The sequence below is a fragment of the Oryctolagus cuniculus genome, chromosome 3, assembly GCF_964237555.1.
Source record: "Oryctolagus cuniculus chromosome 3, mOryCun1.1, whole genome shotgun sequence".
NCBI lineage: Eukaryota > Metazoa > Chordata > Mammalia > Lagomorpha > Leporidae > Oryctolagus > Oryctolagus cuniculus.
This window is the reverse complement of record NC_091434.1, coordinates 107605152-107749330: the sequence shown is the minus strand read 5'-3', so window position 1 is coordinate 107749330 and position 144179 is coordinate 107605152. Positions and strand designations below refer to the sequence as shown.

At 43.7% G+C, this 144179-nt stretch overlaps 1 protein-coding gene and 2 pseudogenes across 5 annotated transcripts; 2 read left to right on the top strand and 1 right to left on the bottom strand.

Annotated features, from left to right (window-relative positions):
• The first annotated feature begins 12620 nt into the window (after nt 1-12620).
• On the top strand, nt 12621-13578 carry LOC103348825 (uncharacterized protein C6orf62 homolog pseudogene; annotated as a pseudogene).
• A 20324-nt stretch (nt 13579-33902) lies between these two features.
• LOC100353264 (lactase/phlorizin hydrolase) lies at nt 33903-130378 on the bottom strand. 5 transcript variants are annotated; one of them, XM_070071552.1, is made up of 19 exons: nt 130255-130378; nt 128012-128173; nt 108762-109310; nt 101570-101649; nt 98524-98607; nt 94008-94110; nt 92293-92371; nt 75613-76327; nt 69748-70393; nt 65355-66905; nt 64076-64344; nt 60387-60677; nt 59856-60054; nt 58962-59164; nt 55627-55736; nt 51163-51297; nt 36651-36874; nt 35212-35445; nt 33903-34544 (listed from the first exon to the last, which is right to left on the bottom strand). In XM_070071552.1, the coding sequence occupies exons 3-19, from the start codon at nt 109018-109020 to the stop codon at nt 34327-34329; spliced, it is 5400 nt and encodes a 1799-aa protein (XP_069927653.1). In that variant the 5' UTR covers nt 109021-109310; nt 128012-128173; nt 130255-130378; the 3' UTR covers nt 33903-34326. The 5 variants fall into 5 exon arrangements, with proteins under 5 accessions (XP_069927653.1, XP_069927655.1, XP_069927656.1 ...); XM_070071554.1 differs by lacking the exon at nt 130255-130378 and adding an exon at nt 129478-129603; XM_070071555.1 differs by lacking the exon at nt 130255-130378 and adding an exon at nt 128742-129434.
• A 112-nt stretch (nt 130379-130490) lies between these two features.
• Nucleotides 130491-133158, top strand: LOC100351576 (uncharacterized protein C6orf62 homolog pseudogene; annotated as a pseudogene).
• Nucleotides 133159-144179: the final 11021 nt, after the last annotated feature.

Genomic DNA, 144179 nt, shown 5'->3' with positions numbered 1-144179 from the left:
TTGCATATTAGCTATAAACTAAAAAAACCTGGCATTTCTCTGCTCTACTGCACTTGAAAAAAAGGTTTTAACTCAAAATGAAAATAACAATACAGATAAGGGTTTAGACCAGTGAATTTGTCTACTACCACCATTTTGGCACAATTTCTTTCACCTTTTCAAGCATATGTATTTTACCTCAACAATTTACCTGTACTTTAACTTGCAAATAATTAATTCAATTCAAGTTCATTTTTTTTTTGTCTTCGGGGACAGGGATTCCATAACCCCTAACATCTACTTTTTTACCATGTGACACCTCAGAAAACTTTTTGGTTCCTATATCCAGAACAGTCATATGAACAAACATCTCACCACTGATGTCTCTTGGACCCTCATCTACCTCCATCTGGGTCTCTTTCTTTTGATCTAGATTGACATCAGGCATTTCTACATGATTGATTGATTGATTGATTGATTGATTCTCATGTTTATGTTGGACTTTAACCAATCAAAATTAAATTCAGTCACTCTTGATATTCCCATTGGTCTCCAGATGATCCCTCCCTGACTCCTCACCACACAATGACATCGCAGAACAAATTCACCAGAATGGCTAATACAGAACATAATACCAAGTGTTGACATGAATGCACATCTATCATTTACTGCAGGTAAAACATATAAATTGTTACAACTGGCAGTTTTAACTAAACAAATGCATAATCTATTACCTGAGACTTCCATTCTCCAGTATATAGTCACATAAATGTAAACATATAAGCATTATATGGACCAAAAGATATGGATAATCCTATAAGAACCCAAGCTGGAAACTTGCCAAATGTCTATTAACAGAAGAATTGGTCAATAAATTGTGGGAATTCATCAGTACTACACAATAGTAAAATCAAACAGAAAACTAAATGAAAAAAAGAATTATACCTTAAGTACCAATAAAAATGGAAAATTATCAAAGAATAAATTCAACAAAAAACATGGAAAAAATCATGAAGTTTAAAATACTACTGAGTGAAACAAAAGACTTAAGCACAAAGATAACAATATTTGCAGTAGTCATCACAACTATTCACAAATGTTTGCTGTTCTCATCCTGGGCATCTGGTAGGAAAGCACTCTCTATTCACTTGAACTTAGGTGGCCACTTAACTTCTCTGGCCATTGAAATGTGAGCAGAAGTGTCATTTCTGAATAGAAGATTAAGAGATGGTATGTGGGGCTGGTGCTGTGATGTACCCGGAGGAAGCTCCTGGCTCCTGGCTTTGGATCAGCGCAGCTCCAGCTGTTGCAACCATTTGTGGAGTGAACCAGCAGATGGAAAAATCTCTCTGTCTCTGCCTCTCTGTAACTCTGATTCCAAGTAAATAAATAAATCTTTTTAAAATTTTTTTATTTTATTTTTTAACGATATTATTCATTTGACAGGTAGAGTTACAGACAGTGAGAGACACAGAGAGAACGGTCTTCCCTCTGTTGGTTCACTCCACAAATGGCCACAATGGAACTGCACCAGGAGCCAGGAGCTTTCTCTGTCTCCTGTCGCTCCCCCTCTTCGTGGAGGAATGACACTAAACCCTGTCTAGGTTTCCTATCCGAGTCACGGCACCATTATGTCGCTCCCCCTCTTCGTGGAGGAATGACACAGGACCCTGTGCTGTTCTTTTGTCTGCTCGGCCCTCCCCGGGTTTGCTGCTGGTTCTTCGCGGGTTGGCTACTGACGCTTCCACCTCCGTGGAAGGGCGGTTCCCCCTGCCACTTTCCCCACTTCCGCGGGGGAGCGGCACACCACCGGCCGGCTCTCTCGGGGGCTGCACAGGTGTTCCTTCAGATAGATGTTCCTGGTGCATGTTGTCTCTCTCCTCCTTTATAGTCCTCTTCCACCAATCCCAACTCTGCTACCCACACGCCGAGTATGCTGCTCTCCTCCAATCAGGAGCAGGTCCTGCTGTTTATTGGTTGAACTGGAGGCAGCTGTGTAGAAGCTTTTTCCTCCTCTCCCAGCGCCATATTGTGGGAGAGCAGATGCATAGAATAAGTCTTAATTCCAGTAACAGTCTAGTCCGAGTTGCTCCCCACAATTCCCCCTTTCTTTTTATTTTTGGTGTTGATACGCGCCTGTCTTCGGTGCCCTGCGGCACACACTCTGCTCTGCTTGCTGGAGTTGCCCACAGGTGCTTACAAGCCCTACCAATCAGGCAAACCGAATCTGGGTCCTCTCTTCACCATGTTGTGAGGAAGTTTTTAGGTGCTGATGCGTGCCTGTGTTCGGTGCCCTGCAGCGCATGCTCTGCTCTGCTAGAACTGCCTGCAGGTGCTTACAAGCCCTAGCAATCAGGCAAACCGAATCCAAGCCCTCTCATTGCCGTCTTGTGGGGAGACTTATTGGTGTTGATAACGTGCCTGTCTTCGGTGACCTGCAGCCGCGCACAGGTGCTTATCGTCTTACTAATCAGGCAGACCGAATCCAAGCTCTCTCATTGCCGTGTTGTGGGGAGGCCTTATTTTTCTCTATTTCTCTATCTCCAGGCATTCCTATCTCTCCTATTTCACTTCTATCTGCCAGTATTCCTATTTCTCTCATTTTACTTCTATACTTCTATTTCTCTTATCCCCGCAGCTTCCCGGCGCCCGCCCCGAGGCTGCTTCTCGGCGCCTCGCCCCGTGGCGGCTTCCCGGCTCTGCGCGGCTTCCCGGCTTCACTCGCACTCCGTGGTCTCTGTGCCCTTCGCACCCGCACCATGGCCTCCGCGCTAGCCCTGCACTTCCTACTCGCTCCCCGTGCGCTCTCCCCATTCGTGCCCCGCGCGCGCTCTCTGCGCGCAGCGGCTTCCGCGAATCACACAGCCTAGCTTATGTTTCCGCCACCGGTATTCAGTCTAAGTTCCCCGGGCTAACCTGGCGAATTCAACCTAGCTCATGTCTCTGCTTCGGTTTGGCTTCCCGTCTTTTGCTCCCCGGGCTAATCTGACGGATTCCAACCTGGCTTACATCTCCGCCTCTGGTTTTAGATTTTTGCCTTTTGCTCCCCGGGCTGACTTGACGAATACCAAGCTAGCTTACGTCTCCGCCTCAGCCTGCCCCCGCAGCTTCATTTTCCCTAACATTTTTCTCTACCCGGTATGTTTCCCTAAGTTTCTTCCAACAATATTCCCCTCTCATTTCTCCTGGCTTCTCCCCACAGTCCGTATCCGAGTCTAAGTTTCTTCTAGCTTTCACTTTCGCTTTCGACCTTACAGATTTCTCCCAGCTTCCCCACCATAGTCCATATCCGAGTCTATGCCTAGGCTTTCGATAGCTTCTTCTGGCACCTTTTCCGTCCGGCTTTTCCCTAGGCTCTTTGCTAGTCTCTCTCTCCGGTATTTTCCCACTTCTTCCCGTTTCTTCCCTCCTAGGTTTCCTATCCGAGTCACGGCACCATTATGTCGCTCCCCCTCTTCGTGGAGGAACGACACTAAACCCTGCCTAGGTTTCCTATCCGAGTCACGGCACCATTATGTCGTTCCCCCTCTTCGTGGAGGAATGACACAGGACCCTGCGCTGTTCTTTTGTCTGCTCGGCCCTCCCCGGGTTTGCTGCTGGTTCTTCCCGGGTTGGCTACTGACGCTTCCACCTCCGTGGAAGGGCGGTTCCCCCTGCCACTTTCCCCACTTCCGCGGGGGAGCGGCACACCACCGGCCGGCTCTCTCGGGGGCTGCACAGGTGTTCCTTCAGATAGATGTTCCTGGTGCATGTTGTCTCTCTCCTCCTTTATAGTCCTCTTCCACCAATCCCAACTCTGCTACCCACACGCCGAGTATGCTGCTCTCCTCCAATCAGGAGCAGGTCCTGCTGTTTATTGGTTGAACTGGAGGCAGCTGTGTAGAAGCTGTTTCCTCCTCTCCCAGCGCCATATTGTGGGAGAGCAGATGCATAGAATAAGTCTTAATTCCAGTAACAGTCTAGTCCGAGTTGCTCCCCACAGTCTCCCATGTGGGTGCAGGGGCCCAAGCACCTGGGCCATCCTCCACTGCTATCCCAGGCCACAGCAGATAGCTGGACTGGAAGAGGAGCAACCGGGACCAGAACCGGCCCCCGTATGGGATGCCGGCACTGCAGGCGGAGGATTAACCAAGTGTACCACAGCACTGGCTCCAATAAATAAAAAGATATCATGGTGACCTTTTCTCTTTCCTATCTTCTGTCACCATGGAAACGTATGTCAAGACTGAACCTTTGCACCTGAATCTGAATGACATGAAGACAATAGCACTTTGTTGACCCAATGAATGTGTAGCATGAACAAAACAATTTTTTAAGCAGCTATGATTTTGTTTTTTGAAGATTAATATTTATTTGAAAGAGAGAGTACAGAGAGAGAAAGAGAGGGAGAGACAGATCATCCAGAGATCATCCATTCTCTGGTTTACTCTCCAAATGGCCACAATAGCTGAAGCTGGGCCAATCCAAAGCCAGGAGCTTAAAGCTTCTTCCAGGTCTCCCAAGAGGGTACAAGGGCCCAAGTACTTGAGTTCTTGGACCATCTTCCCAGTACTTTCCCAGGAATGATTTGGGAAGCAGAGCAGTTGAGACTCAAACCAGCACCCATATGGGATATCAGTGCCACAGGAGGCAGCTTTTACCTATTAGTCCACAGAGCTAACCCTGCAGCTATGAATTTTTACTGCAGCACAAGCTAGCCTATTCTAACTGCTACACTATTTCAGAACAGGAAAAATCACCACAAAGTATAAATTCATTAATATATAATTTTAATAAAAAAAAATAAAAATAAAGCCAATAAATACTAAGTTAATAACAGCCAAAAGAGAACAATGCATTTAAATTAACCCAACATTAAAAATGTGAAGCCCCTGGGGTCTACATCATAGTGGTATGTAGGGTTAAGCCCCCATTTGCAACACAGGCATCCCAAATGAGTGTCAGTTTGAGTGCCAGCTGTTCTACTTCCCATGCAGCTCTTGGAAACCAGCAGAAGATGGTCCAAGTATGTGGAACTGTGTCATCCATGTAGATCTACAGGGAGTTTCAGGTTCCTGGCTTTGGCCTGGCCTAGCCACAGCCATCGCAGCCAGCTGGGGTTGTAAACCAGCAGATGGAAAACAATGCTTAGGCTCCATCACGCTGTCTCTCCGTCTCGACCCCTGCCCAGTAACTCTGCCTTTCAAATAAATAAATATTTTTTTAAGATTTATTTATTTGAAATACAGAGTTACAGAGAGGCAGAGGTAAAGAGAGAGAGGTCTTCCACCCGCTGGTTCACTCCCCAGATAACCGCATTGGCCGGAGCTGCACTGATCCAAAGCCAGGAGCCAGGAGCCTCTTCTGAGTCTTCCACATGGGTGCAGGTTTCCCAAGGACTTGGGCCATCTTCCACTGCTTTCCCAGGCCATAGCAGAGAGCTGGATCAGAAGAGGAGCAGCTGGGACTAGAACAGGCATCCATAAGGCCAGGGCCTTAATCTGCTGCACCACAGCGCTGGCCCCTCAAATAAATAAATCTTTAAAAAATTTAAAAGGGGGCAGCACTGTGGCATAGTAGGTTAAGTCTCCACCTACAGTGCCAGCATCCTATGTGCATGTCAGTTTCTGTCCCAGCTGCTCCTCCTCCAATCCAGCTCCCTGCGTATGGCCTGGAAAAGCAGTGGAAGATGGCCCAAGTGCTTGAGCCCCTGCACCAGCAAGGGAGACCTGGAATAAGCTTCTGGCTACTAGCTTCAGACAGACCCAGCTCCAGCTGTTGCAGCCATTTGGGGAGTGAACCAGCAGATAGAAGACCTCTCTCTATGTATCTCCTTCTCTCTGACTGTAACTCTACCTCTCAAATAAATTAAATCTTTAAACAAAATAAATAAAAGTCATGTTGAACTAAAACTTACCTATGGTGAAAGAATTTAGCCTAGCAGCTACCTTGATGGAAAAAAAATTACTATTCTGACTGCAAAAGTGCATACTTTCTGGGGTGCTAAAATATTTCATGTTGTGATTTGGATGACAGACATGCAAGTATACATACATGTGAAACGTTATCAAGTCAGGGCTGGCACTGAGGCATAAGTGGTTAAGCCTCTGCCTGCAGCGCCTGCATCCCGTATGGCACTGCTTCGAATCCCTTTTTTTGACACTGCTTTGAATCCTGGCTTCCAATCCAGATCCCTGCTAATATGCCTGGGAAAGCAGTGGAATATGGCCCAAGTCTTTAAGCCTCTGCGCCAATGTGGGAAAACTGGAAGAAGCTCCTGGATTCTGTTTTCGGATAGGCCCAGCTTCAGCCGTGGCGGCCATTTGGGAAGTGGACTAACAGATGGAAGACCTCTCTGTTTCTGCCTCTCTCTCTGTAACTCTGCCTCTAAAATAAATTAAAATTTTTTTTTTAAAATTTAAAATAATGAAAAGCCCCATTTGACTAAAACACCATGGTACCAGTGTAAGAGCTGACTCAATGGAACATAATCAAGTTCAAAAAGAGATCTTAACAAACCAAGAGTATATAATAAAGGCATTACAAACCAGAGTCAAACAGATATTCAATAAATGATACTGTAACAACAAGAAACAAGTAGAGAGCATCCTGTGATTCACAGCTCACACTTTATAGCAGAATATCAAACATGTGGATGATTTAAATGCAAAAAAAAGAAACATCTAATTTCTACAAGAAATCTTTTTTTTTTTTTTACAGGCAGAGTGGACAGTGAGAGAGAGAGACAGAGAGAAAGGTCTTCCTTTGCCGTTGGTTCACCCTCCAATGGCCGCCGCGGCCGGCGCGCTGCGGCCGGCGCACCGCGCTGATCCGATGGCAGGAGCCAGGAGCCAGGTGCTTTTCCTGGTCTCCCATGGGGTGCAGGGCCCAAGCACTTGGGCCATCCTCCACTGCACTCCTTGGCCACAGCAGAGGGCTGGCCTGGAAGAGGGGCAACCGGGACAGAATCCGGCGCCCCGACCGGGACTAGAACCCGGTGTGCCGGCGCCGCTAGGCGGAGGATTAGCCTAGTGAGCCGCGGCGCCGGCAGAAATCATTTTTTAACACAATCTTAAGAGTGAGGAAGGCCTTTCTAAAAATAAATGCATAGATTTCAGGCATGGAAAGCAAAGACACTGTGGCAAAAAATGTACCTCATAAAGGACCTCTGTGGGTGAGATCCCAGTGGAAAGAAGTGGCCACCACAGAAGGACGTACTTTTCTCTGAATGGAGGAGAAAACTTCCACTTTGCTTATGGCCTTGTAGAGCTAGTGGATCCAAAAGATTTCCATCACCTAGGAAGTTCATGTCAAGAGCCTCGGAGATCACTGACGTCATACATGAGAGTGTTCATTGTTAAATCAGCAACAGGAGTCACTGTGCACTAACTTTCCATACAGGACCTCTGTCCCCAAAGAGTTGTATCATGAGACTTAATAGTAGAACTCATTCTCAAGAATCACTTCTTTTAGTGTTTTGAGTGGTATTCTTATGTTTTATAAGTTATAGTTATGTCTAAGAGCTTGCAAAAGATGTATCATTCTTGGGTTCTTCTTTAAAGATAATTAAGTTTCTAGAGGGAGAGAAGGGGTAAGAAAGAAAGAAAAAGAGGAAGGGGAAAAAATAGTGAAATCACCCTTAAGATGCAGTAACTTTGAACAGCCTTGTCTGGACTGTTGAGGAACAGTTTTTTTGTTTTCTTTATTTCTCTTTTTCTTCCTCAGACTAAGAGTTAAACTCTTTACCTAGAATAGAGTTAATTCTCTGTATATAAAGCTAAATGAAAATAGATCTTGGTTAAGAACAGGCCAGGGAAGGGGAAGAGGAGTGGGAGAGTGGGTACAGTGGAAAGAATTACTATGTTCCTGATATGTATTTATGAGATGTATGCAAATAAATAAAAATGCACAATGATTATGAACATTAAAGGACGTATCAAATAGCTTACATTTATATAAAAATACTGAATTTCCTCCAGAAAATATATTTGTGTGTGTATCATCTATGTGCATTTATTTTTACATCACGGGCATTTGCTACCCATTTAAAGACTAATTTTTATTTTTTTAAATTTATTTATTCAAGAGGCAAAGAGACATACAGAGAGTGAGTGTTTATCCACTAGTTCGCTCCTCAAATGCCTGTGATGGTTTGGGCCAAAGGCAGCAACTCCACCCATGTCTCCCACGTGGGTAGCAAGAGGCCAATTACTTAGACCATCACAGCTGCCTCCCAGGATCTGCATTATCAGGAAGCCAGAAATAAGCCAGAAATGAGTATCACACTCAGGCACTTGCATATGTGCTGCAGGCATATTAACTGCTAAATGAGATACCTGCGTCATGATGAATTTTTTTTTAATTTTTTTTTTAATTTTTATTTTTTGACAGGCAGAGTGGACAGTGAGAGAGAGAGACAGAGAGAAAGGTCTTCCTTTGCCGTTGGTTCACCCTCCAATGGCCGCCGCGGTCGGCGCGCTGCGGCCGGCGCACCGCGCTGATCCGATGGCAGGAGCCAGGAGCCAGGTGCTTTTCCTGGTCTCCCATGGGGTGCAGGGCCCAAGCACCTGGGCCATCCTCCACTGCACTCCCTGGCCACAGCAGAGGGCTGGCCTGGAAGAGGGGCAACCGGGACAGAATCCGGCGCCCCAACCGGGACTAGAACCCGGTGTGCCGGCGCCGCAAGGCGGAGGATTAGCCTAGTGAGCCGCGGAGCCGGCCGTCATGATGAATTTTTAAAAGACAAACAAAAGAAAAGGTACTAGAGATTGCCAACATATCACACACATAACAGTTATACAAAACTCATTCAGAAATTACTACAAACCCAAGAAAGCACAAATGTTAACATATGTTGGCATGGTTTTTAGGAATCCCCTTTTGCCAGGATTTAGTCTTTTTCTGCAGGTACACTGTAGTCCTCCAGGCATTCTATGCTCTGACTAAACTTTCCACCTTCACTCTAGAATGCCCTTTTCCCAAGATCTCTTGCCTATCAAATCTCTACATACCTCTAAGTAATTAAGTTTCAATGTCACCACTTATACACACTCGCCCTCATCTTTCAGGTGTAAGTAACTGGTCTCTGTACCCTTCGCTGGTGATGTTCTATCACAGGGATTTTCCTTGCATTTTTCAGAAGCTTAATGAAATACATGTCCTCCCCCCACCATCAGCAGCAATGCAAAGCAAAGGCTCTCTTCATCTTTTATCCCACACAAGGGCCTATTAAATGTCAGGTAAATCAAATAATATTAAATAAGTTAATGTGAAAGTACTTTATCAACAGGAAAGCACCAGAAAGCAAAGAATTTGAAAACATAAACAAAAAGGAACATTTTAAGTCAAAAATTTCATCTATAGGATAAAAAAAATGTTGATTGGAATCAGAATAGCAGTCACTTCTAGGGAAGAGGGCTAAGCCTGGCAGAGGAACCAAGGAAGTTTCTCTGATGGTGGAAACGTTTTCTATTTTGTGCTGACTGGTCCCATGAGATATTCATATATGTAATATATAAAAATATGTAAATAAATATGTATTTTACATATACCTATATATTATATATAAAATAGATTACCAACATGTACACTTTCCTCTATGTAAACAATATTTTAATTATACTACAACAAAACTGAAACCAAAATATTACAAATCTAATATTTAAACTGAGATAAAAGCAGGGGGCTTTGGTTGAAGAACAGCTACAGGACTTCAACGTCCTTCCATACTTTCCCAATGCCCTTTCCCTCCACCCCTCCAAACCCACTGATATATACTTGGAGCATCTAGGGCTCAAGGAACACTTCAATAACTGTATATTACACAAATCTAGGAAGAGAGTTCTCTGAATCAAAGGGCTGCATTCTTACCTATATCCCCAATCCAGAACGGCAGCACAAAACAGGGTCTCAAAACGCTTTTCCTGAATGGTTGTGAGTGGTAACTCAACTCTATAAGCATTCTATAATCTATGACATGACTATCTCATTACTATTCATCTATTATATTCAATACCGACTTGATAGTAATCTTGTTAAACAGAAAGTCCCAGTATCATGCATCCTGTGAGCACTTAAAAATTGTAAATACATCTGCAGTAAATTCTAGTGTTTCCCATATTGAAGATAAAAACATGCTACAAAGCAACAAATCAATTCCTCTTCTCACTTATCATGTCCAAGTGACTGATACCTCATCACAGCAGTGCATCCGGGCCTTGGCTTCACAGACACGGGTCACACACCTGGCTCCTGGCTTCGCATGTGCGCATTGTCCCGGCTGCAACACGCTGGCCAGTGTTGGCCACTGTGGGGGGGGGGGGGCGTTTTCCTGAGAGAAACATTCAGGAACATTTCGCAGACTATTGATTGGGGCACATGAAGCAGCTGCAACATTCTTAGTAAGTGACGGCTGAAATAAAACAATGTCCTAAGCTTAGACTGAGCATTCCCACTCTTTCCTCATAAAAAATTGCCCGTGGCTCCTCACAAATAAGATACAGGAATCAGTCCCATTAAAAGAGGAAAAGCCTCTTTCTCAACCTTACTAAAGAAACAAAGGGCTTTTTAGAATTTAAAAAAGAAAATTGAAAGGCGACGGCTTCCTCAGCCGCCGGTGCGGGGACGAGGCTGTGGCGCCGCGGACGCTTGGCGCGCTCGGGCTTCGCGGCCTCAGGGCTCCGGCGCCTCCGCCCCCGAGAGCCCCGCCGCGGGCGGGGAAGGAGACGAGCGAGCGCGCGGGCGCCCGAGCCGAAACTGCCTTATTCCCGGCGCCGAGCGCGGCCCCGCCTGCCCGCGGGCGCCCACCTTCGCGTCTCCCTCCTCGCTTCCCTTCGCCGCCGCCCGCGCCGAGCCGCACTGTGGGTCCCAGCGGCCGCTGCGCCTCAGCGAGCGCTGGGCGGGCACGGAGGGGCGCCGTGGCGGCTGGCGTTCCCTGCACGCCGCACCCGCTGCGCCGCCGCTACGCCCGCGGGCTGCAGGGGCTGCAGCGGGTGGCCGCAGCGCCCGGCCCGCCGCCCTTGGGAGACGCTATCCGCTCGACAGGCGCGCCCCTCCGGAGTCCCAGAACTTAGTTGTTGTGGGGAATGGGGAGGGGGGTGGGTGCGCGGGCTTTCCTGAACACGCAATCGCTGTGACCGGGTTTCTTTCTTCCCTTCCCACGGCTCCTGGCATTTACCCCCTCCCGCCCCCTCTACCCGGGCGGGAGTTGTTTCCAGGATGAATTGAGGGCGAACCCGAGCAGCCCTGTGGCTCCGGTGGTGCGATGGAGCCCGGCCGCCAGAGGCGAGGGTGAGGCGGTCCCGGGCGCCCCCCTGCCCCGGCCATTCTCCCGGGAGGGTGGACCGCACTCCCCAGAACCTTGAACGGGGCGCACTCGAAGGCAAAGCTCCCGGGGAATGTGGGGCTCATCGCAGGGCTGCGGTGTTAAATCCCGGGCGTTAATCAGGCCTCAGCACCGCCGGAAGACTTGCACAACGCCCTATCACCTAGCCCGGTTCCCTCTGCCCTCACGTTCTCCTGGGCAGCAGCGCTGGCAGTCGCCTGGGGGAGCAAACCAGAGTGGCGGGAAGTTGGTCCTAACCTCGCTGTGGTCCCTCGTGGCTCCTTTGGGCAACAGCTGTCCACACCCGATATACCTCCAGTTCATGGCAAGGAAAACCCTGGAAACCCTCGCCCCTTCCTTCGCTACCGATTTTGCCCTTTCCTCGTGCCTCCCCATCAAGTGCAAGAATAACAAGCAGTGCCAATACATAGCAATAGTGACGTCTGCAGGAACTAACAATTAGCCATGGATCCGGCTGGATAATATCCAACGGGATGCTCAGTGTCGTCATCTACCCTTTTTTCAGTTTGTGGTTTTGTCTTGTACCTGGAAAACAAGGATCACATTTGCCACGCTCGGATCCTTTTCTTGATTCCTGTTTTTAAAATAAAGGGGTGAGGGGCATAAGGATGGACTGTAAGGATTGGGCTGCTGTCAGCTGTGCTTAACTACACACCTAAACCCTGGTAATAGGCTTTTCGTCTCCCCCAAAGCCTTTGTTTTGGCAGCTGAGCCAAATGTGCTTTCCAGAAAGTTCAACTATTTCTCTTCTTTCTTTCCTTCCTCCCCACTTGATGGCAAACATCATTATGAACGTGATTGGACAGCAGCTTGTTTCTTGACCCTGTAGAAGGCAGTCTCCTAATATTGCCAGAGGATGCCGTTGTGGGGTTACAGTTGTGATTTTAGCTGTTACATTAGCAGGAAAAAATGACGTGTTTGTTCTCGAGTGTTAAAAAAAAGTGCCCACAGTTTAGTAACAATTTCCAAAGGCTTTTTTTTTAAATTTATTTATTTTAGAGGCAAAGTTATAGAGAGAGGATGGAGAGACAGAGAAAGGTCTTCCATGTGTTGGTTTGCTCCCCAAATGGCTGCAATGGCCGGAGCTGGGCCAGCCTGAAGCCAGGAGCCAGAAGCTTCTTCCGGGTCTCCCACGTGGGTGCAGGAGCCCAAGCACTTTGGCCATCTTCTTCGATTGCTTTCCCAGGCCATAAGCAGTGAACTCGATCGAAAGAGGAGCAACTGGGATAGGAACTGGCACCCATAAGGGATGCTGGTGCCACAGGTGGAGGCTTAGCCTACTAAGCCACAGTGCTGGCCCCACCAGATGCATTTAAAAATGGGAGACTCAAAGTCCTGGACAAAATAAGCCCTGAACAGACTACATGCTCAGCTTAGAAAGAAAGAAGAATCGGTCTGGTGCTGTGGCATAGCGGGTTAAATCGCCTACATCTCCTGCATCCCATACTGATTCTTGTTTGAGTCCTGTCTGCTTCACTTCCCATCTAGCTCCTTGCTAATGGCCTTGGAAAGCAGAAGAGGATGGTCCAACTCCTTGGACCCCAGCACCTGTGTGGGAGACCAGCCTGACCCAGCCCCAACCATTGGGGCCATTTGAGAAGTGAACCATCAGATGGAAGACATCTGTCTGTCTCTCTGTTACTCTGCTTTTCAAATAAATAAATCTAATTTTAAAAAATCTCTACAGGACCAGTTAACTTCAAGGTGTATATTGGCTTTGTATTCAAGAAGAACAAAAGCAGTGCTTTTCGAAGCAGTTATATCAGTCATGGCAAATAAATATAAAGAAAATACCCTGAAGGGTGTGTGAGGTTCCAGCTGTTCTTGGAAAGTTCCATTGGGCTTTTAGAGAAGGTTTTGGTACAGCTCCATGCTCCTCGATACCAGTCTATCAGAAGGGATGTAATTGGCTGTATTCAGGAGATGGGTTTTATTCTTTGGCTTCAGAATGATATGGAGAAAATTGTCTCCTGTCTCCTAGTTGGAAGGAATCTGATAAGCCTTTTAGGCCTGTTCAAGCCAATTTTGAGTTCATCATGGTGGCTATGAAAAAATACTTTGTGCATAAACTGAGCCACAAGGGCAAGACTGGAATTGTCAACGATCCTAACAAGTCAGCGTTTGTCTTCGTTGATAGCACTTGAAGACTCCAAAAAAAAAAACAAAGCTACTATCTTCAAGTTACACAGCATCTACCTCTACCTGCCCCAGGAACAGCCCATCACTGGGCAGTGTGTGCCAGAGAGGATCACCTCTGTCCTTACATGGCAGAATAGAGACTGACCAGCAAAATGGAGACCAGAGAACGCAGGAGCAGTTTTCTTATTTTCTTACCACTTTATTCTTCCAATATTTAAAGAACATGCAGTCACGCACAGAGCACTATGTGTTTTAAAATTTGTTCCTCTTAGATTTGTTTTTATTCATTTGTATCTCAGAACAAATTACATGTGTTCTGCATGTTCTGTGTGTAAGAGTGTGTATAAATATTGCATATTTGTTACACTGCGTTTACCATCTTACTAAAAATGTGAATTGAAAAGACCATTGTGGCCGGCGCCGCGGCTCACTAGGCTAATCCTCCACCTTGCGGCACCAGCACACCAGGTTCTAGTCCCGGTTGGGGCGCCAGATTCTGTCCCGGTTGCCCCTCTTCCAGGAGAGCTCTCTGCTGTGGCCAGGGAATGCAGTGGAGGATGGCCCAAGTACTTGGGCCCTGCACCCCATGGGAGACCAGGATAAGTATCTGACTCCTGCCTTCGGATCAGCGCGGTGCGCTGGCTGCAGCTTGCCGGCCGCGGTGGCCATTGGAGGGTGAACCAACGGTAAAGGAAGACCTTTCTCTCTGTCTCTCTCACTGTCCACTCTGCCTGTCCAAAAAAAAAAAAAAAAAAAAAAAAAGACCATTGTACATGTAAATGGTTAAATACATCTGAAATCACAAGGTGATAATCACTGTTGATGGTCTTCCTGTTTGTCCTGGTTTTTGCCTCTGGTGTCTGTCTTCAGTATTTAGTGGGTAAGGAGCCAATTTTTTAAAACTTTTATTTAATAAATATAAATTTGCAAAGTAAAACTTTTGGATTATAGCAGCTTCCCCCCCTCCCATAGCCTCCCTCCCACTTGCAACCATCCCATCCCACTCCCTCTCCCATCCCATTCACATCGAGATTCATTTTCAGTTATCTTTATACACAGAAGAAGATCAATTTAGTATATACTAAGTAAAGATTTCAGCAGTTTACACCCACACAGAAACACAAAGTGAAAGGTACTGTTTGAGTACTAGTTATAGCATTAATTCACATAGTACAACACATTAAGGATAGAGATCCTACATGAGGAGTAAGTGCACACTGACTCCTGTGGTTGATTTAACAATTGACACTCTTGTTTATGGCGTCAGTAATCACCCTAGGCTCTTGTCATGAGCTGCCAAGGCTATGGAAGCCTCTTGAGTTTGCCAACTCCAATCTTATCTAGACAAGGCTATAGTCAAAGCGGAAGTTCTCTGCTCCCTTCAGAGAATGTTACCTCCTTCATTGATGGCCCACTCTTTCCCCCTGGGATCTCACTCACAGAAATCTCTCATTTAGGTCATTTTTTTTTGCCACAGTGTCTTGGCTTTCCATGCCTGAAATACTCTCATGGGCTTTTCAGCCAGATCCAAATGCCTTAAGGGCTGATTCTAAGGCCAGAGTGCTGGTTAGGACATCTGCCATTCTATGAGTCTGCTGTGTATCCCAATTCCCATGTTGGATTGTTCTCTCCTTTTTAATTCTTTTTAATTCAGTTAGTATTAGCAGACACTAGTCTTGTTTATGTGATCCCTTTGACTCTTAATCCTATCATTATGATCAATTATGAACTGAAACTGATCACTTTGACTAGTGAGATGTCATTGGTACATGCCACCTTGATGGGATTGAATTGGAATCCCCTGGCACGTTTCTAACTCTACCATTTGGGGTAAGTCGGATTGAGCATGAGCCGAACTGTACATCAAGGAGCCAATTTAACAGTGTATAAATATCATCTTTGCTAAAAAAAGATTACTTGAGAAGTGGAGTTACAGACAAAGAGAGGGAGATACAAATAGAGAGTTCCTCTCTCTGCTGGTTCTCTCCCCAAATGACCACAATGATCAGAGATGGACCAATCCAAAGACAGGAGGCAGGAGCTTCTTCCAGGTCTCCCAAGTGGGTACAGGAGTCCAAGCACCTGGGCCATCTTCCACTGCCTTCCCAGGTGCATTAGCAGGGAGCTGGATTGGTAGTAGAGCAGCCAGTACTCAATCGGGCCTGTATGGGATGCTGGCACCATAGGTGGTGACTTAACCTACTATACCACACCACAGCACCAGCCCTGTAACTAACATCTTAAAAAACCTGGGGCCAGCACTGTGGAGCACCAGGTTAAGCTGCTGTCTGCAGTGCTGGCATCCCGTATGGGCTCTCCACTTCTGATCCAACTCCCTGCTAATGTGCCTGGGAAGGCAGTGGAAGATGGCCCAAGTGCTTGGGCCCCTGTACCCATGAGGGAGATCCAGATGAGGCTCCTGGCTCCTGGCTGCGGCCTGGCCCATATCCAGATGTTGTGGCCATTTTGGGGGTGAACCTGTGCATGGAAGATGGCCTGATCTCTGTCTCTCCATTTCTGTAATTTTGACTTTCAAGTAAATAAATAAATCCATAAAAAATAATATAGCCTGGTGCTATAGCGCAGCAGGTTAATGCCCTGGTATGTAGTGCCAGAATCCCATATGTGTGCTGGTTCGAGTCTTGGCTGCTCCATTTTCGATCCAGCTCCCTGCTAATATGCTTGGGAAAGCAGTGGATGATGGCCCAAGTGCTTGGGCTCCTGTACCCATGTGGGAGACCCGAAAGAATCTCCTGGCTCCTGGCTTCATATCTGCTCAGTTCTGGCCATTGTACCCATTTAGGGAGTGAATTAGAGGATGGAAGACACCTCTCTCTCTCTCCTCTGTAACTCTTTCAAATAAATAAATTTTATTTAAAAAAGAATAAAAAACTTAATAGCTTTGCTATAATCACTTTTCCAGAGCACTATCAGATTCATTCTGATGACCTTAAGTGACTGTTGCCATATTTGTTTCCTAGTACTCTTGTATGTTTTTCTCAGATCTTTTTCCGCAAGATGCTGTTATGAAGTATTCTGAGTGTGGATGCAGTTGTACCCATTAAAGCACATCTGGGGTCTGAAGTAGCTAAAGTAGTTCTACAAATGGGAAATACTTTCATAGCTGCAGAGACTGATAGGTAGAGGACTTTGCTTTTTGGAGTTTTGATTTTAAAGAGAAGAGATTTGAATTACAAAAAAAAAAAATCTGGTGATTGTGCAGTAATACTGGTTTCCACACCATCCTGAAGAAAGACTTGTTTCTGGAGTAGAAAAAAGTTATGAAAGTTGAGATCATAAATTGTAAAAAATAACCACTGAGTGTTGAAGTTCTCAAAGCAGAACTCATTTTGTACAATGAACATAAGTAAATACTGTATAGTTCTTTTGTCTTTTAAGTGAAGAAAAGCTGTGCTTAAGGGTTGCATACTTTTATTGGAGTAAACTTGAAGAAGCCTACCCCTTTGGAGTAAAACAATCCTTACCAGTTTCCAGTTGTTCTTAGCTCCTGGTTGGACCATGAAAACCTAAATAAAATAGGCAATAGCTCCCTGACTATTCAAGTGAATACACACAGAAAGAAATAAAACTAAAAAGCTAAGCAGGCCAGCACCGCGGCTCAATAGGCTAATCCTCCACCTGCGGCACCGGCACACCGGGTTCTAGTCCCGGTAAGGGCACCGGATTCTTTCCCGGTTGCCCCTCTTCCAGGCCAGCTCTCTGCTGTGGCCCAGGAGTGCAGTGGAGGATGGCTCAAGTCCTTGGGCCCTGCACCTGAATGGGAGACCAGGAGAAGCACCTGGCTTCAGATCAGCTCAGTGCACCGGCCGCAGTGCGCCGGCCGCAGCGGCCATTGGAGGGTGAACCAATGTAAAGCAAGACCTTTCTCTCTGTCTCTCTCTCTCACTGTCCATTCTGCCTGTAAAAAAAAAAAGCTAGGCAGATTTAAAACTTAGATTGAAACAGGAAGTACAAGCTATTTCCATATAACCTATTTGTTTTAATTCCACTTCAGTATACCTGCTATGCTTTACACCAGTACAAAAGGGCAGTTTACCTTGGATTTCAACTGTCTTGTCAAGAGAGAGACCTCCTGTTAATATCAATACACAAGATCAGTGGAGTCGTCAATTCTTGAAAGCACGTCCATTATACACCTGATAATGGCGTAATTGGTAACCTAAAATAACTTTTGATTAGTCACATCTACTCCAAATTACCCCAGGAAATAAATGATTGATTGCTAAAAACAAGCTCTAATATTTCACTGAAAGTAATGTTAATATATACCAAGTTTCTTAGAAAAGTTTGATAACCTTAAAACTTAGAAAATTTTTACTTTCCCTGCTCTAAACCTACAGAACTTTAATAACAATAATAGCACTACCGTTTATAGGGTCCTCTTTATATGTCTGACAACATTGCCATAAGCATTTGCAGATTTTTTTTTTTTTTTGGACAGGCAGAGTTAGTAAGAGAGAGAGACAGAGAGAAAGGTCTTCCTTTGCCGTTGGTTCACCCCCCAATGGCCGCTGCGGCTGGCACTCTGCGGCTGGCACTACGCAGCCGGCACACCGCGCTTATCCGAAGCCAGGAGCCAGATGCTTTTCCTGGTCTCCCATGCAGGTGTAGGGTCCAAGCACCTGGGCCATCCTCTGCTGCACTCCCAGGCCAAAGCAGAGAGCTGGACAGGAAGAGGAGTGATCAGGACAGAATCCGGCGCCCTGACCGGGACTAGAACCCTGTGTGCCGGTGCCGCAGGTGGAGGATTAGCCTATTGAGCCACGGCGCCGGCCTTGCAGAATTATTAACTCATGCAATTTCCACAAAAACTTTATTAGGTAAGTGATAGTATCCCCATTTTTCAGATGAGCAAATTGAGGCCCAGAGAAGTTAATTTGTTCACGGTTACAGTGAGTAGTGCAGCCAAGATTTAAGTAATCTAGCTTCAGAGTCTGTTCTCTTAGCTACATTCAGAAAATAATCACAGAATTGTTAAGATAAAAAACTACCCTCATATTTAACAGGGATCACTTTTCAGTTAAATTTAAATACCTAAGAATAATTGTGTGTTAATTAAAGAGTTCAACCAATAGTATTAAGTAGAACAAAAAATACTAAAAGGAATAAAATAGTAAGCTGTTCCTCAACAGTCAAGACAAGGGTTGATCAAGTCATTGTTTCTCATAGTGTCCATTTCACTTCAACAGGTTTCCTTTCAGGTGCTCAGTTAGTTGTCACCAATCAGGGAGAACATATGATTTTTGTCCTTTTGGGACTGGCTTATTTCACTCAGCATGATGTTTTCCAGATTCCTCCATTTTGTTGCAAATGAGTGGACTTCATTGGTTTTTTTACTGCTGTATAGTATTCAATAGAGTACATATCCCATAATTTCTTTATCAGTCTTCGGTTGATGGGCATTTTGGTTGATTCCATGTCTTAACTATTGTGAATTGAGCTGCAATAAACATTGAGGTGCAGACAGCTCTTTTATTTGCCAATTTAATTTCCTTTGGGTAAATTCCAAGGAGTGGGAGGGCTGGGTAGTATGGTAGGGTTATATCTCGGTTTCCAGGAATCTCCAGAATGACTTCCATAGTGGCTTTACCAGTTTGCATTCCCACAAACAGTGGATTAGTGTCCCTTTTTCCCACATCCTCGCCAGCATCTGTTGTTGGTAGATTTCTGTATGTAAGCCATTCTAACCCGGGTGAGGTGGGAATAAGAGAGGGAGATGTACAGTTCAGCACATGCTCAATCAGAATTACACCTAATGATAGAGTTAGCAACGTGCCAGGGGATTCCAATTCAATCCCATCAAGGTGGTATGCACCAATGCCATCTCACCAGTCAAAGTGATCAGTTTCAGTTCATAATTGATCATAATGATAGGATTAAGAGTCAAAGGGATCACATAAACAAGACTAGTGTCTGCTAATACTAACTGAATTAAAAGGAATTAAAAAGGAGAGAATGATCCAACATGGGAAGCAGGATACACAGCAGACTCATAGAATGGCAGATGTCCTAACCAGCACTCTGGCCTCAGAATCAGCCCTTAAGGCATTTGGATCTGGCTGAAGAGCCCATGAGAGTATTTCAGGCATGGAAAGCCAAGACACTCTGGCAAAAACAAAAACAAAACAAAACAAAATCCAAACCTAAATGAATGATCTTTGCGAGTGAGATCCCAGGGGGAAAGAGTGGGCCATCAATGAAGGAGGTAACATTCTCTGAGGTAACATTCTCTGAAGGGAAGAGAGACCTTCCACTTTGATGATAGCCTTGTCTAGATAAAATTGGAGTTGGCAAACTCGAGAGGCTTCCATAGCCTTGGCAGCTCATGACAAGAGCCTAGGGTGATTACTGATGCCATAAACAAAAGTGTCAATTGTTAAATCAACCACAGGAGTCAGTGTGCACTTACTCCTCACGTAGGATCTCTATCCTTAATGTGTTGTACTATGTGAATTAACGGTATAACTAGTACTCAAACAGTACTTTACACTTTGTGTTTCTGTTTGGGTGTAAACTGTTGAAATCTTTACTTAGTATATACTAAATTGATCTTCTTCTGTGTATAAATAATTGAAAATGAATCTCGATGTGAATGGGATGGGAGAGGGAGTGGAATATGGGATGGTTGTGAGTGGGAGGGAGGTTATGGGGGGGGAAAGCCGCTATAATCCAAAAGTTTTACTTTGCAAATTTATATTTATTAAATAAAAGTTAAGAAAGATAAAAAACTATGAAAATATGCTAGTTATTCTAAGATGGTACATATTGATAAAGCAAACAAGCAAGTGGCTAATATGTGGGCAAGGTCAATACTATACACTAGTATACACTACTATAGTATACAATACCATATACTAGTATTTTTGTTGCAACTTTAAGTGTGAAATTATTCCCAATTAACGTTTTCAGAAGTTATCCCCCAATTTTTTGTGTGCCAGGAGTGGGGCCAGAGGAGCTTACTGGGGGTCAGAGTGCTGACCTGTGCGAGGTGAGGCTTGGGAGAGGCGGTGTTGAACAGGGATGTGCTTGTTTGGGGGCGGGACCTGCAGGGATACGGTCTCCAGTTCTGGGCAAGGTGTGAAGCTGAGCAGAGGGAACGGGGCAGGGTGCGGCGTGGGCTGCTGGAGCATTGGTAACCCTGGTCCTGTCCACCCCAGATTCGGGGCCAGACACACGCTGACCCTGCAGATGCCTGCGGAGCAACCCCAGCCAGCAGTGACCTTCCTGGAGGCGGCGTTCCCAGGGGCCGAGCTGTGTGAGGCACACGGAGGCCACATGATTTTCTAGTAGCAGCTGCCTGAGAGCTGGCGGTGCATGGCACGGAGTTCCAGATGGAAGTCTTCTCCAGAAGCCAGAGCAGAGTGGAAGGAAGAAGTGACCACAGCCCCCCCCCCCCCCATTCCCAACCCCATTCCACGTATCCCTTGGATTTTTAAAGGTATGTATCTTAAACTTACTTGTTCACAAAACTGATTAGTCATGCAGAGAAAAAGATATATACAATTCAAACAATGCCTAGTTTTCTGTGGTCAAATGTATCTGCATTTGTGAAGGGGAAAAACAAAGCCAAACAAAATCCAAGGCCTGCAGTCAGACAACAGATGGCAGCTTTTATTTAGCTGTCTTAATTTCCCATGGTAAGCTGGAGTTGTGCATTGTGCTGAAAGGAACATAGAACACTTCCATGCTTAGTAATTAAAATGTAGCCTGTAATACTAGTATTAGCTCTGACATGGTCATTTGGTAGTTCTGTGCACATCTGAGCTGTGAAGTATTGCTAAATATTAAGTAATTCCAATGAACGAATGTCATAATTCAAGTAAATCTGAAAATTTTCACTCAAGTCTTAAACTATCACATAAAGGGATGAGGAAGAGAGTAATGCACATTCAACAACTTAATGGGAAGAAAAGGGAAAACAAACGCCTCATGATTTTACAAAAAAAAAAATGTCTTGGCATTGGAGCTTTCTTCAAGGTGACTGAAAAACAAAACAAAACAAAACAAAACAAAACAAAACAAAATCTTTAAGAGTATGGACAGTAGTCGACTGTAATTTGTTTCCTTTCTTTAGGGAATTAAAAAGCAGTGTGGGGTTTCCTCCAAGATGGCGGAATAGGGAGGGAGCTCACTGATAGTCCAGGAAAAGATAGTTTAATAAAAGTGGAGATCCTGTAGTTTCAGGGAAGAGTTAGGGAAAAAACTGCAGAGGAAACTCTTCTGGAACTATTGGGACATGGTGGACCTACGAGGAGGGCACGGGTGCCCACAGCTCAGGACCCAAGCCGCCGAGTCTACGCGCCAGCACTGGAAAGGGAAGTGAGGCAAAACCTCAGTAGCCCAAGACACTGGTGGGAGAGCAGCAGGAAGAGCCTAGAGGAAACGAGGCTTGAAGCCCCATGAGGGAAATTTCACCAGGCTAACTAGAGGAGAGAAAAAAATAAAATAAAAGGGACCGGTACGGACAGGATTCTCTCTCTCTACTCACCTTACAAAGGCGAGCAAGACAAAGAGCAGGCACCATTTTGGACATACGTAAAAGCTGCACCACCTCTGGGCTGCACCCGCCCTCAGCCAAGCAGAAAAACCTGACTCTGGTGGGGAGAAATAACAGCATGTTAAGATCTAGTGAATGTGAGGAGCTAATGAACTGAGACTGAAAAAAAAAAAAAACAACTGAGGGTGTGTGAGAGAACTCACGGAGTGCCTGAGATGCCATAAACTCTTGGCAACACGGTGGGAGATTACAGGGGAATTTGAGCTTACACTGAGGATGGCAGATTCTTTGTGTGGTCCTTGGGACAGAGCAGACAAATATTATACCCACTGGGGCCAAGATCAGACACTGACTGCCTTCAATTCCACTCAGCTGTGTGGAATTACTTCCCTTCTGAATAAAAAAAGAAAAAAAAAAGAGAGATTAGATTTACCACGCCTAACCTGGGTGTGTCACCTTTGGCACACCCTTAACCCTGAAGAACCAGAGCTCTCTGGACACACCCACCACAAGCCTCTAAGGATCCATCAAAGCAGACAGTCCACTTAATCTAGAGTCGTAGTATAATGAGAAAAACCACCACAGCAAGGAAAAAAAAAAAGAAGAAGAAGAAACCAAAGAATATCTCCACAATGCCAAGCAACAAATGCAGAAACCAAGGAAACAAGAACAAGGAAGACATTATGGCACCCCCAAATGAACAAGTTATCCCAATCCAAGATTATGAAGATGATGAGATAGAAGAAATGCAAGATACGGATTTCAAAAAATTTTTGATAAGAACATTTAGAAGTTTTCAAAAGCAAATTCTTGAACTACAGAAATCCTTACTGGACAGGATAGAAAATCTCTCTCGTGAAAATGAAATTTTAAGGAGGAATCAAACTGAAACGCAGAAACTAGTAGAACAGGAAAGTGTGATAGTGAAGAGAAATCAAAATGAAATGAAGAACTCAATAGATCAAATGACAAACACATTAGAGAGCCTTAAAAACAGAGTCAGTGAAGCAGAAGAGAGAATATCGGACTTAGAAGACAGAGCACAGGAAAGTATACAGTCAAACCAAAGAAAAGAAGAGGAAATTAGAAATCTAAAAAATATTGTTGGGAATCTACAGGATACTATTAAAAAACCGAACATTTGGGTTCTAGGAGTTCCTGAAGGCATGGGGAGAGAGAAAGGATTAGAAGGCCTTTTTAGTGAGATACTAGCAGAAAACTTCCCGGGTTTGGTGAAGAACAGAGACATCCAAGTACAGGAAGCTCATAGTACCCCTAGTAAACATGACCAAAAGAGATCCTCACCATGACACGTTGTAATCAAACTCACCACAGTGAAACAAAAAGAAAAGATTATAAAATGTGTAAGAGAGAAACATCAGACTACTCTCAGAGGATCTCCAATTAGACTCACAGCATACTTTTCATCAGAAACCCTACAGGCTAGGAGGAAATGGCGAGACATAAGAGAGACTAAGAGAGAAAGACTGCCAGCCCAGAATATTATATCCAGAATATTATACCCTGGAAAGCTCTCATTTGTGAATGAAGGTGAAATAAAGACCTTTCATAGCAAACAGAAATGGAAAGAACTTGTCACCACTCGTCCAGCCCTGCAAAAGATGCTTAAAGATGTGTTACACACAGAAACACAGAAACATGGCCATCAATATGAAAGAAGGTAAAGGAAGCAAACGTCACAGTAAAAGATCACAGGAAGTTTAAAGCACATATTAGAAAATATCTTTGCTGGTTTGTGCCATGGCTCACTAGGCTAATCCTCCGCCTGCGGGGCCGGCACTCTGGATTCTAGTCCCAACTGGGGCGCTGATTCTGTCCTGCTTGCTCCTCTTCCAGTCCAGCTCTCTGCTGTGGCCCAGGAAAGCAGTGGAGGATGGCTCAAGTGCTTGGGCCCTGCACCTGCATGGGAGACCAGGAGAAGCACCTGGCTCCTGGCTTCGGATCAATGCAGCGCCAGCTGTAGCAGCCATTTGGAGGGCGAACCAATGGAAAAAAGGAAGACCTTTCTGTCTCTCTCTCTCTCTCTCTCTCTCTCTCTCACTGTCTAACTCTTGCCTGTCAAAAAAAAATAGCTTTGGGAAAATGGCAGGGCAAACTTACTACTTATCAATAGTCACATTGAACATTAATGGCCTCAACTCTCCAGTTAAAAGACACAGACTGGCTGAAGGGATTAAGGAACAAAATCCATCTATTTGCTGCTTACAAGAAACACATCTTTCTAACACAGAAGCATGAAGACTGAAAGTGAAAGGTTGGCAAAAAGATATTCCATGCCAACAGAAATCAGAAAAGAGCTGGTGTAGCCATCTTAATATCAGAAATAAATAAACTTTACCACAAGAATTGTTAAGAGAGACAAAGAGGGACACTATATAATGATTAAGGGATCAATTCAACATGAAGATGTAACTATTATCAATGCATATGCACCTAATTATGGGCACCGGTTTATTTAAAAGATTTGTTAAGGGACTTAAAGGGAGACTTAGAATCCAATACAATAGTACTGGGTAACTTCAATACTCCACTCTCAGAAATAGAAAGATCAACTGGACAGAAGATCAACAAGGAAACAGATTTAATCAACACTATAGCCCAAATGGGTCTAACAGATACCTACAGAACTTTCAATCCTACATTTGAAGAATTTACATTCTTCTCAGCAGTACATGGAACCTACTCTAGGATTGACCATATACTATGCCATAAAGCACGTCTCAGCAAATTCGAAAGAATTAGAATCATACCATGCAGCTTCTCAGACCATAAAGGAATGAAGGTGGAAATTAGCAACTCAGGAATCCCTAGAGCATATGCAAACACATGGAGATTGAACAACATGCTCCTGAATGAACACTGGGTCATAGAAGAAATTAAAAGAAAAATCAAAAATTTTCTGGAAGTAAATGAGGATAACAGCACAACATACCAAAACTTATGGGATACAGCAAAAGCAGTGTTAAGAGGAAAGTTTATAGCAATAGGTGCCTATGTCAAGAAATTGGAAAGGCACCAAATAAATGAGCTTTCAATGCATATCAAGGATCTAGAAAAACTCCAGCAAACCAGACTCAAATCTAGTAGGAGACGAGAAATAATTAAAATCAGAGAAGAAATCAACAGGATTGAATAAAAAAGATTACAAAAAATCAGCCAAACGAGGAGCTGGTTTTTTGAAAAAATAAACAAAATTGACACCCCATTGGCCCAACTAACTAAAAAATGAAAAGACCCAAATCAGTAAAATCAGAGATGAAAAAGGAAACGTAACAACAGATACCACAGAAATAAAAAGAATCATCAGAAATTACTACAAGGACTTGTATGCCAGCAAACAGGGAAATCTATCAGAAATGGATAGATTCCTGGACAAATGCAACCTACCTAAATTGAACCAGGAAGACATCGAAAACCTAAACAGACCCATAACTGAGACAGAAATTGAAATAGTAATAAAGGCCCTCCCAACAAAGAAAAGTTCAGGACCAGATGGATTCACTGCTCAATTCTACCAGACATTTAAAGAAGGACTAACTCCAATTCTTCTCAAACTATTCATAACAATTGAATAAGAGGGAATCCGCCCAAATTCTTTCTATGATCCAGCATCACCTTAATCCTTAAGCTGGGAAAAGATGCAGCATTGCAAGAAAATTACAGACCAATATCCCTGATGAACATAGACCCAAAAACCCTCAATAAAATTCTGGCCAATAGAATGCAACAGCACATCAGAAAGATCATCCACCCAGACCAAGTGGGATTTATCCCTGGCATGCAGGATGTTCAATGTGCACATATCAATCAATGTGATACACCACATTATCAGACTGCAGAAGAAAAACCATTATTATCTCAATAGATGCAGAGAAAGCATTTGATAAAACACAATACCCTTTCATGATGAAAACTATAAGCAAATTGGATATGGAAGGAACATTCCTCAATACAATCAAAGCCAACATCCTATTGAATGGGGAAAAGTTGGAAGCATTTCCACTGAGATCTGGTACCAGACAGGGATGCCCACTCTCACCACTGCTATTCAATATAGTTCTGGAAGTTTTAGCCAGAGCCATTAGGCAAGAAAAAGAAATTAAAGGGATACAAATTGGGAAGGAAGAACTCAAATTATCCCTCTTTGTAGATGATATGATTCTTTACTTAGAGGATCCAAAGAACTCTACTAAGAGACTATTGGAACTCATAGAAGAGTTTGGTAAAGTAACAGGACACAAAATCAATGCCCAAAAATCAACAGCCTTTCTAGACACAAGCAATGCCACAGCTGAGAAAGAACTTCTAAGATCAATCCCATTCACAGTAGCCACAAAAACAATCAAATACCTTGGAATAGACTTAACCAAGGACGTTAAAGATCTCTACAATGAAAATTACAAAGTCTTAAAGAAAGAAATAGAAGAGGATACCAAAAAATGGAAAAATCTTCCATGCTCATGATTTGGAAGAATCAATATCATCAAAATGTCCATTCTCCCAAAAGTGATTTATAGATTCAATGCGATACCAATCAAAATACCAAAGACATTCTTATCAGATCTGGAAAAAATGATGCTGAAATTCATATGGAGACACAGGAGACCTTGAGTAGCTAAAGCAATCTTGTACAACAAAAACAAATCCAGAGGAATCACAATACCAGATTTCAGGACGTACTATAGGGCAGTTGTTATCAAAACAGCGTGGTACTGGTACAGAAACAGATGGATAGACCAATGGAACAGAATAGAAACACCAGAAATCAACCCAAACATCTATAGCCAACTTATATTTGATCAAGGATCTAAAACCAATTCCTTGAGTAAGGACAGTGTATTCAATAAATGGTGCTGGGAAAATTGGATTTCCACATGCAGAAGCATGAAGCAAGACCCCTATCTTTCACGTTACACAAAAATGCACTCAATGTGAATTAAAGTCTAAATCTATGACCAGACACCGTCAAATTATTAGAGAACATTGGAGAAACCCTGCAAGATATAGGCACAAAGACTTCTTGGAAAATACCCTGGAAGCACAGGCAGTCAAAGCCAAAATTAACAATTGGGATTGCATCAAATTGAGAAGTTTCTGATTGCAAAAGAAACAGGAAAGTGAAGAGGCAACCAACAGAATGGGAAGAAATATTTGCAACTTATGCAACAAATAAAGGATTAATACCCCAAATCTACAAAGAGATCAAGAATCTCCACAACAACAAAACAAACAACCCACTTAAGAGATTGGCCAAGGACCTCAATAGACATTTTTCAAAAGAGGAAATCCAAATGGCCAACAGACACATGAAAAAATGTTCAGGATCACTGGCCATCAGGGAAATGCAATCAAAACCACAATGAGGTTTTACCTCACCCCAGTTAGAATGGCTCACATAAAGAAATCTACCAACAACAGATGCTGGCGATGTTGTGGGGAAAAAGGGACACTAACCCACTGTAAAAAAACAATGAAATCTGGTCATTTGCAACAAAATGTAGGAATTTAGAAAACATTATGCTGAGTTAAATAAGCCAGTCTGAAAGGGGCAAAAATCATATGTTCTCCCTAATTGGTGACAACTAACTGAGCACCAAAAAGGAAACCTGTTAAAATGAAATGGACAATATGAGAACAGTGACTTGATCAGCCGTTATCCTGAATGTTGATGAACAACTAATAATTTATCCCTTTTAGTATTTTTTTGTTCTACTTAATACTAATGGTTGAACTCTTTAATTAATACACAATTATTCTTAGGTGTTTAAATTTAACTAAAAAGTGATTCCCATTAAATATAAGAGTGGGAATAAGAGAGGGAGGAGATGTACAATTTGGGACATGCTCAATCTGACTTGCCCCAAATGGTAGAGTTTGAAATGTGCCAGGGGATTCCAATTCAATCCCATCAAGGTAGCATGTACCAATGACATCTCACTAGTCAAAGTGATCAGTTTCAGTTCATAATTGATCATAATGATAGGATTAAGAGTCAAAGGGATCACATAAACAAGACTAGTGTCTGCTAATACTAACTGAATTAAAAAGAATTAAAAAGGAGAGAACAATCCAACATGGGAAGTGGGATACACAGCAGACTCATAGAATGGCAGATGTCCTAACCAGCATTCTGGCCTCAGAATCAGCCCTTAAGGCATTCAGATCCGGCTGAAGAGCCATGAGGGTATTTCAGGCATGGAAAGCCAAGACACTGTGGCAAAAACAAAACAAAACAAAACAAAACAAAACAAAACAAAACAAAACAAAACAAAAAACATGACCTAAATGAAAGATCTCTGTGAGTGAGATCCCAGCAGAAAGTATGAGCCATCAAAGAAGGAGGTACCTTTCTCTGAAGGGAGGAGAGACCTTCCACTTTGATGATAGCCTTGTCTATGTAAGATCGGAGTTGGCAAACTCAAGAGGCTTCCATAGCCTTGGCAGCTCATGACAAGAGCCTAGGGTGATTACTGACCCCATAAACAAAAGTGTCAATTGTTAAATCAACCACAGGAGTCAGTGTGCACTTACTCCTCATGTAGGATCTTCTATCCTTAATGCGTTGTACTATGTGAATTAATGGTATAACTGGTACTCAAACAGTACTTTACACTTTGTGTTTCTGTGTGGGTGTAAACTGTTGAAATGTTTACTTAATATATACTAAATTGATCTTCTGTATATAAAGATAATTGGAAAGGAATCTTGATGTGAATGAGATGAGAGAGGAAGCGGGAGATGGGAGGGTTGCGGATGGGAGGGAAGTTATGGTGGGGGAAAAGCCACTGTAATCCATAAGCTGTACTTTGGAAATTTATATTTGTTAAATAAAATAAAAATGATATTTATGTAAAAAAAGAAGAAAACAAAACAAAACATGAATAATGGTAACGAGTACTAGTTAATTGATTTAACTTTCCTTTTATGCATCCTTGTTTTCCCAAATTTCTGCAGTGATCTTATTATTTTCATAATTTAAAAAATGAGTTTGTAAAATAAAATGTTAGCAAGAATCTCATTTAAAGTTTTGTCAACTTTAAAAATACAACAAGGTGATTTAAATAATTCTGTAAAATGGGGGTAAACCACAATTTTTAGAAATATACTTGTAGAAACATCAAGTACCTCAAATCAGTTTGCCTTCAAGGCAGCAAAATATAAACCTTAGACAATGGTTCACAAAAAAATGGTTTATGATCTTTGAGTGAGGAAATCCCTCCTTAACTATTATCTTTTTAAAAAGTACACATGGAGGCCAGCGCCGTGGCTCAATAGGCTAATCCTCTGCCTTGCAGTGCCAGCACACCAGGTTCTAGTCCCGGTGGGGGCGCCGGATTCTGTCCCAGTTGCCCCTCTTCCAGGCCAGCTCTCTGCTGTGGCCAGGGAGTGCAGTGGAGGATGGCCCAAGTGCTTGGGCCCTGCACCCGCATGGGAGACCAGGAGAAGCACCTGACTCCTGCTTTTGGATCAGCGCAATGCGCTGGCCGCCATAACATAGTGGGTAAAGCCACTGCCTGCAGTGCTGGCATCCCATATGGGTGCTGGTTTGAGACTTGGCTGCTCCACTTCCCATCCAGCTCTCTGCTATGGCCTGGGAAAGCAATAGAAGATGGCCCAAGGCCTTGGGCCCCTGTACCTGTGTGGGAAGAAGCAGCTCCTGGCGACTGTCTTCAGATTGGCGCAGCTCCAGCTGTTGCAGCCATCTGGGAAGTGAACCAGCTGATGGAAGACCTCTTTCTTTCACACACACACACTCTCTCTCTCTCTCTACCTCTCCTCTCTTTGTATCACTATGACTTTCAAGTAAAATAAATAAATCTTTAAAAAAAAAGTACACATGGTAAAAAAAAAATTCAAATCAGTACATAAGGCTGTAACATTTAGTCTGCCTGCTTGGAACTTATTGCTTATACTATTCCCCAGATCAAATTTTTATTAATAGTTTTCTTATGTAATTTTCAAAAAATTTTTATGCATATGTAAGCAGATATGTAATCTTTATTTTTTAAATAAATTGGATCATATTATATTTAGTATCCTGCATCTTTTTTTTTTTTTACTTAGTTTTGAATATCTCCTCTGTCAACACATAGCCTCCTCATCTTATAAGTGGCCACAAAACATTCTACTTGGTGAATGTACCCTAACCTTTGATCCATGCTCTGGTGGCGGTTATTATAAATTGTTTTTCTATTAAAAACAGTGAACATCCTTGAGGGAAGATAATTCTCACTGTGAAAGTATCCTTGTAGCATAAGTTTGTATAATTGCCAAGTCAAAGGGTGTTTGGATTGCTAAAGATGCTGCCAAAACTTTCTGCTTTCAATATAAAATGTAAGCCAAAGCTATAGCTCTAAAGATTGTACAAGGGGGCCAGCACTGTGGTGTAGCAGGTAAAGTTGCCGCCTGCCATGCTGTCATCCCATATGGGACTAGTTCGAGTCCCAGCTGCTCCACTTATGATCCAGCTCTCTGCTATGGTCTAGGAAAGCCAGTAAGTACTTGGGCCCCTGCACCCATGCGGGAGACCTGGAAATGAAAAAGCTCCTGGCTCCTGGCTTCAGATCAGCCCAGCTCTAGCTGTTGTGGCCATTTGGGGAGTGAACCAGTGGATAGAAGACCCCTCTGTTTCTCCCTCTGCCTTTCAAATAAATAAGTAAATCTATCTATCTATATATATGTACATAAAGAAGATTGAATGAGTCCAAACCTCCACTAGCAGGGAGTGAGCATGTGGTCTCCCCACTCCCTTGCCAAGACTGTCTTACCATGCTTTCTCCTCTCTGCCAACAGCATGCCTGAAAACTTTATTATGCTTCTGACATGGATTGTATTTATCACTGATGAAGCTGAGCATCCTTTTATGTTACTGGTCATTTTCACTTATTTTGAAACTATTCTTTACCAATTTTTATTTTCACAATTTTTCTTACTGATTAGCATCTTGTGTACATTAAGAAAATTAGCACATTGCTAATAAATGTCATAAAATTTCCTTTCTTTTTTGATGAATATACTGATGGTAATTTTCCTGCCACAATGTTTCTGTCATCAAACTTATCATTTTCCTTTATGGCCATCATGTTTCAGTCTTGTTTAGAAATACATTACCCATTTCAAATTAAATTTTTTGTATATAATTCCAAGGTTTTCTTTTTTGCATGTTTCAGTCTGGTATCCAAGGAAGGTGTCTTGGCTCCATACCATATCCATGGCTAACATCCTCAGGAGCTAACCTCTTGACCCACAACCAGCTTAGGAATCATTCATCTTTCCCCCTGATTTGCAATGCCCCTTTTGTCTCATAATCATTCTCTTAAGTAATTGGATCTATGTTAGGCTCTCTTTTCCTTTATTAATTTCATATTTGCTCTCTGCTATCAGACTACTTTAATAACTAGCTTGCTTTATAATATGTTTTAATATCTACTCCTATCTCCTGTAACTTTATCCTGGCTCTTTTTTTAAAAGATTTATTTATCTATTATAGAGGCAGAGTTGCAGAAAGAGGTAAAGACACAGAGAGAGGTCTTCTATCTACTGATGCACTCTCCAAATGGCCACAAACAGCCAGAGCTGGAACAATCTGAAGCCAGGCACCAGGAGCTTCTTCTGAATCTCTCACATGGGTGGAGAGGCCCAAGCACTATGGCCATCTTCTACTGCTTTCCCAGGAGCATTAGTAGGGGGCTGGATTGGAAGTAGAGCAGCCAGGATTTGAACTGGCACCCATATGGGATGCCAGTGCTGCAGGCAGAGGTTTAATCTACTATGCCACAGCACCGGCCCCATCCTGGCTCTTAAACCATTATTTCATTTGTAAAATTTCATTTTATTTGTGTTCCCCCACCCCCACTACATAAATTTTAATGAATTTGAAATTAAATAAAATTGACTCCTTATGCTACTGAGTTTTTATTCCATGGAAATACCTTTAATGTCAGTTTTATTACCACTCCCACCCTTATCTGACAGACGTTTCCTGTCTATGGATGCAGAAAAAGTGTACTTATGCACAATAAGGTTGGGACTGCCAGGCTGGGACTCAATAGTGGATTTGTTCTTTAAAGATTTATTTAAATTTTATTTGAAAGTCAGAGTTTGAGAGAGATCTTCCATTTTCAGGTTCACACCACTGATGGCTGCAAAGGCTTTGGCTGGGCCAGGCAGAAGTCAGAAGCCAGGAGTTCCTTCTGGGTCTCCTATATGGCAGGGACCCAACCACTCAGGCCATATTCTTAATGTTCCCTCCAGGAACATCAGCAGAGAGATGGGTTGGATGTAGAGCATCTGCGACATGTACCAGCACCTATATGGTATGCTAGCATCAAAGGCAGTGGCTTACCTTGCAATGCCACAGCACTGTCCCTGGTGGTGGATGTTTTGATACGAATTTTCTATAGAAAATTCAGTTAAGAAATACTTATAAAGAAACAAAATTTCAAGCATGATCATACCTTTAAAACCAGTGAGAAGTAATATCTTCAAACATTTTTCAACTCCCTGGAAACACTATATAGATCAATAAGTTCTGTTTTGTTTTTTACCTGACAGAGAAAGAAACAGAACTATATCCTCTGGTATAGTATACAAATTCCCAAAACAGCTGGACTTAGAGTGAAACTGGGAGTCAGGAACTCAATCCTGGTCTCCCTAGTGAATGGCAGGAACCCAAGTACTTGGGTCATCCTTGCTGCCACCTAGAGGACTCATTTATTACAGGAAGCTGGAATCAGGTGCTGAGTCAAGACCTGAACCCATGTACTACAACATGGGATGCAGGCATCCCAAGCAGTGTCAACTGGTACCTCACACAACCACCCCAAACAGAATAGTTCTTTAGTGTTTTCACACTGAGACTGTCTCAGCACATTCAAGGGGATTGAAAAGACTACATCCTTCTTGTCTCCTACCACTGCTCTGGATAAGTTCTTTGAAAGTATAACTACAGGAGCAGATATATTTTCCATTGCTCTCTCCAAAATGTGCTTCCCAATGACAAGACAGAGTGCCCAGCCTCAAGAAGCTGATGGCTCAGAAATATGCACTTCCAGTATAACGTGGCTCAGTTATAGTGGGGGATATTTACAGTCAAGATAGAGGAAGAAGCTTCTGCCTGGAACACTCGAAATTAAGAAGCCATTTTCTCTCCAGAGGAGGAAGTTCATTATTTCAACTGAGACTTGAAGGCAATTTCAGAAGAACATCCTAGGCAGAAGGCATAACATTTGCAAAGACACAGAGGAATATGGGATAGTGGAGGACCTACAGGCAGTTCAGAAGTATCACAGATTGGGAGAGGAGGAAGAAAATGGGCCAAATGGGCCTAGGTTATTCGTGGGACTCCTTAGGGTCATGCGATAGATGGGGTGAGCATTTGGTGCAGTGGGTAAGATGCCCCTTGAGATGCCCTATCCCGTATCAGAGTGCCCAGATTTGTATCCCAGCTCTGCTTCCTACTCCAGCTTCCTGCATATGGGCACCGTGGGGGACTGTGGGTGATGGCTCAAGTACTTGGGTTCCTGCCACCTCTTGGGAGGCCTGAATTGAGTTCTAGGCATCTGGCTTTGAGCTGATCCAGCCCCAGCTGATGCATGCATTTAGGGAGTGAACCAATGGATGAAAGTTCTCCCTCAGCTTACCTCTGATTCTCTGCCTTTCAAGTAAGTAAAATCAAAGTGCTCTGGTAGGAGAGCCAGGGATGACATAAAAGGCGGCAGTGGTGGGGTTTGGGATAGGGAACTGAGGATGGATCAGACGCCATCTCTGCATGTTAACTGCATCTACCCCAGGGAATATAAAGCAGGGAGAAAGCCTTGGTCTGGTAGGAAGCTTGGTAAGAGCCCCAAATGGCTTGTGTGGCTGCCTAGCTTCTGATGCACCCACCTTCTCACAGAGACACAACCGTAGGAGATAGGACACAGTGTGCGGTACCATTTTTATTTTCTGGGAATGCCAAGTAGGGGGTAGGAGGGAATTGAAGAGAGGGCAGGAGGTGAATGACTGTGCAGTCTGTCTGCACAGTGGAGTTGATTCCTTCTTAGGAGAGGATTTCTGTGGTTTCAACTCAGGATTCCACCTTCAAAAATTCTGAAACTTACAACACCCTGGTAAATTCAATTTGGTGGTTTAAAGACCACCAGACCAGTTTAGTATCTGCACATTTCCACAAGAGGTCTTCTGATGCCGGAATGAACTCACAGTACAGGGGCAATTTACAACATTTCCAGTTTAATCAGAACTCAAAATCCTTCAAGATTCGAGTCATCTCAACAAGAGAATACAAGACCTGAGGAGTCTGGTGGCTGGCACAGGTATAACAGAGAAACTAGGCCTGCATGACTTGTCAGAATGAAGAAACGGGGCTCAGTTCCTGTTGGCTTAGTTTTTTCCTTTGTTTGGAGCTCTTGCACAATGCATATGATAAAAACGCCAAGCCACAGACTCCAAGCAGCATGAGAGAAAAGAGCACGTACAAAGCCGTCTCTGCTTCCGTCGAGCCGAGCGACAGCCCCAGGAACTGGACTTCCTCCTGGCTCACGGGGCTCATGGTGGGGTCAGTGTCTAGGGAAGGACAAGAGAGAGCAGTTTGTGCTGTGGTGCTGACTCATTTATCACACCCACATGCCCTAGAGTAGGCCCAGGCTGGGTCCCTGGGGTCCAGAGGCTACGTATTCCCCAGATCTGCACAGCGAGGGTGAGTGCCTTGCTGAGGTGAACATGCTGTCCCTTTCTCTGTGTGGCAAGAGCCTCTGACTGCAACTAAGCAGTTTTCTATTTTAAACATCTGTATCAGCAGTTGGGATATCATCTAAGTTGGATCGCTGCGCACTGGTACAGTGATTTATACTTTCGCAGCCTTCGACACACATTGGCCCCATGTTGTACAGGCCCTCCCTGCACTTTCCCAGTTCTTCAGCTGGGTCCTTCCGACTTCCCAGAGGCACCTGCCTAGTTTCTTGTCTGAGGTCACACAGCAAGGCAGTGGGAGGGCTGGATAAGAACCTAGACCTGCTTTTCCCGCACCAGGGCTTCGTTCTGGGGGATAACATTAGCCCCAAGTTTCCTTTGTTCATCCCAGGAGTGTCTGAAACATTCAATAAAATAAATCCTGGCCTAATGAATGAAGGGGTTGGAGAGGCAGAGGAGCATAATTAGCTGGACAGAGAGACAGGCCCTTGCTCTGGCCCCTCATCCTTTGGTTTTCGTCCCTCCCAGAGCCCCATCTCACCTTCTGGCTGGAGGAGACAAGGGTGAGGTCCCTCTGCAGGGTCGGGGAAGCCGTTGCACCGGACTATGGAGGCATAAAACTTGGCAGACTCTCTGGGGATCCTTGGCAGAGAAGGGTCACTGTAGTTCACAAAATGCAGACCAAACTTATCTGAGTAGCCATAGGCCCACTCAAAGTTGTCCACCAGTGTCCAGACTGTGTATCCTCGAAGGTCCACCTTGTCCTGCTGCACAGCTGCACAAACACAGAGTCTGGATTTGACCTTTCCTTATCCCAGTAAGACACTTCTGCCAGGTCCCCACAGCCAGCTCAGCCCACAGTGCTCCCCACTGTGTGACTCCAAGTAGAGCTGAAATTTGGCTTTAGCTCTTGGAAAGTGTAGCCTGCCCTTTCCCTGGTGTGTGGTGCCACCAGCATTTTTCTAGGTAGATTCAGCCCTGTGTGTGAGTTAGGACACAGGTAGATTGAGATAATCCCTTTGGGGTATCTATACTCCCTTCTCTCTGCATTGCAAGTTACCAATCTTGGTGTGTGCCTTAGAATGTTAGTGCTCCCACCTGTACAAAGTAAAGCACCCTTGGGACAAGGGTTGTGGTGCAGTGAGCTGCTACGTGTGACACTGGCATCCTATATCAGAGTGCTGGTTTAGTCTGTTTGCTCTGCTTCTGATCCATATTCCTGCTACTGCTACTGCTTGGGAAAACAGTGGAGGATGGCCCAGTTACTTGAGCCCTTGCCACTCTTGTGGCAGATCTAGATAGAGGTTTGCTATCAAAGAGCTGAACAAAGAACCAAAGAAGAAGAGAGGAAAGGAAGGAAGAAAGGAGGAAATGAGGATAAAATGAAGGAATGAAGGGAGAGGGGGAGGGAGGAAAGAAAGAAGGGAAGGAAGGAAAGAAGGAAAGAGGGAGGGAGGGAGGGAGATGGACCAACCATCTCACACACACACACAAAAAGGCCCTAGACGTGGATGAAAGATGTCTGCTGGGACAGATTTTCTAGCCATTCCCTTTGCCTGCTGCGAGGCTCTCTGTTACTCAGCATGGCTTTCTGTCCCCTTACTCTCATGGTCCCATCTCCAGTTGTTAGGGCTGGGCCAAGGGTCTCAAAGTTTGGTTTGGGGAACGGAAGACCCTACATGTGGACAACCGCACAGCCTGCTCCTCCTGGCTCTTCACAGTCCATCCTCAGGAAGGAGCTGCTGTCCAGAAACACCAGGCCTCAGGGAGGAGAGAGGACAGCAGGAGACTCAGGCCGGGAGCGAACATTTAGGGTGTCGGGCAAGTGGGTTTGCTTGCTGAGCTTAGAGGAAGGAAGACATTCAGAACGTGGCTCAAATTTGAAAGGCTTTACTATGATGGTGGTGGTGGGGGGTAGACATTCCCCTCCTGCAGATGCTGGCCATGTTTCCAACAGTGAAAGGGGTGGGCCTGGCATACCTTTGAGGGCCTCGTTGATGTAACTGCGGAGGTAGTAGATCCTGGTAGTGTCATTGAGGTACGAGTCTCCCCGATGGGACACCCCGTTCTCTGTTACATAAATCGGAGGGTTGTTGTACTCCTCCTTTATCCAGTTCAGGATCCTCCTGAAGCCAAAAGGTGTCATCTTCAGCCAGAAAGAGCCAGAGTCTGGCCAAGATCGATCTGTGATGGAAGCCACTCCCCTGTGAGTTCAAAAACTGAAGATCAGGTGGTGTTCTGTAAATCCTAAGGGGGTCTTTACACAAAACAAGACTTAGCCTAGGAAAAGCCTGAGGTTTTGTCTAGACTCAGAGTCATACAAATGCCAGAACAATCAAATTGCCTCCAACTCTCTTTTCACTTCTGGTTGCCCCCCTCAATACTGCTGTAACGCTGGAAAGCCCAGGAAGCTCTCTGTTCTGTGAGCTCTCTGCCTGTGCAGAGAGGAGTGGTCTTGTTTGTGGGACTGAGCCCTTCATGGGCTCCCTGTTGACAGGTGACATTTGACACCAGATGTGAATGGCTGTGGGTGTCCCAGGCTCTAGTCCTCCAGGGAATGCTGTGTCCTCAGAGAAGTAGCTCCCCTGAGTCACCTGTCAGTACCCCACACAGGTCACAAGAAGGGCCCTCATGTTAGGGTTAGGGTTAGGGTTAGGGTTAGGGTTAGGGTTAGGGTTAGGGTTAGGAGCAGACAGTCTGGGACCCTCAATTGTCCCAGACCTTGATCTGGCCATTCAGTAATAGACAAGGAGAGGACAACTCATACCACAGGAATGCATGCCGGGCACGATGTGCAAAAATGACGTCCCAAGAGTCCTACAGTCCAAATAAGGAGCAGCCTTTTAGATACAAGAAACATATCTCAGCAAGAAAGATACTTGCATACTGAAAGTGAAAGGATAGAGAGGCCGGCGCTGTGGTGTAGTGCGTAAAGCCACCATCTGCAGTGCTGGCATCCCATAGGGGCACCAATTCAAGTGCTGGCTGCTCCACTTTCCATCCAGCTCCCTGCTATGGCCTGGGAAAGCAGTAGAAGATGGCACATGTCCTTAGGCCCCTGCATCCACATGGGAGACTGGGAAGAAGCTCCTGGCTTCTGGCTTTGGATCAGCCCAGCTACAGTCATTGCAACCATTTGGGGAATGAAGCAGTGGATGGAAGACTTTCTCTCTCTCTTTATCTCTATGCCTCTGCCTTTCTGTTTCTGCCTTTCAAAAGAAATAAATAAATCTTAAAAAGTGAAAGGATGGATTCCATGACAACTGAAACAGAAAAAGAGCTGATGCAGCCATCCTAATATAGACAAAATAGGGGCCGGCACTGTGGCGCAGCTGGTCAACGCTCTGGCCTGAAGCGCCAGCATCCCATATGGCTGCTAGTTATAGTCCCGGCTGCTCCACTTCCCATCCAGCTCTCTGCTATGGCCTGGGAAAGCAGTAGAAGATGGCCCAAGCCCTTGTGCCCCTACACCCACATGGGAGAACTGGAGGAAGCTCCTGGCTCCTGGCTTTGGATCTGTGTCGCTCCCCCTCTTCATGGAGGAATGACACTAAGCCCTGCCTAGGCTTCCTATCCGAGTCACGGCACCATTATGTCGCTCCCCCTCTTCGTGGAGGAACGACACAGGACCCTGCGCTGTTCTTTTGTCTGCTCGGCCCTTCCCGGGTTTGCTGCTGGTTCTTCCCGGGTTGGCTACCGACCCTTCCACCTCCGTGGAAGGGCGGTTTCCCCTGCCACATTCCCCACTTCCGCGGGGGAGCGGCACACCGCCGGCCGGCTCTCTCGGGGGCTGCACAGGTGTTCCTCTTAGATGTTCCCCTTAGATGTTCCTCGTGCATGTTGTCTCTCTCCTCCTTTATAGTCCTCTTCCACCAATCCCAACTCTGCTACCCACACGCCGAGTACGCTGCTCTCCTCCAATCAGGAGAAGCTCCTGCAGCTTGTCAAGTTGGTGAGAGGCAGCTGGGTAGAAGCTGTTGCCTCCTCTCCCAGCGCCATATTGTGGGAGAGCAGATGCATAGAATAAGTCTTAATTCCAGTAACTTAGTCTAGTCCGAGTTGCTCCCCACAGATCTGCACAACTCTGGCCATTGTGGCCAACTGGGGAGTGAACCATCAGATGGAAGACTTCTGTTTCTCTCTGCCTCTCCTCTCACTGTGTAACTCTTTCAAATAAATAAATAAATAAATAAATATTTTTAAAAATATATCAGACAAAATAGACTGTAACACAAAAACTGTTAAAAGAGACACAGAAGGGCACTAGGTAATGATTAAGGGATCAATTCAACAGGAAGACATGATTATTATAAATGTATATGCACCTAACCACAGGGCACCTGGCCATTTAAAATAAATGTTAATGGATTTAAAGGGAGACATAGACTCAAATACAATAGTAATGAGAGACTTCAAACCCCACTTTGAGCAATGGACAGATCAACCAGACGGAAAATCAGCAAGGAAACAACAGAGTTAATCGACATTATAGACCAAATGGACCTAACAGATACCTACAGAACTTTGCATCCTACACACAGAGAATAGAGATTCTTCTCACCAGTGCATGGAACTTTCTCTAGGATTGACCAAATGCTAGGCCATAAAGCAAGTCTCAGAAAATTCAAGATAACTGAAATCATACCATGCATCTTCTCTGACCACAGTGGAATGAAGTTGGTAATCAATAACTCAGAAATCTCTAGAACATATGCAAACACGTGGAGACTGAACTACATGCCCCTGAATGAACAGTGGATTGTTAAAGAAATCAAAAGAGAAAAAAAAATTTCTGAAAGCAAATGAAGATGACAATACAACGTATCAAAACTTAGAGGATATAGCAAAAACAGTGTTAAGAGGAAAATTTATAGCAATTGGTCCTACATCAATAAATTGGAAAAGCACCAAATGAATGAGCTATCAGTGCATCTCAAGGACCTAGAAAAACAACAGCAAACCAAATTGGAAACTAGCAGGAGAAAAGAAATAATTAAAATTAGAGAATAAACAAGTGCTTGGCTCCCGGCTACCCATGTGAAAGACTCAGAGGGAGCTCCAGATTCTTGGCCTCACCCTGGATCACCCCTAGCTGTTGTGGCCACCCAGGGAGTGAACCAGTAGATGGAAGGACTCCCTCTCTCTAACTCATAAAGAAAGAAAAGAAAAGAAAAGAGAAAGGTAAAGAAAAGAAAAGAAAAGAGAAAGGTAAAGAAAAGAAAAGGAAAGGAAAAAGAGAAGAAAAAAATGAAGGGTCTGCATTGTGCACAGTGGGGGGTTAAGCCACTGGCACCCCATATCAGAGTACTGTATCAGGTCCTATCTGCTCTGCTTCTGACCAGCTCCCTGCAAATATACCTAGGAGGCATAAGATTGCCCAAGTACTTGTAGCCCTGCCACCTATCTGGGACCAGGATGGAGTTCCCAGGCTTCTGGCTTTGTCCTGACCCAACCCTAGTTGTTGTAGCCACTGGGGAGTGAACCAGCAGATGGAAGATCTTCTTCTCTCTGTCTCCCTTTCTCTCTCGGCCTTCTGCTTTTCAAGTGAACAAAACAAATTTTAAAAAAAGAAAAGAAAAACTAATTTTGTCTGTAATACATCTGAAGAGTGAAGAAAATTTGTCTGAAAAAGGAAAGTCAGATTAACGTTTAATTATCCCATTTGCAGACTGCTAGCTTATCTAGACTCCCATTGAGTCTCCATGTGGCCTGACCTTGTGTAGACAAGTCTCAGCCTGTCTCCAGTATCCCCTATCTTCCTTCTCAAGTTCCCTCTTTTGGGTCACTTCTGTCTTATCTCTCCTATGTAGTTCATACTAAAGAGGAGGTTTACTCAAGAGAGTTTTATTCCCTTACTCTGCTTCTTTGTGAATTCACCTGCCTTGTTACCAACCTAGGTGGTAACCAAGGCTGGCACTCTCTAGCTTAAAAACATCTTTGCTAAGGCTCTTGCCATGCAGGCTCCTTGTAGAAATCAGGCCCATCAGATAAGACTCAAGGTTAAGAAGAACTATTTTTAAGAAGAACTGTATTTTCGGAGGCAAGATGGCGGAATAGGAAGGGAGCATAGGATAGTCCGGGGAGAGACAGTTTAATAAAAGTGGAGATACTGCAGGTTCAAGGAAGAGTAGGGGAGGAAACAGCAGAAGAAACTCTTCCGGAACGCGTGATTCACAGTGGACCTGCGTGGAGAGCGTGGGAGCCCACAGTTCGGGACACCAGCGGCAGACTCAACACACCAGCGCTGGAACGCGAGGTGAGCCGAACCTCAATAGCCGGAGACACCAGCAAGCAAGCGGAGAGAGGAGACTAGAGGGAACGACCCCCGGGGGGGAAAAGTTCACCAGGCTAACTGGAAGAGAGAGAGAGAGAAAAAAAAAGTGACTGGTACGGACACGGGTTTCTCTCTCTCCGCTCACCTCTCAAGGGTGAGCAAGACAAAGAGCAGGCACCATCTTGGACATACGTCATAAGCAGAGCGACCTCAGGTCTGCACCGGCCCTGAGCCTAGCAGAAAAACCTGACTCTGGGCGGGGCGAATTAACAGGAGATTAGGACCTAGTAAATTTGTGGTGCTACTGAACTGAGACTGTGAAAAAAGAGACGGTGAGGGAGAGAACTCACGGAATTCACGTGAGTACTCTCCAGAGACGCTACAATTCCGTAACTTTGGCAATCCAGTGGGAGACTGAAGGAGAATTTGAGCCCACTCTGAGGGCAGAACAGATTCCCTGTGTGGTCCTTGGGAAAGAGCTTCTGATCTCTGGCTCCTGTGGGTATATCATTTGCCTGCTAACTACCTCCAACTTCGTTCAGCTGTGCAGAATAACTTCCCTTTTGAATCAAAAAAAAAAAAAAAAAGAGAGAGAGAGAGAGATTTACCATGCCTAACCTGGGAGTGTCACCTTTGGCACACCAAACAGAGCTCCCAGGCCACACCCATCTCAAGCCTCTAAGGCTCCATCAAAAATAGACAGTCCACTTAATCTAGAGTCATAGTATAACAAGAAAAAGCACCACAGTGAAGAAACCAAATATCTCCAATATGCCAAATAACAAACGCAAAAACCGAGGTAATAAAAACAAGGAAGTCACCATGACGCCCCAAAATGAAAAAGACACCCCAATTCAAGATTATGAAGATGATGAGATAGAAGAAATGCAAGAAGCAGATCTCAAAAAATTGATAAGAACATTAAGAAGTTCTCAAAAACAAATGCTTGAACTACAGAAATCCTTAATGGACAAGATAGAAAATCTCTCTCGTGAAAATGAAATATTAAGGAGGAATCAAAATGAATCAAAACAACTAGTACAACAGGAAACTGTGATAGTGACGATAAATCATAATGAAGTGAAGAATTCAATAGATCAAATGAAAAACACAATAGAGAGCCTTACAAACAGAATGGGTGAAGCAGAAGAGAGAATATCGGACTTAGAAGACAGAGAACAGGAAAGGAGACAGTCAAACCAAAGAAAAGAAGAGGAAATTAGAAATCTAAAACATATTGTCGGGAATCTTCAGGATACTATTAAAAAAACCCAACATTCGGGTTCTAGGAGTTCCTGAAGGCATGGAGAGGGAGAAAGGATTAGAAGGCCTTTTTAGTGAGATATTAGCAGAAAATTGGAGAAGGACAGAGACATCCTAGTACAGGAAGCTCACAGAACCCCTAATAAACACGACCAAAAGAGATCCTCACACGACACGTTGTAATTAAACTCTCCACAGTGAAACATAAAGAAAAGATCCTAAAATGTGCAAGAGAGAAACGTCAGATTACTCTCAGAGGATCTCCAATCAGACTCACAGCTGACTTATCATCAGAAACCTTACAAGCTAGGAGGGAATGGCGAGATATAGCCCAGGTACTAAGAGAGAAAAACTGCCAGCCCAGAATATTATATCCTGCAAAGCTATCATTTGTGAATGAAGGTGAAATAAAGACCTTTCATAGCAAACATAAATGGAAAGAATTTGTCACCACTCGTCCAGCCCTGCAACAGATGCTTCAAGATGTGTTACACACAGAAACACAGAAACATGGTCATCAGTATGAAAGAAGGTAAAGGAAGGAAACCTCACAGCAAAAGATCACAGGAAGTTCAAAGCAGATATTAGAACTTATCTTTGGCAAATGGCAGGGCAAAGTTACCACTTATCATTAGTCACATTGAACGTTAATGGCCTGAACTGTCCAGTTAAAAGACACAGATTGGATGATTGGGTTAAGGAACAAAACCCATCTATTTGCTGCTTACAAGAAACACATCTTTCCAACAAAGATCCATACAGACTGAAAGTGAAAGGCTGGAAAAAGATATACCGTGCCAACAGAAATGAAAAAAGAGCGGGTGTAGCCATCTTAATATCGGACAACATAAACTTTACCACAAAAACTGTTAAGAGAGACAAAGAGGGACACTATATAATGATTAAGGGATCAATACAACAAGAAGATATAACAATTATCAATGTATATGCACCTAACTACAGGGCACCGGTTTATCTAAAACATTTGTTAAGGGACTTAAAGGGAGACTTAGACCCCAATACAATAGTACTGGGGGACTTCAATACTCCACTCTCAGAAATAGACAGATCAATAGGACAGAAGATCAACAAGGAAACAGTAGATTTAAACGACACTATAGCCCAAATGGGTCTAACAGATACCTACAGAACTTTCAATCCTACAGCTAAAGATTTTACATTCTTCTCAGCAGTACATGGAACCTTCTCTAGGATTGACCACATACTAGGCCATAAAGCAAGTCTCAGCAAATTCAAAAGAATTAGAATCATACCATGCAGCTTCTCAGACCATAAAGGAATGAAGTTGGAAATTAGCAACTCAGGAATCCCCAGAGCATATGCAAACACATGGAGATTGAACAACATGCTCCTGAATGAACACTGGGTCATAGAAGAAATTAAAAGAGAAATCAAAAATTTTCTGGAAGTAAATGAGGATAACAGCACAACATACCAAAACTTATGGGATGCAGCAAAAGCAGTGTTAAGAGGAAAGTTTATATCAATAGGTGCCTACATCAAGAAATTGGAAAGGCACCAAATAGATGAGCTTTCAATTCACCTCAAGGATCTAGAAAACCTACAGCAAACCAGACCCAAATCTAGTAGGAGAAGAGAAATAATTAAAATCAGAGAAGAAATCAACAGGATTGAATAAAAAAAAAAAAAACAGTACAAAAAATCAGCCAAACGAGGAGCTGGTTTTTTGAAAAAATAAACAAAATTGACACCCCATTGGCCCAACTAACTAAAAAAAAGAAGAGAAAAGACCCAAATCAATAAAATCAGAGATGAAAAAGGAAATGTAACAACAGACACCACAGAAATAAAAAGAATCATCAGAAATTACTACAAGGACTTGTATGCCAGCAAACAGGGAAACCTATGAGAAATGGATAGATTCCTGGACACATGCAACCTACCTAAATTGAACCAGGAAGACATCAAAAACCTAAACAGATCCATAACTGAGACAGAAATTGAAACAGTAATAAAGGCCCTCTGTCGCTCCCCCTCTTCACGGAGGAACGACACTAGACCCTGCGCTGTTCTTTTGTCTGCTCGGCCCTTCCCGGGTTTGCTGCTGGTCCTTCCTGTGTTGGCTGCCAACCCTTCCACCTCGTGGAAGGGCGGCTCCCCCTGCCACTTTCCCCACTTCCATGGGGGAGTGGCACACCGCCTGCCGGCTATCTCGGGGGCTGCTCAGATGTTATCCGGATGTTCCCCTTAGATGTTCCTCGTGCATGTTGTCTCTCTCCTCCTTTATAGTCCTCTTCCACCAATCCCAACTCTGCTACCCACACGCTGAGTACGCTGCTCTCCTCCAATCAGGAGCAGGATCAGCTCCTGCAGGTTATTGGTCGAACTGGAGGCAGCTGGGTAGAAGCTGTTGCCTCCTCTCCCAGCGCCATATTGTGGGAGAGCAGATGCATAGAATAAGTCTTAATTCCAGTAACTTAGTCTAGTCCGAGTTGCTCCCCACAGCCCTCCCAACAAAGAAAAGCCCAGGACCAGATGGATTCACTGCTGAATTCTACCAGACATTTAAAGAAGAACTGACTCCAATTCTTCTCAAACTATTCAGAACAATCGAAAAAGAGGGAGTCCTCCCAAATTCTTTCTATGAAGCCAGCATCACCTTAATTCCTAAGCCGGAAAAAGATGCAGCATTGAAAGAGAATTACAGACCAATATCCCTGATGAACATAGATGCAAAAATCCTCAATAAAATTCTCGCCAATAGAATGCAACAACACATTAGAAAGATCATTCACCCAGACCAAATGGGATTTATCCCTGGTATGCAGGGATGGTTTAATGTGCACAAAACAATCACTGTGATACACCACATTAACAGACTGCAGAAGAAAAACCATATGATTATCTCAATAGATGCAGAGAAAGCATTCGATAAAATTCAACACCCGTTCATGATGAAAACTCTAAGCAAACTGGGTTTGGAAGGAACATTCCTCAATACAATCAAAGCAATCTATGAAAAACCCACGACCAACATCCTATTGAATGGGGAAAAGTTGGAAGCATTTCCACTGAGATCTGGTACCAGACAGGGATGCCCACTCTCACCACTGCTATTCAATATAGTTCTGGAAGTTCTAGCCAGAGCTGTTAGGCAAGAAAAAGAAATTAAAGGGATACAAATTGGGAAGGAAGAACTCAAACTATCCCTCTTTGCAGATGACATGATTCTTTATTTAGGGGACCCAAAGAACTCTACTAAGAGACTATGGAACTCATAGAAGAGTTTGGCAAAGTAGCAGGGTATAAAATCAATGCACAAAAATCAACAGCCTTTGTATACACAGACAATGCCATGGCTGAGGAAGAACTTCTAAGATCAATCCCATTCACAATAGCCACAAAAACAATCAAATACCTTGGAATAAACTTAACCAAGGACGTTAAAGATCTCTACGATGAAAATTACAAAACCTTAAAGAAAGAAATAGAAGAGGATACCAAGAAATGGAAAAATCTTCCATGCTCATGGTTTGGAAGAATCAATATCATGAAAATGTCCATTCTCCCAAAAGCAATTTATAGATTCAATGCAATCCCAATCAAGATACCGAAGACCTTCTTCTCAGATCTGGAAAAAACGGTGCTGAAATTTATATGGAGACACAGGAGACCTTGAATAGCTAAAGCAATCTTGTACAACAAAAACAAAGCTGGAGGCATCTCAATACCATATTTCAGGACATACTACAGGGCAATTGTAATCAAAACAGCATGGTACTGGTACAGAAACAGATGGATAGACCAATGGAACAGAATTGAAACACCAGAAATCAATTCAAACATCTACAGCCAACTCATATTTGATCAAGGATCCAAAACCAATCCCTGGAGTAAGGACAGTCTATTCAATAAATGCTGCTGGGAAAATTGGATTTCCACGTGCAGAATCATGAAGCAAGACCCCTACCTTTCACCTTACACAAAAATTCACTCAACATGGATTAAAGACTTAAATCTACGACCTGACACTATCAAATTATTAGAGAGCATTGGAAAAACCCTGCAAGATATAGGTACTAGCAAAGACTTCTTGGAAAAGACCCCAGAAGCACAGGCAGTCAAAGCCAAAATTAACATTTGGCATTGCATCAAATTGAGAAGTTTCTGTACTGCAAAAGAAACAGTCAGGAAAGTGAAGAGACAACTGACAGAATGGGAAAATATATTTGCAAACTATGCAACAGATAAAGGGTTGATAACCAGAATCTACAAAGAAATCAAGAAACTCCACAAGATCAAAACAAACAACCCACTTAAGAGATGGGCCAAGGACCTCAATAGACATTTTTCAAAAGAGGAAATCCAATGGGCCAACAGACACATGAAAAAATTATCAGGATCACTAGCCATCAGGGAAATGCAAATCAAAACCACAATGAGGTTCCACCTCACTTCAGTTAGAATGGCTCACATTCAGAAATCTACCAACAACAGATGCTGGAGAGGATGTGGGGAAAAAGGGACACTAACCCACTGTTGGTGGGAATGCAAACTGGTTAAGCCACTATGCAAGTCAGTCCGGAGATTCCTCAGAAACCTGAATATAACCCTACCATTCAACCCAGCCATCCCACTCCTTGGAATTTACCCAAAGGAAATTAAATTGGCAAACAAAAAAGCTGTCTGCACATTAATGTTTATTGCAGCTCAATTCACAATAGCCAAGACCTGGAACCAACCTACATGCCCATCAACGGTAGACTGGATAAAGAAATTACGGGGCATGTACTCTATAGAATACTATACAGCAGTCAAAAACAACGAAACCCAGTCATTTGCAACAAGATGGAGGAATCTGGAAAACATTATGCTGAGTGAATTATGCCAGACCCAAAGGGACAAATATCATATGTTCTCCCTGATCGGCGACAACTAACTGAGCACCAAAGGGGAAACTTGTTGAAGTGAAATGGACACTATGAGAAACAGTGACTTGATTAGCTCTTGTGCTGACGGTTGATGTACAATGTAATACTTTATCCATTTTAGTATTTTGTTTTGTTCTAGTACTATTGGTTGAACTCTGTAATTAACACACAATTATTCTTAGGTGTTTAAATTTTAACTGAAAAGTGATCCCTGTTAGGAATTTGGAAAACATTATGTTGAGTGAAATAAGCCAATCCCAAAGGGACAAATACCACTTGTTCTCTTTGATAGGTGACAAATAAGTGAGCACCAAAAAGGAAACCTCTTAAAGTGAAATGAACACTATGAGAAACGGTGACTTGATCAGCCCTCACCCTGACTGTTGATGAGCAACTTAATATATTATCCCTCTTAGTATTTTTTTTGTTTGTTCTACTTAATACTTTTGGTTGAATACTGTAATCAATACGCAATTCTTCTTAAGTGCTGAAACTTAACTGAAAAGTGATCACTGTTAAATATAAGAGTGGGAATAAGAGAGGGAAGAGATGTGCAATTCGGGACATGCTCAAGCTGACTTACCTCAAACGGTAGAGTTAGAAACATACCAGGGGATTCCAATTCAATCCCATCGAGGTGGCATGTACCAATGCCATCTCACTAGTCCCAGTGATCAATTTCTGTTCACAATTGATCGTAATGATAGGACTAAGAACCAAAGGGATCACATAAACAAGAATAGTGTCTGCAAATACTAGCTGATAGAATCAAAAAGGGAGAGAATGATCCAACATGGGAAGTGAGATACACAGCAGACCCATAGAATGGCAAATGTCCTAACAGCACTCTGGCCTCATAATCAGCCCTTAAGGCATGCGGATCCAGCTGAAATGCCCATGAGAGTATTTCAGGCATGGAAAGCCAAGACACTCTGGGGAAAAAAAAACCTAAATGAAAGATCTCCACGAGTGAGATCCCAGTTGAAAGAATGGGTCATCAAAGAAGGAGGTACCTTTCTCTGCAGGGAGGAGAGAACTTCCACTTTGACCATGGCCTTGTCTAAATATGATCAGAGTCAGTGAACTCAGGGGGCTTCCATAGCCTTGGCAGCTCATGACAAGAGCCTAGGGTGATTACTGATGCCATAAACAAGAGTGTCAATTTGTTAAGTCAACAACAGGAGTCACTGTGCACTTACTCTTCATGTAGGATCTTTGTCCTTAGTGTGCTGGACATTGAGATTTAATGCTATAACTAGTACTCAAACAGTATTTTTCACTTTATGTTTCTGTGTGGGAGGAAACTGTTGAAATCTTTACTTAATGTATGCTAAACTGATCTTCTGTATATAAAGAGAATCGAAAATGAATCTTGATGTGAATGGAAGGGGAGAGGGAATGGATAAGGGGAGGGTTGCGGGTTGGAGGGACGTTATGGGGGGGAAGCCATTGTAATCCATATTCTGTACTTTGGAAATTTATATTCATTAAATAAAAGTTAAAAAAAGATTAAAAAAATAAAAAAAAGAAATGTAGCTTAAGGTAACTTAATTCAGTCTAATGACAGATGTATGGCACTCTCTACCAAAGTACCAGTACCTTAAGGAAGATGTTAATTCCTTCCAGCAGTGCTACAAATTTGGTATAAATGGGTTAATTCATTCAAAAAAAAAAAAAAGAACTGTATTTTAAGAACTATTTTTCCTTATGTATAAGAACAAAGTGACAGTACATATTTGACCAGGCAGAGGCCAGTCTAGCACACCACCAGTAAGGGAACTGATCACTCCCTGCATGTGCTATTATGTCAAATATATACCCTAGGCTCCAGAGGTGGAAGGCTGAGCGAGTGTGAGTGATACGTGCTAATTCTACCCTCACCCTGTTGGCTTCAGTGCATGTCTGGATGCCACAGGCAGTGAGAGAGTTTTGAGAGACGTCTCAAACTCAGGAGACATAAGACCTGAAGTACATTTTCATTTTTATGCTCTCATTCCAGCCATGAGGCAAATAATCTAATTTATTTTGACTCTTGAACTTAAATAAAAATGCCTCATCTTTTTCTGCACCACCCTCTGGCCTGATTACGAGCTAGAGGATGCAGAAGTTAGCCTAAGTGAGTTGTAAAAAGTGCCAGCCCCTCTTCTGTGACTCCCCATCTCAGAACTCTGTTTCCTAACTGGCTTTTTGCCTCTATTTCCCTGCATGTGCTCTAATATGCATTAAATTCTTTTCCAGAGCATCACAGGGTCCTTGGGTCTATTTAGTGAGCCACCAAGGTCCCTCTGCTATCACATTTGAGTGCTCTTGAGGCTTTTAATCCCAGTAGAGGAGAGTTTTTTCAATCAGGTGACCATTGCCCCCATTGCTGTCATTTTGCCAGGGCTGTCTAGGCAAGAATCTGGGCCCAACAACTTCAGATGCTATTTAATATACACGGATTAATCCAGATGATGAAGTCTTGGACTTGAGACACCTCCCAACCTTGAGGAGCCACCTCCTTCTGAGAAGCCATCTCCTCCTGGAACCATGTCTTGACCCCCATGCCCAACAATGCCCTTTTTCAGCGTGAAGCAGCCAGAGTGATCATCACCCAGTCCCCCTAATAGAAGTTAGAGTCCATTCTTCGGGGTGGTGGGGATGTGAGGAGTCAGATGGTTTAACAGGAAATCTGGAAATTGAGTATGGAAAATATTCCCCCCAAAAGTTATCCTTAGTGGGGCTGGCGCTATGTTGTAGTGGGTAGGGCCACCTACCTGTAGTGCTGGCATCTGATGTGGGCACCAGTTTGAATCCAAGCTGATTCTCTTCCATTCCGGCTCTCTGCTGTGGCCTGGGAAAGCAGTGGGAGATGGCCCAAGTCCTTGGGCCCCTGTGCCTATGTGGGAGACCTGGAAGAGGCTCCTAGATCCTGGCGCCGTCGGATTGGTACAGCTCCAGTCATTGCGGCCAATTGGGAAGTGAACCAGTGGATGGAAAAGTGCTCTCTCTCTCTATCTCTCTGCCTCTCCTTCTCTGACTTCCAAATAAATAAATAAATAAAAAGTTATAGTTAGCAAGGTCAGAAGTGCCCGCCTGCCCACTACTTGGGAGCTTCCAATCTTATCATGAGAATAGCAAGGCAGGGATGACTCCAACCTTCTGAGTTCCCAGTTTACTAAAAAACAAATTAGGTATCCCACCTTGTGATGGCTCTTTTTTAAAGATTTATGTATTTTTTTACTTGAAAGTCAAAGTGGCAGAGAGGCAGAGAGGCAGAGAGGTGGGGGGGTGGGGGGGGTGGGGTCTTCCCTCTGCTGGTTCACTCCCCAGATTGTTGCAATGGCTGGAGCTGGGCAGATCTGAAGCCAGGAGCTTTTTCTGGGTCTGCCAAATGGGTGCAGAGGCCTAAGGCCTTGGGCCATCTTCTGCTTTCCCAGGCCATAGCAGAGAGCTGGATCACAAGTTGAGCAGCTGGGACTCGAACCAGTGCCCATACTAGATGCTGGCACTGCAGGTAGTACCTTCACCTGCTATGCCACAGCACAGGCCCATGATGGCTCTTTTGTTTTATCATGAGCAAGCCAGACAGGATAAAGGATTGCAAATCAGATCTTTTGAAGGGTTTTTTCCCCTCCTTGTAACTGAATGTCAATCTGATTGTCAACTTCTTTTTTTCAAAATAGTGCTTAAAAATCCCAGTGCCTTGGGGCCTTTTGGGTATTTTTCTCTCTTGGAAGCCCCTCTTCATGCCACTCTGGCTGGAGGTCTTTTACTCTAATACATCTTGCTTTTAAATCTCAAAAAGAAAGTAAACAGAGAAAACCATTTTGTTGAAAATGTTTTTTTTAAAAACCGAGCACATCTGCCTTAATAGGAGGCTCCTGGAAACCCTGGCATTATCTCATGGACAGCTTGCTAGAGATTTCAACTGGGATATTGGCTAGTAAGCATCTTCAAACCCTTTTATGAGGCTTTGTAGGTCTCTTCATACGAGTAGGGCCAAGCGACACTCTCCAACACTTTCCAAACCTTGCTCTAGGTGCCCTGTTGGTAGACTTACCTGTCTGCATCAATGGAGGAGATGGTGGAAGGGTAGTTGAGGTTGTAGGCCAGAACAGTGGTGTAGTGATTGAACCCAAAAAAGTCATAGGTGCCATTGATCCTCCTCTTCTCACTCTCTGTGAACTCTGGGAGCCTGGGCAGAAACAGCCAGTAAGATAAGGGCTTTCATCAACGGAAGACTGGATAAAAAAATTTTGGGGTATGTACTCTATGAAATACTACATAGTGGTAAAAAAATGAAATCCAGTCATTTGTAACAAAATGAAGAAATATGGAAAACATCATACTAAGTGAAATAAGCCAGTCCAAAAGGGACAAATATGTGTTCTCCCTGATTGGTGACAACTAACTGAGCACCTAAAAGGAAACCTGTAGAAGTGAAATTGACACTATGAGAAACAATGACTTGATCAGGCCTTGTCCTGACTGTTGAGGAACAACTTACTATTTTATTCTTTTTACTATTTTCTTTTTCTACTTAATACCATTGGTTGAACTCTTTACTTAATATAGAATTCTTCTTAGGTGTTGAAATCCAATTGAAAATTGATCCCTGTTAAAAATAAGAGTGGGAGTAAGAGAGGGAGGAGATGCACAATTCGGCACACATTCCCTTGGACTTACACCTAAGGGTAAAGCTAAAAACTTGCCATGGGACTCCAAATCCTATTCAGTTGGCAGGTACCAATGCCATCTTACTAGTTAAAGTGATCAGTTTAAGCACATAACTGATTATAAAGATAGGGATAAGTGTCAAAGGGATCAGATAAATAAAACAAACTGTCTGCTAATAACAATAGATAGAATTAAAAAGAAGAGAATGATCCAACATGGGAAGCAGGCCACACAGCAGACTCATAGAATGACAAATGCCCTAAATAGCACTTCGGCCTCAGAATCAGCCATTAAGGCTTTCAGATCTGGCCAAAAAGCCCATGAGAGCATTTCAGGCATGGAAAGCCAAGACACCTACATGAAAGATCTCTGTGAGTGAGATCCCAGTGGAAAGAAGAGCCATCAAAGAAAGAGGTATCTTTCTCTGAAGGGAGCAGAGAACTTCCACTTTGATTATGGCCCTGTCTAAATAATGCTGGAGTTTGTGGACTCAAAAGGCTTCCATAGCCTTGGCAGTTCATGACAAGAGCCTTGGGTGATCACTGACATCATAAATAAGAGTGTCAATTGTTAAATCAACAATAGGAGTCACTGTGCACTTGCTCCCCATGTAGGACCTCTGGCTTTAATGAATTATAGTATGAGAATTAATGGTAAAACCTGTCTTCAAACAGTACTCTATACTTTGTGTGTCTGTGAGGGTGCATACTGTTGAAATCCTTACTTAGTACAGAGTTGAGCTTCTGTATATAAAAATAATTAAAAATAAATCTTAATAATGAATGAGATGGGAGAGGTAGTAGGAGGTGGGATAGGAGTTTGGATGGGAGGGTGGGTATTGAAGGAAGAATCACTATAATCCAAAATCTGTACCTATGAAATTTATATTTATTAAATAGAGCTTTCTTTAAAAATAAAGAAAAGAATAAAAGGGGCTTCAGGCAGAATCACCTTTGAGGAGACAATGTTGTGAGCAGGGTAGGGAAGCAGGAGGGGCCTTTCAGGTGGTGTAGGAAGTACCTGAGGCTCTTCCCACTGATGTGACAAGAGTCTCTTCTTGTTGGCAAAACAAGACTTGGCCTTTTATAAATTTCAACATACACACTTTTGTATTTCCTTCAAACACTAACACATAAAAATTCTGATGCTTACCATCTATGAAGTATTTCAAACTTACAAGCATGTCTGAGACTGTTATGTTCATAAAGTTATGATGGCTTTTGTGATCTGTATTTCTGCATTCTACCCTTGTGAGGCCCTCCAGAAATGTGGGTCGCTTGGGTGGTCTCCTCTCCATAGTCTACCCGTGCTAGTGAGGGAAGTTTTTTCAGATTATTTGGTGCTTGGATCCCTGTGCTCTCATGATTTTACTGAGCTTTGTTTTCTTTCTTTTCTTTTTTTAAGTGACCCACTAGGTTAAGCATTTTTTTTGTCTTTTACTTATTTATTTTTACTTTTCATTTTCCTCAGAAACCTTTTATTTAAGGTATACTAACTTCATGCATTTCATAACTAAAAATTTATGAATTCAGTGATTTTTCCCACCCTATGCACCTTCCCACCCTTCTTCTTCCTCCCTTTCTAATTTCCATTCTTATTTTTCACTAAGATATATTTTAAATTAACATTTTTTCAGAAACCTTTTATTTAAAGTTTACAAACTTGATGCATTTCATAAATAAAATTTAGGAACGTAGCAATTTTTCCCACCCTACCCTCTCCCACCCACACTCCTACCCTTCTTCCATGATGACTTTGAACAGCTCTTGTCTTGACTGTTGAGGAATTTTTTTTTTGTTCAGATTATTTGTTGAACTTTGTATTTAGTGTAGGGTTAATCTTATTTTATAAAGTGAATTGAAAACAGATCTTGGCCAGCGCCGCAGCTCAATAGGCTAATCCTCCGCCTGCGGCGCCGGCACACCGGGTTCTAGTCCTGGTCGGGGTGCCGGATTCTGTCCCAGTTGCCCCTCTTCCAGGCCAGCTCTCTGCTGTGGCCCGGAAGTGCAGTGGAGGATGGCCCAAGTGCTTGGGCCCTGCACCCCATGGGAGACCAGGAGAAGCACCTGGCTCCTGGCTTTGGATCAGCGCGGTGTGCCGGCTGCAGCGCGCCGGCCGCGGCTGCCACAGGAGGGTGAACCAATGGCAAAAGGAAGACCTTTCTCTTTGTCTCTCTTTCTCACTGTCCACTCTGCCTGTCAAAAATAAATAAATAAATAAATAAATAAATAAAACAGATCTTAGTAAAAAAATAATAATGGGAATAGGAGAGGGAGGAGCTTTGTTTTCTTAACACATGAGGGTAGTATGCCCGTGTACTCTGAGTGAGGAGACTTTTCTCTAAACTTGCCTAATGTGCACTTCAGCCAAATCCTGTGACACACGTGCTGACAGGGAGACCCTGGTACTTCTGGCATAGACGGTGCCAGGAGTCACCAAGTTCAGGCCTCTGACACCTTCATCTTGACCCTTCTGCTACCATCAACCTCGAGGATCAAAACCTTCCCTTCCTGGGGTTTCTGAAAAGCTGGAAGGAAACTAAAGCCCACGTGCTCAAGCGCTCCCTCCTCTGTCAGGAGCCAGCAGTGGCTCCTCGGGGCCTGGGGCCCAAAGGCCCTCTACCAGGTGCCCAGGCCCCTCCCTGCAGCTGGGCAGCTGGCCCCACTCTTAGCTACACACATCCCACTCACTGTTAGTGACCTCCAGGCTGCACTCATATCCCACCCCTCGGGTGTGATGAACTCTCGCAAATTCCGTTCCTTGTCAAGACTCAGGTCAACAGATATTCTGTTTAATCCACAAAGACTCCTGGGTCTACTGAGCACTCCCTGGTCCCACCTTGATGAAAGGGGGAATGGGATTCTGTAGAGCCCTGTCTTCTTAGTGGGCCTGTCAGCAACCTGAAGGAGCCAGACTTGGAATCCTGTCTTTACATCAGTGGACCCCACAGGGCCTGGATCTGACACAGCACTAGTGGGTACTCAGCACAGCTGTGTGGACAGTGTAGGCTCGCTGGCTTGCTAGAGACCAGAGCCACCATATCAGGCGTTAGGCACAGCTTGCTCTCAGCTCAAACCAGGCTAGGACTGGGGTATAATGCAGCGAGTGGGCTTTTCGATCCTTACTAGTGGGCTTTGAGGGAAAGACTTGGGCTACAGCAGAAATTCTTAATGAATTTCTTTTGCTTTTGCCTACTTATGTTCACATGGGCTGCTTTCAGAGCCATGTATATTCCCACAAGGCCAGGAATCTTCTCTGCAATTTGGACCCCTCCACAAACCACACCTCAAATGTCAATGAGATGATTCTCAAAGCCAGAGTGTAAACATCCTTCTCCATCACTTGATAGCTAGGTGCTCCCACACCAAATTTTTTGCCTCAGTTTCCTCATCATTAATAGGAATGAGACTACCAATGGAAGACTGACACATGTGAGTGTGGATGTTGCCACTACTTCCTGCACTTAAGAGCCTCGTGAGTCAGGAAGTGGGGGGTGCTTTGATGCACAGCACACCCCCTGCAGTGGAATGATGAAAAGCACATGCCTGGCAATCCCTGGCTGCTCCCCGGATTCCCTGATGAGGGGTGAAACAGCACAGAATGTGCTGGGGAAATGGTCCTGGAGTGAGGTAGTGAGGCTGCTAAGAGGTGGGTGCTCCTGGGACAGATCTCCTGGCTGTCCTGAAGCAAGGTAACAGTAGTACCAGCTGTCTGTTGTCAAGCCCCTAGGAGAGCCAGGTGCTGCACTGAGTGCACACATACACGATCATGTTTAACTTCCCAGCAAGCACAGACACGCCCCCTGGCCCAACACCCACGCTTGCACCACCTGGTCTCAAAACCTTACCGAGACTCGTTGAGACCTGCGGCCAAGCTCCTCTCACGGATCCGTGTCTTCATCACCTCATGGTAGTCCCCGTTCTTGAAAATGGGGTGTGCAAACCAGCCTCCCATAAACTGCAGGATGGGGAGAGAGCAGTCAGCTTTGGCATTACAGGGGAGACCCTGGAGGATAGTGATGGCCTAGCTCAGCAGTCTCATTGGCCTCACAACCTCCCTTCCTTTCTCCCCAACCTTAGAACTTGATTTCGACTCTTCTCCATGGCCCTGTGCAAAGTGCAGTTGAGCTGCCAGCAGGCCTCACCACTTGCATCTGTTCGTAAAGCTGCCACCTCACTGAGAGCTGTGCCTGGCCTCAGTGATCTCAGCTGGGAGTGAGAGGAACAGAATTCAGCACTGGCCCTGGCACCCGCCAGTCTTCCTGGCCACTCTAGAAAGGTCCTCCAGAAGCAGAGGACCAGACTGGAAGCTTCCAGGCCCCAGATCTGCTGTCTTACCAGAGACACTGAACCAACAACCTGGTCCTTCCTCATCACAGTGCCTAGGGGTCAACCAGAGCTTTCAGGACAGGGCTGAGCTGCAAGGATTTCTTGGCTGCCCAGACAAAGGGTAACCCTTCAGTGGCTTTGGGTTCATAGTCCCAAGGTGTTGAACTTCTTTTCCTTTATGAGGTCAAGGCCATCTTTACTGTAGGGTACACGGCACCCAAACACTACTGGAGAAGTTTCTCCCATGTCTCTAGATCCTCCCCTCCCCTGTGGCTGATGGCTGGAATGAGGGGGGAGGGTAGCCTTCCACTCAGTCCACAATGAACACACACTCCTTGATACAAGAGGTTTAAGTGCACTTCAAGGCAATAGCTCGGACCCTTTGCATTCCACCACACTTCTGCAGATTCTAATGGGAATCATGTCTGTTGTGGTCCTGGCTGCTGCAGCGTCACAGTCCACCAGTCAGGGGCTCACTCTAATGACAGCACAGCCTGACAACTCCTGAGTTCTGGGGTTTTGGTTTCAGGGGAAAATAGGATTGCTCTAATTCACCATTTCTGTGAGCGAAAGGAGGGATGAATTCATTCTGTAACAACCCATCCCACAACTGACTAGCAAGCCAGAACAGTAAGTTCTTTCAGTAATTTGTTGAGCTCTCCTGGAAAGTGAAATAGACTATGTTGGCACCTGCTCACTATTAGTGTCTCTACTTCCAGGGACGAAAAGTTCCACAACCAAAAGAATGTGCCCTTATTTTAAGTTCATGGAATTGGAAATTAGGGGAACTAATATGTTTTACAAAATCTCAAGCTCCTGGTTTAAGGGATTCTTAAACTGCAAGTAATAAAATTAGATGTTGCCACCTAGTGGTGCATTGGGACACTACAACCCAGTTCTATAGAAGAGTTAGAATTTCTTTGTTACTTAGTTTCAAAAGAATGCTACATCCAGTAAAGACTGTATGAATAAACAAATTTTTTCATATTTAAAAGGAAACAGGGGCCAGTGCCGTGGCGTAGTGGGTAAAGCAGCAGCCTGCAGTGCCAGCATCCCATATGGGTGCCAGGAGTCCAGGCTGCTCCACTGCCGATCCAGCTCTCTGCTATGGCCTGGGAAAGCAGCAGAAGATGGCCAAAGCCCTTGGGCCCCTACACCTGCATGGGAGATACTGAGGAAGCTCCTGGCTTCAGATTGGCAGAGCTCTGGCTGTTGTGGCCATCTGTGGAGTGAACCAGTGGATGGAAGACCTCTCTCTCTCTGCCTCTGCCTCTCTGTAACTCTGCCTTTCAAAGAAATATATAAATCTTTAAAAAAAAAAAAAAAGAAAAGAAAACACAACCCAAAATACTCTACTCCTTTCATTACAGCAAACTTCTGTTGTGGTTAGAGCGTCTCCACAGGAGAAAAACCAAGATAATGTGAATTTCACAGCTCACAAAAATCACAGAAATTAGATTGATTCCCATTCTATTTCCATTAGGCCATGACAAATGGAGAAAACAGAAATGAGTAAGAATAGTGCCCAATGAAGGAATCTGGAAAACATCATATTGAGTGAAATAAGTCAGTCCCAAAGGGACAAATATCATGTGTTCTCCCTGATTGGTGAAAACTAACTGAGCACCAAAAAGGAAACCCGTTGAAGTGAAATGCAAACCATGAGAAACAATGACTTGATCAGGCCTTGCCCTGACTGTCAAGGAACAACTTACTACTTTATTCCATTTGGTATTTTTTTTTTGTTCTACTTAATACCATTGGTTGAACTCTTTAATTAACACACAATAATTCTTAGGTGTTTAAATTTAATTGAAAAGTGATCCCTGTTAAATATAAGAGTGGGAATAAGAGAGGGAGGAGATGTACAGTTCGGCACATGCTCAATCGGACTTACCCCAACTGGTAGAGTTAGAAACATGCCAGGGGATTCCAATTCAATCCCATCAAGGTAGCATGTGCCAATGCCATCTCGCTAGTCAAAGTGATCAGTTTGATTCAGTGATCAGTGATTCAGTTCATAATTGATCATAATGATAGGATTGGGAGTCAAAGGGATCACATAAACAAGACTAGTGTCTGCTAATACTAACTGATAGAATTAAAAAGGAGAGAATGATCCAACATGGGAAGTGGGATACACAGCAGATGCATAGAATGGCAGATGTCCTAAACATCACCCTGGCCTCAGAATCAGCCCTTAAGGCATTTAGATCCAGCTAAAAACCCATGAGAATTTAGCAGATATGGAAAGCCAAGACACTCTGGCAAAAAAAAAAAAAATGACCTAAATGAAAGATCTCTGTGAGTGAGATCCCAGCGGAAAGTATGAGCCATCAAAGAAGGAGGTATCTTTCTCTGAAGGGAGGAGAGAACTTCCACTTTGACTATGGACTTGTCTATATAAGATCGGAGTTGGCAAACTCAAGAGGCTTCCATAGCCTTGGCAGCTCATGACGAGAGCCTAGGGTGATTACTGACCCCATAAACAAAAGTGTCAATTGTTAAATCAACCACATGTAGGATCTCTGTCCTTCATGTGTTGTACTATGTGAATTAACGGTATAACTAGTACTCAAACAGTACTTTATACTTTGTGTTTCTTTGTGGGTGCAAACTGCTGAAATCTTTACTTAGTATATACTAAATTGATCTGTATATGAAGATAATTGAGAAGGAATCTTGATGTGAATGAGATGGGAGAGGGAGTGGGAGATGGGATGGTTGCAGGTGGGAGGGAGATTATGGGGGTAAAAAGCCGCTATAATCCAAAAGTTGTACTTTGGTAACTTATATTTATTAAATAAAAGTTCAAAAAAAAAAAAAAAGAACAGTACCCAAAGGAAAAACAGACCTGAACATATCTCATGGCTGCTTCCACGTCCTCTTGGTTGGAGGGGTCCCTGGGCTCAGCCCAGTCACTGTTGATGGTGATGGAAATCACACCTCCTTGGCTGGCCCGGTACACGTCATTGTACAGATGCCAGGCCTCAGCATGAGCCTTTATTAAGTTGTGGCCAGCAATATAGGGAGCAGTGCCAGGCCTCAAGGAGATCCCTGGAAACACACACATGGATATCAACTGACAGTGCACAGGAACAAGTGTTATAGTTCCCTGCCCACAGAGGGATCCTGTGTGTCAGAGAAAGAGTACAGGTTTTGGCATTAGGAAGAGTGGAATTGAAATCCTAGCTCATGGTAGGATGGTAGGCATCATCCCATATGGGACTATACAACTCTCCAGAGTGAAGCCCACACTTATCTCTGCAGCAGGCCTGAGTACAATAGCTTTATCCACACCATGTGGGAGATAGGCCCTGCACAGCCTCGTGCTGGTTCCAGTCAGGCTTCACGGCCATGCAGTGTGCTAGGGTCAGCCAAGTCAATTACTGCTACCTTTAGGATTTGGGGGTTAGGAATACAGGCTATAGACCTGTATAGCCTGACAAACTGTCCTTTCCTACATGAATTTTCCTTTCCTACACGGATTCATCCACATCCCCGAGCTCACAGAGCTTCCCACCTGAGCAGGTCAGAGTCACCAAGCAGAGGAATCAAGTCCTCTTGAGGATCTGCGATACGAAACTCACGCTTAGCAAATATGTCACGGTAGAACATCCAAAGCCTTGAGCAAGAGGCAGGGTCTGGAGGCTCTTCCATTTGGCTTTCTTGGCCACCTCCTCCCATGCCACCTAGATTTATTTCTTCAACATGCTAAGAGCTGACAAGTCAGGCCTGACTCTCTTACCTGGGGCATATACCCCATTGCCGTAGCCATGGTTGACAATGACAAAGGGTTCATTTAGTGTGATCCAAAACTTCACTTTGTCTCCCAGCCTCTGGAACAGGACATCTGCATACTCCTTGAACCTCTGCACAATGGTCTCATTCTCCCAGCCTCCAACATCCTGGAGCGCCTGGGGCAGGTCCCAGTGGTACAGGGTCACCTGTGAAAAAAGCCAGATCCGCAGTTCCATTCATTGTGCCTTCTATGGGAAGCACAAACATCTGCTAAAACTGAGGATTAATTATGAGAAAAAAGCTCAGTCTTTTCTTGAGTAGCAAGAAGAGGCAGGGTAAGTTACTTCTAAGGAGGGGAACTGGTGAGGGTGGAGAGCAAAAGTCTTGGATGTTTGTAAAATTCTGCACCATGTGAATTTATCGGCAATTCAAAATTTAAGGTTGAAAACAGCACTTCACTTGCAGTGTAAACGTGCTCCTCATTCCCACAGCCTCTGCTTGGGGACTTCACCGGGGCCAGGCCAGGGCCCTCTCTCACCTGGGGCTTGATGTTGGCGGCCAGAAGTGCATCAATGAGCCGCACGTAGTAGTTCAGGCCTGCTTCGTTGATGTAGTTGGTGGTTCCGTCAGGGAGGATGCGAGACCAGGAGATGGAAAAGCGGTAGTGGGTTATGGCCAGGTTCTGCAGGGCGACCACATCCTCAGAGATCTTGCGGTAACTGTCACAGGCCACATCTGCGATGTCATCGTTCTCAATCTTCAGTGGTGTGTGAGTAAACGTGTCCCAAATACTAAGGCCTTTGCCATCTGCTCTCCATGCACCTTCAATCTCACAATGACAAGGAAGACATGGCTGAATTCAGTCATTTTGTCAAACTCTCAAGAGATTCTTTTTTGTCTACCTGTGAGTGCCAAGACAGGACGTTTCCCAGCCTCACCTCTTCAGGAGCCTTCTCTCGCCACCCCTCTGGTTTCTGAACTCCCCTAGCTTTCTGTACACCTGCACCGACATTACATCACAATTTGCTGTTGTGAGTGTCTAGATTTTTGTCTTTCATCCTGCTGTCCCAGCGATGCATTCAACTGTCTGTTACACAGTGGGTGCTCAGTAAAAGACTGAAGAAAAAGTCCCTGAACACCCCCAGCATACTCAAATACCAGGGGACTGAGCAAATAAATGACCATAGTGAGGACACTAGCAGAAGTATTTCTCAGCATTGGAGACAGCAGATACAAATGTGGAAAACAGGAAGACTAGCTTTAACCTTATTGACTTGGACTGGAATAGAAAGTGTTAGTGTGCCTATGTGGTTTAATATTCATAGAGATACGGGTGGGTGTGGAAATATATATGTGTGTTTGTGTGTCTTTGTACATGCATGTCCTAGCCTTGAGTAAAAGTAATGACACCACAAATGCAGTAAGCACTCTTAGTATTCAGGTTATGGCTTCTAAATGCCATTCACAGCTAAAAGGATCCAGAACTCAGTATAGAAATGGCTGATTTGGAGGTTGGTGTTATGATACAGCAGATTAAGTAGCCTCTTGCAATGCTGGCATCCCATATCAGTGTGCTTGTTCAAGTCCTGGCACCCCGGTTCCAATCCAGCTTCCTGACAACGTGCACCCTGAGGGAGCAAATGGAGGCTCAAGCACTTGAGTCCCTGCCATCCACATGGGAGATCTGGATGGCGTTCTGGGCACCTGCCTTTGTTCTGGCCAATCCTACCTTTTGCAGGCATTTGGTGAGTGAACTAGGATGTAGAATATTTCTGTTTCCCAATATAAAATGGAATTAAAATTATAAAAGGACTTAGCATTCAAATAAAAATAGTTACTAGTTAATTTTATGGTAGAGAATCCTGGTAGACAATTTCTATTAAACTGATAAATAATGTTTCAGTAATGTTTGCATATATATGCATACACATATGAGAGTACTTCAAAAAGTTTATGGAAAATGGAATTAAAAAATAAATTTATTTTGGTATAAAAAATCTCTTATATTCAGGCATAGTTGTTCATAGTGTTCATTTTCCATGAGTTTGAGAATCCTGTGTGTGTGTGTGTGTGTGTGCATATACATACAGAGAAAGAATAAGGCAAATATGGCAAAATGTAAACATTTGAAAAGGCTGAGATAAGGGTATATGGGCGTCTCCAGAATTATTTCTGCTGCTTTTCTCTGTCTGAAAAGATTAGCAAATAGATATTAAAAAAAAAAAAAAAACACATAATCTTGGCCGGCGCTGTGGCTCACTAGGCTAATCCTCTGACTGCGGCACTGGCACCCCAGGTTCTAGTCCCGGTTGGGGTGACAGTTCTGTCCTGGTTGTTCCTCTTCCAGTCCAGCTCTCTGCTGTGGCCCAGGACGGTAGGGAAGGATGGCCCAAATGCTTGGGCCCTGCACCCGCATGGGAGACCAGGAGGAGCACCTGGCTCCTGGCTTCAGATCAGCGCAGTGCGCCGGCCGTAGCAACCATTTGGGGGGGTGAACCAACAGAAGGAAGACCTTTCTCTCTGTCTCTGTCTCTCTCTCTCTCTAACTCTGCCTGTCAAAACAAAACAAAACAAAACAAAAAAAAAACACACAAAAAAAACCACATAATCTCAAGGGGTCAGCTAGTACTCTAGTCAAGAAACCCACATTACAAATACTTCTCATCCATTCTCAATTCATGCACCACACTGTTACTCAGAACACTCAATGTCACAATGAAATTATACCTGTTGATTGTCAAGATAAATAGAAATAGGTGCTCACTGTTATCAACTTAAAAATTCAAGATGTGTATTGGCTAAAATATTTTTTTAGACATTTCCTGCCCTTTGTATGGGCAGAGTTTCAGAATCTAGCAGTGTGCCCAGTGTTGTGTACAGTGGGCCAAGCAGACTCTTTTGACCCTGGCATCCTACATTTGGCTGCTGATCTGAGTACTGCCTGCTCCACTCCAAATCCAGCTCCCTGCTAATGTGCCTGAGAAAGCAACAGAATATGGACCAAGTATTTGGGCACCTGCAACCCATGTGGGAGACCTAGAGTTCCTGTCAGAGTTATAGAGAGGCAGAGGCAGAGGCAGAGAGAGGGAGAGAGAGAGAAAGAGAATCTTCCATCGCTGGTTCATTCCCTAAATGGCTTCAATGGCCAGAGATGAGCCGATCCGAAGCCAGGAGCTTCCTCCAGGTCTCCCATGTGGGTACAGGGGCCCAAGTACTTGGGCCATCTTCTACTGCTTTCTCAGGCCATAGCAGAGAGCTGGATGGAAAGAGGAGCAACCGGGACTTGAACCAGCATCCATATGGGACGCTGGCACTGCAGGCCATGGCCTTACATGTTAAGCCACAGTGCCAGCCCCAGAGGATTCTGTTTTTTGATATACAACAGAATCCCACCTCTGACATCTTTGCATTTGTCTTAAGTGAACCTTTCACTTAAGTGCTAGAATTTCCTGGAGTCCACAAAATACAATACATGAATAGTATTTATGTTTTACTGATAAGTGATTTCAATTAATAAATACGTGTAAACTAGTCTAAGACTTTTAATAGTCTGGTACTGTGGTTCTGTGGCAGTAGGTATCACATGACCACTGGGAAAAACCCATGGGCTGAGACACTTAGTTCAGTTCACACCACCAGCCTTGCCTGGGTTCCAGAAAGAGTATACACAGCCCATTCCTGCATCAGCAAAGACAAAAAGAGGCAAGATGCTCCTTGCCATGCAAATCATTCTTTGCCTTTAATCTTTCATTTTTCTAGCAAAAAATAAAATCCTCATATTTTCTGTATTAGTGAGCTAATTTGACATAAATAATGTAACAATCTGATGCTGTAGGGCATCAGAAAACTTCCAGTCCCACATTTAGAGCCAATTTGATTAAGCTTCCTGCTTGGAAGAGACCAAGAATGAAATCAAGATTTCCAGTAGAGACTGTTAATACTTAAATATCTTTGCCCTTGTATTTCTGTCCAGGCTTCACCTGTTTCACCTGGCCCTACAAGTCCCAGCTCAGCACAGCCCACCTAACTGTGCTGACTGGACCAAATTTGAGGTTGTGAAGAAGCCAGGTTGTCCAGGAAGAGGAATCACCAGACCCTCACAACACAGGCACTCCCTTCAACAACTCCCAAGAGTTATTGGAATCCCTACTCTTCTGCGGCAGCAAGCCCAGATCCAGTGCATGGCAGCTGTGCAGTATGTGGTATGCACTTCCCTGAACTCCTTACCTGATACGAAGCAGTAGCTGCACTCCAGACGAAGCCCTCAGGAAACTGTCCATACATGAACTCATCCTCACTGGGCAGTGGCATGCCGTTGTTGGTAATGAGTTCTGTGTAGTAACTGGCTGAGATTCTTGCTGTGCGAGGCCTGTTCGCATCCTCAAAGTCAACATGATACAGTCCAAACTTGACTGTGTAGCCTCGAAGCCACTCAAAGTTGTCCATCAGAGACCAGGCAGAATAACCTCGAAGGTTGACACCATCGAGCCTGTAGGCTGGGAACATTTCATGGTGAGCAGAGCAGAGTTTTAACCCGGGAGGCAAGAACCCCAAGAAGCCTAGGCAAGACTGGCTCCTTCACTCAAACAATGGTTCTAAACTGTCAACTTGTGCACAAAGGAGCCTATGCCCTGAGAGGAACAGATCATCTTTTTGATCTTACTTTTTGCCATCTCTGACAAGCCCACAGCAAGTATTAATGACTAATCTTCACAAAATCAAATATTTCTGTAAGGCAGAGATACGTGTCAAATTCAAGGACCTCAGTCTGCTCAGGAGCTTAAGAACAGAACTGTGAATTAGAAGAGAGTGTCTTGTTCTAGGGTCAGTGGAAACCACTAGAATATGAGTCCTATGAGGGCAGAAGTTTATATTTTATCCCCAGCAGTAGATTAGAACATATCACAAGGTAGTATCTTAAGAACAAGTGAGTGGGGCTGGCGTTAAGCATAGTGGCTAAAGTGACTGCCTGCAATGCTGGCTAACCATATGGGTACCTGTTAGAGTCCTGTCTGCTCCACTTCTAATCCAGCTCCCTCCTAATGGCCTGGGAAAGGCAGCGGAAGATGGGCCAACTGATTGGGGCCCTGCCACAATGTGGAAGACCAATAAGAAGCTCCTGGCGTCAGCCTGGCTTAGAACCAGCTGTTGTAGCCATCTAGGGAATGAACTAGCAGAAGGAAGATGCCATTCTCTCTCTCCTTCTCTCTGTTTAACTCTGACTTTCAAACAAATAAGTTAAAAATGAAAGAAGAGGTGAGCAGATTCAGAAAAACAGTCTTGTGGGGCTTCTGTGTTATACACTTCTGCACTCTCTGACAAGACAACCAGACCTTTTTTAAAGCTTCCCAAACAGGCAAACCCACAAGACAAGTAGAGAGTTACACAGTTAGGACATAAGAGAGAGAATGGTCAATGGTTTGTAAATCACCCTGCCAGACCATTTCAAACACATGACATTTGGAATGCTGGAAGATTTTGTAAGGAAGATCAAGACCTCACATACCTTTCAAAGCTTCGTTGATGTAGGTTTTGTAGTAAAATATCCTGTCAATATCCTCCAGTTCTGGATTTGTCAGGCCTACCCCGTTTTCTGTGATGTAAATGGGGATGTCTCCATATTCTTCCTTGATCCAATTCAGGAGTCTCCGCATTCCAAAGGACGCAGCTCTGTTCATTGCCGTGGTCGGCCATGAGGTATCCTCCTCCTCAGCCAGTTCCTGGTCATCTTCGTAGGAGGGTGGGTTGAGCGCGGGTGTCTTATGCTGCACAATTTTGGAGGAATAGGTGTTGAGGCAGAAGACGTCGGCCGTACCCCTAATGTAGCTCTTCTCTTCCTCAGTGAAGCTTGGCAGGCGGGATGTGGCTAAGTGCTGGAGTTCACTCCTGTTGCCCACTTTCCACTTCATGGCATCGGGATAGTCTCCAGCTTTAAAAATGGGGTGGGCGTACCAGCCCAGGGTGAACTGCATCTTTCTGTCAGCTGCTTCCACGTCTCTTAGGACATCCGGTGACTTGGGCTCTGCCCATTCTGCGACAAGACTCAATGAGATGACCCCGTTCTGACTCTGCCTGTATTTCTCATCATACGTGTGGTAGACTCGGGCATGCGCTTTGATGAGGGCATGGCTGATCCTATAAGGTGCCCAGCCTGGGTCATTCACATTTGGGGGAAAGGTCCCTGAGCCATAACTCCACCATGAATAATACGTGGGCTCATTAAGGGTGATCCAGAACTTGACTCTGTCCCCAAACGTCTGGAAACAATAGTCTGCATAGCTGTCAAACAGATCAATCAAGGAAGGATTCTCCCAGCCTCCTATATCCTGGAGGGCCTGGGGCAGGTCCCAGTGAAACAGTGTCACCATGGGAAAGATATTGCTTGCCAGCAAGCCATCGATCAGCCTGTTGTAATAATCAACACCATGACTATTGATAGAACTGTTTGTCCCGGTTGGGAAAATGCGAGACCAGGAGAGAGAGAACCGATAGGCTTTCACCTTCAAAGCTCGAAGCACATTCAGATCAGCATCCAGTTGGTTGTAGCTGTCGCAGGCGATGTCTCCTGTGGAGCTGTCCATCACACCGTTCCCTGGGGTGTGAGTAAAGTTATCCCAAATGCTGGGCCCTTTGCCATCAGCATCCCAAGCTCCTTCAATCTGATACGCTGAAGAGGACACGCCCCACAGGAAGTCATCCCGGAATGTACCATGATAGAACAAGTCTCTTTCAAACTTGGTCTGGTTGGAGAACTTCTCCCAAACCACTTTAGCCTTGGAGGGCACCTCTGATGGGAGGGCCGAGGCTCTGGTTTTGGAAGGCAGGTGTGCTGAGTTAGGTGGTAGCGGTTGTTTTACTGCCTTGGTGAAGAAACCATTCTTTTCAATGATGCTGGTGAGAAGGAAGGCAGATTTCCTAGGAGTTCTGGGCTTGCTGCTCTCGTTGAAATTGACATGGTATAGCCCGAATCTCTGGCTGTAGCCGGCGGGGCCTTCAAAGCCATCCATGAGGGAGCGAGCAATGTAAGAACAAACATCCACTGAGTCCTCCCTGATAGCTGAGAAGAGGAAATCTCCATTACTTTTGCTGCTTTCTCAAAGTTTTCCTTTTCACATGACAGCTTGAAGTGATTTGGATTGCTCCCAAATCTTACCCTTTGCCTTCTCAGAATAAAAGAAACACACAAGACTCCCATAAAATACCAATTTACTTCTAGGGCTCTCATCAAAAGGAGCATCCTTATCATAAAAATAGTACTAGAGAGAATGTGTCCCTTCCTTGGTACCCTGGTTTAATACAGAATACATAAATCATTTAATCTTTTTTTAAAAATGTGCTTTTGCTTTTCATTGTTGATATTTGGTAATGCTGACATAAAACAATAACATACTACATATGAAAAATGAAATAAATCCCAATAAAAGCCTATTCCTTGGTGTAGTAGGCTAAATAGTGACCACCTAGCTCTGAAAGATATGTCTAAGTCCTAAACCAACAGACTTGTGAATATAACCTGACTAGGAAGTTTGCAAGGACTTTGCAAAGGTAACTGAGTTAGTGATCTTAAGATGAGATATTCCTAGATTTCCCAGGAAAGCCCTAAATCTAGTAACAAGTGTCTTTCTAAGAAGAAAAGGCCATGGGAAGTTGGAGACAGAGAATGGAGAGATGTAGCCATAAGACAAGAAATGTTTTGGCCGGCCCTGCAGCTCACTAGGCTAATCCTCTGCCTGCTGCACCAGCACTCTGGGTTCTAGTCCCGATCGGGGCGCCGGTTCTATCCCGGTTGCTCCTCTTCCAGTCCAACTCTCTGCTGTGGCCCGGGAAGGTAGGGGAGGATGGCCCAGGTCCTTGGGCCCTCCCCCAACATGGGAGATCAGGAGGAAGCACCTGGCTCCTGGCTTCAGATTGGTGTAGTGCGCCGGCTGTAGCGGCCATTTGGGGGGTGAACCAACAGAAGGAAGACCTTTCTCTCTGTCTCTCTCTCTCTCACTAACTCTGCCTGTCAAAAAAAAAAAAAAAAGAAAAAAAGAAAAGAAAAGAAAAAAAAATGTCTGGAGGCACCGACATTATGGCGTAATTGGTTAATGTGCTGCCTATGACACCAGCATCCTACATGAAAACTGAGTTAAGTCCTGACTGCTCAAACTGTGATGCGATTCTTTGCTGACACACCTGGGACATAAGCAGAAGATGGCACAAATACTTGAACCCCTGTCACCCACGTGGGAGACCTGGATGGAGTTCCAGGTTCCTGGTTTCAGCCTGACTGTTCCAGCCCTTATTGTATCTGGGAAGTAAAACAGTAGATGGGAGATCGCTGTCTCTGTCTCTTTCTTTATCTCTTTCAAATAAATAAATAAATCTTAAGAAAAATAAATGTATGAAGCCACAACAATATAGAAGAAGCAAGGAATATGATCTCTGAGATTTTGGAGGGAAAGCGGCTCTACCAACACCATGATTTTGGATATCTAGCTTTTATAAATGTGGAAGAATACATTTTTGTTATTCTGAATGTCCAAGTCTGTGGTAATTTGTTAGAGAAAACTCAGGAAACAAATATATTTTGTTCACCTCTGATTTGCTACACACTAGTCTAGTGATCAACCAAGAACCAAAGCCAAAGTAATAGGCAAAGCTGTGGATGCTAGCCTGGAGTAAGGAAAGCATTAAGCTTTGATTTTATCAAACTATAAAACCTCCCAACAAACACATTGGCTACATAAGAGAGGGGTAAAGTTGTTCATTCATTCAGAAAATAGGATAGTAAGCACCTACTTTATCCCAGGAGGGTACTAGGCTCTGGGATACAAAGATGAATAAAAGTATCATCTTTGTGGGTAGAGTGAAGAACAAAGCCTGGAAACCAAAAGGCCTCTGGGCCCCCTCCTTAATGTGTGTGGGTGTGTCAATCAAACTCTCAGAGCATTCATTTCAAAGTTGTTCCATGAGGATAACACGTGCCCTTTATTTACTGCACAAAGCTGTTTTGAGGATCACTAGAGATAATGTCTTAAAGGAATTCCAATATTACGAAGATTACAAAATTGTAACTGAAGCTGAGAGGAGTACAAGTGGAGGATGGAGAGAGTGTCTGACCTCAGGAACAGTGGCAGGTAGATCTCCATTTCTTATCACATTGCCCAAGACAGGCAGGTATCTCTAACCAACTATTTTCTCTGAATTTAGACAAGGCCTTGAAACCTCAACACAGCCTTCTAGGCAAATGGCTGCACTTACTGCTCTCATGACTGACTGCTTAATACTGACCTGTGAGATGAAACCTAGTTGCCATTATAGTGGAATAAAAAGGCATAGAAATAGTATGTTATGTTAGAATGGGATTGTAGGTACGGATCCAATGGATTAAATTGAAGGACATGGGATGTAGACATTATGTCTTGTTAAAGTAGATGGAGGTCAGTGTGGCTAGAGCAATGAGGGGTGATTTATCAGGTTAGAATCCCATGCTTAGTAATCTTGTGTCATACTTTAACATCCATGTCACTATTTGTCAAATCTCTGTGTCTTGCAGACTGAGTTCTCTATGTGAAGGATGATGGTTTAATATTGTACTCCCATACTCTTGTCCAATGCCTAGAACATAATAGGCACTAAATAAAGATTTGCTACACAATGAACTGAACAATGATGAGGCTTGATGGCTGGATAGCACTCAGATGAGCAGAAGTAGGAAGAAGGCATTCTAAGGAATAAGAAAAGGGAATCTAGGATAGGAGCCTTTAGGAAAGAGAATTAGGAGGATCAGCAAAGGGACTTCCCACTGTTAATGCTAATATTGTCTTTTGTCTTCATTTCCCACTAAACAAATCTCTGAAGACTTGGAGGAGAAGTACCACCCACCTTCCAATCACCAGCAGATGCACTGTTCTTACCCTTGAGCACCTCATTGATGTACTGATTGAAGTAGTCTACTCTCAAGGAATCATTGAGGAGATTTTCACTCTCCCCTATGGGCATGCCATTCCCAGCCAGGTAGATTGGAACTTTTCCTTTTGTATATTCCAAGGATACAAACTGCAACAGTCGCCTTATACCCCAGGGCACCACGCGAATCCAAGGAGACGAAGTCTGGGGCCATGCAGGGTCCGTGTGTTGGGAGAAGCCTCCGATGGTATCATAGCTGGGGATGCAGCTGTCTTCTGGGGCCTTGCTGATGAGGCGCGACGTGTAATGAGACAAACCCAGAAAATCAGCAGAGCCTTTTAAGAGCTGCTTCTCTGTGTCGGTGAACTCCGGGAGCTGTGCGACAGGACTAGGGCACTGTTCATTCCTTTGCTGGATCTGAGCCTTCATGGTGGCCGGGTAGTCCCCATCCACAAAGATGGGGTGTGCAAACCAGCCCAGCATGAAGTGCAAGAAGCGCTCAGAGGCTGCAAGGTCCTCAGGTCGCTCTGGAGACAGGGGTTCTGCCCAGTCTGAGTTCAGCACAATGCCCACACGGCCCTGCTGCTGTGGGCGATGGTGGCTGTTGTAGTGGTGCCAAGTCCTGGCGTGGGCCTTGAGGACCAAGTGAGCCACCTTGTGGGGAAGAACGAAGGAAAACAGTGCTTAGTAACAACAGCAAGGACAAGTGCAAGACTAAAAAGCCAATAACAAGTTAACAACAACAAGGTCATCAAGCGAACACCAATGTCAACAATATCCACAGGCCAGTAAAGATAACACCAGCAACAAAGTCAGTATCAACAGCATCAACACTAATACAAAGTAATCAACAAGTCACTGATACCAACAAGTCAATCATAATGCCAACCAGAAAACTACACAACTGAGTCAATAACAATTATCAGTATATCAACCTCATAAGAGCTTAATACTGATGTCAACAAGTTAACATCAACACCACTATCAACATCAGCTAGTCAATAGCAATGTCAGCAATATTAAAAGTATCAATAATGTCAGTTAATCAACAACATTGTTGACGACAATGTCAGCAATACAACTCCCACATCATCAACAGAGTCCAGAAGTCACCAAGTCAACAACAGCATCAACAACCACATTAAAAACCACTAACATATTGAGCACCTATTACTTTGATGCAATCCTCACAACCACCACCTGTGGGAAGTACACTTATTATTAGCACTTTACAGATGAGGAAAACACAACCCACATATGTGTAAAAACTACAAGATTCACAGTTACAAATAAAGTGAGAACACAAAATCCAAGCAGTCCAATTCCAGGTTTGCTATTGTCACCCATAATGCTATACTGCCTCTGTCCTTAATAAGTGCTTATTGACCAGTTAGTTAATGGGCCGTATTGTTTTAAATACCACACAAGAGAGAAGGCCACTGTTTCTAAATCACCTATTCTCTTTCTCTTGAATGAAATCTGGGAAGAAAATTCACAACCAGGAATCTCTTTATGGATTTAACTCGTGGTCTTAAAAGTCAACAGCTTTTCTTGGTGGAGGATTATGGGCTAATGTGGGTGAAAGAGGTCTGTCCAGATTATAACAAGCCTACATTTAAAGCCCGACTTTGCCACTAACTTGCTTTATAAACTCAGAAATCTGATCTCTCAATGTCAGCTTCCTTGCTGCAAGCAGCAGGTGACTAGGGATCTCACGGGGAGGCTTACATGATTACAGTGCAGACTGTATCAAGCAGAAACCTGTAGGGCAGGAGCAAGACTTAGATTTTTGCTCCCTTTCCTTTTTCCTTTTTATCATCTAAAGATGATGACACTGGATTTTGAAGAATTTCATATCAAAATATGCCCTACAGACTGAAACTCTACGCTGCTTCTCATGCCACAAATCTAAGTACTTAATCAGGTTCTAAACTCAATGGCAAACTGCACACCTTTCCAAAAGTCAGGAATGCTTCCCCTCTACACTGGTCAGTGTCAGGGTGGGGGCTCAGTGGAATACTAGACAATCATCTGCAATAGTCATGTTACAAAGTCAAGTAAGCAATGAGCACTAAATGAGGTACACTGTGATAGTGCCATAAACACAAAGAATCCAAGACAGGAAAGAAACTTTGGGAGAATAAGAGAAACTATTTCTTTAAAATTTTCCCATAAATAGTTGCTATTTGAATTTCCATCCTCAAAATTCATTACAAAGCCCTAAGCTTCAATGTGGTGGTATTTGGGGACGGAGTCTTTTGGAAGTTATTGCCTACTGATGAGTTCATGAGGCTGTGTCCCTCATAATGGGATCAAGGCCATTACATGAAAGGCAACCAGAATGATCTGTCTCTCTCTTTCTCCCCTCCTCCCTTCCCCAGCATATGAGGACACAACAAGTGATGGCTATCTGCAGACCAGGAAAACAGCCCTCATCACAACCTGACCATGCTGACAATTTGGTCTTGGGATTGTCAGACTCCAGGACTGTGAGAAATAGACATCTGTTGGGGTTGGCGCTGTGGCATAGTGGGTAAAGCCCCCACCTGCAGTTGTGGCATCCCATTTGGGCACCAGCTCAAGTTCCAGCTACTCCATTTCCGATCCAGTTCTCTGCTATGGCCTAGGAAATCAGTAGAAGCTGGCTCAAATCCTTGGGCCCCTGGACTCGCGTAGGAGACCCAGAAGAAGCTCCTGGCTCTTGGCTTCAGATCAGTGCAGCTCCAGCCATTGTGGCCAATTGGGAAGTAAACCAGCTGATGGAAGACCTGTCTCTGTCTGTCTCTCTCTCTACCTCTCCTTCTGTGTGTAACTCTTTCAAATAAAATAAATCTTAAAAAATAAATAAATAAAAAATAAGCATCTGTTCTCACTAGTCAATGGCAACATAGCAACCTGAGTTAAGACAGTGAATGGTATCATAACATTTTAACCAATGTGAAGGGTCCCCAGAAAGTTCACAGAAAAGCCATTTGATACAAAAAAGTGCATGTGAGGCCGGCGCCGCGGCTCACTAGGCTAATCCTCTGCCTAGCGGCGCCGGCACACCGGGTTCTAGTCCCGGTCGGGGCGCCGGATTCTGTCCCGGTTGCCCCTCTTCCAGGCCAGCCCTCTGCTGTGGCCAGGGAGTGCAGTGGAGGATGGCCCAGGTGCTTGGGCCCTGCACCCCATGGGAGACCAGGAAAAGCACCTGGCTCCTGGCTCCTGCCATCGGATCAGCGCGATGCGCCGGCCGCAGCGCGCCGGCCGCGGCGGCCATTGGAGGGTGAACCAACGGCAAAGGAAGACCTTTCTCTCTGTCTCTCTCTCTCACTGTCCACTCTGCCTGTCAAAATTAAAAAAAAAAAAAAGTGCATGTGTTTTAAAATTTTTGGCACCAAATAAACTTATTTTTCACCTCCATTTTTCCATGAACTTTTTTGAAGCATCTCCATAAATAAAAGCAGGAAACGAAGGAGAAATATGAAGGTAACGTTTTAATCAAAGTTTCTGTAAAAATAGTTCAGGAGCCATAGTTCAAAGATAAGAAAAAAAGCCTAAGCAGAATGATTTCGATGAGTTCCACAACAAGGGCACAAAAAGAAAAGTTCAAATCGTCCATTTCAGAGAACCATTTATGTATATATGTGTTCATCTGCTGAACAAGAGCAGACTGGAAGCTTCATAGCAGACATTCAGGGCAGGGTTAAGCTGCCTCTTGAGGTGCCTGCATCCCCTAACAGAGTGCCTGGGCTCCAGTTTCCCTCTACTCTCCATTCCATCTCCCTGCATCCTGGGAGGCGGCAGACAGTGGCTCAAGTACTTGCTTTGCAGCCACTCATGTGGGAGACCCAGATGAAGTTCTAGGCTCCTGGGTTTGACCTTTTCAGAATCGGCTATTGTGTACATATAGGGAATTAAGTATGGATGGGAGATCTCTCTCTCTCTCTCTGTTTCAAATAAAAGCAATAAGTAAATTTAAAATAATAAGTAAATAAGTAAAATTTAAATTTAAAAGAACAGAAGCTTTGACTTATGCACTAAACTTCTGGCATTTCATTGAATCAATTTTTCATGGTGTTCCAGCTCACCCTAACTATGGTGATTTTGAGTTGTTCTCTAACTGAATTACTTGCATTAGTATCATCTCTCCTAAAAGGTTACAAAATATCAAGGTCATAGCTGAGTTTCTCCTCTTAACGCCTAGCATGGAATACAGGAGATACTCAAATTTTAGAACAAAACTCTAAATGTGACAGGGAACCACAGTGATGTGTATAACTTGACAGATGTTACAAGAAAAAGCTGATGGATTTCTAGGGGATTCTGAAGAAAAAGGGAAAAGATGGAAGTCCCAGGTGAAGTCATTTTAAATTTTGTCCTCAAAATGACATTCCCTTTTTGCTCAAGCAAGGTCCTGACCACCCTCTGGAATCCAACTTCTCTCCTCTGCTCCCTGCCCCACATCTCAGCCAGGGTGTTGAGGGACAGAACACTGGATGTTCACATAAACCAATCACCATAGTCCCTCACCAAAACCCAGTGATGGGTTCGGGCATGGGAATGCAGCCTATCCAGAGATAAGAGAAAAAAAGGACGTGTATGCTGTGAGTGCCAGAAAGAGATGGAATTTCTTTCCTGTTGCTCTTGAACTATAAAAGCAAGCTCATTGTCAATGAGGGGAACAAGAGAGGTTAACCCAACACTATTTGGGTCCTAGTGGCATTGGGTCTGCTCTGATCAAGTACCAGCCCAACCATGCTAAAACCAAGAGTTTTCAGTTTCTTTGAATAATAAATTTCCTCCTAGGGCCAGCGCCAGTGGCTCAGTAGGTTAATCTTGGCCTGCGGCATCGGATTCCATCTGGGCACCGGTTCTAGTCCCGGCTAGAACCTCCTCTTCCAATCCAGCTCTCTGATATGGCCTGGGAAAGCAGTAGAGGATTGCCCAAGTGCTTGGGCCCCTGCACCCACATGGGAGACCAGGAAGAAGCACCTGGCTCCTGGCTTTGCATTGGTGTGGCTCCAGCCATTTTGGCCATTTGGGGAGAAGGAAGACATTTATCTCTGTCTCTCCCTCTCACTGTCTGTAATTCTACCTCTCAAGTAAATAAATAAAAACTTTAAAAAAATTTCCTCCTTACTGAAGTCAGTTAGGACTGTTTTGTTGTTTTGACATTTGCCACTTAGAGTCCTAGCTGACATGGGAATCTCTCTTCAGGGTGAAGGAGTTTCAGGCTCAAAGCATGGCCTCAATATGGCAACCTGCGAGTGATGTTACAATCACATGGTGTATCCTCTCTGAGCCCCAACTCTCTCATCCTTCAGCGCCATTCTGAGGATGTAAGAACTGTTTTTAAATGCAAGCATGGGCTGGTGCCGCGGCTCACTAGGCTAATCCTCCGCCTTGCAGCGCTGGCACACCGGGTTCTAGTCCCGGTCGGGGCACCAGATTCTGTCCCGGTTTCCCCTCTTCCAGGCCAGCTCTCTGTTATGGCCCGGAAGTGCAGTGGAGGATGGCTCAAGTCCTTGGGCCCTGCACCCGCCTGGGAGACCAGGAAGAAGCACCTGGCTCCTGGCTTCGGATCAGCATGGTGCGCCGGCCGTAGCGCACCAGCCGCGGCGGCCATTGGAGGGTGAACCAATGGCAAAAGGAAGACCTTTCTTTCTGTCTCTCTCTCTCACTGTCCACTCTGCCTGTCAGAAAAAAAAAATGCAAGCATGGTGTCAGTACAAAATAACATGACCAACTATTTATGATTCCTTCTTTTCCCATGATTGATTTAAAGATCAAAAAGAAGTATTTGTTGATGGGAAGGAGACAGATAATATGACTTTCTTACAGTCAAATACCCCTTCTGCTTGGATCAGTAGGAGATGCAGAGATGGGAATACCTGAAATGAGGCGATCCCTGGGTCTGAGATGCCTGGTGCGTGTTGGCCGGTGCCATAACCCGCGTAGCTCATCACCCATGGCTCGTGGAAGGTCACCCACAGCTTCACACGGCTCCCGAACGCAGAGAAGCAGAAGGCTGCGTAGTCCACAAAGGCATCCACCACGCTCTCATTCTGCCACCCTCCCTCATCCTGTAGGGCCTGAGGCAGGTCCCAGTGGAAAAGCGTGGCCATGGGCTCAATGTGGGAGTCCAGCAGGCTGTCGATCAGCTTGTTATAGTAGGCGACGCCCTGGGGGCTAGGGCTGCTCCCGCGCCCCATGGGGAAGATCCGGGACCAGGAGATGGAGAACTTGTACACCTGAGCCCTGAGGCCGCGAAGCAGGGCCACGTCAGAGGCCCACTTGTAGTAGCTGTCACTGGCCACCTCCGGTGTCGCCTGGCCCTGGGCAGCTTTTAGATGCCCAAACTGATCCCAGACACTGGGTCCTCTTCCGCCCTCAGCCCAGCCTCCTTCCACGTTAAAGGCTCCCGTGGAGACGCCCCACAGGAAGCCTTGGGGAAAAGCATCCTGCAGGAATGCATCCCTTTCTGCCCTGGGCTGGTGAGCAAACATTTCCCAGACTCTCTGGTAGGCCGACGCAGGGGCTGAGTTCCTGGCAGCTCTCTCGTGGTCTGTCTGAAGGGCCAGGCTGTCAGTCAGAAAGCAAGACATGCTGTGGATGGAGTAACATAAAGAGACATAATAATTAATCAGCCTGGGGTTTACAAATGCCCCCACACTGATGGACAGTGGCATTATCATTAATGAATAAAGATTCCAGAAACACCGAGTCAAAAAACATATCCAACAAAGTCAACTGGTACATGGAAAAGTCATTACTATTATCCCTATTTGTTGTTGCTCTTGCATGAGTAAAACGTTAATTAATGTTTGCTGTTTTATGTACTATATTGTTCTAGAATGCTATCCTGAGTTCTGGTGCCATAATTTATTTTTCTTTTTATGTATTGTTTATAAAACACAGTTACTAACAACTTCAGGCACAAGTATTTGAAAGAGCAATTATGTTGCCACGTGTGATCCCTAAAACACATATTAGAGTGGTTGGTTTGAGTCCAGCTCTTCTGCTCATCCATCTTTCTGCTGGAATGTTTGCCTTAGGCAGCACTTGATGGCCAAATACTGGGACCCTCTCACCTACATGGGAGACTCAGATGGAATTCTAAGGTCCTGGCTTTGGCCTTCTCAGCCAGGTATCGTGGGAATCTGGAGAATTAATGAGTGGATAGGAGATTTCTGCTTGTCTCTATTCTATCTCTATATCTCTAGCTCTCTTTCTATCTTTCATATAAATAAACAAAGAAAAATTTTAAAAAATAATTATGACTTCAGTAATAAAGACCCTCCGAACAAAGAAAGGCTAGCACCATATGGCTTCACTACTGAATTCTATCAGAGTTTTAAAGAACTAATTTTGGCCGGCGCCGTGGCTCACTAGGCTAATCCTCCACCTGTGGAGCTGGTACTCGGGTTCTAGTCCTGGTTGGGGCACCAGTTCTGTCCCAGTTGCTCCTCTTCCAGTCCAGCTCTTTTCTGTGGCCCAGGAAGGCAGTGGAAGATGGCCCAAGTGCTTGTGCCCTGCACCCACATGGGAGACCAGGAGGAAGCACCCAGTTCCTGGCTTCTGATCGGCACGGCACGCCGGCCGTAGCAGTCATTTGGGGAGTGAACCAACGGAAGGAAGACCTTTCTCTCTTTCTCTCTCTCTCTCTCACTCACTGTCTAACTCTGCCTGTACAAAAAAAAAAAAAAAAAAAAAAAAAAAAAAAAAAAAAAAGAACTAATTTCAGTTATTCTCAATCTGTTCAAAACGGTCAAAAGAGAGGGAATCTCCCAAACTCCTTCTATGAAGCCAGCATCACCTTAATTCCTAAACCAGAAACAGACACAAGAGAGACAGAGAACTGTAGACCAATATCCCTGATCAACATAGATCCAAAAATCCTCAACAAAATACTAATCAAATCCAAAAACACATCAGAAAGATCATTCACCTGGACCAATTTGGATTTATCCTAGGTATGTAGGGATGGTTCAACATCACAAATCAATAAATGTGATATATATCACATTAACAAATGAAGAACAAGCATCATATGGTTTTCTCAATAAATAGAAAGCATTTGATAAAATATAACATCCTTTCATGATAAAACCTTAAGCAAATTGGATATAGAAAGAAAATTCCTCAGCACTATCAAGGCAATTTATCACAAACCCAAAGCCAGCATCTTACTGAATGGGGAAAAGTTGGAAGCATTCCCACTAAGATTCTGAACCACACAAGGATGCCCATGCTCTTCATTGCTATTCAATATAGTCCTGGAAGTCTGAACCAGAGCCATCAGGAAAGAAAAAGAAATTAAAGGATAAACTTGAAAAGAAGGAAGTCAAATTATCCCTACTTGCAGATGACAGGATTCTATATATAGGGGAACCAAAAGAATCCACTAAGAAACTATTAGAACTCAAAAAATTATGAGTTTAGTAAATTGGCAGGATATAAAATTAACACATAAAAATCAAAATAAGGCTTTGTATACAGGCAATCCCATGGCTGAGAAAGAGCTTTTAAGATAAATCTCTATCACAATAGCTTCCAAAAAATTAAATACCTTTGAATAAATGTAACCAAGTAGGTCAGTGATCTCTATGATGAAAATTATGAAACATTTTTAAAAGGAAACAGAGGAAGACACAAAAAATAAAAAAGTTCCATGTTTATGAATTGAAAGAATTAATATCAAAATGTCCACACTACTGAAAGTATTTTATAAATTCTATGAAATCCCAATCAAAATACCAGTGACATTCTTCTCAGATCTAGAAAAAAATGCTAAAATTCATCTAGAAACACTAGAGATCCCGAATAGCTAAAAAAAAATAAAAAATTAAAAAAAAAACCTTACACAATAAGAACAAAAACAAAGCCAGAGGCATTCCAATACCAGATTTCAAGGCATACTACAGGGCAGTTATCATCAAAACAGCCTGATAAAGGCACCAAGATGGTGGAATAGAGAGGGAGCTTACTGCTCTAGCCTAAAGAAAGATGGTTAAAAGAAAATATGCAGAGCGTACAATTTCAGGGAAGAGTTAGGGAGACAACAGCAAAGGAAACTCTATTCAAATTAGAGGGACAGTGTAGATCTACATGGAGGGTGTGGATGTGCACAACTCAGGACCCCAGCAGCCGAAAGCCTCAGCACCGCTTTGGAGAGTGAGGTGAGACCAGACTGCAGAAGCCCAAGTCACTGTGATAAAGCCACGGGAAGAGTCTAGTATAAGCCCAGCTCCGAACAGTCTACCTGCCAACCTAGAGGGAAAAAAGGTGGCACATTTCCTTCTCCCTGATCACCCAGCACCAGTGTCCTGTAACTAGCCAAGAGTGGGCGGGCACCATTTTGATGTATGTAACAGCTGTGCTAGCTCATGTCCGTGCACAAGCAACTAGCTGAGAAGAGATGCCTGAGTCTGGCTGGGAGAACTTATGGAGCTGGGTGTTCCATACAGTGGTAGCCTTGTGTGCTGGGACTATGAAAACACGGTGGCTGCTTTTGAGGGCACAGGGTGTGGCTGGTTCTTTGGGTAGTCACTGTGGGTGGCTCTACATGCTCAGGGCTCCCTGATTTCCTGATGAGGGTCACTGCTGTGGGATCTGTGCTCACACCGAAGACTGAATGGATCCTTTGTGTGGTTCTTGTGGCAGCATGGATGAATATTGTATCCAGTGGGGCTAGCACCCAGGCATTGGTCTCCTTGGAGGAGAGAAGGTAAATGTGAGACTATGTCAACACAGCATGACACATGACAAACCTCCCCTCTGATAAAGAAAAAAAAGAGGAGACTTACCACACCCAGTTTGGGAGTCACATTGGACATTCCCCTCACTTAGAGCACTGAATGGAGCTCCCTGGCCACATAACACACACCTCAGGGTATTCACTGAAAGAGCAGACACTCCACTAATCCATAGTGCCATAGTCAAAAGACAAAACTCATCACAGGGGAAAAAATAAACAAGTATCTCCACAAATGCCTTAAAAATGCAGTAATTCAAGAAAAAAGGTAGACAACATGACTCCCTCAAAGGAAGACATCGACACTTCAATACTAGAATATGAAAATGAAGAGACTGAAGAAACACCAGAAATGGAATTCAAAAATTGATAAATGAACTAAAGAAATCTGTACATGATATAAAAGAAAATTTTTCTCATGAAATTGAGATTTTAAAGAGAAATCAAAACAAAATATTAGAAATGAAGAATTCAATAGGACAAATTAAAATGTGGTGGAAAGCCTTAACAGAATTGGTGAGGCAGAAGACAGAATATCCAAGTTAGAAGACAAATCTATGGAAAGTTTACAGTCAGACCAAAAATATATATTAAAAAATAAAAAAAATAGAAAACTAAAAAAACGTTGCAGATCTATGGGATACTATCAAAGAACCCAATATACAGGTCTTGGGAGTTCGTGAAGGCATGCACAGAGAAAGGATTAGAAGGCTTTTTAGTGAAATAATAATAGAAAACTTTCCTAATGTGGAGAAAGAAAGGGACATCCAAGAACAGGAAGCACACAGAACTCCTAATAGACGTGACCAGAAAAAAATCTTTACCATGACACATTATAATCAAATTCAGCACAGTGAAACATAAAGAAAAGATTCTAAAACATGCTTGAGACAAACGTTAGATTACTTTCAAAGGATCCAATTAGAGTGATAGCAGACTTCTCATCAGAAATGCTACAGACTAGGAGAGAATGACAAGATATAGTCAAAGTGTTAAGAGAAAAAAACTGTCAGTCCAGAATGCTATAAGCTCTCATTTATGAATGAAGGTGAAATAAAGATCTTTCAAAACAAACAGAAGTTGAAAGAATTTGTCAGGGCCAGCACTGTGGCGCAGCAGGTTAACACCCTGGTCTGGAGTGCCTGCATCCCATATGGGCTCCATTTTGAGACCCGGCTGCTCCACTTCCAATCCAGCTCTCTGCTATGGCCTGAGAAACCAGTAGAAGATGGCCCAAATCCTTGGGACCTTGCACCCCCATGTGGGAGACTCAGAAGAAGCTCCTGGTTCCTGGCTTCAGATTGGCACAGCTCCAGCTGTTGAGGCCATTTGGGGAGTGAACCATGCGATGGAAGACCTCTCTGTCTCTGCCTCTCCTCTCTCTGTGTAATTCTGACTTTCAGATAAATAAATAAATCTTTAAAAAAAAAAAAAGAAAGAATTTGTCACCACTCATCCAGCCTTAGAAGAGATGCTTAAGGATGTACTACATACAAAAACACAGAAACGCGGTCATCACTATGAAATAAGGTGAAGGAAGAAACTCTTCCAATAAAAGTACAAAGGAAATTCAAAGTAAACAATAGGAATATTTTTGGAAAAATGGCAGGGCCAAGTTGTTATTAATCAATAGTCACCTTGAATGTAAATGGCCTCAACTCTCCAGTTAAAAGATACAGACTGGCTCAATGGATTAAAAAACAAAATCCGTCTATTTGCTGCCTACAAGAAACACATCTCACCAACAGACTGCAACTAAAAGGATGGAAAAAGAAATTCCATGCTAACAGAAACCAAAAAAGAGCTAGTGTAGACATCCTAATATCAGACAAAATAGACTTTAACACAAAAACTGTTAAAAGAGACAAAGAAGGATGCTATGCAATGCTTAATAGATCAATTCAACAGGAGGATATGACTATAGTAAATGTGTATGCACCTAATCACAGGGTACCTGGATATTTAAAGTAAATGTTAATTACTCTAAAGGGAGACATAGATTCCCATCAATAGTAATGGGGGACTTAAATAACCCCCTTTCAGCAATGGACAGATCAACCAGACAAAAAATCAACAAGGAAATAATAGCTAAGTGACATTATAGACAAAATAGACCTAAGAGATATCTACAGAACTTTTCATCCTACAACTGCAGATTACACATTCTTCTCATCATTGTATGGGACTTTCTCTAGGATAGACCACAGGCCAGACCATAAAGCAAGTCTCAGCAAATTCAAAAAAATTTAAATCATACTATGTATCTTCTTTGAACACAATGGAATGAAGCTGGAAATCAACAACTCAAGAATCTCTAGAACATATACAACATGTTTCTGAATGAACAGTGGTTCATAGAAGAAATCAAAAGATAAATAAAAAAACTGTTGAAGAACAGGTTTTTTTAACTTTTATTTAGTAAATATAAATTTCCAAAGTACAGTTAATGTATTACAATGGCTTCCCCCCCATAACTTCCCTCCCACTCGCACCCTCCCATCTCTCTATCCCTCTCCCATTCCATTCATATCAAGATTCATTTTCAATTATCTTTATATACAGAAGATCGATTCAGTATATATTAAGTAAAGATTTCATCAGTTTGCACCCACACAGAAACACAAAGTGTAAAATACTGCTTCAGTACTAGTTACAGCATTACTTCACATTGGACAACACATTAAGGACAGATCCCACATGAGGAGTAAGTACACAGTGACTCCTGTTGTTGACTTAATTTGACACTCTTGTTTATGGTGTCAGTATTCTCCCCAGGCTCTAGTCATGAGTTGCCAAGGTTATGGAAGCCTCTTGAGTTCACTGATTTCGATCTTATTCCAACAGGGTCATAGTCAAAGTGGAAGTTCTCTCCTCCCTTCAGAGAAAGGTACCTTCTTTGATGGCCCTGTTCTTTCCACTGGGATCTTACTCACAGAGATCTTTCACTTAGGTCTTCTTTTTTTTCCAGTGTCTTGGCTTTCCATGCCTAAAATACTCTCATGGGCTCTTCAGCCAGACCCGACTGCCTTAAGGGCTGATTCTGAGGCCAGAGTGCTGTTTAGGACATCTGCCATTCTATGAGTCTGCTGTGTACCCGCTTTCCATGTTGGATCCTTCTCTCCCTTTTTGATTTATCAGTTAGTATTAGCAGACACTAGTCTTGTTTGTGTGATCCCTTTGACTCTTAATCCTGTCATTATGATCAATTGTGAACTGAAATTGATTACTTGGACTAGTGAGATGGCATTGGTACATGCCACCTTGATGGGACTGTATTGGAATCTCCTGGTACGTTTCTAACTCCACCATTTGGGGCAAGTCCGATTGAGCATGTCCCAAATAGTACATCTCCTCCCTCTCTTATTCCCACTCTTATATTTAACAGGGATCACTTTTTAGTTAAATTTTAAACACCTAAGGATAATTGTGTGTTAATTACAGAGTTCAACCAATAGTACTAGAACAAAAAAAAATACTAAAAGGGATAAAGTATTAAATCGTACATCAACAGTCAGGACAAGGGCTGATCAAGTCACTGTTTCTCATAGTGTCCATTTCATTTCAACAGGTTTCCCCTTTGGTGCTCAGTTAGTTGTCGCCGATCAGGGAGAACATATGATATTTGTCCCTTTGGGACTGGCATAATTCACTCAGCATAATGTTTTCCAGATTCCTCCATCTTGTTGCAAATGGCTGGATTTCATTGTTTTTGACTGCTGTATAGTATTCTATAGAGTACATGTCCCATAATTTCTTTATCCAGTCTACTATTGATGGGCATTTGGGTTGGTTCCAGGTCTTAGCTATTGTGAGTTGAGCTGCAATAAACATTAATATGCAGACAGCTTTTTGTTTGCCAATTTAATTACCTTTGGGTAAATTCCAAGGAGTGGGATGGCTGGGTTGTATGGTAAGGTTATATTCAGGTTTCTGAGGAATCTCAAGACTGACTTCCATAGTGGCTTGACCAGTTTGCATTCCCACCAATAGGGGGTTAGTGTCCCTTTTTCCCCACATCCTCTCCAAAATCTATTGTTGATAGATTTCTGAATGTGAGCCATTCTAAACGGGGTGAGGTGAAACCTCATTGTGGTTTTGATTTGCATTTCCCTGATAGCTACTGATCTTGAACATTTTTTCATGTGTCTGTTGGCCCATTGGATTTCCTCTTTTGAAAAATGTCTATTGAGATCCTTGGCCCATCTCTTAAGTGGGTTGTTTGTTTTGATGTTGTGGAGTTTCTTGATTTCTTTGTAGATTCTGGTTATCAACCCTTTATCTGTTGCATAGTTTGCAAATATTTTTTCCCATTCTGTCAGTTACCTCTTCACTTTCCTGACTGTTTCTTTTGCAGTACAGAAACTTCTCAATTTGATGCAATGCCAAATGTTAATTTTGGCTTTGACTGCCTGTGCTTCTGGGGTCTTTTCCAAGAAGTCTTTGCTAGTACCTATATCTTGCAGGGTTTTTCCAATGCTCTCTAATAATTTGATAGTGTCAGGTCGTAGATTTAAGTCTTTAATCCATGTTGAGTGAATTTTTGTGTAAGGTGAAAGGTAGGGGTCTTGCTTCATGATTCTGCACGTGGAAATCCAGTTTTCCCAGCACCATGTATTGAATAGACTGTCCTTACTCCAGGGATTGGTTTTGGATCCTTGATCAAATATGAGTTGGCTGTAGATGTTTGAATTGATTTCTGGTGTTTCAATTCTGTTCCACTGGTCTATCCATCTGTTTCTGTACCAGTACCATGCTGTTTTGATTACAACTGCCCTGTAGCATGTCCTGAAATCTGGTATTGTGATGCCTCCGGATTTGTTTTTGTTGTACTAGATTGCTTTAGCTGCTCGAGGTCTCCTGTGTCTCCATACGAATTTCAGCATCATTTTTTCCAGATCTGAGAAGAATGTCTTTGGTATTTTGATTGGTATCGCATTGAATCTATAAATCGCTTTTGGGAGAATGGACATTTTGATGATATTGATTCTTCCAAACCATGAGCATGGAAGATTTTTCCATTTTTTGGTACCCTCTTCTATTTCTTTCTTTAAGACTTTGTAATTCTCATTGTAGAGATCTTTAACATCCTTGGTTAAGTTTATTCCAAGGTATTTGATTGTTTTTGTAGCTATTGTGAATGGAATTGATCTTAGAAGTTCTTTCTCATCCATGGCATTGCCTGTGTATACAAAGGCTGTTGATTTTTGTGCACTGATTTTATATCCTGCTACTTTTCCAAATTCTCCTATGAGTTCCAATAGTCTCTTAGTAGAGTTCTTTGGATCCCCTAAATAAAGAATCATATCATCTGCAAAGAGGGCTAGTTTGAGTTCTTCCTTCCCAGTTTGTATCCCTTTAATTTCTTTTTCTTGCCTAATAGCTCTGGCTAGAACCTCCAGAACTATATTGAATAGCAGTGGTGAGAGTGGGCATCCCTGTCTGGTACCAGATCTCAGTGGAAATGCTTCCAACTTTTCCCCATTCAATAGGATTCTGGCCATGGGTTTTTCATAAATTGCTTTGATTGTATTGAGGAATGTTCCTTCCATACCCAGTTTGCTTAGAGTTTTCATCATGAACGGGTGTTGTATTTTATCAAATGCTTTCTCGGCGTCTATTGAAATAATCATACGGTTTTTCTTCTGCAGTCTGTTAATGTGGTGTATCACATTGATTGATTTGTGCACATTGAACCATCCCTGCATACCAGAGATAAATCCCACTTGGTCTGGGTGGATGATCTTTCTGATGTGCTGTTGCATTCTATTGGCCAGAATTTTATTGAGGGTTTTTGGGTCTATGTTCATCAGGGATATTGGTCTGTAATTTTCTTTCAATGCTGCATCTTTTTCTGGCTTAGGAATTAAGGTGATGCTGGCTTCATAGAAAGAATTTGGGTGGATTCCCTCTTTTTCTATTGTTCTGAATAGTTTGAGAAGTATTGGAGTCAGTTCTTCTTTAAATGTCTGGTAGAATTCAGCAGTGAATCCATCTGGTCCTGGCTTTTCTTTGTTGGGAGGGCCTTTATTACTGTTTCAACTTCTGTCTCAGTTATGGGTCTGTTTAGGTTTCCTATGTCTTCCTGGTTCAATTTAGGTAGGTTGCATGTGTCCAGGAATCTATCCATTTCTCATAGGTTTCCCTGTTTGCTGGCATACAAGTCCTTGTAGTAATTTCTGATGATTCTTTTTATTTCTGTGGTGTCTGTTGTTACATTTCCTTTTTCATCTCTGATTTTACTGATTTGGGTCTTTTCATTTTTTAGTAAGTTGGGCCAATGGGGTGTCAATATTGTTTATTTTTTTCAAAAAACCAGCTCCTCGTTTGGCTGATTTTTTGTAATTTTTTTTTATTCAATCCTGTTGATTTCTTCTCTGATTTTAATTATTTCTCTTCTCCTACTAGATTTGGGTCTGGTTTGCTGCAGTTTTTCTAGATCCTTGAGATGCATTGAAAGCTCATTTATTTGGTGCCTTTCCAATTTCTTGACGTAGGCACCTATTGCTATAAACTTTCCTCTTAACACTGCTTTTGCTGTATCCCATAAGTGTGCTGTTATTCTCATTTACTTCCAGAAAATTTTTGATTTCTTGAGTGACCCAGTGTTCATTCAGGAGCATGTTGTTCAGTCTCCATGTGTTTGCATATGCTCTAGGGATTCCTGAGTTGCTAATTTCCAACTTCATTCCTCTATGGTCTGAGAAGCTGCATGGTATGATTCTAATTCTTTTGAATATGCTGAGACTTGCTTTATGGCCTAGTATGTGGTCAGTCCTATAGTAGGTTCCATGCACTGCTGAGAAGAATGTAAATTCTTTAAATGTAGGATTGAAAGTTCTGTAGGTATCTGTTAGACCCATTTGGGCTATAGTGTCGTTTAAATCTACTGTATCCTTGTTGATCTTCTGTCCTGTTGATCTATTTTTGAGAGTGGAGTATTGAAGTCCCCCAGTACTATTGTATTGGAGTCTAAGTCTCCCTTTAAGTCCCTTAACAAATCTTTTAAATAAACCGGTGCCCTGTAATTAGGTACACATACGTTGATAATCGTTACACCTTCCTGTTGAATTGATCCCTTAATCATTATACAGTGCCCTCTTTGTCTCTCTTAACAGTTTTTGTGTTAAAGTTTATTTTGTCTGATATTAAGATGGCTACACCAGCTATTTTCTGGTTTCTGTTGGCATGGAATATCTTTTTCCAACCTTTCACTTTCAGTCTGCATGCTTCTTTGTTGGAAAGATGTGTTTCTTGTAAGCAGCAAATAGATGGGTTTTGTTCCTTAATCCATTCAGCCAATCTGTGTCTTTTAACTGGACAGTTCAGGCCATTAATGTTCAATGTGACTATTGATAAGTAGTAACTTTGCCCTGCCATTTGCCAAATATATTTTCTAATATATGCTTTGAACTTCCTGTGATCTTTTGCTGTGAGGTTTCCTTCCTTTACCTTCTTTCATACTGATGACCGTGTTTCTGTGTTTCTGTGTGTAACACATCTTTAAGCATCTTTTGCAGGGCTGGACGAGTGGTGACAAATTCTTTCCATTTATGTTTGCTATGAAAGGTCTTTATTTCACCTTCATTCACAAATGAGAGCTTTCCAGGATATAGTATTCTGGGCTGGCAGTTTTTCTCTCTTAGTACCTGGGCTATGTCTCGCCATTCCCTTCTAGCCTGTAGCATTTCTGATGAGAAGTCTGCTGTGAGTCTAACTGGAGATCCTCTGAGAGTAATCTGACGATTCTCTCTTGCACATTTTAGAATCTTTTCTTTATGTTTCACTGTGGTGAGTTTGAATATAACGTGTCGTGGTGAGGATCTCTTTTGGTCATGTTTACTAGGGGTTCTATGAGCTTCCTGTACTAGGACATCTCTGTCCTTCTCCAAACCGGGGAAGTTTTCTGCTAGTATCTCACTAAAAAGGCCTTCTAATCCTTTCTCTCTCCCCATGCCTTCAGGAACTCCTAGAACCTGAATGTTGGGTTTTTTAATAGTATCCTGTAGATTCCCAACAATATTTTTTAGATTTCTAATTTCCTCTTCTTTTCTTTGGTTTGACTGTATACTTTCCTGTGCTCTGTCTTCTAAGTCTGATATTCTCTCTTCTGCTTCACTGACTCTGTTTTTAAGGCTCTCTAATATATTTGTCATTTGATCTATTGAGTTCTTCATTTCATTTTGATTTCTCTTCACTATAACACTTTCCTGTTCTACTATTTTCTGCGTTTCATTTTGATTCCTCCTTAAGATTTCATTTTTTGAAGGAGATTTTCTATCCTGTCCAGTAAGGATTTCCGTAGCTCAAGCATTTGTTTTTGAAACTTCTAATTGTTCTTATCATAATTTTTTGAAATCCGTATCTTGTATTTCTCCCATCTCATCATCTTCATAATCTTGGCTTGGGGTGTCTTGTTCATTTGAGGGTGCCATAATGTCTTCCTTGTTCTTATTTCCTCGGTTTCTGCATTTGTTGCTTGGCATTGTGGAGATATTCTTTGGATTCTTCTTCCCTTGCTGTGGTGTTTTTTTCTTGTTATACTATGACTATATTAAGTGGACTGCTTTTGATGGAGCCTTAGAGGCTTGAGATGGGTGTGGCCTGAGAGCTCTGTTTGGTTCCTCAGGGTTAAGGGTATGCCAAAGGTGACACTCCCAGGTTAGGCATGGTAAATCTCTCTCTCTCTCTCTCTCTCTCTCTCTCTTTTTTTTTTTTGATTCAGAAGGGAAATAATTCCGCACAGCTGAATGGAATTGGAGGTAGTTAGCAGGCGAATGATATACCCACAGGAGCCAGAGATTGGAAGCTCTTTCCCAAGGACCACACAGGGAATCTGTTCTGCCCTCAGTGTGGGCTCAAATTCTCCTGCAGTCTCCCACTGGGTTGCCAAGGTTACCGAATTGTAGCATCTCTGGAGAGTACTCACGTGAATTCCATGAGTTCTCTCACCCACCGTGTCTTTTTTCACAGTCTCAGTTCATTAGCACCACAAATTTACTAGGTCCTAATCTCCTGTTATTTCACACCGCCCCCCCCCCCACCCAAGAGTCAGGTTTTTCTGCTTGGCTGAGGGTGGGTGCAGTCCTGAGGTCGCACCACTTATGACGTATGTCCAAAATGGTGCCTGCTTTTTGTCTTCCTCGCCTTTGAGAGGTGAATGGAAAGAGAGAAACTCATGTCTGTACCGGTCACTTTTTTTTTCCTCTCTCTTCTAGTTAGCCTGGTGAACTTTTCCCCACAGGGTTTCAAGCCTCGTTCCCTCTAGTCTCCTCTTTCCACTTTCCCGCCTGTGTCTCGGGCTACTGAGGTTCGGCTGACCTCGCGTTCCAGTGCTGGTGCGTTGATTCTGCTGTTGGTATCCCGAGTCGTGGGCACCCATGGCCTCCACGCAGGTCCACCGTGAATCACTAGTTCAGGAAGAGTTTCCTTTGCTGTTTCTTCCCCTACTCTTCCTTGGACCTGCAGTATCTCCACTTTTATTAAACTGTCTCTTCCTGGACTATCAGTGTGCTCCCTTCCTATTCCGCCATCTTGCAGCTCTCCGAGAGATAGGGCTGAAGAACATGTTTTTTTTTCATACTATTTGTTGAACTCTTTACCTAGTATAGAGTTAATATTCTATGTTTAAAGTTGATGAAAATAGATTTTAGTAAAAAGTAAGAATGGAATGGGAGAGGGAGGAGGAAGAGGGGTGGGAGGACTGGTATAGTGGGAAGAATCACTATCACTGTGTTACTAGAGTTGTATTTATGACATGTATGAAGTTTGTATAACATAACCAGAAGGTTTATGGGGGAAAAAGTGAATAAATAAAATAAAATCATAATATTAAAAAAATAGCCTGGTATTAGTAAAAAAAAAATAGACCTGTGCATCAATGGAATAGAACAGAAACTCCAGAAATCAAACCACACACCTACAACTAACTTATCTTTGATAAAGGAGCTAAAATGAATCCCTGGAGCAAGAACAGTCTTTTCAACAAATGGTTCTGGGAAAACTGGATCTCTGCATGCAAGTAGGAAATACGACCTCCACCTTACATCTTAAACAAAAATCCACTAAAAATGGTTCAAGGACCTGTCTATGACCTGATATCAAATTACTAGAGAACATTGAGGAAATTATGCAAGGCATGAGCATAGGCAGAGACTTTTTGGAAAAGACCCCATAAGCACAGACATCAAAGGCAAAACTGACAAATGGGTTACATCAAGCTGAGAAGCTTCTGCAGTACAAAAGAAACACTCAGCAAAATGAAGAGGCAACTGACAGAATGGAAGAAAATATTTGCAAACTGTGAAACCAGTAAAGGATTAATATCCAGAATCTATAAAGGGCTCAAGAAACTCAACAGCAACAAGACAATCCAATTAAGAAATGGGCAGGGGCCAGCTCTGTGATGTAGTGGGTAAGACCACTGCCTGTGGCACCAGCATCCCATATGGCCACCGGTTCAATTCTGGCTGCTCCATTTCCAATCCAGCTCTCTTCTATGGCCTGTAAAAGCAGTAGAGTATGGCCAAAGGCCTTGTATCCTTTTGGGATACTTGGAGGAAGCTCCTGGTTCCTGGCTTTGGATCAGCACAGCTTCAGCTGTTGTAGCCATCTGAAGAGTAAACCAGTGGACGGAAGACCTCTCTCTCTCTCTCTCTCTCTCTCTTTCTCTCCCTTTCACTGCCTGTAATTTTACCTCTCAAACAAATAAATGAATCTTTACAAAAAAAGAAGAAAAAGAAAACTCATGCTTTGCAGGCAGGAACCACTGTGATGTGAATGATATCTAGCAGAGGGGCAGAACTGAGCAATGGTTGGCAGAAGCGGCTAACACTCATGTGGAAAAGGAGGCTGAGCATAAGAAATCTCCTTGACTGTGTGCCATGGCGTCAAGTGGGAATGATGCACATAGCAGGCAGGTTGCCCAGAATAGAAACAGCAAAAGTGACAGGGACACTACAGAAAGGCCTCCCTCCCAAGGAGGGAAGTCCTGCAAGGGAGCTTCCAAACCTCAGCCCTTCTGTCTACTCAGCACCAAGTGCCCACATTTGCTAGAATGGCTGAGTGGCAAGGGGAGAAGATTGTCAATGGTATGGCTCATCTAGAACGTTCTCACCAACCTAGAGGCCAACGAGGGGAGTGTGCCACCCTGGTGCTCAGCTCTAGCTGCTCGTAACCTCACCCTGACCCGATCCTCCAGTCTCACCTGCAGGGGTCAAACTTCTCGAGGGAGAAATCTATGTTAGCCCTCTCTAAAACCCTTCCCCCTGTGCCACATCCACCTGAGTAAGGGCCCCGGGTGTCAATTTCAAGGTAGGACAAGCGGGCCTGGTGAAGTACCCGGGTCAGGGTGGTAGAGAGGAAATCTCAGGGCTGGTGCCACTTGTGCTTTGCAATCACTGGACTCCCAGGAAACCCATTTTGTTTGGCCTTTGAGTTTCTTTCCTGGGGACACAGCCCAGCACCCACGGTTGGCCCCATGTGTGGTCAGGGAGCAGCTCCACCTGTGTTCACTGCTCTGCTTGCACTCCCAGGGCACAGCCTGAAGGCCAGCAGCGGCCCTGAGTCTGCTGACTGGAAGAGAGTAGAGGAAAGAGAGAGGGAGGTCACAGCTCAGAAAAGAACAACTACTCCAAGAAGAAAGGGATAGGAGGTGGTGGCACTGATGTTGACACACTTTGGAGGTGCATGATAGGAGAGCTGTAGCTGAGGGTCTGGAAGCCTAGTGATCGTCTCCAGTGTTTGTCCTATGTTATTGCCTGCTGTGTGAACTTAGCACATCCTCATGGAGTGCTGAGGTTCTGGGAAAGCACACCACCCTTTTCTTGCCCACTTGAGAAGCATATCAGGATCTGAAAGCTTGAGATTCTAACTGTGCATAGCCTCAAGCATGCTCTTACTTTTTATAAGTATATATTTATAAACTTTGGTACTCTAGTCACTCAGTAAGAAATTATTTGCAGCTCACCACTGATTAAAATCTGTATCCCAAGAACACTGTGAGGGTTCTGCAACAGCTGGCTTTCCTCTACTCTGTCTCATCATGGGGGTGACATATTACCCTAAAAGTGCAGACAACTCATATTATGTGACTTCAGTGAGGTGGTCAGATCTCTCTCTAACCTGGTCTTTCTTCCAATGCTCACTTCCTCCAAGAAAATCTTTTTTTTTTTGTTTTAATTTTCATTTATTTGAAAAACAGAGTTGAAGGGAGAGGGAGAAAAGGAGGAGTGGGGGGAGAGGAAGAGGAAGAGGGAGAAGGAGAAGGAGAAGGAGAGGGAGAGTCTTAGTCTTCAATCTGTTGCTTAATTCTCCAAATGTTTGCAACAGCCAAGTCTGGACCAGGCTGAAGCCAAGAGCCAGGAACTCAACTGGGTTCTCCCACGTGGGTGGCAGGGACCCAGGTACTTGAACAAATATCTGCTGCCTCTCAGGGCAGTACTAGCAGGAAGCTGGAATTGGAAGCAGAGCTCAGACTCAAACCCTGGGACTCCAATATGGGATGTGGTTGTCTCAAGAGGCACCTTAAATACGGTGCCAAACGCCTGCCCCAATTTAACAGGGTCTTAAACTAGAAGGCCAGGACTGGAGTCCCAGCTCTGCTGGTTGTATGCAGCTTGGTGAATGAAAAGGTGAGAAAGCCAGACTGTGTGAGCCCCAGAGTAGAAATCAGTGAGAGATGGATTCTCCCCGTTTTCCTTCTGAGCCTTCATTTCTCTATTCTATTGAGTGGCTATAATAAATCCACTGGCCTGAGAGTCAGTGACACCAGTCCCACGAGATCACGCATGTGCAAGAACAGCAGGAGAGTTAACATTACCTTTTCTTGGAAGTTGATGAACAGTTCAGAAACGCATTAACATCAAACCCAAGGGTGAGCACTTGGTCTTTATTTATGGCTGTAAGAGAAGAAGCTTGATTAACCTGAAGCCTGACTAAGGACACACTTGTCTGAATTCACAGAAAATATCATAGGCTGGAAAATACCATGGACTAATGGTTTTGGAGGTCAGACATGAATTCTACTTCATATGACTTGAAACAGTGGGTCTCACATTTCAGTGTAAATCAACATCACCCAAAGAGCTTGTGCAGATACAGGCTGCAAAGCCCAGCTTGCGTCTAATGCAGCAGGTCTATGGCATTTCTAATAAGTTCCTAGATGATGCTGACACAGCAGGTGATGCTAGTGACCACAACTTGGAGGGCCACTGATTTAGAAGACCCCAAACATTAGAAATGGGAGTGGTGGGGGTGGCAGTAGTGGCGGTGGTGGTGGTGAGCGGCACTGTAGCACAGCTGGTTAAAGCAGCACCTACAGCTCCGGCATCCCATACAGGCGCCGGTTTGAGTCCCGGCTGCTCCATTTCCGATTCAGCTCTCTGCTATGGCCTGGGAAAGCAGTAGAAGATGGCCCAAGTCCTTGGGACTCTGCACCCATGTGGGAGACCCAGAAGAAGCTCCTGGCTCCCAGCTACGGATCAGCTTAGCTCTGGCCATTGCGGACCTTTGGGGAGTGAGCCAGCGGATGGAAGACCTCTCTCTCTCTCTTTCTCTCTCTCTCTCTCTGGCTCTACCTCTCTCTAACTCTTTCAAATAAATAAAATAAATCTTTAAAACATTTAAAAAAAGAAATGGGGGGACATTTGGGTTAAAACACACATAATCATAAAAGTTATCATTTGACCCAAAGAGAAAGGAGTGGTATTTAAGAAGAGAACTGGTTATGCTATCAAAGGTGAGTTAGGGTGAGGGCTATTCAATGGAGTCTGTGGACCTCCTGACTTGTGAAGGCTTTTGATGCCAGTGACAGTAGGGGTTATAGGATAAGGAAGAACATTATGGATTTCTCCCACTGGCCTAGGCAGAGGGTGTCAGGACTGAACATCAGCCCTCGGCCTGTGACCCTCTGCCCCTTCCTGCAGAGCCGCCAGTGGCCTCCAGCCTCAGTACCTTAACAGCCCCCTCCTCCCCTGACTGGATCAGAGCAGCCTCCTGATCCACAATCAACCAATCAGATTCACTCTCAAGAATAATCTGAATGAAGAGACAATGAGAAGATGGTTTTTGAGCTGTGAGTCCAGACCTGAAGGTTCTTAGCATCTTGGTCAGAGGTTTGCCAGGGTTAAGGTAATGAGGATGTGGATCAAGGGGAAGCAGATGGCGCTGGCTGGAGACAGAGAAGCACCAGGCAACCCTGCCAGGAGGGGCAGAAATGAGGGACCTTGTACGGAGAGGTAACTGAAGGGGATATAAAAGTAGAGATCGGCTGCCCGCTTACAACTCACACCCGAGCCTGACGGCTTGTCTCTGTATGAAGCATCCTGGGCATACCTGCATAGAAGCTCTCCTCTTTCTTGGGTCAGGGGGTGCTTGCTGCAAGGCAGCATCAACAGGAAGGCAGGAGACACCTGGTGCATGGGAGGTGCCTCCGGACCAGCCTCCTCCCTTAGAAACTTCAGACTTTTGAGACTGCTACCCACCAAACCAGTGTGCCAAATGTCACTCAGAACCTCTCCCCAGTCTTCCACTCACCTTCGAGAAGACTGAAGAGCAGGCTGGCTGGGCTCTTCCTGGAGGAGGGGCAGTCCTGGAGTCTCAGAGTGAAGATGAAAACTTTCACTTTTGGCTCAATGGTCTGAGAAAGATAAGGACCAACAAGTAAACCCAAACTGCCTAGGAAGTACCTTCTGATAATGTACAAAGTTCCAAGAACAAAAGCTACCAACACTCATTCTTGCTTTGGAAATGATCTTTAGCCATCTCAGCTTATTCAGAATGAGCTACACTTTCAATGACACAGGCTACCATCCTCAGTAAAGGGCCACCTCCAGTTAGTCCTTCATCAAAGGCCTAGGAGGCAGCTCTTCAAGCCAGGAACTGTTAGGATAATCAACAAGGCTATTCACTTATGGCAAGAGCAAGTGTTAATCAAGAAGCTTAATTAAGACGCCATTAGCATAGGACTGGCATTCTGGCATAGTGGATTAAACCACAGCTTGCAATGCCAGCATCCCATATGAGCACCAGTTTGAGATCCAGCTGCTCCATTTCCAATCCAGCTCCCTGTTAATGTGCCTGGGAAAGTAGTGGAAGATGGCCCAAGTCCTTGGGTCCTGCATCCACATAGGAGACCCAGAGAGGCTCCTGGCTTCAGGCTGACCCTGCTCTAGCCGTCCTGGTCATTTGGGGAATGAACCAGCAAATGGAACATCTGTCTCTTTCTCTGCATGTCCTTCTCTGTGACTCTACCTTTCAAATGAATAAATAAATCTTTTAAAAAAATCCACCAGCATAATATTTATGGGCATCTGAGGTCTGCTTCAAGATAATCCCAACAGGGAGTGAGGAGATAGGGGTATAGTTCAGACAAAATCAGCCTTGGGCCAACAGCTTTGGAAGCTGTTAATGGCTTCACAGAGGTTTATTCTACTTTTGGATGTGTTTGAAATTTTCCATAAGGAGAAGTTAAAGGAGTTGTCATCATTACATTGCAACACATTTGATTTCCCCTGTTTCTAGCCATTTCTGTATGAAGACAAACATTTCTAAGCTGCCATGTTCAATGACTTGCTTTGGGAAGATTAGAGTTTGGTCATTTTTCCCACACTAACTTTTTCCACTTCTGAGAAGTTAAAAGTCACAAATAGAGGCCAGTCGCAACACATCAGAAAGGAGCTAGGCAGTCTTCATTTTCTCACAGCTACCAGGACCATGTACGTTGTTTACAGAGGAAGCATCTGAAGCCTTCGGAGCCAAATGAGTTGGCCCCGACCACACAGTCACTGGGCAGTGACGCCCCAGGTCTCTCGCTCTTTGCACATGCTGGGTGACTGCAGGAGAGCCACATAGTTGAGGGTGACCTGTTCAAAGAACCAAAGTTCCTTCCTTCCTGAAAGATCTTTACACAGGGTGGGGACGCCTGTAGTGTCACAGGATGGTACAGCTGGAGGAGCCTTGGAGACTCTCTGTCCTGTCTCTGTGAAGTGAAGAACCCCCTGAGATGACAGAGCCTTTTCTGAGAAGTGGATGTGAGATCCCCTGTGGGCCTCCTGCAGGGTTCAGACTCTATGATATGACCTGGCTCTCCATCCAGGTGCCAGGCTTGATGATGTTCTCAGGCTCTGAGACATCTGTGGGAAGCTTAGGGAGGGTGCACAGTGCTCTGGGGGAGTGCAGGGAATAGAAGCAGGTGCCTACTGCTCCTTGCACTGCCTCCAGGAAGACGTCCCTTTAAGAGGACAGTGGGCCACCAGTACAAGGAAGGAATATGTTGAGAAAGCCACCGTGGACAACACGGTTCAGGGTCCCATGGACACAACCCGGCTCCTCTCCTCAAGAAGGACCCTGCTGTTCTTCCTGTCCTGTGTGTGGTAACCATGCAAGCATGTACCAGTGCCCCAGAGAAGGAGACTCCTCTCTGGCAAAGTTGTTACCACTTGTCATTCTGATCTTTGAGCTGCAACTGAGCTGACAGGTGCAACATGTGGAATTGAATTCCTACCAATGAAATAAGTGAAATAAGATCTCTCGCACGATTAAATAATGATAAATGGCTGCGCAGTTTGTCCAGGAAGAGTTTTACTAGGTGGCTGGCTGGCTGTGAACTGAGGCTTCACAGCATTGTTCAGACACTGGTGGGAGCAGATATTTTGATAATGTTTGACATAAAACAAGAAGCACTCCAGATCACATCCTCAAGCACAAATGGCACTAGTTCTGCTGCCTGCCTCTCAAAGGCCTGCTGTGTCTGTGTGACCAAGATGGTTTTAGAACATGAGCAGTTGGGGCTGGCGCCGTGGCTTACTAGGTTAATCCTCCGCCTGCGGCACCGGCATCCCATATGGGCACTGGGTTCTAGTCCCAGTTGCTCCTCTTCCAGTCCAGCTCTCTGCTGTGGCCAGGGAGGGCAGTGGAGGATGGCCCAAGTACTTGGGCCCCTGCACTCACATGGGAGACCAGAAAGAAGCACCTGGCTACTGGCTTTGGATTGGCGCAGCACGGCCGTGGTGGCTTTGGGGGGTGAACCAACGGAAGGAAAACCTTTCTCTCTCTGTCAAATAAATAAATTAAAAAAAAAAAAAAAACATGAGAAATGTCTGAACCCATTAGCTTAGCAACAAGCTCTGGTTGAATTCCTCATGGAGGACAAAAGGTAGATTTAGTCAGCATGGGTAATAGATGACCTGGAAGATAGCACGGCGCTGTTTAAGGCCCAGAAATCTTGGCCACAAGCCCACAAGTTCAGGTTCTGGGTTGTAAATAAGTTCAGGTTCAGGTGAGAAGGTGTTTACAAAAACAACTAACATCATTTACGGTTTTAAAAATGTCACACTTGTCATAATGCACCTACACAGCTTATCTTTGTTTTGGAAATGCAGTGTGTTGTCTAGAATGAAAAGGTCCTGGTTCTCATCCCAAAATCAATACTCAGTGCTCAGAGTTTGAGGTTGTTTAAGTTTCCTTAACCTTGGAACATGTTGTAGGATAGAAACCATGTGTGGACTAAGCTCCTTGCACAGTGGCTGGCATGAAGCACTATATTCATAGAGTTCCTGCGGGTGCACTGATTGTCCTTGACTGGATCATATTACTGTTTGTAGGTAGGAAAAGCAGTGGTGTCTACACTGCAGGCTGGAAGCATAGGCACTGGGATTGGATTGATGCTTGGGTGCCCATTGCAAATCTCCTGCCTCAGCTTCAATGTAACTGGGTATCTGCTTGGCATTACTGATTTGGCCTTTCAATGGAGAGTTCCTTCGATAAACTATTCTGGTGGTGGAGGTTGTGGGATTTGAAACTGAGAGTTGTGAATAGGGGCTTCCCAGCCTGCCTCCTGATAGGCACAGGGCTAAAAAGAGAGAAAAGTGGTTTTATGCCCCAACCTACAAAGGCAAGAGTTCTTATATGAGTGAATCCTGGTGGTCAGGTATCTGCAGAGAGGCCTGAGAGAAGACTGCTCTTCAGGGTTATGCACAGGAACACCAGTAAGACTTGGAAGGTGCAAGAGAAACTGTGGGATAGTCAGATATTTCCTACTGGGAGATGGGAGATAGTTGGAACACAAAGGAATTAAGCAAGGCAGTCACAGTGCAGGAACCAAGCATATGTCATAGCTGGGTAGAAGGCTCCAAAGAAACCTTCTCTAATGGGTCATCATCCTTAGTCTTCAGAAAAACTGTATTGGGCAGGGGAAGGAGAATCCCAAGGTTACTGGAAGGTCCCCACAGTTGGGATCTTCATCAACAGACCCAGGTGTGAAATTTTTAAAAACTGTGGTAAAATACATATAACAGGCCGGCGCCGCGGCTCACTAGGCTAATCCTCCGCCTAGCGGCGCCGGCACACCGGGTTCTAGTCCCGGTCGGGGCGCCGGATTCTGTCCCGGTTGCCCCTCTTCCAGGCCAGCCCTCTGCTGTGGCCAGGGAGTGCAGTGGAGGATGGCCCAGGTGCTTGGGCCCTGCAGCCCATGGGAGACCAGGAAAAGCACCTGGCTCCTGGCTCCTGCCATCGGATCAGCGCGGTGCGCCGGCCGCAGTGCGCCGGCCGTGGCAGCCATTGGAGGGTGAACCAACGGCAAAAAGGAAGACCTTTCTCTCTGTCTCTCTCTCTCACTGTCCACTCTGCCTGTCAAAAAATAAAAATAAAAAAAAATACATATAACATAAACGTTACCATCTTACCAATGTTTACGGGTACAATTCAGAGGAATTAAGCAGATTTCCACAGATGTGTAATGATCACTACCACTGACTGATTTTTAAAACTCAGAATGAACAGCAGAATTTCAATTCACAGATTACTTTCCAAAGAGCAGAAGATCTAAGTGAATTTTTCCTTCACAAGATAATGCTCGTCATCCTTCCTAGGAAGACTGCCTGACAGCCCATGCTTCTCGGGATGCCTTCGATGGAAACCTCCCCAAATGCCCCTCAGTAGGCCTTTGGACTGTGAGTGCAAGTCCAGTTCATGCATCAGACAAACCATAAATGTCTAATATGCTCTCAGGAAACTTTATCATAATCACCAGTAAGAAAAGGTTTCGAATTACCTGCAATTTACTCAGCTTCTCTGGTAGACTCGTCTCACTTTGGCATTCATAAGACAAATCAAGAGAGAGGAAATCAACTGTGTCCTAGAAATAAACAGGTTGTTAGAGCGTAAGTATTTCAAGACAAAGAGCTGCTCAGAAATACTCTTTTTGTTTTCCTCCTTACTACTAAAATTAATAGGTTTTATCATTATTTATTTGAAAGTCAGCATTACAGAGAGAAAGGACATACCTCACACACACACACACACACACAGAGAGAGAGAGAGAGAGATCTTCCATTGGTTCATTTCTCAAATGACTGCAACAGCCAGGGCTGGGTCAGGCTGAATCCAGGAGCCAGGAGCTTCTTTTGGTGTCCCATGTGGGTGCAAGGGCCCAAGGACTTGGGCCATTCTCTGCTGCTTTCTCTGGTGTATTAGCAGGGAGCTGGACCAGAAGTGGAGCACTCAGAACTCAAACTGGCACCCATATGGGATGCCAGCACTGCAGGCAGCAGCTTTATCCAATACATCACAGCATTAGCCCCTAAAATGAATAGTTTAAAATAGGGTTCTCCAAGGGAAGAGGAAGGTGAAAAGAAGGGGATGGAGTGAGAATGTGTGTGTGTGTGTGTGTGTGTGTGTGTGTGTTGGCAGGGGTGGAGGACAGGTTTGCTGTGTGTTGTTGGGAATGTACCATCTATATGCTCAGCCCTGGAACCGGCAGATGGAAAACACTCAGTTAAGTGTGTATGATGAAAGGGATGAATTAAAGAGTGAGTAAGAAGAAATGATGGGTAACCACCAATGTAGCGGAGCACCAGGGGAGATTGTTGGAGGCAAGAGCTGCCCCTGCGTGGTATCAGCTTCCTGGCCCTCACATTTTGCCAGGATGGAAGCAATAGATCCTTTAGCCCCCATGGGCTCCACAGTGATCTCTTCAGGCCTACTCACCTACTGGTTTCTGTTTTAATTTTAGGCCATATTTGAAGCCCACTCAGTTAACCCTGGCCCAGCCAATTCTACTAGCCAAGAGCACAGCCGTCATGGTCCCGGTCCTTGACAAGCGCATCCACCCTCTTATTAAGGATTACTCCTCTGCCTTATCACTGGTCTGCATGTGCTCAAAGAACACCAGATCCACAGTCAAAACACGTGGAGGACTGAGGATAATGGCATCTGATGAGAATCAGGTGCACTATGCTTTACAATTGATTACCCATTGCAAACTGTTGAAATCTTTACTTAATATATGCTAAATTGATCTTCTATATATAAAGATAATTGAAAATGAATCTTGATGTGAATGGAAGGGGAGAAGGAGTGGGAGAGGGGAGTGTTGTGGGTGGGAGGGAAGTTATGGGGGCGAGGAAGCTATTGTAATCCAAAAGCTGTACTTTGCAAATTTATGTTCATTAAATAAAATAAAATATAAATTAAAAAAAAGAAAAAAAATTGATTACCCATGTGCTCCCTACTGCTTTCCCAATCAAGTTGTCAGTGTTGACTAAAGTCTTACACCATCGCTCCATGCTGGCAATTATCACTCGAACTTTCTCCTACTCAGCCTCTGTGATCTTGCTTCTGTGTGTCAGTTCTGCACAACACACAATAATTGAATTCCAATTTCTGAAAGTCACTGTGGTAGGTACATAGGTTGGAGAGTTTCACTTAATGATGTATGAGATACACAGAAGCATACAAGTTAACAAGGAAGCACAGTAAATGTGACAGTTAACATGAAGAAAAGGCAGAAAGTTAGAAGTTAGAAAAATCCAAACCAGTGGTTCTCAAACTTTGGTGGGAATTATACTCACCCAGGAACTTGGAAACCTAAGAAGGCCCAGGTCCAACTCACCATGGTCAGCGGTCGTCTCTGTGTCCTCTACTAACTCTCAAGGTGATTGTGATACACAGAAGAGTTTGGGAACCTCTGGTCTGACAAACGGCTAGAGTTCAACTTCTCATAGGGGAAGGGTACTTTAGATTCAGAGGGAGATTATTATTAAGCGAGGCCTGCTAAAGGAAGACACATTCACAGGGACAGTAACAATGGGTGGGATTTTTCCAGAGGAAGATTTGTGGAAGGATGGAGGTCAGAAAAGACATCAAATAGAGAGTCAAGGAGAGTGGGAAGCAAACAGCACACACACAGTATGATAGCAAGTGGAGGACACACACACACACACACACACACACATAGACAAAGGCTGTGAATGACTGATACCCTTTCAGGAGAGTATGGCTCTAGCAGGGAATGCATCGTATCTGTGTTGTTAGATTACCTAGGAGTACTGCCTGGCATGGATGGGGCAGAGAGACCAGTTCAAAGGCTACTACAGGATAAGCATTTTTCTAATCAGTATTTAAGTCCCGAGACCTTACCTGACTGCTGTTATTACCTGGTATAAAGTAATTTAGACTGTATCTGGCCATGTAATATGCCTAGGAGTTGTTTATCCAGGCCTTATCACATGTGAACTGGTGAAACTAAAGACTGGACCCTGACACGGGGGGTGCCCAAGAAAGTCTAGATGCTAACAAGAGGGCAGCATCTCCAGCACCTTGTCAATGCCACAGAACTACAGAAATCAGCACTTTTTCTGATGGTTTTCCACATTGCCCCACAGTCAAGAGAGAGGCAAAGCTGTTGACTTCTCAGATTCTTCAATATTTTTTTTTAAATCATCATCCAGAGGTACAGTTGAGAGATGTAGAAACTAGGATGGGTACTCTGGGGAGCACATTTGAAAAACTCTTTTACATAATACCTGTCTTGCTATTGATCAATCTCTTCTCCAGGAAACTATTCTGGACTATTTTAAAAAATCAGAGCAAGCTGAGGCATTTGAGTCTTTGTGTGGGTGAGGTGAACAGACCAACCAAGAGCTGGAACTACAACAAAAGAGATTTTGTTTTTAAAGTAATCATGAATCTAGAGAATGTACACTACTCAGAAGAGGCATCTGCAAAACTGTCCAACCAAAAGTCAAAAATTTCCCTCTTCTTTTTTAACACTAAAACCACAACTTTCCCTGGCTGCGCTCTCTGTGGGCTCTTATCACCTTGGCAAGTGCAGGCGTGGATGATTCTAGCAGCAGCTCCGAGATCTCTTCAGCCTGGAGGACCACGGAGACCTTTCCTCCTGAAACCAAGCAGATTAGTGAACAGCAAGTGAGTGAGGGCAGGGGACTGACTGCGGAAGCCACTGGGGCACGCATTTCCTTTCTATTTGATGTTCACCAACTTTCCAAAGTATTTCTGAAGAAATCACCACATGACATTCCTCCAGATGAGTAATTTTAGAAAATAACCTGATCTTAGCAAGCCTCCAGCTGGCGTTGTAGCATTGAGGGTAAAGCTGCTGCCTGCAGTGCTAGAATCCCATATGGGCACCGGTTCGAGACCTGGCTGCTCCACTTCTGATCCAGCTCTCTGCTATGGCCTGGGAAAGCAGTAGAAGATAGCCCAAGTGCTGGGGCCCCTGCACCCACGTGGAAGACCCAGAAGAAGCTCCTGGCTTTGGATTGGCGCAGCTCCAGCCGTTGTGGCCAATTGGGGAGTGAACCATTGGATGGAAGACCTCTCTCTCTCTCTCTCTCTCTCTGCCTTTCCTTTTCTCTCTGTGTGTAACTCTGACTTTCAAATAAATAAATACAATCTTTAAAAAAATAGAAAATTTTGTCTTACAAAAATAACGCTCCTTTACAGTATGTTTTTATAGATCAAGACTATGAATTCAAGAGCACCTGGAAAAGTCTTGTTAAAAGAAAAAACTATCTTATTCTGCCTCCAGCAAGCAAAGCAGGGGCAACGAGAGAACTATAAACAATCATTGAATCTACAGCCATACCACCCTGAACACAGCCAATCTCCTCTGATCCTGGGGGATTCTGATGAAGACCACAGCTGGAGCTAGGATTCCTCATTCAGTGTTGCTATTTAACATCAATTTTCATTCCACACTGGATTCCACATTCCCTGAGGACTGAAACTTCAACATTACTTTAGTTCCCTCAAGTATCAAACTTAGGGCTGGATCTTCAGAAGGGCCTGTGATTTGGAAACACTAAGGAAAAACTGCACAAAGCTAGGTTCAAGACTGGAACTATAGAATAATGTGACTGAACTCTCTCTCATCCAGATTCTCCACAGGCAGAATATAAACCCATCTAATGAAATCACCACTACCAATCACAACAGTGCTTATTTTGATAAACATAGAATTTTAAAATCATCTGAGCAGGAAACATTCAGTCTGCATTTTGATAAGCTAATGGGATGCAAGTGTCTCAACAGGTACCTTAACTGCTGGAGGTCAAATATCAAGCCCTAGAAAATAACTTTATAAAAAGATTTATTGTTTTACAAGATGTATTTATTTATTTATTTATTTGAAAGGTAGAGTTACAGAGAGGCAGAGGAAGAGAGAGAGAGAGGTCCTTCCATCTGCTGGTTCACTCCCCAGATGGCTGCAACAGCCAGAGCTGTGCCAATCCAAAGCCAGGAGCCAGGAGCTTCTTCCAGGTCTCCCATGTGGGTTGCAGGGGCCCAAGCACCTGGTCATTGTCTTCTGCTTTCCCAGGCCATAGCAGAGAGCTGGATCAGAAGTGGAGCAACCAGGACTCAAACTGGCACTGCAAGCCGTGGCTTCACCCACTAAGGCTCAGTGCCAGCCCCTAAAAGATTTATTTTTAATTTGAAATGCAGAATTACAGATGGAAAGTGAGAAAGACAGAAAATGAGAGAGAGAGAGAGAGATCTTGCATCCACTGGATCACTACCCAAATAGCCACAATGGCTAAGGCTGGGACAAGCCAAAGCCAGGAGCCTGGAGCTTCTTCCTGGTCTCCCACGTGGGAGAAGGACCCAAGCACTTGGACCGCTCTCTGCTGCTTTTCCCAGGTGCATTAGCAGGGAGCTGGACTGGAAGAAGAACAGCCAGGACTTGAACTGGTGTTCATATGGGATGCTGGTGCTTCAGGTGGCGGCTTAACCCGCTGTGCCACAGTGCCGGCCCTAAAAACTTTTAAAAATGTTTATTAGGGGAAGCATAACTCTCCACTTCTTAAATGTGGTCTATACATAGTGACATCTTTCTAAAGGGTAAAGTATGGAACAGAGAACAAAAATTAACTTTATAGTGGAGAAACATGACAAACACTACCTCTGCCAAGTATTTAATCAACAGTCATAAATCAAGTTGACAGTATAAATCCTTGATATGATATGATGAAAATGGCACTTACTCACTTACTTCTGTGATTAAAAGTAATGAAGGTCTGGGGCAGGTGGTTGGCCTAGCATTTAGGATGCAGGTTAAGATGCCCATTTCTCATGTCAGAGTGCCTGGGTTCAAATCCTGGCTCTACTCCCAGTGTCATGCCAGCTTCCTGCTAATGCGTACCCTGGGAGACAGTGGTGATGACTCAAGTAGTTGGCTCCAGTAGGGAGATCTAGCCTGCATTCCCGGTTCCTGGCTTCAGCCCTGCCAAGCCCCAGCCACTAGGGCATTAGGGAAGTGAACCAGTTTCTCTATTTCTCTCTCTCTTACTCTCTGCTTCTCAAGTAAGCAAATAATCTTAAAAAATAAGAAAAGTCTGAAAAACTATCACAGTTTAGAGGATCCTAATCGGCCATAACTAAAGATAATGTATCCTGAACAGGATCCAGGATGGCAAAAGAACATTAAGGAAAAGCTAAGGAAATTGAAAAAAAATTAGTTAATAATAACACATCCATATTGGTTCATTAATTATAACAAATGTATCAAGCTATTGTAAAAAAAATGTTAGTATAGGGAAACTGGGTGTAGGGAGAGAGTGGCTTATGGGGACACTAAACTACCTGTTCAGTTTTCCTGTAAATTTAAAACTGTTTCAAAAAATAGTCTATTAATATTTTAAAGTTTTGCTTAAAAAGAAAAACTTTTATGAACCAAATATGGCTTTTAATTCTACAGATTATCTTTGACTTCTTAATGATTGTCCCTCAATCATACAAAAATTCAATTAGCAAATAAACATTAACAAATAAAATGACTCCTCAAAGAATGGGTACAGACAAGATGCACGATTACGTAAGAACTTTGAGATTCATGGGACTGGGGGAAGGGGATGGGGCATGAGAGAGATGAATATCTTTGGTAACTGACCAGGGGCCTGTGCTGTGGCATAGCAGGTAAAGCTGCCACCCACAGTGCCAGTATTCCATATGGGAGCCAGTTTGAGTCCCGGCTGTTCCACTTCCAATCCAGTTCTCTGCTATGGCCTGGGAAAGTCGTAGAAGAAAGCCCAAGTCCTTAGGCCCCTGTACCAGCGTGAGAGACCCGGAAGAAGCTCCTAGCTCCTGGTTTCAGATTAGCTCAGCTTCGGCCAGCCATTGAAACCATCTGGGGAGTGAACCAGCAGATGGAAGACCTCTCTCTCTCTTTCTCTGCCTCTCCTCTCTCTGTGTAACTCTTTCACATAAATAAATAAATCTTTAAAATATTTATTTACTTGAAGGGCAGAGTTACAGAGAGGCAGAGGCAGAGAGAGAGAGGTCTTCCATCTGCTGGTTCACTCCCCAAATGGCCACAATGGCCGGAGCTGCGTCAATCCGAAGCCAGGAGCCAGCAGCCTCCTCTGGGTCTCCCATGCTGGTGCAGGGGCCCAAGGACTTGGGCCATCTTCCACTACTTTCCAGGCCATAGCAGAGAAGTGGATTGGAAGTGGAGCAGCTGGGTCTTGAACCGGCGCCCATATGGGTTGCTGGCACTCCAGGCCAGGGCATCAGCCCGCTGCACCACAGTGCTAGCCCCTCAGATAAATAAATTTAAAAAAGAAAAGAAACCATCCAAAAACATTTGGAAATTTTAAATAAACAAAATGTAATTTTAAGTAATTTTAACAATTAGCATTTAAATACTAACAGAGAGACGGGCATAAAGGACTGCAACATTGGCAACCCATATTAGCACTAGGTCATTTCCTGACTACTCTACTTCCAATCCAGCTACCTGCTAATGTGCCTGGAAAAAACCCATGTGGGCGTTCCAGAAGAAACTCCTGGGCCTTAGCTTCAGCCTGGCTCAGACCTGGCTGTTGTGCCACTTGGGAAATCAATCAGTGGATGGAAGATATCTTTTTCTCTCTCTCCCTTTCTCTCTTTTGCTCTGTAACTCTTTCAAATAAATATACAAATTTTTAAAAATACTATCATAAACATCAGCCAAAAGAAAAGATTGATAAAGTTGGCTAAAAGAAAGAACTTCTTATCAAAATCTCTAAAAAAAAAAAAATGAAAATAACATGGGCTGCTGTTGTGGCACAGTAGGTTAAGCTGCTACCTTCAATGCCAGTATCCTGTTTGAGCCACTTTTGATCCAGGTTCCTGCTAACATGCCTAGGAAAGTAGTGGAAGATGGCCTGGATGCTTGGGTCCCTGCACTCATGTGAAAAGACCCCTGTGGAGTTCCAGGCTCCTGCCTTTGGCCTGGCCCAGCTCCAGCTTTGTGGGCATTTGGGGAGTGAACGAGTAGATGGAAAATCTCTCTTCCTCTACAACCCTGCCTTTCAAATAAATAAATAAATCTTAAAAAATTTCAGAAAAATAACAGATACAAACTGCAAAAAACTATCAATATATAAAATCAACACAGATTAAAGGATAAAGAAATCCTACAAGTCAATAGAAAAAAGACAGGAGCCAGCACTGTGGCACAGTGGGTTAAAGCCCCAGCCTGCAGCAATGGCATCCCGTATGGGCACTAGTTCAAGTCCTGGCTGCTCTACTTCCGATCCAGCTCTCTGCTATGTCCTGGAAAAGCAGTAAGAAGATGGCCCAAGTTCTTGGGCCCCTGTACCTGCATGGGAGACCCAGAAGAAGCTCCTGGCTCCTGGCTTCGGATCAGCTCAGCTCTGGCTGCTGTGATCACTTGAGGAGTGAACCAATAGAATGGAAAACCTCTCTCTCTCTCTCTCTCTCTGGCTCTACCTCTCTCTGTAACTTTGTCTTTCAAATAAAATAAATCTTTTAAAAAAAGAAGAGACAAACAATATACAGAAGTGTAAAAGATATAACAGGAGTTTCACATAACAGGAAATAAATATAGGTAATAAATACATGAAAGTATTTCAACCTGAATTGCAATCAGGAAAATAAGCTCATAAAGACTTTCACATTCTCTAGACCAGCGAAAATTTAGAATTTTGACAATTACACATTTGAGGGCTGAGAAAAACTCTTACACATTGTTCTTGAGAATCTAGGTTGGTACAACCATTGTGGAAAATAGTCTGTATTATCTCTCAAAGCTAAGGATACACAAGAAAAATTCTTGCACATGTACGGAAACATGTACAGGAATGTTTGTAGCAGCTATGTTCATAAAAACAGAACCTGAAAATAATTCAAATGTCCATAAGCAGGAGAATGGACTAATAAAACATGGCTTAGGCACACAATGAAAAACAACAGTGAGAAAGAATAAATAGCAGCTATATTCAACAACAATGGAAAGTAATGAGGATGGGTACTCCTCATCTCTACCCCTAGTCTTAGCAGACTTCCCAGCTCAGGGGCTTTGTAGGTGTCTGAATTCCTGGCTTGCTCACTCCTTTCACTCCAAACTGCTCAAATAGTAGCCCAAGACCAGCCTTTCTGGCAACTCCATCGAAAAGACTTTCATCTGCCTTTACTTTTTTTTTCTTCCCTTATGCTGCCCCTCTCTTTTTTTGTTAATGGAATTAAAATGCAGTAACATAAGCTTTACCATTCTAACCATTTTTCAGGAGTGCTAAGTATATTCACACTGTGTGTAATCCATTCCCAACTTATTCAGCTTGCAAAACAGAAATTCTACACTCATCAAATCACTCTGTATTTTCCTCTCCCCCAAGGCCCTGTCCACCACCATTTTACTTCCTGCCCCCATGAATTTTTAAAAAATATTTTTATTTATTTAACAGGCAGAGTTATAGAAGGAGACAGAAAGAAAGAGATCTTCCATCCACTAGTACACTCCCAAATGGCCACAATGATGAGGGCTGGGCCAGGTAGAAACCAGCAGTCAGGAGCTTCTTCCAGGTGCAGAGGCCCAAGGGCTTGGTCCATCTTCTGCTGCTTTCCCAGGAGCATTAGCACAGAGCTAGATCAGAAGTGGAGCAGCCGGGTTTAGAACAAGCACCTACATGGGATGCCAGCACAGCAGACAGCAGCGTAATATGCTGTGCCACAGTGCTGGCTCACAAAGAAGGGCTAATTCTTTTTAAAAAGATGTATATTATTTATGTGAAAGAGCTACTGAGAGAGAAAGAGAGAGATCTTCCATCCCCTGGTTCACTCCCCAAATAGCTGCAACGGCTGGGACTGGGTCAGTCCAAAACCAGGAACCAAAAGCTTCATCTAAGTCTCCCACATGGATGCAGAGGCTCAAACACTTGGATCATCTTCCACTGCATTCCCAGGAGCATTAGCAGGAAGCAACTGGGACCCATATGCAATGCAGTGTTACAGGCAGTGGCTTAACCCATTATGCCACAATGCCAGACCCTGTCAACATGAATTTGACTACTTTCTTTACAAGTATATAAAGTGAGATCATACATGACTTGCTTTTTTTGGAGACTGGTTCATTTCACCTAAGGAAATATCCTCGAGGTTCATCCATGTTGTACTGCAAGATATAATTTCACTAAAAAAATTTTTTTGTTGGGGCTGGTGATGTGGCACAGTGGATTGAGTTACCACTTGAAATGTTGGCATCCCATAGGGGCACTGGTTTGAGTCCTGGCTGATCACTTCTGATCAAGTTTCCTGCTAATGCGCCTGGGATGTGGAGGATGGCCCAAGTGGTTTGGCCCCTAATCCATGTGGGAGACCCAGATGCAGCTCCTGGCTTTGGCCTGGCTCAGTCTTAGCTGTTGAGGCCATTAAGGACTGGACCAGTGGATGGAAGTTCACTTTCTATCTCTGTCTGTAACATCACCTTTCAAATAAAAGTAATAGTCATTTTTAAAAATTAAAATAATGCCTATTTAAAAAAAAAAGTCTTAACTGTTGCACCAAACATGCACCCCAACACTTACTTCTCAAAGAAGTAAGTAACATGTCCTATTTCCATTGGAAAGCCAAAACAATATTCATTTTACAATAATATACAGATACGAAGGAACTATTCAAGGTGAATGGGATGAAATGCCAAGTCCTGCCTTCAGGAGAGAAGATGGGTGACAGAACCTGCCAGTGAATCAGCCACAGGATCACTGTACTCACCCTGAGCAGCATATTTTTGGTGGTAAATCTCATAGGCTTTTCTGTGGGCCTCAGTGAGGAGCTGGAGATGCCAAGCTCTTGACTCCTGCTGAGGGAGCTCCCTTATGGCTGCCTCCAAGTCACTAAAGGTGAGCCAGACCCCCACGAGGTCCCCAAAGGCATGGAAGGCGAAGGTGGCATACTCAGCAAAGAGGTCGGTGAAGACGGCGCTCCTCAGGGCGCTGCTGGCAGGGAGGTGCTGGTGGTGCAGGACGACCATGGGCTGAAGCTGCGCAGCCCTGAGGGCCTCAAGGAGCTGCCGGTAGCACCGCACTGCGTTCCCATCTGGGTCTCCGGAGCGTCCTGCTGGGAGGAGCTGTGCCCACGACAGAAACACTTTATAATGGGTGATCTCACTGGCACGAAGACTGCTGAAATACTCTGGCAGGAAAGCGGGCAGTGGCTGGGAACAAACATAAAGGTCTTTGCCCCCTGCTGCAAAATCAGAAGTCTGGTTTCCCTGTGGATACTGCAGGCTGAGCAGTAGGTCAGTGGTTAGAGGCCCTGCAGCTGAAATGAAATTGCTATCAGATTCCCAGTCTGACCCCTGGCAGGAGAAACTCAGGAGGACAGTAAAGACTATACTCCAAAAGAGCTCCATTTTCAAGGAGCTACCAGGAGGTATATGGAAGGACGCCTGGCTTTATAGCTCCAGCTGATGTTATAAAATACAAAGGGATTATTGGCACTTAATATTTAACCAGGTTATCTAGGATAAAGAAATCGATGCATGGCTCGTTAATGTAACAGATATAACCATAGAAAAGCAATAAGAGATAACACAGAAATTTTAAACTTTCCACCCAAGCAGAGGAACCTGAGAAAATGTCTGAAGAAGTGTTCACTTTTTTTTGCCTTACATATGATATTAAAATATGTCTATATAATAGACATTGAAGCACTCATTAAACTGATCTTCTCCTTTAAAAACAGGTAAACAACACAATTTGTAAAATATTCCAACAACATAGAAACACTTATGAAAAAATGCAAATTCCTCTTTACCTACTCCCATTGCCTTTGTAGGATAAGCACCTGCAATAATTGGCCTCCTTCCAATTTTCTTTCTCTGCATAGCTTAATTCAGGAATCAAAATGCCTGGATTTAAACATCATCTGGCTAAAGTTACTTCTCTGTGCCAATTTTCTCACCTGTAGGACAGGGATTATTGGGGTAGGCATTGTGGTAAACTAGTATAAGCCATTGCTTGAGATACCTGTCTCCCACATCCCAGTGGGAGGTGTCCCAAGTTCTGCATTTCCAATCCAGCTTCCTGATGTTGTGCCTAGGAAGGCAGTGGATGATGGTCCACGTATGTAAGTCCCTGTCATCTATGTGGGAGACCAGAAAGGTTTTCAAGGATATTTCAGACATCTGGGGAATGAACCAGCAGACAGACAGTGAAATCTCCTTTTGTCTCTCTTATTTTTCTGTCACTCTGCCTTTCAAATAAATAATTCTTAAAAAAGAAAAGGGATAATTAATGATAGGTAGAAGATTAAATGGGTCATTCTTGTAGCATTTTTAAAACAGTGAAACTCAGGGATACCCATTATTACTGATATACAGATGCAATCATGTGATAATATTTAATTTGTGTAACATAAGTTAACATATACAGGTTCATGCTACAAATATTGTTCCTCAGCTTTCTTTTACCTACTCAATGGCTCGTGGAGCTCTGTGTATACCAGGATATACAGACTCACCTTTAACAAACACATAGCCTTCCATAAGAATGGCCCATATTAGCACTGGTTCCTTTTTATTTATTTATTTATTTATTTTGACAGGCAGAGTGGAGAGTGAGAAAGAGAGACAGAGAGAAAAGTCTTCCTTTGCCGTTGGTTTACCCTCCAATGGCCGCCGCGGTGGCACGCTGCGGCCAGCACAACGCGCTGATCCAAAGCCAGGAGCCAGGTGCTTCTCCTAGTCTCCCATGGGGTGCAGGGCCCAAGCACTTGGGCCATCCTCCACTGCACTCCCGGGCCATAGCAGAGAGCTGGCCTGGAAGAGGGGCAACTGGGACTAGAACCCAGTGTGCTGGCGCCGCAAGGCGGAGGATTAGCCTGTTGAGCCGCAGCGCCGGCCTAGCACTGGTTCCTTTTAAGTTTAAATGTGTGGCAAACAATGCTGCAAATGGATGTCTTTATATACATCTTTGTCCATTTATCCATTGTTTGAAAGATTTTTTTTTTTTTGACAGGCAGAGTGGAGAGTGAGAAAGAGAGACAGAGAGAAAGGTCTTCCTTTTGCCGTTGGTTCATCCCCCAGTGGCCACCACGGCTGGCGCGCTGCGGCCGGTGCACCGCGCTGATCCGAAGCCAGGAGCCAGGTGCTTTTCCTGGTCTCCCATGGTGTGCAGGGTCCAAGCACTTGGGCCATCCTCCACTGCACTCCCTGGCCACAGCAGAGAACTGGCCTGGAAGAGGGGCAACCGGGAAAGAAACCGGGACTAGAACCCAGTGTGCCGGCGCCGCTAGGTAGAGGATTAGCCTATTGAGCCACGGCGCCAGCCTTGAAAGATTCTTACAAATTGTTTCTGACTCAACAGGCATACCCATTTACATTTTTATCTGGAATGCAAATAATTTTTTGAAATGTAAATAATTTTCCAAAGTAGGCTCAAATTTAAATCCTATGTACAGTTTGGGACATGCTCAATCAAACTTGCCCCAAACGGTAGAGTTAGAAACATGCCAGGGGATTCCAATACAATCCCATCAAGGTGGCATGTACCAATGCCATCTCACTAGTCAAAGTAATCAGTTTCACTTCACAATTGATCATAATGACAGGATTAAGAGTCAAAGGGATCACACAAACAAGACTAGTGTCTGCTAATACTGATAAAATTAAAAAGGAGAGAATGATCCAACATGGGAAGCAGGCTACACAGCAGACTCATAGAATGGCAGATGTCCTAAACAGCACTCTGGCCTCAGAATCAGCCCTTAAGGCATTCAGATCTGGCTGAAGAACCCATGAGAGTATTTCAGGCATGGAAAGCCAAGACACTATGGCAAAAAACAAACTAACTAACTAACTAAATGAAAGATCTCTGTGAGTGAGATCCCAGTGGAAAGAACAGGCCATCAAAGAAGGAGGTACCTTTCTCTGAAGGGAGGAGAGAACTTCCACTTTGACTATGACCTTGTCTAAATATGATCAGAGTCGGCGAACTCAAAAAGCTTCCATAGCCTTGGCAACTCATGACAAGAGCCTAGGGTGATTACTGACGCTATAAACAAGAGTGTCAATTGTTAAGTCAACAGGAGTCACTGTGCACTTACTCCCCATGTAGGATCTCTGTCCTTACTGTGTTGTACAATGTGAATTAATGCTATAACTAGTACTCAAACAGTACTTTACACTTTGTGTTTCTGTGTGGGTGCAAATTGTTGAAATCTTTACTTAATATATACTAAATTGATCTTCTGTATATAAAGTTAATTGAAAATGAATTTTGATGTGAATGGGATGGGAGAGGGAGTGGCAGATGGGAGGTTTGCAGGTGGGAGGAAAGTTATGGGGGGGAAAACCACTGTAATCCAAAAGCTGTACTTTGGAAATTTATATTTATTAAATGAAAGTTTAAAAAATCCTATGTATAGGCCGGCGCCGCAGCTCACTAGCCTAATCCTCCACCTTGTGGCGCCGGCACACTGGGTTCTAGTTCCGGTCGGGGCGCTGGATTCTGTCCCAGTTGCCCCTCTTCCAGGCCAGCTCTCTGCTGTGGCCAGGGAGTGCAGTGGACCCAAGTACTTGGGAGACCAGGAGACCCCATGGGAGACCAGGAGAAGCACCTAGCTCCTGCCATCAGATCAGCGCAGGTGGGCCGGCCGCGGCGGCCACTGGAGGGTGAACCAACGGCAAAGGAAGACCTTTCTCTCTGTCTCTCTCTCTCACTGTCCACTCTGCCTGTCAAAAAAAAAAAAAATCCTATGTACAGCTGGAAGTGTACGTCAATCTGCTTGGCTAACAAGTTGTAAAATTTCACATTTTTTGTAAACTTCCATTACCACACTGATTACCTAGAGGTGAAAGTCTTCATTTTAATCGGTCATCTGTTTTCCTTCTGTTGTTTATGTTCATATTCTTTCTCAATTTTTGTTGTAGCTTACTACTAACACAAAAACTTTCAACAGAGTTTGTATATCCATATTAAAACATAATACAGAAAATTTTCTCCACCTTTTAAGTTGGTTTATGTCTTTCAAGATATATGACCTGGTACCATAATTTTTTAAAGCTCCCATGTCAAACCTATTTAAGTATTTCTATACTTTTGTTTTTAATCTTTAAATCTTCAACCACCATGAATTCTGTGTATGTTGCATGTCAGGTCAGTTTCTAACATGTTGTAGAATAGACCATTCCTCCCTTACTGTGACATGCCACCTTATCAGTAATGGAAAATCTATATGTGTAGATGTTTCTGGACTTTGACTAATTTATCTATTCCTGTGCAAGTGCCACACAATTTTAATTATCATAGTGCATTAATTACTGTTGTTTTCTTATAGGACAAGGCCTCTCCTATCTTGCTTTTTTCCCCTGAATCTTCTTGGTTATATTTGCATATTTTCTTCTCCATGTGACCTGGATATATTTCTAATTCTGAACATCCAGATCTACCTCATTTTTATGTGTATCCCACAGTATAGCTATGTTACAACATACGTAATGACTTTCTTATCAATGGACATCTGTTGAGACTCAGGTGAAAAGGCATTATATTTACAGATCAGTTGATAACTAAAATATTCAAACCTTCCCATTCTGGAAAATTACATCTATCACCTTATCTGAAATATTTACCTAATTGTCCTCATAAAGTTCTCATATACATTTCTGTTAGTGTAGGCAGACAGCTAGATATGAGCAGAGTCCAGATATCCTGGAAAGTCTCAAGGACTTTCCATATCATTACAACTCAGAAACTCTAGGATTGGCAAATTACCGTATTGTCAGCTATATTAAGTGACAATTAACTCTAGGTTCATTATGATATTAGCATTGGGGTTTGACTACTACTTACCTCCAGAATCACCATGACCGATACAAAAGGACCTCATTAGGAAAGAAAATATCTGGTACCTCTATTTCAGGAAAGCCTCATCTATTTCCAGAGCTCTCCTCCATATCCCATGAATATTCTTGCCCCATTATTACAAGTTAAAGATAAAAGAAAAATCCCCTGAGATCTTCTGGGCAGATACTCCCCTCACCCAAGCCTGTCTGCTCTCCTACTCTGGAAAGGTGTACTTTCCCTTACAATAAACTCTGCTCACTCTACTCAACCCTGACAGCCCCTAGAATTCTTTCTTGCAGCTTCAAGGACCTGAACATGTCCTCTGGGAACACTTCATTAATCACTTCACCTTCTTGACCAAGTACCTCTCTAGGGGCTGGCACTGGCATCCCATACTGGAGCACCAGTTCAAGTCCTGGCTGGTCTACTTCCAATCCAGATCCCAGCTAATGTACCTGAGAAGGTCACAGAAGATGGCCCCAATACTTGAACCTTTGCCACCCATGTGAGAGACTAGGACAAAGCACCTGGCTCCTGACTTGAGCCTGGGCCAGTCCTGGCTATTGTGACCACTAGGGGAATATAAACCAGCAGATGAAAGATATTTATTTCTCTCTCTCTCTCTCTCTCTCTCTCTCTCTCTCTGTGTGTGTGTTATATGTGTGTCCCTATCACTGTGCCTTTAAAATAAATAAATAAATAAATGTGTGGAAATGTACACACACACATATGTGTAAAATGGACTTTATTTGCAATAACAACTTCACCTGGCTCTGAAACTTCAAAACTGTCACTAATGGCAGGATAGGGGAGGGGAAGACAAATTCACTGAAAGGAAAGTATCTTTTCTGGGGTTAAAATTTTCCTTTGGGTAAACACTTGGACAAACTGAAGTTTAAGTTCCAGTTGTTTTCTTTCAGGACCTCCCTATCCTATCTTCCTTATGAAGTCAGAACCAGTGCAGGGAGAAGCTGGTCCTAATCAAAGTAGGACATGGCTCCTTGCTGTCTCTTAAATTTTCACATCTTATCCTAGAACCCCCACAGGAAGACAGATCCTGCACTTCTAGGATTCCTTCTCCAATTTCAAGGCTTCTCCCAGCCTCAGTAATTAGCAAAAAGCCTGGCAGGAGCATGTGCCCTGCATCTACTGATGTAACTTCTCCATCTGTTTCCAGTCCCCCCTCATCCTATTGCTTTTCAGTTCTGGAAGACGGATGTTACTGTTTGCAGCTCATAGTACAGACACACCTTGTCTAACTGGCTCTACAGTACCCAGGACATCCTCGACTGTTAAAGGCTTCTACAGTAAGAACTGCTGCTAATATCAGGAACCAGAAACTGCCAGGATCACAAACCATACTGTCTTTTCCAGGAAGAAAGCCATAAAATGTAGGGACATCTTGCAATATAAAAAATTAAACATTCCCCCTCCCCCCAAAAAAAAACATTTTGAAAACAACCCTTAGAAATTCCTCTTAGAACACAGAAATCAATTATTGGAGGATAATGAAGCAATAAACTTTCGTTTTTAAACCATCTAAAGAGCAATCTTCACCCTCTTTGGTGAGGTGGCAGAAATAGCGACTGCAGTGGAGAGTGAGGAGCTTAAGCCTGGAGACCTGTGCCTGATCAGGAGTAGCTAGCTGCGGGAGGAGCAGAGATTGGGTGCAGAAGAGGGGGGACTCCGCTTCGGGCGCAGGTTCTCGGAAGCACACAGCCGGGGTGAGGCAACTTCGGCTGGCAGTGGGGGTTGCCCGCGTGTATCTAGTGCACCTTGGATTCGACAGGTGGGCAATCCCTGTGGCCATGTGCCTTGGCCACTGTCCGATCAGGACTCTCGGCTCGGGAGCTGAGTGGGAGCCACGGCCATCGCAGAGGCATTAAGGGGCGTTACTCAGTGGTTGTAACTTCGGGGGCAGAGTCCAGGCAGAGGAATTTTATTTCAGTAAAGGGGGCCTTCCGAGGGGACAGCAGGCCCTCCCCTGCCCAGGCCCCCGTGCTACATACCAGCTGGTCCTGTAGCCGGGCGCACCTAGATGTCAGTTGCCAAAACTACCCAGAGAAGGAGAGTGTTACCTGACCGAGGCTTCATTGCCTGTGCTCCGCTGCCCGCCCACAACCCTGGCCCGGCCCTGAGCCTCCCATCTAGGAGCAGGCTGCAGCTAGGGTGGTGAAGTCTCTGCTGCCTGAGGCTCTGTGAAGCCAGCCTGTTGAGTCTGTGTGCTTGAATGGCACGTTGCTGTCTAGATGAAACGAGTATGCGGCCTTTCTTTAATGCCTGCTAATGGTGGGATGCCTCAGCAGAGTTTGGGAGTCTCTCACCCAGCTCTGATGTCTACAGGACTACCCTGTTGTGCCAGTCAGACACATGTTCAACTATGCAGCATTCTTCTCTCTCTATAGCGTGTCCCCTGGCTTCAGTACTAACACTTTGACTTGCACTTGCCCATCATGAACTGGAGTAAAGATGAAAGCACATCTGGCTTGTCCTGTAAACCATCAGCTACAGAAGGGGCTTTAAAATGACTCTAATGTGCCTTGGACTTGGGTTTTCAGATTCACATATCAGCTTAGTCTTGCTTCTGTTCAGTAACTGATGTGATCAGTTTATTGGTTATTCAATCCACCTGATGTTCTTCAGTACAATTTGTAGAGTAGTTACTTTCATTTTGCAAATTGTTGATAGCACTGTTTCTATTACAAATGCAATCTCAGTTTGACTCTGAGAAGTTTATCCCTTGTGCTCTTAAGTTAGGAACACTACTGCTATTCAAATATTCTGCTATTCAAATATTTGAATAAAGTAGTTGATGTAATATTTCTCAAGTTCTGAATGAGAAAAGTTTTTTTTTCATTTTCAGAATATTTTTTAAAAATTACAATTTATCTGAAAGGTAGAGAAATAGATGATCTTCCATCTGCAGGCTCACCGCCCCCCCCCCCCCCAAATGCCCACACTAGCCAGGCTGGAACTCTATCAGGGTCTCCCATGTAGATGGAAGAACCCAAGTACTTGGTCATCATCTGCTGCCTCCCAGTTGCATTAGCAATAAGCTGGATTGAAAGCAGAATCAGAAGCAATCATTAAGGGATGCAGAAACGCTAAGCAGGCTTAAGTTCCTGGCAACAACGCCTGCCTTACTATCAGACTATCTGGTTACTAATCATAGTTTTGAGTTGAGTAAAAAGATTTAATATCTTAGATGGGGTTTTAAAATTCCACATTCCATCATTCCTTAATTTGAAATTTCCACAGAAAGATTTATTTATTTAAAACGTAAAGTGAAAAAAAAAATCTTTCATTCATTGGTTCAGTCTCTAAATGGCCCCACAGCCAGGGATGGGCCAGGCTGAGGCAAGAAGCCAGGAAATCCCACAGGGTCTCCTATGTGTGTAGCAGGAACTCAAGTACTTAAGCCTTCATCCACTGATTCCAGGCACATTAGCAGGGAGCTGGTTCAGAAGCAAAGTAGCTGAGCCTTAAACCCACACTCCTACGATAAGATGCAGATGACCCAAGCAACAGCTTAAATCACTGTGCTACAATACCTGTCCCTGATTTGATTTTTATTCAATTATTTTCCTTAATATATCATGTATTTACTTGTTGGGGAATTTTTCAACTTCCAACTACAAGGACAGTTAGGCTGCAATTCTGCATGATCTAGTTCAAGGATGAAATATTTTTTTGAAAATATAAGCAACTGTTGGTTAATTATTATGTTAAAACTGTCAATACTTAAAAATAAATGACTTATTTTGAGAATAGACGATTGTTTATAGCTCTTGTATCTTCCATTGAGGAATAGTATCTTGTTTTTTTCCCTTCATACTATTTGTTGAACTCCTTTACTCAGAGTAAACTATACGATCATTAAGTATAATGAAAATAGTTGGAAAAAAAAAAAAAAGAATGGGAATCCGAGAGGGAAGGAGAGGAAGGGCTGGCACATGGGTGAGAGGGAGGGTAGGGGGGGAAGTCCCACTATGTTCCTAATTTTGTATATACAAAATATATGAAAATTGTATAACAAATAAAATTTTAAAAATAAATTAATACCAAAGAAAAAAATTAAAAATAAAAGATAACCCACTATCTTAAGAAAAAATCTGGAATTAACTTTGGAAAGTTACCTCCAAAACCTTTAATTTTTTTTTTTTTTTTTTTTTTTGGACAGGCAGAGTGGACAGTGAGAGAGAGAGAGAGAGAGAGAAAGGTCTTCCTTTACTGTTGGTTCACCCTCCAATGGCTTCTGCAGCTAGTGCACTGGGCTGATCCGAAGCCAGCAGCCAGGTACTTATCCTGGTCTCCCATGGGGTGCAGGGGCCAAGGACTTGGGGCATCCTCCATTGCCCTCCTGGGCCACAGCAGAGAGCTGGACTGGAAGGGGGCAACCAGGACAGAATCCGGCGCTCCAACCGGGACTAGAACCCAGTGTGCTGGCACCACAGGCGGAGGATTACCCTATTGAGACGCAGTGCTGTCCCAAAACCTTTAATTTTCATATTCATTCTCTAATGACTCCTTAGCAAGGTGGGAAATATGGGCGCCGGTTCAAGTCCCACTGCTCTACTTCTGATCCAGCTCTCCGCTATGGCCTGGGAGGACAGTGAAAGATGGCTCAAGTCCTTGGGCCCCTGCACCACATGGGAGACTGGAAGAAGCTCTTTGCTACTGGCTTCGGATTGGCACAGCTCTGGTGCTGCGGCCAATTGGGGAATGAACCAGTGGATGGAAGAACGCTCTCTCTCTCTGCCTCTCTCTCTCTCTCTCTCTAACTCTGACATTCAAAGAAATAAATATATCTCTTCTTTAGATAAAAAAAAGAAAGGACCTAGGAGAATGAGGTTACTCAGAACAAGGAAGAAAGTATTTCTAAAAGAAATGATCAAGTGTGATAAATGCTACAGACAGGCTGAATACCTAGAATGACCACTTGAGAAGTAGAGAAAAGCTGTTAGGGCCTATAAGGGAGTGGATGAATGAACTAGAACTGCATCATTATCATGAGTTTAACCAAACAAAAGTTAACAAAATACCTGATTGAGACTTGTGGTCATGAATTTAAATAAAACAGGATATGTGGCCATATACTTTCCTTTGAGTATTTAGCTGCTCAAAGATAAATTTAACCAAGGGTTGGGTTCTGCCAAGTTAGGAAGACAAAGGAAAAAGTTGAAAGTGTGAGACAACAGGAATTACTGGGCTGTGTAAGGTGTGAACTAAGGATATCAGGAAGATAAAACCGAGGAAATACGTGGTCAGGATACTTGAAGGTTTACTGTATGACCAAAGGTGCATAACGCTGCTGGGGTGGGAAACAAAACATTCAGATAGCATCTCCAAAGCCACATTCCCTGATTTAACCTGATTTTGCATTCTGACTGTTTTAGTAGGGGAAATAAGTCACTCTCTGTTAATTCTCCCTTGTTTTACAACGAGTAATTCTGATCACGTTCTAGTAACATAAAACTAATATTAAAAAAAAAAAAAAAACCTTCATTAATGAACCTACAAAAATAAGGTATGAACTCCCTCCTTCATTAATATTATGGGCAAGTGCAGTTATATACAAACATAGTATGTGACTGGGTAAATAACTTTCTCAATGTTTATCTTTTTATTTGTAAGTTCCTCTACATAATCTATTTCTGATTCGATTTCCTTCAAGTACCAGTTAACAAGCTCACTCCTCTTTAATGCTGACTCACTCTCTTCTGCAACAAAAAGTACATGTATAGAGGATTATTTTCTGGCAAATTATTTTGCCAAAGCAAATTGAATTGCTAGACCTTGGGGTATGCATACACAATAAAAGCATGTACAGATTAGGTAATCATCAACCTGTCAGAAAGTATATCATTGAAATAAGGTTTCCAGTGTCATAACATAAGCCTGAAATAACTTGTCATATTATTTTTATTAAACACACCTTACTTTATCCAGAAGAGGAGGAAAACATAATAAAATAGAGATTATAAGAAGGAAGTTTCCTAAAGCTATTAATATCGGAAAGTATGAAGGTCTCTCCTTCTTCTTATGATTTACCATCTATGAGAGTGTTCACCAATAGCAAGCAAAAAGCATAAATCAGGAATGAGGCAATAGCAAACAAAACTTAACTAACTTTTCCTCTTTGGAAAGGGGAAGACTTTCTAGAGTCAAACAAGGAGTGAAATCTATAATCTTCCTCTTAAAATAAGAAATTATCACTATTTTAGCAAGTGTAGCCATATAAAGTTATTACTCTGCTTCTTGAAAATGTGAAAAGTGGGCCGGCGCCGCGGCTCACTAGGCTAATCCTCCGCCTAGCAGCGCCGGCACACTGGGTTCTAGTCCCGGTTGGGGCGCTGGATTCTGTCCCGGTTGCCCCTCTTCCAGGCCAGCTCTCTGCTGTGGCCAGGGAGTACAGTGGAGGATGGCCCAGGTGCTTGGGCCCTGCACCCCATGGGAGACCAGGAAAAGCACCTGGCTCCTGGCTCCTGCCATCGGATCAGCGCAGTGCGCCGGCCGCAGCGCGCCAGCTGCGGCGGCCATTGGAGGGTGAACCAACGGCAAAGGAAGACCTTTCTCTCTCTCTCTCACCGTCCACCCTGCCTCTCAAAAAATAAAAAAAAAATAAAAAAAATGTGAAAAGTATTCACATGAGGAGGGATTAAGATGGTAGAGTAGGGAGGGAGCTTACTACTTTAGTCTAGGAGAAGATAGGTTTTAAAAAGTGGAGAGAGTGCAGTCTCAGGGAAGAGTTAGGGAGAAAACAGCAGAAGAAACTCCATGCAAATTACAGGGACACAGTAGACCTCCGAGGAAGGTGTGGGAACACACAAATCAGGATCCCAGCAGCTGAGCTGTGGAAAGAGGTGAGATCAGACTGCAGCAGCCCAAGCCATTGGCAATAAAGCTGCAGGAAGAGCCTGGAAGGAAACCGGCTTGGAGCCCTGTGGAGGATAGTGTACCTGCCAAACTAGAGGAGGAAAACGAAAAGTGGGGCATGTTTCTCTCTCCCAGATCACCCTGCAATAGTGTTCTGTAAAAAGCTGATAGAGGCCCCATTTTGGACATGTATAATAGCTTCAACAGCTAGTGTCCACACCCAGCAACCAGCAGAGTAGGGACTCCTGAGCCAGTCAGGGAGAACCGACATGGGGCTTGATGCTCATGACTGTGGGAGGCTTGTGTGTCAGGACTGTGAAAACACTTAGAATGCGAGGCTTTGAAAACATTGAGGCTGTATGGGAAGGCTCAAGGTGTGGCAAGGACTTGGGGCAGTTACTGTGGGAGGCTCCACACACTTAGAGCTTCCTGGTTCTCTGGTGAGGGACATTGCTAGGGAATCTGCTTACACCAAGGACTGCACAGATCCTTTGTGTGGTCCTTGTGGAAGTGCAGATGAATATTTTACTCACTGGGGCTAGTGCCCAGGCATTCATCTCCTTTGAGGAAAGGAGTTCAGCTGAGTCTATGCCAACAGACAAGAACAAACCTACCCTCTGATAAAAAAAAAAAAATTTACCATGTACAACCTGGGTGTCACCTTAACACTCCTTTCACCCTAGAACACGGAACCCAGCTCCCTGGCCACACTCACCACATGCCTCTAGATATTCCCTGAAAGCAGACACTCCACTAATCCACACATAGTCCAAAGATAAAAATTGCCACAGCAAAAAACAAAAACAAACAAACAAAAAAAAATGAGTATCTCCACAAATGCCGAATAATAAATGCACCAATTCAAGAAACAAGAATAAAGAACACAACATGACGCCCGCAAAAGAATACAACACTTTAGTACTAGATTGTGAAGATGAAGAGTTTGAAGAAATGCAAGAAATGGAATTCAAAATATTGACCATAAGATTATATAGAAGTAATCAGAAGCAGATGTATGAACTATAGAAACCGTACATGACATGAAAGAAAATTTCTCCCACAAAACTGAGATTTTAAAGAGAAAACAAAATGAAATCTTGAAAATTAAGAATTCAACAAAACAAATAAAAAATGCAGTGGAAAGCTTAACAACAGAAGCAGTAAAGCAGAAAAAAGAATATCAACTTAGAAGACAAAGAACAGGAAAAAAAAAGAGAAGAGGAAACTAGAAAACTAAAAAACACAGTTGGGAATTTACAGTATACTATAAAACAACCTAACATATGGGTTCTAGGAGTTCCTGGAGGTGTGGAAAGTGAGAAAGGACTAGAAGGCCTTTTTAGTGAAATAATAACAGAAAACTTCTCTAATTTGGAGAAAGAAAGGGACATACAAGTTCAGGAAGCACATAGAACCCTTAATAGACATGACCAGAAAAGATCTTTACCACAACACATTGTAATCAAATTCACCACAGTAAAGCATAAAGAAAGGATTCTAAAATTTGCACAAGACAAATGCCAGATTACTTTGAAAGGATCTCCAATTAGACTCTCATTAGCGGACTTCTCATCAGAAACCCTAAAGGCTAAGAGAATGGCAAGATATATCTTAAGTCTTAACAGAAAAAACTGTCAACCCAGAATACTATACCCTGCAAAGCTCTCATTTACAAATGAAGGTGAAATAAAGACTTCCAAAACAAACAGAAATTGAACGAATTTATCACCACCCATACAGGCCTACAAAAGATACTTAAAGATGTGCTGCACATAGAAACACAGAAACATGGTCATCACTACAAAAGAAGGTAAAGGAAGAAAACAATTTGGGACATGCTCAATCGGACTTGCCCCAAATGGTGGAGTTAGAATCATGCCAGGGGATCCCAATACAATCCCATCAAGGTGGCATGTACCAATGCCATCTCACTAGTCAAAGTAATCAGTTTCACTTCACAATTGATCACACTGATAGGTCTAAGAGTCAAAGGGATCACACAAACAAGACTAGTAGTGCCTGCTAATACTAGCTGAGAGAATCAAAAAGGGAGAGAACGATCCATCATGGGAAGCGGGATACACAGTAGACTCATAGAATGGCAGATGTCCTAAATAGCACTCTGGCCTCAGAATCAGCCCTTAAGGCAGTCGGATATGGATGAAGAGCCCATGAGAGTATTTTAGGCATGGAAAGCCAAGGCACTCTGGAAAAAAAAAAAAAAACACCTAAATGGAAGATCTCAGTGAGTGAGATCCCAGTGGAAGGAATAGGGCCATCAAAGAAGGAGGTACCTTTCTCTGAAGGGAGGAGAGAACTTCCACTTTGACTATGACCCTGTCAGAATAAGATCAAAGTTGGCAAACTCAAAAGGCTTCCATAGCCTTGGAAACTCATGACTAGAGCCTAGGGAGAATACTGACACCATAAACAAGAGTGTCAAATTGTTAAGTTAACAACAGGAGTCACTGTGTACTTACTCCTCATGTGGGATCTGTCCTTAGTGTGTTGTCCAATGTGAAGTAATGCTATAACTAGTACTGAAACAGTATTTTACACTTTGTGTTTCTGTGTGGGTGCAAACTGATGAAATCTTTACTTAATATATACTGAATTGATCTTCTCTATATAAAGGTAATTGAAAATGAATCTTGATGTGAATGGAATGGGAGAGGGAGCGGGAGATGGGAGGGGTGTGAGTGGCAGGGAAATTATGGGGGGGGAGAACCACTGTAATCAATTAACTGTACTTTGAAAATTTATATTTACTAAATAAAAAATAAAAAAAGGAAACAGAAACATGGTCATCACTACAAAAGAAGGTAAAGGAAGAAAACATCTCAGTAAAAGTTCAAAGGAAATCCAAAGTAAAAAAAAAAAAAAAAAGGAATATTTTTGGAAAATGGCAGGGCAAAGTTGTTACTTATCAATAGTCATCTTGATTATAAATGGTCTCAACGCTCCATTTAAAAGTACAGACTGGCTCAATGGATTAAAAAACAAAACCCATCTATTTGCTGCCTACAAGAAATACATGTCACCAACAAAGATGCATGAAGACTGAAAGTGAAAGTATGAAAAAAGATATCCCATGCCAACAGAAACCAAGAAAAGAGATGGTGTAGGCATTCTGATATCAGACAAAATAGACTTTAACACAAAAACTGTTAAGAGAGACAAAGAAGGGCACTATGTAATGATTAAATGATCAATTTAACAGGAAGATGTCACTATTTTAAATGTATATGCACCTGATCACAGGACACCTGATTATTTAAAAGAAATGTTAAGGGATCTAAAGGGAGGCATAGACTCCAATACAATAGTAATGGGGGACTTCAATACTCCACTTTCAGCAATAGAAAGATAAACCAGACAGAAAATCAGCAAGGAAACAGCAAATTTAATTGACACTATAAACCAAAAAGACCCAACAGATACCTACAGAACTTTTCATCCTACACGTAAAGAATTTACAATCTTCTCACCAGTACATGGAACTTTCCCTAGGACTGACCACATACTAGGCCATAAAGCAAGTCTCAGCAAATTCAAAAAAAAAATTGAAATCATACCATGCATCTTCTCATACCACAATGGAGTGAAGCTGGAAATCAGTAACTCAGGGATCTCCAGAATATAAGCAAACATATGGAGACTGAACAACATGCTTCTGAATGAACAGTGGGTCATTTAAGAAACCAAAAGAGAGATCAAAAAAATTATGGAAACAAATGAAGATGACAACACAACATATCACAACCTATGGGATACAGCAAAAGCAGTGTTAAGAGGATAGTTTACAGCAATTAGTGCCTATATCAAGAAATTGGAAAGGCATCATAGAAATGAGCTCTCAATGCATCTCAAGGATCTACAAAAACAACAGCAAACCAAACTCAAAACTACTAGGAGAAAAGAAGTAATTAAAATTAAAGAAATCAACAAAATTGAATTAAAAAAATACAAAAGATCAGCAAAATGAAGAGTTAGAGTTTTGAAAAAATAAACAAAATTGACTCACTGCTGGTCCAACTAACCAAAAAGGGAGAGAGAACACCTGAATCAATACAATTAGAGATGAAATAGGAAATGTAACAACAGACCCACAGAAATAAAAAGAATCATCAGAAATTACTACAAAGAACTGTATGCCAACAAACTCATAAACCTAGAAGAAATGGATAGATTCCTAAACACTGCTGCTCCACTTCGGATCCAGCACCCTGCTAATGTGCTTGGCAAAGTAGCAGAAGATGGCAAAGTGTTTGGGTCGCTACACTCACAGGGATCCTCAGATGAAGCTCCAGGCTCCTGGCTTCTGGCTTCAGCCTGGTCCAACCCAGGCATTGTGGCCACTTGGGGAGTGAACCAACAGACAGAAAATCTCTCTCCAATGCTTTCAAATAAATAAATAAATCTTATAAGAGGTAGGCCTTTCTAAAAATAAATGGACAAAGATTATGAACATAAACGTAGATAGCAAAAAGCTTACATTTATGTTAAAATGCTGAATTTCCTCAGAAAATTTATGAGGATACAATATATGTGCATTTATTTTCACTAATGAGAATCTGCTACACACTTAATGACTAATTTTTATTTTATTTAAAAAATTTTTATTTATAAGAGTGGGAATAAGAGAGGGAGGAGATGTACAATTCGGCACACATTCCCACCGACTTACACCTAAGGGTAAAGCTAAAAACTTACCATGGGACTCCAAATCCCATTAAGTTTGCAGGTACTAATACCATCTTACTAGATAAAGTAACATTTTAAGTGCATAACTGATCATAAAGATAGGAATAAGTGTTAAAGGGATCACATAAATAAGACCAAGTGTCTGCTAATAACAACAGATAGAATTAAAAAGGAAAGAATGTTCCAACATGGGAAGCAGGCCACACAGCAGACTCATAGAATGACAAATGCCCTAAACAGCACTCTTGCCTCAGAATCAGCCCTTAAGGCTTTCAGATCTGACTAAAAGCCCATGAGAGCATTACAGGCATGGAAAGCCAAGACACTGTGGTAAAAAAAAAAAAAAAAAAAAAAAAAAGGCCTACATGAAAGATCTCTGTGAGTGAGATCCCAGTGGAAAGAAGGGCCATCAAAGAAGGAAGTATCTTTCTCTGAAGGGAGCAGAGAACTTCCACTTTGCTTATGGCCCCTGTTTAAATACTGATGGAGTTTGTGGACTCAAAAGGCTTCCATAGCCTTGGCATTTCATGACAAGAGCTTTGGGTGATCACTGACATCATAAATAAGAGTGTCAATTGTTAAATCAACAATAGGAGTCACTGTGTACTTGCTCCCCATGTAGGACCTCTGTCCTTAATGAGTTGTAGTATGAGAATTAATGGTAAAACTAGTCTTCAAACTGTACTTTATACTTTGTGTGTCTATGTGGGTGAAAACTGTTCAAATCTTTACTTACAGAGTTGATCTTCTATATATAAAGATAATTAAAAATGAATCTTAGTGAAGAATGATATAGGAGGTGGGACAGGAGTGGGGGTGGGAGAGTGAGTATGGGGGGAAGAACCACTATAATCCAAAATCTGTACCTATGAAATTTATATTGATTAAATAAAATCTTTCTAAAAAGTTTAATTTTTTGAGGCACAGAGATAGATACACAGATTGAGCTCTCATCCACTGGTTCATTCCCCAGATGTCTGTATTGGCTAGGAATGGGTTGGGCCAAAGGTAGGAACACAATCCAGGTCTCCTATGTGGGTAGCACCAGCCCAATTACTTGACAGCTGCCTCCTAAAATCTGCATTAGCAGTAAGCTGTACTCATGAGCTTGAGGTGGGTATCACACCCAGGCACTCCCATATGGGTTGCAGGCATCTGAACTGCTAGGCCAGATGCCTGCCCCTCGATGACTTTTTAAAATATGAACAAAAGAAAAACACAAGAGAATTCCACAACACAAATATCAGATTCACAAAACTCATTCATGAAACAACACAAACTCAAAAAAGTAGAAATGTTAGAATGGTTTTTAGGAATCCCTTTTTACTAGGATCCAGTGTTTCTCTGCAGGTACAATATATTCTTCCAGATATTTTATGCACCTTCACTTTAGAATGCCCTATCCCCAAAATCTCTTGCCTATCAAAACTGTACATATCCATCAGTATTAGGGTTCAATGTCAGCACTTCCACAACCTCCCCCCCCCTTTTAGGGATAAAGCCTGATCTCTGTACTCTTTGCTTGTGATGTTCTATCAAGGGATTTTCCTTGCATTTTTCGGTAGCTTAATGAAATACATATCTTGTCCCCACCACATTATCAGCAATGCAAAGCAAGGGCTCTCCTATTCATCTTTCATCCACACAAGTGCCTATTAAATGTCAGGTAAATCAAATAATAATAGATAAGCTTGTGTGAAAGTACTTTGTCAACAGAAAAGCACCAAACACTAAAGAATTTGAAAACTTAAACAAATAGGGACATTTTTAAGCCAAAGATTTCATCTATAAGACAAAAAAATGCTGACTGAAATCAGAATAGCAGTCACTTCTAGGGGAGAGGACTAAGCCTGGCTGAGGAACCAAGGAACTTTCTGGGATGGTGGAAACATTTTCTATCTTGTGCTGAATGGTCCCAAGAGATATTCATATATGTAATATATAAGTATGCACATAAATATGCATTTTACATATACCTATATGTATATTATATATACAATAAATGTTGCCAACATGTACACATTCCTCTACGTAAATTATATTTAAATTATACTACAAAATACTAAACCTAATATCTAAAATAAGATAAAAGCAGGGGGCTTTGGTTGAAGAACAGCTACAGAACTTCAATGCCATTCCATAATGCACCTTTTCCCTCCACTCCTCCATCACCCACTGACATATGCCTGTAGCATGCAGGGCTCAACGAATAGTTTAAAAACTACATTATGCAAACCTAGGAGGGTTCCCTTTAAGCCCAAGGACAGCATTCTTATCTATATCCCCAGTCCAGAACTTCAGTACAAAAAGGGGTCTCAAAACGCTTTTCCTGAATGAATGGTTTTGAGTGGTAATTCATCTGTATAAATGCTCTGACATGAATCTCATTACTACTAATATAGCTACTATACTCAATAGACACTTGATAGCAACATTGTTAAACAGAAAGTCCCAGAATCATGCATACTATGAGCACTCATCAGTTGTAAATGCATCTGCAGTAAATTCTAGTGTTTCCCATATTGAAGATAAAAACATGCTACAAAGCAACAAATCAATTCCTCTTCTCACTTATCATGTCCAAGTGACTGATACCTCATCACAGCAGTGCATCCGGGCCTTGGCTTCACAGACACGGGTCACACTCTCAAGCCGTCTCACTGTAATCCTCCCTGAAGACTTGGTTGGTCCAGAGGCATCCCTCAGGCAGAGGCATCTCTACTGTTCCACAATGGAGTCCTCTGATTCTTCGGAAATCTGTTTCAGAACATCATCAAGTCAGAGAAACACTTCCGCTTGAACAGCCCCGCGGTAAGAAATGTACAGGTCTTTCAGGTGGCAACAATCTGGGAAATTAAGCTCCTTGAAACTTTCCAGTCAGTGACAGTGAATTACTAATCCTAGGCAGTTGAAGGAAAGTAACACCGGGGGGGGGGGGGGGGGTCGTGAATTTCATGTACTGAATTTAGGAACATGAAGAGCACAGGCTTACTAGTCAGGCAAATGACCATTTCTAAACGATGCTTAGATAAGCTGAGAGGCAATGGTACAGGATGTGATGCCTTTTACACCTCCGCTATCACACTTCATGAAACAAATGAATGCTCAGGCTGTATTAGCTCCATTAACTCACACGGCGTTTGCAGGCAAAAGGTCGGCATATACATGCTTACCAGCTGTTTCTCTAAACCTTGCATCCAAAACGCCTCATTTTCCATAGCAAGGAACTCAGCATATTAAGGAAGCACAGCGAGGTCACAGAGGGACCACAATACAGTCATGGGGAACAGATGTGCCTAAGCTTCTCCAACACACAGATAATCACCTGAAGGCATGGGGTTAACACAGCCAAGGGTCACTGCCCAAGTCAGCTCAGACAAGAGGGGACAAACCTCCATTAGAGTCAAACAAAATTTTTTTTCATATTCTACTTTAGAAAAAAATGCGAAAAAGCAATACAAGCACATTACAGACACTTGTTTTTAAAAATAAGCGGCCGGGTGAGTATTCAAATTCTACACAGATTGAAGCCGACGAACTCCCTCAGCTACCTAGCTAGTCATTCACGAAGGCTCAGAATCCAGCGTTTTCCTGAGAGAAACATTCAGGAACATTTCGCAGACTATTGATTGGGGCACATGAAGCAGCTGGAACATTCTTAGTAAGTGACGGCTGAAATAAAACAATGTCCTAAGCCTAGACTGGGCATTCCCACTCTTTCCTCATAAAAAACGGCCCGTGGCTCCTCACAGATAAGATACAGGAATCAGTCCCATTAAAAGAGGAAAAGCCTCTTTCTCAACCTTACTAAAGAAACAAAAGGCTTTTTAGAATTAAAAAAAAAAAAAAATTGAAAGGCAACGGCTTCCTCAGCCGCCGGTGCGGGGACGAGGCTGTGGCGCCGCGGACGCTCGGGCTTCCCCGCCTCAGGGCTCCGGCGCCTCCGCCCCCGAGAGCCCCGCCGCGGCCGGGGAAGGAGACGAGCGAGCGCGCGGGCGCCCGAGCCGAAACTGCCTTATTCCCGGCGCCGAGCGCGGCCCCGCCTGCCCGCGGGCGCCCACCTTCGCGTCTCCCTCCTCGCTTCCCTTCGCCGCCGCCCGCGCCGAGCCGCACTGTGGGTCCCAGCGGCCGCTGCGCCTCAGCGCGCGCTGTGGCGGGCACGGAGGGGCGCCGTGGCGGCTGGCGTTCCCTGCACGCCGCACCCGCTGCGCCGCCGCTATGCCCGCGGGCTGCAGGGGCTGCAGCTGGAGGCCGCAGCGCCCGGCCCGCCGCCCTCGGGAGACGCTATCCGCTCGACAGGCGCGCCCCTCCGGAGTCCCAGAACTTAGTTGTTGTGGGGAATGGGGAGGGGGGTGGGTGCGCGGGCTTTCCTGAACACGCAATCGCTGTGACCGGGTTTCTTTCTTCCCTTCCCACGGCTCCTGGCATTTACCCCCTCCCGCCCCCTCTACCCGGGCGGGGGTTGTTTCCAGGATGAATTGAGGGCGAACCCGAGCAGCCCTGTGGCTCCGGTGGTGCGATGGAGCCCGGCCGCCAGAGGCGAGGGTGAGGCGGTCCCGGGCGCCCCCCTGCCCCGGCCATTCTCCCGGGAGGGTGGACCGCACTCCCCAGAACCTTGAACGGGGCGCACTCGAAGGCAAAGCTCCCGGGGAATGTGGGGCTCATCGCAGGGCTGCGGTGTTAAATCCCGGGCGTTAATCAGGCCTCAGCACCGCCGGAAGACTTGCACAACGCCCTATCACCTAGCCCCGTTCCTTCTGCCCTCACGGTTCGCCTGGGCAGCAGCGCTGGCAGTCGCCTGGGGGAGCAAACCGGAGTGGCGGGAAGTTGGTCCTAACCTCGCTGTGGTCCCTCGTGGCTCCTTTGGGCAACAGCTGTCCACACCCGATATACCTCCAGTTCATGGCAAGGAAAACCCTGGAAACCCTCGCCCCTTCCTTCGCTACCGATTTTGCCCTTTCCTCGTGCCTCCCCATCAAATGCAAGAATAACAAGCAGTGCCAATACATAGCAATAGTGACGTCTGCAGGAACTAACAATTAGCCATGGATCCGGCTGGATAATATCCAACGGGATGCTCAGTGTCGTCATCAACCCTTTTTTCAGTTTGTGGTTTTGTCTTGTATCTGGAAAGCAAGGATCACATTTGCCACGCCCGGATCCTTTTCTTGATCCCTGTTTTTAAAATAAAAGGGAGAGGGGCCGGCACCGTGGCTCACTAGGCTAATCCTCCGCCTTGCGGCGCCGGCACACCGGGTTCTAGTCCCGGTCGGGGCGCCGGATTCTGTCCCGGTTGCCCCTCTTCCAGGCGCCAGCTCTCTGCTGTGGCCAGGGAGTGCAGTGGGGGATGGCCCAAGTCCTTGGGCCCTGCACCCCATGGGAGACCAGGAGAAGTACCTGGTTCCTGGCTTCGGATCAGCGCGGTGCACCACGGCCAGCTGCAGCGGCCATTGGAGGGTGAACCAACTGCAAAGGAAGACCTTTCTCTCTGTCTCTCTCACTGTCCACTCTGCCTTCAAAAAAAAAAAAAAAAAAAAAAAAAAAAAAAAAAAAAAAAAGGATTGGGCTGCAGTCAGCTGTGCTTAATTGTCGCTCCCCCTCTTCGTGGAGGAGCAACACAGGACCCTGCGCTGTTCTTTCGTCTGCTCGGCCCTCCCCGGGTTTGCTGCTGGTTCTTCCCGGGTTGGCTACTATCCCTTCCACCTCCGTGGAAGGGCAGTTCCCCCTGGCCACATTCCCCACTTCCGCAGGGGAGCGGCACACCGCCGGCCGGCTCTTCTCGGGGGCTGCACAGGTGTTCCCCTTAGATGTTCCCCTTAGATGTTCCCGGTGCATGCCGTCTCTCTCCTCCTTTATAGTCCTCCTCCGCCAATCCCAACTCGGCTGCCCACACGCCGAGTATGCTGCTCTCCTCCAATCAGGAGCAAGTCCTACAGTTTATTAGTTGAACTGGAGGCAGCTGTGCGGAAGCTGTTTACTTCTCTCCCAGCGCCATATTGTGGGAGAGCAGATGCACAGAATAAGTCCCAATTCCAGTAACTCAGTCCAGTCCGGACCGCTCCCCACACTTAATTACACACCAATCCTAGTAACAGACTTTTTGTCTCCCCCAAAGCCTTTGTTTTGGCAGTTGAGCCAAATGTGCTTTCCAGAAAGTTAGTTCAACTATTTTCTTGCTTTCCTTCCTCCCCACCTGATGGCAAACATCATTATGAACGTGATTGGACAGCAGCTTGTTTCTTGACCCTGTAAGGTGGCAGTTTCCTAATATTGCCAGAGGATGCAGTTGTGGGGTTACAGTTGTGATTTTAGCTGTTACATTAGCAGGAAAAAAATGACTTATTTGTTGTTCTCGAGTGTTAAGAAAAAGTGCCCACAGTTTAGTCATGATTTCCAAAGGCTTTTTTAAAAATATATTTTATTTATTTATTCATTTATTTATTTTAGAGGCAGAGTTACAGTGAGGAAGGGGGGACAGAAAAGTCTTCTACCTGCTGGTTTGATCCCCAAATGGCTGCAATGGCCAGAGCTGAGCCAGCCCGAAGCCAGGAACCAGAAATTTCTTCTGGGTCCCCCACATGGATGCAGGGTCCCAAGCACTTGGGCCATCTCCTTCCACTGGGGAAACCCAGGGCATAAGCAGAGAGCTGGGTCAGAAGAGGAGCATCTGGAATCGGAACCGGTGTCCATATGGAATGCTGGTGCCACAGGTGGAGGCTTAGCCTGCTAAGCCACAGGCCCCTCCAGAGTCTTTAATACCACCTGTTTTTCAAAATAGGAGACTCAAAGTCCTGGACAAAATAAGCCCTGAACAGACTACATGCTCAGCTTAGAAAGAAAGAAGAATCGGTCTGGTGCTGTGGCATAGCGGGTTAAGCCCACACCTGCATCTCCTGAATCTCATATTGGTGCGGGTTTGAGTCCTGGCTGCTTCACTTCCTATCCAGCTCCTTGCTAATGGCCTTGGAAAGCAGAAGAGGATGGTCCAACTCCTTGGACCCCAGCACCTGTGTAGAAGACCAGCCTGACCCAGCCCCAGCCATTAGGGCCATTTAGGGAGTGAACCATCAGATGGAAAATGGCTCGCTCACTTGCTCTAACTCGGCTTTTCAAATAAATAAATAAATCTCACCTCAAAATATGTAGTTGACCAGTTGACTTCAAGATGTATTTTGGCTTTGTATTCAAGGAGAAGTAGAATAAAAACAGCACTTTTCAAGGTATCAAGTTATATCAGTCATGGCAAATAATTATGAAGAAAACACCCTAAAAGGTATGAGAGGTTCTAGCTGTTCTCAGAAAGTTCCATCGAGGTTTTAGAGAAGGTTTTGGTACAGCTCCATGCTCCTCGATACCAGTCTATCAGAAGGGATGTAATTGGCTGTATTCAGAAGATGGATTTCATTCTTTGGCTTCCGAATGATATGGAAAAAATTGTCTCCTGTCTCCTAATGGGAAGGAATCTGATAAGCCTTTTAGGCGTGTTCAAGCCAATTTTGAGTTCATCATGGTGTCTAGGAGAAAACTCTTTGTGCGTAAACTGAGCCACAAGGACAAGACTGGAATTGTCAGTGATCCTAACAAGTCAGCATTTGTCTTCATTGACAGCACTTGCAGACTCCAAAAAACAAAGCTACTATCTTCAAGTTACACAGCATCTACCTCTACCCGCCCCAGGAACAGCCCATCACTGGGCAGTGTGCTCCAGAGAGGATCACCTCCATTCTTACATGGCAGAATAGAGACTGATCAGTAAAATGGAGATCAGAGAATGCAGCAGCAGTTTTCTTACCACTTTTTTCTTCCAATATTTATTTTTATTTTTTATTTTTTATTTTTGACAGGCAGAGTGGACAGTGAGAGAGAGAGACAGAGAGAAAGGTCCTCCTTTGCCGTTGGTTCACCCTCCAATGGCCGCCGCGGCCGGCGTGCTGCAGCCGGCGCACCGCGCTGATCCGATGGCAGGAGCCAGGAGCCAGGTGCTTTTCCTGGTCTCCCATGGGGTGCAGGGCCCAAGCACCTGGGCCATCCTCCACTGCACTCCCTGGCCACAGCAGAGAGCTGGCCTGGAACATGGAGTCACGCACAGAGCACTCTGTGTTTTGAAATTTGTTCCTCCTAGATTTGTTTTTATTCATTTGTATCTCAGAACAAATTACATGTGTTCTGCATGGATTGTGTGTAAGGTGCTTTGTATATTTGCTGCACTGTGTTAGCATCTTACTAAAAATGTGAATTGAAAGAACCATTGTACATGTAAATGGTTAAATACATCTGAAAGCACAAGGTGATAGTCACTGCTGATGGTCTTCCTGTTTGTCCTGGTTTTTGCCTCTGACGTCTGCCTTCAGTATTAGTGGATAAGAAGCCAATGTAACAGGTATAAATAACGTTTAAAAAAACTTAATAGCTCTGCTATAATCACTGTTGTTCCAGAACACTATCAGATTCATTCTAATGACCATAAGTGATTGTTACTAGCCATATTTGTTTCCTGGTATCCATGTATTTTTTCCCCCAGATCTTTCCCCCAAAGTTGCTGTTATAAAGTATTCTGCTGAGTACCCATTAAAGCGTATCTGGAGTCTGAAGTAGCTGAAGTAGCTCTACAACAGAAATACTTTCACGGCTGCAGAGACTGATAGGTAGAGGATTTTGCTTTCTGGTGTTTTGATTTTAAAGAGAAGAGATTTGAATTACAAAGGGAAAAATTCTAGTTGATTGTGCAGAAATACTGGTTTCTATGCCAATGAAAAGAAAAATTTGTGAGGGTTTCTGGAGTAGAAAAAGTTGTAAATGTTAGGATCTTAAATTGTAAAAAAAACTATTGAATGTCGAAATTCTAAAAAAACGGAACTCACTTTGTGCAATGAACGTAAGTAAAATACTATATATGGGTTTTTTTCTTTTAAATGAAAAAAAGCTCTGCTTTATCCCTTTGTAGTCAAATAATTGCTTACCGGTTCCCAATTGTTCTTAGCTCCTGGTTGGAATATGAAAAAATGAAAACCTAAATAAAACACACAAATAAAATTAAAAACTTAGGCAGATTTAAAACTTAGATTGAAAAAGAAAATATGGGCTATTTCCATATAACCTATTTGTTTTAATTCCACTTCAGTATACCCACTCTGCTTTACACCAGTACAAAAGGGCAGTTACCTTGGGTTTTAACTGTCTTGTTTATTTTATTTTATTTTTTTGATAGGCAGAGTGGACAGTGAGAGAGAGAGACAGAGAGAAAGGTCCTCCTTTTGCTGTTGGTTCACCCTCCAATGGCCGCCACGGCTGGCGCGCTACGGCTGGCGCGCTGCGGCCGGCCCACCGCGCTGATCCGAAGCCAGGAGCCAGGTGCTTCTCCTGGTCTCCCATGGTGTGCAGGGTCCAAGCACTTGGGCCATCCTCCACTGCACTCCCAGGCCACAGCAGAGAACTGGCCTGGAAGAGGGGCAACCAGGACAGAATCCGGCGCCCCGACCGGGACTAGAACCCGGTGTGCCGGCGCCGCAAGGCGGAGGATTAGCCTAGTGAGCCGCGGCGCCGGCTGGGTTTTAACTGTCTTGTAAAGAGAAGAGACCTCCTGTTACCATCAGGGGAATAGACAGGATCAATCGAGTCCTCAATTCTTGAATGTATGTCCACTGTACACCTGGGAATGGCAAAACTGTAACCTAATTTCAAATAAGAAAATGGCTTTTGATTAGTCATAACATCTACTCCAAACTATCCCAGGAAATAGATGATTAATTGCTAAAAACAAGCTCTAATATTCCACTGAAAACAATGTTAATAAATACCAAGTTTCTTTGAAAAGCTTGCTATGGGGCTGGTACTGTGGCATAGCTGGTAAAGCCACCGCCTACAGTGCTGGCATCCCATATGGATGCTGGTTCAAGTCCTGGGTGCTCCACAAACCATCCAGGTCTTTGCTGTGGCCTGGGAAAGCACAAGAACATGGTCCATGTCCTTGGGTCCCTGTGCCCATGTTGAAGAAGCTCCTGGCTCCTGGCTTTGTTTTGGCACAGCTCTGCCCATTGTGGCCATCTGGGGAATGAACCAGTGGATGGAAGATTCTCTCTCTGCCTCTGCCTCTCTGTAACTCTGACTTTAAAATAAATAAATAATCTGAGAGAGAGAGGGAGGGGGAGAGAGAGAGAGAGAGAGAGAGAGAGAGAGAAGCTTGATAAGTTTGATTTCCCCCATAAAACTTTAATAATAATAATAGCACTAACATTTATAGGAATCTCATTATATGTCTGACAAAGTTGCCATAAGCATTTGCAGAATTATTAGCTCATGCAATCTTCACAAAAACCTTATTAGGTAGGTGATAGTATCCACCTTTTTCAGATGAGCAAATTGAGGCCCAGGGAAGTTAATGTGTCCAAGGTCACAGTGAGTAGTACAACCAAGTGTTCAATAGTCTAGTTTCAGAGTCTGTTCTCTTAGCTACCACATTCAGAAAATAATCACAGAATTGTTAACATAAAAAAACTACCAAAAACAATTAAGTTATTCTCAAATCGTTCAAAAATACATATTGATAAAGCAAATGAGCAAGTGGTTAACATGTGAGCAAGGTCAATGGGGAATGGGTGTTCTATATACTAGTATTTTTCTTGCGACTCTAACTGTGAAATTATTTCCAATTAGAGTTTTCAAAAGGTATTCCCTCAAATTTTTACAAGTGTGTAACTTGAACTTATATGCTCTCAAAACTAATTAGTCCTTCAGAGAGAGATATATAAAATTCAGAGAACGCCCAGTTTTCTGTGGTCAAATGGTCATTTGTGAAGGGAAAAAACAAACCCAAACAGAAGCCGAGCTCTACAGGCACACAACAGATGGCAGCTTTTATTTGGATGTCTGAAGTTCCCACAGTAAGCTAGAGTTGTGCACTGTGCTGAATGGAACATAGAACACCTCCATGCTTAGAAATCAAATGCAGCCTTTAATCTCAGTATTAGCACTGACACGTGGGCATTTGGTAGTTCTGTGCACATTTGAGCTGTGCAGTGTTGGTAAATATTAAGTAATTTCAATGAACTAATGTCAGAATTCAAATAAATCTGAAAATTTTCACTCAGTCTTAAACTATCACATGGGGGGAGGGAGTAATGCACATTCAACAACTTAATGGGAAGAAATGGGAAAACAGATGCCTCACGATTTTACAAAAAAAAAAAAAGTCCTTGGCATCAGAGCTTTCTTCAAGGTGACTGAAGTATGGACAGTAGTTGACTAATTTGTTTCTTTTCTTTAGGGAATTAAAAAGCAGTGTGTACCTGTCCTTGCCCAATCCTGTGTCACCCTAAGGGCTAAGACAGGTCAGCACACATACATGTATCAGGAGTTGAGCTGTGTATCTTCCAAGACCGAGAAGAGATCAAATCAGGACATGATGGGGGCCAACAAATTTATGTCCTGTTTCAATGATTTTGATCTGTCATAGGGTCCACTGATTAAGTTTACTGCTGCCAAAATGGGTGTTCCTGGCATTTAGAGTAGCCTGACCACAAAAGAAAGAATTGTGACAGTGTTAAAAGAACATCTGGACTGGCTGATAAATGTAACAATATGCTCCATTGCACTCATAATTGGCTAAGTGCAAACCAAAATAATGAGGTTATTTTTCATCTATTGGATCATTAAAAAATATTTTGGGAGTGAATCAATGGATAGAGGCACTCTCTTGCTCTCTCACTTCTCTCTGTAGTTCTCTTTTTTTAAAAAAAAAAATTGTATTTATTTATTTGAAGGAGTTACACAGAAAGAGAAGGAGAGGCAGGGAGGTCTTCCATCCACTGGTTCACTCCCCAGTTGGCTGCAATGGCCAGAGCTGTGCCCATTAGAAGCCAGGAGCCAGGAGCTTCTCTGGGGCTCCCACATGGATGCAGGGGCCCATGGACTTGGGCCATCCTCTACTGCTTTCCCAGGCCATAGCAAAGAGCTGGATCAGAAGTGAAGCAGCTGGGACTAGAACTGGCATCCATATGGGATGCTGGCATTCCAGGCGGTGGCTCTACCCACTACGCCACAGCGCTGGCCTCTGCCAAAATTTAGTGCTGGTTACAATCCATGTTTAATTATTTTCAGTTAAATAGTCTGCAGATATTTGGTTATTTTTGAAAAGATATAATAAGCACTTAGCTCTGCTAAACCCAGAAATACATTTCAGTGACATAGTAAAGTTTCCCTCTGCCCACCAGTAAATGGTTATGCCAGTCAGACATTATGGGTCTAAACTTGGAGCAATCTCTTAATAGATATAACTTTTAAAACATTTCCTGTTATGGTATAACATGCAGTATATGTAATGAGCATATATTAAGTGAACAACTTAATGACCATTTTTTTGAAGATTTATTTATTTGAAAGGCAGAGGTAAAGAGAGGCAGAGGCAGAGGCAGAGAGAGAGGTCTTCCATTTGCTGGTTCACTTCCCAAATGGCTGCAATGGGGCCAATTGGAAGCCAGGAGCCTGGAGCTTCTTCAGGGCCTCCCAAGTGGATGCAGAGGCTCAAGGACTTGAGCCATCTTCTGTTGCTTTCTCAGGCTCATTAGCAGGGAGCTGGATTGGAAGTGGAGCAGCTGGTACTTGAATGGATGCCCATATGGGATGCTGGCACCATAGGCAAAGGCTTAACCTATTACACTACAGTGCTAGCCCAACTTAATGACTTTTTATGTGTAGGTATACCTGTATGTCTGTTATCCAGATCACAACATGTAACATTTCAGCACCCCCGAAAATATGCACTTTCCAGGTCAAAATAACACCTTCTCCTTCAATCAAGGTAGCCCCTAGGCTAACTTCTTTGACCATAGATTAATTTTAGCTCAACACGATTTTTTAAAAATTTTTTAAATTTATTTCAAAGGCAGAGTTAGAGAGAGGCGGAGGGAGAGAGAAGTCTTCTATCTGCTGGTTCACTCCCCAAACGGCTGCAATGGCCAGAGCTGAGCTGATCCAAAACCAGGAGCCAGAAGCCTCATCCAGGTTTCCTACATGGGTGCAGGGGCCCATGGACCTGAGCCATCTTCCACTGCTTTCCCAGGCCATAGCAGAAAGCTGGATCAGAAGTGGAGCAGCCGGGGCTGGAACTGGCGCCCATATAGGATGCTGGCACTGCAGGGGGCGGCCCTACCAGCTACCCCACAGCGCCGGCTCCAACACATGACTTTTATAATTAGCATGCCTATAGTAAAGATAAGTCCAAAACTGAAAATAGAACATATTTGCCTTTTTATACCTTGGAAGAACTTCAGAAAATTGTTGTGGAGATGTTGAACTTAACAGAAAGGTGGTACATAAAGGAAGGGTTTTATATTTTATTTCCTAAAATTATATATACAATGGCCAAAATAGGCACCATATATTTCTGCCCATGTCTTCTTATCATCATGATATTTTGTACCCTAATTTAGATGTCTCCTTTTAGAAAACATGCGGTATTATCTAACTAGTATTTTTCATTGCTATTTATTATGTGAAAAGTGTGTGCACTCACACTTTCCATTTGATGGGAAAGTCAGTTTTCAAAATTGGTAGAAAATAGTATTTATGGGACTACATTTTATTTGAAGTTTCAGTTTTCAAAGAAAGTAATTTGCAATCAATAGATCCTGGCCTTATTCCTTAAGAATCTTTGAAATACTTTATAGGTGATGATGAGCAGTCTACACAGATGGCTGCAAGATGAGAAGATCAGAAAGTAACATAAGCATCTTCACACAGTTTTATTACTATAAAAATGGATACCAAAAGTTTTGCCTATATATTTTTTGAAGATTTTATTTATTTAATTGAGAGGTAGAGTTACACACAGAGAGAGGGAGAGAAAGAAGTCTTCCATCCTCTGATTCACTCCCCAAATGGCTGCAACAGCCAGAGCTGGGCCGATCCAAAGCCAGGATCCAGGAGCCAGGATCTTCTTCCTGGTCTCCCATGTGGGTGCAGGGCTAAGGACCTGGGCCATCCTCCACTACCCTCCCAGGCCACAGCAGAGAGCTGGACTGGAAGAGGACTAGAACCAGTGCCCATATGGGATGCTGGCACTGTAGGCAGATGATTAACCAATTGAGCCATGGCGCCAGCCCCTCTTCTTCCTTTTTAAAGGTTTATTTAATTGAAAAAGTTATAGAGAATGAGGGAGAGACAGAGATAGAGAAATCTTTCATTTGATGGTTCACTCCATAGATGGGTGTAATGGTTAGGCTGGGCCAGGCCAGTGCCAGGAGATTCTTCCAGGTCTCCCATGTGGGTGGCAAGGGTCCAAAAACTTGGGCTATCTTCGGCTGCTTTTCTCAGACCATTGGTAAGTAGCTGGATCAGAAGTGGAACAGCCAGGACTCCAACTGGTGCCCATATGGTGTGCTAGTGTTTTGAGTGGTGGCTTTACCCACATGCCAAAACATCAGCCCCTCAACTATTACCTTTGAAAAAAGTACACACAGGGCCCATGTTGTGGCATAGCACGTTAAGCCACCTTCTGGGACACCAGTATGGGAGCTAGTTCATGTCCTGGCTACTCCACTTCTGATCCAACTTGTTTCTGATAACCTGAGAAATCATTGGAGGAAAGGCCAAGTGCTTGGGTCTCTGCTACCCAAGTGGGAGACCTGGATGAAACTCCTTGCTCCAGCCTGGTCCAACCTTGGCCATTGTGACTATCTGGGGAGTGAACCTGTAGATGGAAGATCTTTCTGTTTCTCTCTCTGTCTAATTCTGAATTTCAAATAAATAAATAAATCTTATTTTTTTTAAAGTACATATGGTAAAAAATTCAGATCAGTATATAAGGCTGTAATATGAAGCTGCCTGCTTGGATCTTACTGTTCATATTATTCTCCAGAGGAAACCTTTATTAATAGCTTACGTAATTTTCAGAAAAATTTTATGCATATATAAGCAAATATATAATCTTTATTTTTAAATAAGTAGAATCATATTATATTTACTATCCTGCATTTTGCTATTTTACTTACAGTCTTGAATATCTTCTCTGTCAACACATAGCTACCTCATCTTAGAAGTGACCACAAAACACTCTACTTGATGACCATCATACCCCAATTTATTATCCATGCTCTGATTGCAGTCAGTGGTTATTACAAATTGTTTCTGTTTTTCTAATAAAAGCAATACTACAGTGAACGTCCTTGAGGGGAGGTAATTCTCACTGTGAAAGTATACGTATAGCGTATGTTTGTTTAATTGCCACGTTAAAGAATGTTTGGATTATGAAAGATGAAACATGCTGTCAAAGCTTTCTGCTCTTAATATAAAATGTAAGCCAAAGCTATAGCTCTAAAGGTTATATGAGTCTGAACCTCCACCAGCAGGGTGTGAGAATGTGGTCTCCCCACACCCTGGCCAACACGGTCTAACCATGCTTTCTCGTCTCTGTCAACACCGTGCTTGAAACCTTTATTATGCATTTGATATAGATTGTGTTTATCACTGATGAAGCTGAGCATCTTTTCATGTACCTGGTCTTTTTCACTTATTTTTGGTTTTTATTTTTTTGCCAGGCAGAGTTAGACAGTTAGGGAGTTATAGAAAATAAGAGAGAGACAGAGAGAAAGGTCTTCCTTCCATTCGTTTATTCCCGCAATGGCCGCTACGGCCAGCGCTGAGCCGATCAGAAGCCAGGAGTCCGATGCTTCCTTCAGGTCTCCCATGCGGGTGCAGGGACCCAAGCACTTGGACCATCTTCCACTGCTCTCCCGGGGCACAGCAGAGAGCTGAACTGGAAGAGGAGCAACCGGGACTAGAACCCAGCACCCCAACCGGGACTAGAACCTGGGGTGCCGGCACCGCAGGCAGAGGATTAGCCAAGTGAGACGTGATGCCGGCCTTTCACTTATTTCGTAAGTTTTCTTATTGATTTTTTTAGGATCCTATGTACACATTAAAAAATTAGCTCTTTGCTAGCAGATGTTGTAAATATTTTCTCCTTTTGATTTTTGATAAATATACTGATGATAACTTTTATGCTGTAATATTTATATGCTCAAAGTTATTATTTTTCTTTATGGCCATTAGATCTTGAGTCTTGCCTATAAATACATTACCCATTTCAAAATTAATTTTTGGTAACCCATTATTCTCATGGTTTTCTTTTTGCATGTTTCAATCTGATATCCAAGGAAGGTATCTGGCTCCATCTCATACCCATGGCTAACATCCTCAGGAGCTAACCTGTTGTCCCACCACCAGTTTTGGAATCATTCATCTTTCCCCCTGATTTGGAATGCCCCCTTTGTCTCATCTCTGTTCCTTTATGTAATTGGATCTATGCTACACTCTGTTTTCCTTTATTACTCTTCATATTTGTTCTCTGCTGCCAAACTATTTTAATAACTAGTTTAAAATGTTTTAATATCCACCCCAACTTTATCCTGGCTCCTCTTAAGACATGTTTTCATTTGTGAAACTTCGCTTTATCTTCTTGGTGTCCCCCACTCCAAGTTATACTGATTTAGAAATTAGATGTAATTGACTGCTTAAGATACTAAGTCTTGGGGCTGCCACTGGGGCACAGCGGGTTAAAGCCCTGGCCTGAGACGCCAGCATCCCATATAGGTGCCGGTTCTAGTCCAAGCTGCTCCACTTCCCATCCAGATCTCTACTATGGCCTGGGAAAGCAGCAGAAGATGGCCCAAGTCCTTGGACCCCTGCACCCAAGTGGGAGACGCAGAAGAAGCTCCTGGCTCCTGATCAGCTCAGCTCTGACCATTGCGGTCATGTAGGGAGTGAACCAGCAGATGGACAAACTCTCTCTCTCTCTCTCTAGCTCTCTCTGTATCTCTGTCTTTCAAATAAATAAAGTAAATCTTTAAAAAAAAGATACTGCCGGCGCCGCGGCTCACTAGGCTAATCTTCCACCTTGCGGCACCAGCACACCGGGTTCTAGTCCCGGTTGGGGCGCCGGATTCTGTCCCGGTTGCCCCTCTTCCAGGCAAGCTCTCTGCTGTGGCCAGGGAGTGCAGTGGGGGATGGCCCAAGTGCTTGGGCCCTGCACCCCATGGGAGACCAGGAGAAGCACCTGGCTCCTGGCTTCGGATCAGCACGGTGCACCGGCCGCAGCGCACCAGCCGCAGCGGCCATTGGAGGGTGAACCAACGGCAAAGGAAGACCTTTCTCTGTCTCTCTCTCTCTCTGTCCACTCTGCCTGTCAAAAAATAAATAAATAAATTAATTAATTAAATAAAATAAAAAAATACTAAGTCTTTATACCCAGGATATATCTTTTTTTATTTTAAGCCTTTCATTTTTTATTTGTCATAAAACTGCTTATATTAAAAAGTCAGACATATTACAAGAATATAGAATGATTATTATCTTTAGAAAATAAACAGTAAAAAAATTTGTAACTTTATTTTGACCTTTTATCTTAAAGGCATTTGCTATTTATACTAACGGGATATATCTTTAAGGTAAGGCTTATTACCACTCCCAGCCTCAACTGACAAACATTTCCTATCTATTGATCTAGAAAAAAAAATACTTATGCTTATGTACCACAAGTTTGTGACTGCCAAGTTGGGAATCAGTAGTGGATTTTTTTTAAGATTAATTTATTTTATTTGAAAGGCAGAGACACAGAGATCTCCCATTCACTGTGCACTCCCTAAATGGCTAACAGTGGATAGGGCTGGGCCAAGCCAAAACCAAGAGCCAACCGCTTTATTCAATTTTCTCAAGTGGGTGGGAGAGGCTCAAGTATTAAGGCCATATTCTGCTGGGAAGTGGAGCAGCCAGGACACATAGTAGTGCCCATATAGGATGCCAGTGTTGCAGGAACCAGATTAACCAACCAGCTATGCTATAACACCAACCCCAGTGGTGGACGTTTGATAAGAATTTTCTATAGACCACAATTCAATTAAGGAACACTAGTAAGAAACAAAATTTCGGGACCGGCATCGTGGCTCACTTGGCGCCAGCATCCCATATGGGCCCCCCCGGGTTCTAGTCCCGGTTGCTCCTCTTCTAGTCCAGCTCTCTGCTGTGGCCTGGGAGGGCAGTGGAGGATGGCCCAAGTGCTTGGATCCCTGCACCTGCATGGGAAACCAGGAAGAAGCACCTGGCTCCTGGCTTCGGGCTGGTACAGCGCCGGCTGTAGCGGCCATTTGGGGAATGAACCAACAGAAGGAAGACCTCTCTCTCTCTCTCTCTCTCTCTCTCTCTCTCTCACTGTCTATAACTCTACCTGTCAAAATAAAAAAAAATTTTTTTCAAGCATGATCATGCCTTTAAAACCTGTGAGAAGGAGCTGGTGCTGTGGCGTAGTGGGTAAATCTGTCGTCTGCAGTGCCAGCATCCCACATGGACGCCAATTCAAGTCCTGCCTGCATTTCTTCTATCTAACCCACTGCTAGGGCTGGGAAAGCAGTAGAATATGGCCTAAATCCTTGGGCCCCTGTACCCATGTGGCAGACCTAGAAAAAGCTCCTGGCTCCTGGCTTCAGATCTGCCCAGCTCCAGCCATTGCAAACATCCAGAGAGTAAACCAGCAGAGGGAAGACCACCCTGCCCTTCTACCTCTCTGTAACCCTGCCTTCCAAATAAGTAAATTAATCTTTAAAAAAAATAACAAAACAAAACCTGTGAGAAGTAATTTTTTAGGGGCCTACACTGTGGTGTAGAAGCTTAAGCCTCTGCTTGCAGCAATGGCATCCAATATGGGCACCAGTTTGAGTCCCAGCTGCTCCACTTTCAACGCAGCTCTCTGCTAATGGCCTGGGAAAGCAAAGGA

What these genes read in the sequence shown, in the direction of transcription:
- LOC100353264 (XM_002712429.5), bottom strand. Translation starts at nt 109,401, where the DNA reads ATGGAGCTCTTTTGGAGTATAGTCTTTACTGTCCTCCTGAGTTTCTCC. An exon ending in GCTCTTCAGTCTTCTCGAAG is followed by an intron (nt 92,372 to 94,007) that starts GTGAGTGGAAGA and finishes CTTCTCTTACAG; the next exon opens with CCATAAATAAAGACCAAGTG. An exon ending in CAGCTACTGCTTCGTATCAG is followed by an intron (nt 60,678 to 64,075) that starts GTAAGGAGTTCA and finishes TGTCATTGTGAG; the next exon opens with ATTGAAGGTGCATGGAGAGC.